Below are 144,179 nucleotides of genomic sequence, written 5' to 3'. Positions count from 1 at the left end.
ACACTAATAGTGAAGCAGCAGAAAGAGAAATTAAGAAAACTGTCCCGTTTACAATTGCACCAAAAATAATAAAATACCTAGGAATAAATTCAATGAAGGAGCTGAAAGACTTGTACTCTGAAAACTATAAAACAGTGATGAAAGAAATTGAGGATAACACAAACAAATGGAAAGGTATTCCATGCTCATGGATTTGAAGAACAAATATTGTTAAAATGCCTATGCTACCCAAAGAAATCGACAGATTTAATTAAATCTCTATCAAAATACCAACAGCTTTTTTCACAGGACTAGAACAAATAATCCTAAAATTTGTATGGAACCACCAAAGACTGAATAGCCAAAGCAATGTTGAAAAGGAAGAACAAAATTGCAAGCATCACAATTCCAGATTTCAAGATATACTACAAAGCTGTAGTCATCAAAATAGTATGGTATTGGCACAAAAATAGACATATAGATCAATGGAACAGAATACAAAACCCAGAAATAAACCCACAACTATATGTTTAATTAATCTTTGACAAAGCAGGAAAGAATATCCAAAGGGAAAAAGACAGTCACTTCAACAAATGGTGTTGGGAAAACTGGACCACTTTATTAGACCATACACAAAAATAAATTCAAAATGGCTAAAGACCTAAATGAGACCTGAAACTATAAAAATCCCAGAGGAGAAAACAGGCTGTAACCTCTTCGACATCAACCCATAGCAACTTCTTTCTAGATATATCTCCTGAGGCTAGGGAAACAAAAGCAAAAATAAACTATTGGGACTGCATCAAAATAAAAAGCTTCTTCACAGCAAAGGAAACAATCAACAAAACTAAAAGACAACCTATGGAATGGGAGAAGATATTTGCAAATGACATATCTGATAAAGGGATCCCTAATGCATAAAGAACTTATAAAATTTAACACTCAAAAAACAAATAATCCAATTAAAAATGGGCAGAAGACATGAACGGACATTCTCCAAAAAAGATCTACAGATGGCCAACAGATACATGAAAAAATGTTCATCATTTACCATCAGGAAAATGCAAACGAAAACTACAATGAGGTATTACCTCACACCTGTCAAAATGGATAAAATCAACAACATAAGAAACAAGGGCAGTGACAAGGAAGTAGAGAAAAAGGAACACTCCTGCACTGTTGGTGAGAATGCAGAGTAGTGTAGCCACTATGGAAAACATTATGGACGTTCTTCAAAAAGTTTAATATGTGACTACCCTAAATCTAGCATTCACATTACTGGTTATTTAGGTATTTACCCAAAGAATACAAGAACACTAATTCAAAGGGATACATGCACTCCTACATTTATAGCAGCATTATTTACAACATCCAAGATTTAGAAGCAGCCCTAGTGTCTACTGATTGATGAGTGGGTAAAGAGTATGTGAGATATCTCTCTCCCTCTCTTCCTCTCTTCCTCTCCTCCCTCTCCTCCCTCTCCTCCCTCTCTCTCTCTCTCTCTCTCTCTCTCAGATATGCACATATACATATCCACAGTGGAATATTATTCAGCCATAAAAAAGAGTGAAATCTTGCCTTTTGCAATGACAGAGATGGAGCTAGAGAGTATAATGCTAAGCAAACTAAGAGAAAGACAAATACCATATGATTTCACTCATATGTGGAATTTAAGAAATAAAACAGATGAACAAAGCAAAAAAAAGATAGACCAAGAAATAGACTCTTAACTATAGAGAACAAACTCATGTTACCATATAGGATGTGGGTGGGGGGATGGGTGAAACAGGTGAAGAGGGTTAAGAGCAAACTTATCATGATGGACACTGAGTAATGTATAGAACTGTTGAATCACTGTATTGTACATTTGAAACTAATATAACACTGTATGTTAATTATACTGGAATTCAAATTTTAACAATTTGTATGCCATATTGTATGATTTCACTTATGTGTACTATCCAGAATAGATGAATCCATAGGGGACAGAAAGCAGGTTGATGGTTGCCAACAGCTAGGAGGAGGAAGGAATGGGGACTGAATATGGGGTTTAATGAGCATGGGGTTTTTAGAATTAATGAAGTTGTTTTGGAGCCTGATTAGGTGGTGGACAGAATTGTGACTGTCCTAATGCCACTGAGTTGTACACTTTAAAATGGTTAATTTTATGTGAATTTTAACCTCAATTCAAAGCGAACAAAACAAATGAAAAGAGCGGGTGTGGAGACCAGCTAGGAGGCTGTTGGACTAGTTTAGGTCAGAGATTAGACTGTGGAGGAGGAAAATGGGAGAAGGAAATCATTAGTGACAAACTGAAGCTGGGGTTGATGTTAGAGGAAGAGGAGGAGGAGAAGGACAGACATCCACACACATGGGCTTTGATGTTCACAGCCAATTTAATACTGCAAAGGGATATTAGTGAGAAGTTAGCCAGATCAGAGTTTCCCTCAAACTCATTCTCTGACCCTTTTTAAAATGGACTTACAGACTCATAAAACCAATTCTGGTTAGGGCTATTTATTCCTTTCCAATAAAACTTGAAGCTTTCATTTGATCCAGTAAAATTCTTAATGCCATCTTTTTATCTCTCTCTTTAAAAAGCCATTTTTACATGTTCTAAGCATAATAATTATCTACTTGACAAATGTATTCCTAATTACACAATTACTTTATTACCTAGTATCAACTTATAAATGCCTAAAGTCTGAGATCTGTCTGGGAAAGAAATTATTTTATTCAATGTATAATGTAATTTCCTCTCAAATGATTAAGGGTTGGGGGAGAAAAGGATTTGGGCTAGAAAGCTCTGGTGTTATAATTGTAGAACTCCTGTGTCTGACAAATCAAGTATGATGATGAAGTGAGGCAAGATTGATTAGAATTCCTTGCTAGGTCCTTGTTTGCTGTGAAGTGTGACTGTGCATCTACACGTGTGCACGGTTTTATGTGTGTGCCTGAGTGTGTGCTTAATGTAGTAAGAGAAAGTGTCTTTTCCATGAAGTGGTCTCATTTTGCATTCAAGTGGCAAGGAACTGAAAATCAACGTCTGTCTATGTGGCATGAATGCCATCCTATCCCAACCTCTGAAATATTTCCCTCCTTGTATTTATAACAGTGGCTGTAACCCCTACATGTTAAAGGAAAATATAGAGAGGTGATGTAGGACACTTTGATCACCTATTAAAAACTCAAAAGGACTATAATTATCAGACCTTTTATATTCTCCAACAGCTGAAGATAAATTACAGGGGCAATAGGAGCTTTGATGGAAAGTAGGTTGAAATCATAAATCGGAAGCCTAAAGCACTTCTGGGAACCTTGATGGACCAATTTAGTCTGATGGTTGGGGGACCAGTAATCAAGGACCGACTTTTCTAATTTGACAGTTTTGCATAGGTCATTGTTGACTTTTAATGAGTTTTGCTTAAGTGGAAAGGCTTCTCCAAGGCTTATCTTGGCTCCTCCAACTGCCCCAGAAGTTGGTTGTTCTCTGGCTCAGAAAATCCTGGACCATTTTCCCTTAACAGCTCCCAAATCCTGCTCATTCCCTTGGGGACACTAGACTACTCAGTAGAAGCCCCATTATTACCCTCAGACTGCTTAGGTAGACACTGCTGTCAATTATTCCAGTATATATGTGTCCCCTAAATTTCCTTTCTCTCTCGGTTTCCTCTCCCTCTCTCACCTTCTTTATATAAGAATGTAAACATGCCAAAATCTCTCTCTCTCTCTTTTTTTTTTTTTTGGCCTCTTATTTTTTTCAAGCTCAATGTTAATGTCGTTTTCTGTGGAAATTGTGTGTGTGTGTGTGTGTGTGTGTGTGAGAGAGAGAGAGAGAGAGAGAGAGAGAGAGAGACAGAGACAGAGACAGAGAGAAATGATCTCCATGTGTGAGAGAGACCCAGTTCCAAATTCTGGGAGGAGGGATGTGGGAGCCCATTCTGGGTACAAACTGGACAATATTTTGACCTCTTTAATGGAGAGGAATGTGGCTTTATTCAATGGGTCACTGAACCTCTTGCCATTTTTTTCAGTGGAAGAGAAAATGAGAGCAGTGACTGCATGGCATAGGCAAAATGTGTGTGGATGGGGCAAAAGGGGCCGAGTCCTGGCTCTAGTCCTTGCACTAACTCTTTGTGTGACCTTGGGTGTCATTTGATCACTAGACCTTACTGAACTCATATCTAAAAGAAGCAGTTAAGTGTAGATGATAAGTGCATCATCTAATTGAAAACAAACACGACAAATAGTGGTTACCCTGGAGCAGGAATGGGATAACTAGAAGGGCACAGGAGAGCTTCTGTATTTCTGGCAATATTCTATTTCTTGATCTGTATGGTGGTTCCTGGGGTTGTTTAATCACTCTGTGTATGCAGTTTACTTTTCAATATGTATTTTATTCTTCTAGAAAACTTTATAATACAAAATATGTGAAACAAAAACATTATAGCCATCTGAAATTATTATTTGAAAAAAAGATCCAGAAAAAAAAACACATCAAAAAACAACACAGAAAATAATTTAAAACCTAAGAACTCTCACCTTGTTTGAGGTACTGTAGTTTTCCAAGGAGATTGGAGATGAATAGTCATGCAGAAAAAAGTACCAGTAGTAACATCACAATTTAGGGTGGACTACTCTGGACAGCAAGTCTCCATCATAGAGATGATCCTGTTTCTGTTGAATATGGCCTTGCCACTACATAGTCTGATTTATTTGCATGAACTGCATTCTGAAGCATTTCAGTATTTAATCAATTTCACGGAGGAGGCAGTAAGTCGGACCCATTGTTGAAAATTAACTGTCATGTTGTTGTCCTGGGATGCTATGATCCCACAACACGATGTGTTGGGATATTAATGCCATCAGGACACAGGGAGACCAGGAGCTTATGAATAGGACTGCAATCAATCCTGCTAACACAGGTAACATTTAGATAAATGCATCTCTTTCATTGATGTTAAAGTCTGCTTTCAATTATGGTGGGAATCTGTGTTTAAAATAAAAAGGCTTTAGCAGGAAAAAAAAAAACTCTTATAACTCAAACACTGAATAATTGCTGTGGTTTGTGGTCACGAGGCTGTGGTGGAATCCATTAATACCACGGAAGGTTGGTGTCCCTGACTTTGAACAGGTACCAGCATGTCTCAGAAGCTTTGAGACACAGTTCTTCACAAGCTGGGCAGCAAAGAGTATCCTGTCTTGAAAGCAGTACCCAAATAGCCAGGAGTTAGTGTTGCAAAATTAATATCTCACAAAACAAAGATTTATGAGAGAGTGAATTGGAATAGCTCTCTTGGCGAGTTCTCCAGTGATCCCTAGTATAATTAAGAGTATGCATTCTTTATGATCCTGTAATTCCAACCCTAGGGATGTACCCTATACAAATCCACTTAGATGGGCACACAGAGGTCTGGATAGAAATGTTCATAACAGCTTTGTGTGTAATATTGAAAAATTGGAAAATGGCTCAACTTCTATTCATGTGAGAAGGATAAATAAATTAGTCTATGCATAACAATGAAATACTGAATTGTATTCAGAAAATAATTGAACTAGAATAATGTATGTCCACATGAACTTACCTCATTATATTCTCGATTATAAATGCAATTTGCATATGAATACAGAAGAATACAATATAATATTTTTTAAAATTATTTTGTTAATGTTCACTTATTTTTGAGACAGAGACAGAGCATGAGTGGGGGAGGGGCAGAGAGAGAGAGAGAGAGAGAGAATGAGAGAATCCAAAGCAGGTTCCAGGCTCCCAAGTTGTCAGCACAGAGCCTGATGCAGGGCTCAAACTCACGGACCTTGAGATCATGACCTGAGCTGAAGTCAGATGCTTAACCAACTGAGCCACCCAGGCACCCCATATAATAATATTTTATAAAGTTTACCAACATACAAAAATCATATGGGAAAATACTTAGGGACCCAAACATAGTAATGGTGTTAAGAGATGTGTAGGAATGATGAACCCCGAGTTAAGTATAGTGATTGTCTCTGAGAAATGAGGGGGATGTGAATAAGAAGTCATCACAGGGCAGGAATTCAATGTGGGGTCTTCCTGGTGGCTTCCCAGTTATTCCTTATGTTAGCCATCTGCTTTCCAAATGGCTAAAATGATTTATAAGACAACTTTCAAAAATTAATATGAAAATACAGTTAGAATTTATCTATTCATTTACGGATCAATCCATTTTTCATCCAGTAAATATTTACTGAGCTCCTGCTTTATGTAGGTGCTCTTCTAGGAGCTCTGAGAGAAACTACAGAAGTAAAAGACATAATCTGTGCTGCCAAAAGGGTGATAGTCTAGTTGGGAAGACAAGACACAGGGAAATTTAGGCAATACTATGATAAAGAAGAAATCTAAAAGAAATGCACAGCTTGAAGCAGTGGTGCACACAAAGCCTTATTCCCAGGAGTGTGGTGAAAGGTAAGGGATATCATGGACATGAGACAAAAGCAATTCATACATAAATCCACTCATTGGAGTCCTGGCTCTTCCTTCCAGGATGCAGTAGAATCTATTAACTTGGCAAGTGCTCCCACTCAGGCCTGGGTTGTTTCAAACCCTTCTTAAAATTGTGGAAACTAGGGGTGCGTGGGTGGCTCAGTTGGTGAAGCATTGAACTTTTGCTCAAGTCATGATTTCACGGTTCATGGATTTGAGCCCCATGTCAGGCTCTATGCTGACAGCCCAGAGCCTGGAGCCTGCTTCAGATTCTGTGTCTCCCCCTCTCTCTGCCCCTCCCTCACTGTGCTCTGTCTCTCAAAAATAAATAAACGTTAAAAAATTGCTGAAACTATGCACAACTGGTGATTTTCCTTCCTTCCATGTTGTGTGTTCTTTTTCAGTGTAAGTGTAATAACTCTTCTCATGAGGTGTGACAATGGCAGGGCTACATCCACTAATCATTCTGATGCCTTGTGTCAATAGACCTTTTTGTGACTCTGTTTTACCTAATGAACATAGAACATATAGGGTTGGACAGAAACTGCTTTACCTCTCTCATAAGAGAGCCAAAAGATGTAATACAGGAGAACTCAGTTGTCCTGTTGACAACCATTTGGGACTGAGTGAGGGATGTTGTAGGAAAGGCTAGATCATCTGGAAGGTCCTTATCAGCTGTGATATTTTCTGTTTCAACTTCCAAACGTAATGGACCTTTGAGCCCCATGATACCTCCAACCCCCCCTTGACCTTCTATTTCTTTTACTGTACTAGATGGTTTCAACAATAACAAGCTCCATAAAATTATTTTCATGGATGGCTTATTTTCATGTCTCCTGGAACTAACCTTTTTGGGATTTGAAGGGGACTTCAAATACCTTGTATTTTGTAAATAGTGAACCAAATTAAGTTTGCTTCATCTATACTTTCCATGCTGTTTACAGCCTTTATACCTAGTTCTTTAGTCCATTTTTCCTTTCCTAGAATGAGAAGCTATTAACTTTCTTCCATATTTTCCTTATAGTGTCTTATTTTTAAAATTTTGTAATATCCTTGAAAAGTAAACAGGACAAATTCTATTCTTGTGTATGTATGTGGCTTTATATGGGAATATTAAGGGTATTAGGTTATATGCTATGCCCCCTCAGTATTATCCTGTGATAGATTATGGCAGAGGAATTGGGGGGAAAATCAATCAGGATTTATAAATTCTGAGTCATAAATTAGGAAGTCTTACACTGCATCTTCACCATATTTCTTCTAATCCGTGTGAATATCTGGTTGTCAAGATTTCATTAAATATTTAAGCTCAGTAGACATCTTGGGAAGTATCATGTTTGGGGTTTCCCAGAGTCAGTCCAGGGATTGTCACCATTGAGGTACAATTATAAATTGCTTTCACTCAGAAATAAAGGATCCCATGGTGGGTATTTCTGGGGTAAGCTGGGTGAATTAAAGCTAATCAGGCTTTGCTTCTGCAGGACCCTTTGGAGCCTCTATGATGGGAAGTCTCTGAGGGGAGATGGAGTTTGCAGCATTTTCTGATCCTTGCTGTTCACAGAATTTTTTTCGGTTGCTATTGTTCATATGCTGCTACTTATGAAAAGTATTTGGGGAAACAAAGATCTAACCCAACTTTATTATTTCACCCAAGAAAAAAATTAAGGCATAGAGATATTAGAATAATTACCAACATCCTACAACCAGCCAGTGCTGAAACTGAGCAGGGGGAGAGGGGAGGGCTCAGAGTAATATTTTCCCAAACAGGTTATGTATGGCATACAGCACACATTTACAGTCTATGTAATGCTAATGTCAGAAATGGACTTGCTTTTGAATTTAACAGGGAGTGATGTACCATACACATTACTGAGTCTATATTACCAAAGATGCCCCTTACCATTAAATGCATACCAGAAATAGTTTACAGCAGAAAGAATACTCCTGCGTTACTTAGTATAGCATCTGGGTTAACAAGGGTAGGTAGCTGAACACTACTAACAGCATTATCCACACATCTAAATAATGTATACACACACATTTACTAATTTCTGTTTTCATTGGCTAATAGTTGGTTAAAGGAGAATGGACCTTTAAGATTGTTAGATTTAACCCTTTCAGTTTTTTAAATGGGGAAACTGAAGCCCAAATGGATTAAACAATTGAAGTCACCCAATTTATTTGTGAAAGATCTGGGATGAGAATCTGGTTTTCCCTGTTCTCATTCCGTGGTGTTTCCAATTCTGTTTAAGTGTTGCTGTAATGGCAAATTATTAGAGACTGCTTATGCACTGCTACGTTTTATTCTCATTCAAATTTTCATTTGTTTTTGCAGGGTAAAGTATGATTCTGAAATAAATAATTTGTCATCCCTGGGTGACTAGATCTCTTGTTCACTTAAGCCAGAGAATGAAGACGGCTACTTAGCCTGCAGGCAGTGTGAGGGTCGAGAAGTAACTATTTGTCAAGTGTAGGATTTATTAGTCACAAGTGCCCTCGTTAAGAGATATTTCATGTCCATTTATTTTCAAGGGGGAGAGATAGCTCTTCCTTCTCATATATACATACCATCTGTGCTACAAAGCATAAATAAGAGTGTAAGTGAACATAAAGGCTGTCTAGCTCAGAACAAAATAGCAACAGCCCTTTGTAATGCACAGTAGAGGCAAACACTAATATTCATTTTTTAAAAAAATTTAGACAGAGAGAGTATGGGAGAGGGGCAGAGGGAGAGAAAAAATCTTGAGCAGGCTCCACACTCAGTGTGGAGCCCTAGGTGGGGCTTGATCCCATGACCCTGAGATCATGACCTGAGCCAAAATCAAGAGTTGGATGCTTAACTGACTGAGCCACCTAGGTGCACCTGTTACTCTTTTTTTTTTTTTTTTAGTTTAAAAGAAAGTGAGATATGAGTTTGCTCCTCCACATGCTTGGACCTGTGTCTCCAAGCATGCTTGGCATCATCATGAATGCTTTGAGATCAATCCTCGCTCTCATTGGAAGCAGGTCCTGTATCCTTTCATTGAGACCTTTTAGGTCTGAGGACTGCTGCTGACATCTGAATAGACCTGGTGTGTCTGACTTTCTGGAAAGAAGGAAACCCCACCCAGTCATAGAAATGCCCACTCCCTGCATATTACACCCAAGTTCTTCTCTGTGTGAAGCACTCATGAGGGCCCGGCATTTCTGCCTTGTCCCAGTCGAGACGTTTTCCCTCACAAATATTTGACTGCCTGTCTCTAAAAGCAGTTCATTTTACCCAGCAGGTAGTAATCATGGGGCTGAGTCCACAGCCTCTGATTGTGGCCCCCATTTGCCTGAAGTGTCTTGTGTTGACTGGGCAGGGCTTCTTTTTCTCAGGCACTGATCCCCAGGCTTTAGGTCCTTCTGTCTAGATGACCAGGAATAGTCTGCACCTTCCTCTGGTTCATCTTGTTTCTCTAGAGCTAGGTCCTTTCCTATTTCTTTTCTTTACTTTTCTTTCCGTAGAGACATTGCTAATGACTAGATACCTGCTAGCTCCTTTAACTCTGTGCCTTCACATACTTGGCCGCGTTGTCCTATTATATTTAATATCCTGAAGCAGCTTTCCAACTGGAAGCCTGGAAGATTTCAGTTGATTAGGGGAATATTCTAGGGCATATATACTCAGTTGTCGAAAGTGATGCTTTCCCTGGAGGTGCTGGTTCTTGGTACTTCTAATACTATTCTCAAGGGTAGATTTTGTCAATATGCACCATAGAGATGGATGCTCCTTCTCTCCTAAAAAAGTGAGAGTAACATTTTATGTGATCTGGGACAAGATTAATGTCAGAGATAGTAATGGTATTAGAAATATCTAGGGTACCTGGCAGCTCAGGTCCAAACTGTTATAGCAACTATGCTCTTACAGGTTATCCATCACCATAGATGAATATGAGTCCTGTATCAGAGTCCAAGTCCATCTGGTTTTCCCACTGCTTGTCTAAGAAACTTTGCCTTTGGATGAGAAAGCACAGTATGGTTCCCTGTACATTGAGATTCTGTATTTCCTTGAGATGCTCTTCATTTTTCTGTCCAAATGAGGTGAATACTGTGGGATTCTGATGAAGAGGTTGGCTGGTGAGCTTTGCGGGAAGGAGAGCCAGATTTATTCATTTCTTAAAAGATAGACTAAGACATCAGACTCTCATCAGAATATTCGGCTATTCCTAAAAGCCCTAATGACTCCAGAGTTGAAATGCTTTTGATTGATAGGCCCACAACATGTTTAAGAACTTAGAGATCATGGGTTACAATAATTTGGGTTATGGCAGATGCCTCTATGTATCCAACACCAAATTGTGGTGGTATTCTATTTGCCTTTTGCCTTGAAGAAAGAAAGCATGGGAACTATAGATTGGGAAATATGACCTGGAGGGAACTCTACTTTTATTTTAAAATAATGTTTATTATTAGCATATAATCATTAAGGTAATAGATATTTAGTGCACAATATTTGCAAAATACAGAAAACAAAGCACTCAGATAAAAATCCCATCAGAAAAGGATAAGCACATTCTCTTATAAATCTTTCTGATTCTTCACATATGTATATATAAAAATAGATAATGACATGTAATAACAAATAATATATAAATTTTCTATTAGCTAACTGAATTTTTAACAACAAAAGGAGTTATTTTAGTTTTGTAACTCTGTGTAGACTTTTCCACTATGATATATTGGGCACTTACTCCTCTACTTTAAATATTCATATAAATAATATTAATAGTTGTTTACAAGTCCATAGTAAGAATGTACCATTGTTTGCATAATCAGTCTATCAACATTTAGGCTATTTCCCTAAAAAATATAAGTAATTATTCAGTGCCCATCTTAATAGGGTAAACTTTGAGTATATTTATGGCAATGTCCTCAGATTCCTAGAAGAGGGATTGCTAGGTCAAATTATATATACATTTTTAAGACACTTGGTACATATCAAACAAACCGCTTTCAAGAAAGATTGCACCCACCTGCAGCCCTATCACACTGTATTATCATTACAAAAAATTTTTTTTAAATATTAATTTTGATAATAAAATAGGTAAATAAATTTTAGTCTTTCTCTCCCTCTCTCCCTCCCTCCCTCCTCTCTGAGATATATATATATCTATATATCTATATATATATAAATATATATATATATAAATATATATAAATAATCTCATATATATATATATGAGATTATTTATGAGTTTGGCATTTATTCATCTGTGATTTGTATGTACATGTACTTTGAACATATCTTGAACTTATATCTATTCCAGTGTTCAATTTGTCTTATTGATATGTAGGAATTATTTATGTTTTGAGGCTAATATAACTGTTTCTTCTCTTAATTCTTTCAAAATTTATTACAGTTATTGTTTATTTTCTAGTTTGCTTAAAGATGATCTTTTTTTCTGTGTAATTATTTTAGAAGTGACAGGAAAGAGACAAAGCTATTTTTTTCTAAAATATCTATTTACAGCTTGAAAACTCAAAGTTCACATGCTGATGTAAAATATAGCATTACAAAATGAGTTTCCACAGAACAGCACATTTGGCATTTGATTCTTTATCTTTGCCACGTTTCTGGACAAGAGGCACAGCTAATTCACAGCCTATGTTCTCTCTGCCCAACATTTAAAGAGATTGATGTTCTTGCATGCAAACAATACATCTACAGGGAAACTGCTCGTAAAGTCTTTTTCAAGATGGCTAGTGATATAGACTTTGGCAGAAAGAGAAAATTCCAACTATATTGTTTCAAATTCTTCGAGAAATCAGCAGTTGAGGTTTGATTGATGGGCATTTCCCACATCATTTATGCCCAACATCTCTGAAGTTTACTTCCGAAAACTCTAATACGTTTTCCCAGAGGAAATACATAAAGTAATTTTTCAGGTTGTGAGATCTTTTTGGTTCCTGTATCTAATGCAGACAGCAGACAGGCTGGCAAAATGACCAAAAGAAGTATCAGGTATAGAGACAAAAAAGAAAAAAAAAACCCATAAAATCATAAAATTAAAACAAATGAAAAGATATTTTGATTCTTAGCATACAGTCATCTTTAAATACCTTTGAAGTCCTTTTTCTTGTATCCCTAGTGTATTAGGTACTTGATTCTTGCCTTTCAAAATACAAGAGTACCATCAGTTGGAGTTGACCAATCTGGGATAGAAGTAGAAATTTTTTTTCCTACTGCAAGCTTAAGATCAAATCTACTCTTGTGTAAAATTTTCCCTCAACATCTTACACTGATATTTAAAATTATACAGTGTCATATAAGTAGGGGGTTTTATAGGTCTTCTAAGTAAGTGATCCTAACAAAGAAGATGAAGACTGTGGAAGTGTATTCTTGTCTATCCCAAGTGAATGCAAAATCTTCTTTTCCTCATGGAAAATAAGGAATTTTCCAAATCAATGGTCAGTACTATGTATCTAAAACTCATGTTGACTTGCTTTTGGAAATTTGTTGTAGCAAAGATACCCCATTTGACTAGTCAGCTGCCTTTGGGACTGCTCCTGGGTTGAGTTTGTATTAGTTCACTGTCATCTTTTGGGTTCCCATTGATTTTTTAGTGGCCAGACTGGTGAACTAAATGGATATAATGGAAAGTACTACCTCTTCCATCATTTAGGTCTTTTTCAGTGCTATTGATTTCAACCTCCCTAATAGGAAAGTTTCTGTTGCTTTCATTTGTTTTTTTTCCTCTGCGATAGCTCTTACCCCATAGGCCAAGGAATCAGTGTGGGGGTTCTGCCAATTACAAGTATGTATAATCTAATTATAAATTCTGATACTATGGAAATGACCCCTGTATATCTTTGGACTCAGCAGATTATCTGTGAGCTGGGCCTAGGTCACAACTGCATTTATAAACTGCAGCTTACTCTTTTTGGGCGAAGCATGATGATACACTTGGGTCCCCAGATATTAATGTCAATGAGAGCCTTGTATTCAGTGGTTTTTGAAATGCTTGGATATACTCCTTCCCCTAGTGGTATGATTCCCTAACTGTATGGTTTTAGTTTCCTTTGGGGCGGATGAAGGAGTATTATGATCATATATGCTTAATGTCATGTTGTGGCTCCTTTCTTCTGGCAACTAGTCTTCTTCAATCAGTTTGTTTTGGGTTTGAGAACTGGCTTTCATCTGGAAACTGGCAACAAAGATTATGACTTTGTTGAGAAAATTTCCCCCAGCCTCCTGGTTATCTGTCTTTGATTTCTTTGGAGCATATAGATTTAACTTAGCACTACAGATTCTATGTTATATGAACCATCTAGAAAACTCTCTGTAGGTCAAGACCACATTGGCTGCTATTCCTAACTTGCTACTTATTTACACTCTGTTTTAATAGCTAAATGCCATCATCTGACCTCTGCTGTTTCAGAACCTTATCATTTTCATTGCTATAAGTGAGAATAGTTCTATAATAGCATCTCCTACCATTAGTTCTGGCCTCCAAGAGACAGCTACTCATATCTCATTTCTCCCTTAACAGCTCTCAACTTCCATATGCATCACATTCAGGCTCACAGCCAAGTGATTATTGGACATTTGTTGGCAAAATATAGGTAAGCTTAAGCAGAGTTGGGGTTGGCACCAGAACACAGAGGCACTTGACATCAGTGGTATTTATAAATGAGTGAACATAAGGAATCATAGAATCTAGCTGAGTAAAAGGGTGAGGGTGAGAGTCACGAGGTGAGGAACAAAGAGGAGGCAGGAGTAGGTGATTCGCAGTGAACATTGTGGATCATTGTCAGGGCTTTGGATTTTATTATATATGGAATAGTAGTCATTAAAGTGTTTTAATATGTATGCACAAATTCATGAGATCTAAGAATAGAGATCAATTCATTCTTTAGGACACTTTACCTTTGGGGAATTACTTGGCCAACAGTGGCAGTGAAGGAATGGAATAGTATGGGAAGTAGTGGGAAGGTTTCTATGACTGGAATAAAGGTAACCAGGGCAGGGAGGAATGGGAATGAAGGAAATTAAGCAAGAGAGGTAAACCTGTGGGGCATATAATGAGAAAGGCTTTAGAGAATCCTTGCACAGGGCATGCTTGGGAGCAGTGAGACAAATGACTTTCCTTTCTTTACTTTTCACCATGTGTTGCCATGGAGTCATGCAGCATAATCAGAAACTGAGGGGAACTAGTGTTTAGATAGATGCAAAGACACATGTTTCAAGATCCTAAATCATTTTAACATTTTTAGGGTCCTGAGTCAGAAGAAGATGCATGAGTGGGGGTCAGTAATGACTCCACTTCCTTGATACTCGTATCTGTTACTTTTTATGCCACTGGCTGAGGCTCTGTGAGCTGGCTTCCTGATGAGTCTTTAGTACAATGTAATATTTGGCACTTCTCCAATTCTTGTTCAAACTGTAGCAAATATATTAAGAGAAATGGAGGAAAGGGTGATGTCACATAAAGTAAAGCTGAGTATGTGCATATGGAACTGTTGAAAGGGATTTAAAAGAGGGCATTTTAAGAATAAATCAAAATTGGGGTGCCTGGGTAGCTCAGTTGGTTAAGTGTCTGACTCTTGGTTTCGGCTCGGGTCATGATCTCACGGTTCGTGAGTTTAAGCCCCACATCGGGCTCTGTGCTGACAGTGCAGAAGCTGCTTGGGATTCTCTCTCTCCCTCTCCTTCTGCCTCTCCCCCACCTGCCCTCTCTGTCTCTTTCTGAAAAATAAATAAATAAGCTTAAAAAAAATAAATTAAAAATCACGATTCCATATCACTGTCTACCTTCTAAAATAGCTTTAGCCTCCTTCCATTGTAAGCACTGCTTTCTATTCATAGGTTTGAATGATTGAGAGTTGGATGATGTAAGGCAGGTATATAGCTCAGTATTTACTAATAACCTGATGTGAACAGAATCTTGTATTGTTACTAATTTTTGCATCACCTCCATAAGGACAGAGGTTGTGTTGGTACATTTTGGGACTCATTATTGTGTACTGTGCAGATATAGACTAAGCCCAATGACAGTCCATGGAAAGACCTTACTGAGAGCCTCAGTGTCTATGCCAGGGGACCATCCTTGATTTGGAAATAGAAAGATGCTGAAGACTCAGTTCCTGCACTTAATGTCTCACACATCTATGTGAGCATTTTGTAGGTAGCCTCAAATCTGCTTTTGAAATTAGGTGAAATACAAGTAACTTTGTATGTGTTATTAACATATGTGCGATTATGGTATGGCCTTTACTAAAAACCCAGCAAAGAAATTGATGGATTCTTCTAATCTCTCCATCTCTAGAAGTGCCTGGTCTTCAGAAGCCCTTAATAAATATGCGTTGTAAAAGAGTTGCCTTGCTGTGAAGATAAAGTATACATACATGCTAAAATTAAATAACATCATGAAATACATATGAAAGATAAATAGAACAACAAATAAGTAATCACAAATACTTATTAAATTGAATTGTTAAGGTTTGTTAAAAAATAGAATGCTTAGTCAATTTCCTTATATATCTTTCCATTATATATGTTAACAAAGCAAGTACAAACCCAGAAAATGGCCTAGAGTACTTATGGAGAAACATGAAAATGTGAGGGGGTGCATTTGTTTTCTGGGCAAGGTCAGGATGTAGACTACAATTCTTCAGCTTTTGTGGAATTGTATAATTTACACTTTGGGAAACAAGTACCTGCCTTCTGCCAAGTGGTTAATAAAGGGACAGGGTAGGGTAGACTTGGGTAGTAGACAATCGTGGATCAAAGGGTCAACATCTGGTTTGCAATAGATACTTGTTTTGAATTCAGGCGTGTCTATAGAAAGCTTAAATAGGATGAAACATTGTGAAAGGATCCTCTCCCAACATTAATAATCACAACATCTCACCAGACACCAGAAAACCATTCTTCCCTTATCTCATTCTGTCACTTAAAATAGATTAGCTTTGCTTTCAAATTTCTCCCTTGGAGTTTCTGGTGGTTTTGACATTTTGCTAGCTGTTCTTTTAGAACTGCTTTTTTTGCATAAGAAAAGAAAAAAGGTCCTTAGTGAAACAGAGTAGCTATGGGGTCAATAGCTTTGCTGAGGAATATGCAGTGTAAACCAAACCACCTCTCTCCAAAGCACTCTCATCTCTTCTGTAACAACTTCACTATAGGATCAGTTGCTCGCTAATGCTTGGAAGATGTCTTATTTTATATCCACATGGACATTAACACAGGCCAAGCATTGGCTACAAAGCAGATTTCATAGCTAGCATCAACTATGAGACAGTGGTAGATAATGAAGTGACGAGAAGTGGGAAAGGGAGACAAATTGACTTGTATAAATCTTAATTCATTTTGTTTTACCTGCTGTTATTCCCTATTTTATAGATGGGAGAAAACAACAACAAAACTGAGGACTTATGACTGTAGCCAAATATATCCATACACCAGACACATCTTTTATCCCCAAATCCAGTGTATGATCTATGGGCTACATCAAGTTGCTTCCAACTGCAAGTTGATATAGATACCAACTTCTATAAAAGTTGCTTCCAACGGTTACTTGGTTTGTCTAATCTATAGCACTTTTCTGTGAACTTCAAAAAAGTGCTTGAACCCCTCTTTTTCATGGTAGCTTCTTCCCAGATAGCAGAACACTACCACAAAGCTGTTACAGTATCTTTCTGGGCTGTTCTCTGTGCTCCACTGCCCTATGGTTCCCAAGGCTGGAAACCTGGGGTATTTTCATGTGCAGAGAATTGATTTGGAAACCAATGAGATTCTTTTCTTTTCTTTTTTTTTTTTGAATCAGTGAGACTCTTTTCACTGATGCAACTCAGTTTATTCATTACATGTATTAAAAAAATGGACACATTTCCTTTGCTTTGCAATTTGATGACCAGAGCCATTATTATAAATGTATCCCTATATCTTCCAACAACTTTTATGAATATAATAAAATGGTAAAACATTGCATCCCATATGTCTTAGAGATATCTACTTCTTGGTACCACTGTATCTCTGCTTTTCTCTACCTTTCTCAATGATCACCTATTCAGGCATATAAGAGGTAAGAACAGGCAAATTATAGATGCTGGCTATGCAGGACTTCCAAAGACTGCAAATGTAATTCTGTTAGGTTTCCAGGGACAAACATGTCATGAATAAAATCTATATAGATCAAAGAGTTGAATGACACAGGTAAAGGGGGTGTTTTGGCACCCACCTATAGCTCACTGACAAACTACAGTTCTGAGATACTGAATGATTTCTATAATCATTTTCTAGCTCTGTGTAAAAAATTTTAAATCAATTATTTTATATTTGCACAATTGTGTCAAAACTGACATTGGCAATTCTTTTTAGATGTGTCATTGTCTCTGGGTTTAGCCATGCGAACTTTGAGTTTGCCATGTTTCAAGTCTCATTTCCTAAATACACAGAGTATTTGTTCTATAGGGATCATTGTGTAAATGATGTAGTGAGGAAGTGCTCTCAGGTGAAACCAGTAAAAGAGCAAAACTCAAAAGTAAAAACAAAAAACCAAGAAAAAAAAGTGCAGAAGAAGCTGGGTAGACATGTTTCAGGAGAAATCCAGCTTCAGCTTGATTCTGTAAGCTTGATTCTGAAACTGTGTAATCTGCAATCTATGACAGTATATAGTCCCACCTCCCTCCTATGGTCCTGACAAGTAAGCAATCATACTTCATTCAGAGTTCCTTAGTTTTTACCTAATGTCCTCTTTCTGTTTCAGGATCTCATACAGGATACTACATTGCATTTTAGTGGTTATGTCTCCATAGGTTCCCCTTGGTTATTAGAATTTATTAGATTTTCCTTGTTGTGGTGACCTTGAGAATTATGAAGAGTACTGGTTTGTATTTGTAGAATGTACTTCTATTTGGATTTATCTGATGTTTTTCTCATGAATGTCTCATGAATGTGTGTGGGGTTTGGGAAGAAGATCACAGAGATGAGGTGCCATGTTAATTACATCATATCAGGGGTACCTATTATCAACATGATGACCATTGTGGATGTTGACCTTGATCACCTGGCTCAGGTGATATTTGCCAGGTTTTTCCTCTGTAAAGTCATTCCTCCCACCTTTTCTCATACTGTAGTTTTTAGAAGGCTGCTTAAATCTATAAAGAGAATACATTTTTGCGTCCTCTTCAATCAATGGTGCCCTTTTTTTTTTTCATATACACTTAGAAAAACCCTAAATCTGAAAGACAAACAAGGGTCAGATCCAGCAGGATCGGGTGAACAGTGTTGAGGATTTTGAATTTTGTCCCAAGAACAAGGATAGTCATTTTGGGGGAGTGTGAGGTTAAGCAGGGGAGTGACATGATAAGAGATGTCCATGAGGATCTGGAAACCATGACATTAAATCTGCTTAAATAGCACAGAGCTTGATTATGATGAATGCATATCCACCTTTAGCAAAATGAATAACACTTATATGAATGGAAATCCTAGTTCTGGATTTTTTTTCCAAACAAAACCCTGAGACATTATTATATTTTTATGGCACCCATCTAGAAACTCTACTCTTGATGACCTTGACAGGTGAAGTTGGGAAGAGTTTGGCTGTGTTTTGTCTCTGAAGACTGTAGAATCCCCTTGTGAGCTGCTTCTGTATCCTCTTGTTACTTCCCTTAGATATTCACTTCTTTGAGAACCCAAACTGCAAAAACAGATGGACCTGGGAGGGGTGAACTTGGAGTCTGGAGGCTGGCAGGGTTCTGTGGAAAAGCAACAGCTATGAGTTCGGAGAAAGTTAAGCTGCCTTCACCTTCCCTCTCCGTCTTTCCTCAGGACTCTTCAAGTTCTGGAGGTTAACATGGGTAGCTATGGAGAGATTTTTAACTGGATTAAATATCAGTTTACTTTAATGGCAGCAATTAGAGAATTGGCCAAATCCATAGAGATTCTTGAGGCACAGAAAGAATTAGAAATTAATGTAGGAATTTACTGTTGTTTCTAGGCTGCTGCCACCACCTTAAACCCACTCTGAGGAATCTCCACATCTCCCTTTCCCAACAGAACTTTCTTTTAGTGTTTTTGCCAACCCCTCACCCCTACACGCATAACTATTCTTTTTCTTTAGTGTGTTTGTCACTGTCTGCCTCTTCTCCCAACAACCCCAACTTCATCCTTATTCCAACTCATCTACCCCAACCACTTTCCTCTCTCTCTCTTCCCCTCCCTTTCTCCCTTCCTCCCTTCTTCCCTCCCTCCCTCCCTCCCTCCTTCTTTCCTTCCTTCATTTCTTTCTAAAATTCATTCATTCTTTCTAAAATTCTATTGATTGCTTTATGGAGGTGAATTGAATACATGAAAATGTATGAAGGTATTGTAGATGATAATTTTATGTCAAGAAAAACTTCCTAAGAGTCATCTCCTTTATGTGGTGAAACGAGTCTCCCAGGAGGAATAAAAGGCCAATCAGTTCAGTTATTTAAAACTCAACTCAACAAAATAACCAAGGATATGCGACCAGGAAGGCCCTAGCCTCAGCCATACTGGAATGAAGAAAATGAGCCTAACAGGATTTTTTTTCCTCTTCAGCTCAGTTTTTTTTCTAGGGTGAGTTGTAACTTCTACTGAAATGAGCTGTGTCTACCCTTAGAAAGATCACTGCTTTCCTGTTGGCCAAATTCATCAGAAACTAAAATAACAACAATAAAAAATTCACAATGCTCCTCTCAAGAAGAAAATTGTTCTTGTAAAGAAACCTGTTCTTGTGGGTAAAAAATTGAACTTGGTATTGAGGTACCTCAGTTTTTAATCTAGGCCTGTTCCTGATTTCATGATCAGGAGATATAATACTTCTGACGCTTCAGGACAAAATTTCCTGGTTATATATCACTTCCTGTAGTGTCTGGGTATATATATATATTTTTCCATAGTGAGTAAAGCAGTAAAGTTTTCCCCCCAAAACATCAGTTTTCCTAATGCAAGTTTATGGCAATTTCACTGAGGTCTACTTATTATTTTTTATATACTAGCCCTGTAGATCATTGCCTAAATCTTTTAGCACAAAGTAGGAAATAAAAACATTGCTATACTGGGGCAGTTTAGTGGCCTTACTGCCTAGCACTTGAGGGTAGGGCTAATGGAAAGGTGTTGCTATTTCCTATGTTATTCCTTGATCTTCCTGAAACTTAGATAAAAACTTATTTTGATTCCATAAACCAATAGGACCTCCTCATGTGATGCAAATTTTAAGAATCTTTTTTACAAGTATCCTCTTAGTTGATCTCTTTAATTTGGGTATTATTAACTTTATTTTATTGAAGAAGGTTTTGGAGTTGAAAGGGAAAATAATTTGCTTACTGACACTGGTGTAGCAAATCATAGGGCTGAAACACAGTCCTGGCTCTGTCTCCAAAGCTCCGTAGTTTTCTCATTACACCACCCTGCCCTTCTCAAGCCTTTTTGGGACCTTAGCTTAGGAACATACAGTGATGAGCTTTATAGGCCGAATGCCCCCTATCCTCTCTATATGTCTGATCAAAAACTCCACATGCTGTTTTAGTCAGTTTCCAAAGCTCCTCGTCTACATGTAATTTTTCATTCAAAGGGAAGCAAATGCAAATTCTTTTGGAGTTTATGCCTCTAATTTGAACAAATTAATCCTCTACCTGAATAGCCAAGAATTGGATCCATTCTGCCTACTATTTTTTTTTTTTTTTAGGTCCCTCTTACCCTGGCATCCTTACTCAACCTCATCTACCTCAGCAGGCCAGAACATCTAATGGTGTTTGACTCAGCTTTGAGAAAGCAGCTTTTTGGAGTAACAACTTACTCTTGATTAGGTTTAATGGGAAAATCAAGCAACCTACACACTCACTTTTTTGTGGGATAGGGCCTGTTGTCGTCTACAGGTTTATTAAGCTTCTTGGCCAATTCTAAGGGACACCAAAACTCAAAATTCTGACCATAAGGATAATAAGGAGTAGAATAAGTAAATTGATGAACCCAAAATAAATCTCTGAGTATTATGGATATAGCACAGGAGAAAAAAGGGTACGTCAGATACAGAACTTAATATGCCTTTCACTGAATGCCTTTCAAAGATGAATTGCTCTGTGTTCACTTCTCATGTTGCCCTGAAAAGCATGGGTTTCTCTTCGTCACCCGCATAAGTTATCTGTGTGTAGCATCACCATCCCTGAATTAATATATTAATATAGTCATATGTCTTTAGCTATGTATTAGTTCCTGTCTTGTTGGCCCTCACTTTCTGAGTTGCAAGTCCCTGCTATTAAATCTTTAGTTCAGGAAACTAAATAAATAAAAAGAAAGAATGCTTCTTCCATTGTTTGTCTTGCAGTTTCCCTACTGTTGTGATTCTCTGAGAAAAAGGCTGACTTTCTAGAAATCAGCCTCACCAACATATCTGGAAACCCAGAGGCCAGAGCAGAGTTAATCAGCAGGAAATGCCATGGGTTTCTCCAGAAGAAGCTAGGAGATAGAGAGTTTGTAGCTGGTACAGTAAGGCTGGACCTATGGTAGTAGTCGTACTGGTAGCAGTTGAGTGAAAATAATTCTAATAATAACAATGATAGCCACTTTTTACTGCTAAACACTATAATAAATGTAGTAACATATTGTCTCACTGAAAACTCATAAAAAGTCCTTCAGGCAGATCCTGGTTCTCCATTGTTTAGATGAGAAAACTGAGGCTTTGTCAGGATCTCGTGATCTATACCACTCTTCACAGTGCGATTCATGACCAAGGTGAAAGGGATATCAATGAGCTGTGTATCCAGTGCTCAATGTTGATGGTATTTATCTTGTTACTCTCACTTCCTCCATACTTCATGCCCTGCTGCATTGTGGTTGACGCATTATATCTCTTCTGTCCTTTGCAGGTGTAGGTAGGGAAAGCCAGGAATACTAGCCAGTGCTATTTGTCCTCTAGTTCACTAAACTGTTTACAACATCTGTAGATTTTTTACCTCCCTTGTAAGAAGCAGTGTGAAATAGCAGAAATGGGGTAGGACTTTGGGTTTGGTCATCTTGACCTCTTATCTTCCAGTTTGTGGTGTGACCTTGGGCAAGATAGTTTACCTCCTAGATAACAACTTCCTTACCTTAAATGCAGGGATTGAGTGAGATCATTAAGATTCTTGTCTGCTACGGAATTGTGTTTCTGTGTTTCTTTTCAGTCATTTATTTTCCTTAAACAAAAGCTATATGAACAAGAGATTGGTATTATATAGTCTCAGACTTCTCTTAAGGATAAGTTAGGTCTGGCTCAATGCCACACTGATTGCCGTATGAAATCAATGTGAGTAGTTTTCTTTTAATATATCCTGAATCAACTTGAAAAAATAAACCAAGGAAAACTAAGGCTTCACCTAATAGGTAATAGGTTTTTGTTTGTTTGTTTGTTTGTTTTATGTCAGAGCAACAGTGGATCATAGGCAAAACATAGGTTTTGCCAAGAAACACCTGTGTCACAGTATAATAACTTTCAAAAAGTTAAAAACATGACTGTCATATAATATATAGAAATCTGTATGTGTCAAAGATTATCCAACTCATTAATGAGGAAACCAGCAATATGGTAAAGCTGGTTCAAAGAATACTTGAGGAACAGAGACTTGTCTGTCAATAAAGACATGATAAAATAAGTTTGCAAGTTAGACACAAATGCTAGTTTTCTACAGAGAAATAAAACCATAACATTTGGGGTCATCTTTTCTATTGGACAAGAATCACTTGCATTCCTATCAGACAAATATCTAGAAGTTAGCATGTAACTCAGTGTCAATCACTATCAATCAACAATAAATTAGTTAAAGTTGTTTTCTAGGAAGATAATAGTTGTGTGGGCTTGGTTGATAATGATTGACTATTGAAAGGACACTGCTGTCTTTGGGTTTTATTTTCATGTTCTGGATAAATTTTATTATGAATTGAATACCTGTTAAATAACATTATTTTTCTATACCTAAGATTCAGCATCTATAAAAGAAGTAAATAATAATCATTTTATAGGGTGGCTGTTAAAATTACATAAGATAATATGTATAAACCATGAATGTATATACCAAAACCTAGTATTTTCTGCTTCTTTCTTTTCGATTTTGAAGGTAGCTACACTCAAAATGTCAGTAATTATCAGATTTTCATGTAGTGTCCTTGTATTCCAAGCTTATGCCAAATAGCCCTTTGAATCTTCTACTCCAGAAATCTCAAAGAAACATAAGAGAGAAAAGCAGTAATGGGTATACCTATTCCCCACTCATACATTATTATTAAGCAATAAGCTGTGTGTGTGTGTGTGTGTGTGTGTGTGTGTGTGTGTGTGTGTGTAGGGGGAGCAGAATAGAATTCAAACTTTTGATAAATATTGATACTTTTAGTTAGCTGTTATTAATTTTACTAATTTAAATATATTTCTGGCAAGAGTCTATATCTCATGCATATTGCCAGATGATTCTCTATTAGGTGTTAACATCCTGATTAGGTCTCATTTGGATAGATGTGACTTCTGTTATTTCATGCATAGACCCTAACTTACAGGTAAACCAAAAACATCTTACAGTCCTTTAGGTGTTAAGTCTCATAGCATTTAAATATTATTTATTCCTGCAAAAAGCCAATCACTGCAACCACTGTGTCTAAGATAAGAGAGACTTGAACCTCCTGTAACAGACCACACTGCCCCTGGTTTATAATGAGTATGCTCTTCTTTTTTTTTTTTTTTAATTTTTTTTTTCAACGTTTTTTATTTATTTTTGGGACAGAGAGAGACAGAGCATGAACGGGGGAGGGGCAGAGAGAGAGGGAGACACAGAATCGGAAACAGGCTCCAGGCTCCGAGCCATCAGCCCAGAGCCTGACGCGGGGCTCGAACTCACGGACCGCGAGATCGTGACCTGGCTGAAGTCGGACGCTTAACCGACTGCGCCATCCAGGCGCCCCATGAGTATGCTCTTCTTAAAGTACCTCCTGCCAAGATGTCTTTTCCCCAGTTATGAGCACAAGCAATGATCAGGTGGTCACCACGTAGTCAAGGGATTGACCTTGGAAATTTCTCCGGGGTTCTTTCCTCATTGTTATTTTAAATTTGAGTTTCTTTGTATCAAATTATTAATGGTTATAGAAAAGCACTTCCAATAGAACTTTTTGGGATTGCTAGAAATATTGAATGTCTGCACTGTCCAATATGGTAGCCATGAGTTGCATGTGATCATTGAACAGCTGAAGTATGATTAGTGAAACTGAGGAAATAAATTTGTACTTTACTGTACTTTATTTTTTTTTAACGTTTATTTATTTTTGAGACAGAGAGACAGAGCATGAACGGGGGAGGGTCAGAGAGAGAGGGAGACACAGAATCGGAAGCAGGCTCCAGACTCTGATCCATCAGCCCAGAGCCCGACGCGGGGCTTGAACTCACGGACCGCGAGATCGTGACCTGAGCTGAAGTCGGCCGCTTAACCGACTGAGCCACCCAGGCGCCCCTACTGTACTTTACTTTAAATTCAAATGTAAAGAGCTCTCTGTGGCTAGTGGCTCCTGTGCTGAACAGTGCAGTCTTGCAGTCTTAGAGCTGGAGTTCACAATACACCTTGTTAGATATTAGGGGATAGAGCCTGTTTCTCTGCCCCAAATCGATCAATCAAGCAAATACACTCTTTGACAACAAGATTTATACCTTATATTTCTGTATAACCATGCAATTTCTTCTGTATGAAATGTTCTTGGGAAGACTTCTGCTTCTAAGATGGAGTGAATACACTTCTATTTCTCCCACTAAGTACAATTAAAAACTTTTCTTTTGTGGTCATTATTTTTATCAATCTGATAAAGATGACAGACCAGTAGACAAATCATTACAATAGTTTTTGATAAATGAAACTCATTATCGAATAGCATTTTACACGCATGATACTAGTAAATATTCCTTATGATTATTGAGGAGATTTTACTGCTCCCTCTATCTGAAGAGAGATCAGTGACTATCTACTGAGATAGTCCTTGAGGTGAACCTTGAAGTAAGAGAGTTTACAGAATAGACCCCGAGTGTGAGAGAAAAAAACCATTTCTCACCAAGGGGGAATAGCATGTGCAAAGACCTGGCAGCATTAAGTAGTTTGTGGAATTGTGCCTTTACTGAAGTCATAGAAGGACTATGACTTGTTCAAGGTTCTGAAATTGCTTCAGCCGCAGAGCTTAGGATGGAGGTCAGTTTTCTTTCCACAGCATCTTTTTCCCAATTGCAAGTGTACAGGCTCTTCCTAATTTACCAGTGTAAGTTCCTCGAATGGAATGATGCTTGACCAGTTTCCAAGTTTCCAAATGGGTACTTAAAACAAATCATGTTTATTATTCTTGATTACGAGCCACACTATCAGATTGCAACAGGTCATATAATAATATAAAATGCATTTGAAACAAAAACACTTACATGAGGTATGGAATTCAGATAATATAGCACATCTTTACTTTTTCTGCCCTTTATGATCTCCTGGAAGCTGTGGTAGATTGTTTTTTGTAACCTGATTTTATGTGACCATTTATCTTCCCTTCCCTCAATTTCTGTCCTGCCCTCAATTTCAGAAGTGAGGGAGACAGACCCTTTTGATACAATCTGAGTCTGTGCAAACTAGGCCAGGGCCTAGGTCATGAAGGATGACCCATTTATAATTACATTCAAACCATTTCCCTGGTGGGCCCAAATTGAATTTTTGTAGATAAGCTTCATGTACCAATCAATTAGCTCAGCAACTTAGTTCTTTTATCTCTCCCTCCCCCACCTCTACCTCCCAGAAACTGGCTGAATACTACAGTTCCTGGCCAGTGCAGATTGGTCTCATTCTGGCAGGTCTGCTAACTTCCATACTCTTGGAAAGAAATGCTGTCTGTCATTGATTCTCATAGAAACACATATAGCCTTAGTAGACGTGGAAGCTACCAAACTTGTTTTGAAGCCCCCCCCCCCGCCCCCCGCCTTTAAAGTAAACAGCTCAGTAAGTTCTAACCTTGTTATTCACACTTCCAAGTAAGTCAGTCTAGTCAAATTGCTTTCCTCTATAGCTGTGGTTCTCAAACATTAACAAGCATCAGCATCTCCTTGCAGTTGGGTGCTCTCAGAGTGTCCAGTTCAATAGGCCTCACCTGAAGCCTGAAAATATGCATTTCTAAAGAATTCTCAGACACTGCTGAAAAAAAATACTATACTGTGAGAACCACTGCACTCTTACCTGATTACATGGAGAAATGAATGACTGATAGTTAGGTAGTTATAGCTTTCCCTGGGTGCACTTGGAGTATGAAAGTTTCACTGGGAGGAGGTGGAACAAAGGGGGTTAGAGAAGGCCTAGATCAACCTTTCTCCCTGGTGACAACCAAAAGCTAGATGGGTAGTCACTGGGTTGTGGAAAGTAAGTGGAAAACAAAGGTCAATGCTGTGTTTCTACCTTGCTGTTGATCTATTTAGAAAATTTCATTGACTGAAGGCTGTGGGCCAGTTACTGAAATTCATTCTTTTTGAATGCTCTATGAGAATGCATTTGAGCCCTCTAAATGTTGTCCCTTTGGCAGCTATCACTGAAGCTTTTTCTATAGAAGGAACTGAGACACTTCTGGAGGGAAGATGTTTTTGCGTCCTGGTTCCAGTGTGCCTGCTTGGCAGAATTCTGCAGAATTCATGATTTCTAGCAACAGGCTCCTGCATTGCATGGCAGCAAACAGCACCCAGGTGCTAGCAGTTAACTGACATCCCCTCAGGCTGTTTTATTAGAGACTGCCTCCAGTGAGGCATCTCCCCAGGAGCAGTTTTCCCTAGCACTGTAATGGGCACATTCCCAGCAAGTTTTATTGGTGGAGCACCACAGTGACTTCTCTACTATTCTGTGGACCATTGCAGGGCCCTGTCAGTAAGGTCCAAATCTCATCCCTGGGTTAGGTCTAGGGGTGGGGGGGGGTACTCTTCTTTGGGACTTCTACCTCTGTCTTTGAGGGTAGTGGCAGTTTCCTATAACTACCTGTGTTCCTCACAGTTTTATTTACCTTTTATTAGTCAAGACCACATAACTCAAATTCCTTGTTATTGTTAACAATTCTTTCTTTTTAATGGTTATTTACTTTTGAGAAAAAACACAAGTGGGGGAGGAAAAGAGAGAGAGGAAAACTCAGAATCTGAAGTAAGCTCCAGGCTCTGAGCTCAGAGCCTGACGTGGGGCTCAAACTCATTAACTGTGAGATCATGACCTGAGCTGATGTTAGACAGTTAACCGACTGAGCCACTCAGGCGCCCCAACAATTCTTTCTATTAAACTTTACCTGTTCAAATTACTTTGTGGTTTCTCTCTCCTGATTGGACCCAGATGGACACAGGTGAGGAAAATGTTCTTTCTAGTGCTATCCCTTTATCTTTTCATCTTCAGAAACTCAGAAGCATTTGGAGGAAGGTCCCAGGTTTCCTTGGCAACATTTGTTTCTTCCTGTTCTTTTAGCGCAAGCAGCGTCCAAATGCATATTTCAGTGTCCTCTGTTTCAGGTCCAAGACTTGTAACCTGGAACCTGTCAGCATGTTTGTTTCTTGAATGTAGATTCTAGCCTTTTCCACTTCCAATTTTTTGTAGGTCTGTTTGTAAGCTTGGGTGGCAAGAATTTACATACTGTACTAAACATTAATTGAGTGCTCATTTTGTGAAAGGCACTGTGCTAAATGTTTTTATATGCATTATCTTATTTATTGAATTGTATCTATACAAATACCCCATAGAAAGATACTTTTTATCTTTAAAGATGTGGAAACTGTAGCTTAAAGTGAAGAAATTATTTGCCCAAGTTATTATAGAATTTAAAATACAGAACCCACTGTACTATAAAGACTGAATCCTTTCCATCTGTGTTTTGGGGATGGAGTCTATTATTCTATCAATGGAGTCCCTGTTTCCAAAGTAAGTGTGTGTGTGTGTGTGTGTGTGTGTGTGTGTGTGTGTGTGTGTGTATCCATATGCAAACATGCATGGGTATCTTAGAATAAAGAAGAGGTGATCTCACCCTAAGGAATTTAGCTTCTGACCATAAATTGAATTTCCTTTTCAAGATCTGTCCTTTGGCCCTCACCAGGGAAGAAATAGCCTCTCATTTCAATCTTTAATAGGAAAACATATCCCTAGCCTGAAGTTTATTAAGAGTGTTCTAATAGTGGGCAAGATTGATGGCTTATCATAAGGTATTCTTTCCTCTCTGAAAGCGAGAGGAGGGACTGTTAAGGGGAATGTAGTTACAATCAAAGAAGGGGCTATGAAAATTAGGTGACATCTTTTTACTTACATACCTGTTCCTTTCATGGTTCCTGACTCCTCCATCTAATCAAGGCAGAGGGCTCATTGTTTGCAAGGTCCGGATGAATGATTCATTAGCACACCACCATTTCATGGCCTGGGATGAGAATTATAGCAGGTTGGTGCTGAATTTTTAAAATTTCCTTAAAATTAAGTAATGCTTTTAAGGGTTTTATTTATCTGCTATGTATGAATCAGAGGACAGGAAATAAATGAATTATTGATTGTAGGCTTTTGGATTAGAAGAGGGCTGAGTGAAACTTGGTCTTACCATTTTATCAGTTAAAAGAATATAGGTAGACTTAATGTTTTGAGCTTCAGTTCACTCATCTGTAGCATGAAAATAGTAACTCATTATTTTTTAGGAAAAATTAAGTGGAAAAAGAATATAACCTGTTCTTGGCACATAGCCAAACTCTGATTAATGAACAGAATCTAACATATAAATAATAATCCCCTCCACTTATTTACTCTTTGACATTTGTAAAACACATTCACATCACATTATTCCATCCTCATAACCACCCCTTCAGCTGGGCAGATATTATTATCTCCACTTGCTCATGTGGCTTATAAATAAAATGAATGATATATCTAGATTTACCCTCTGGAGCTTTTGATCTGCTGGGTAGAAAAGATAGAGATTCCCCAAGGCCTATAAGATGTAGTCGAACTACTCAAATCTATTCATGGGGCAAAGTATCTGTAAATGTGATGGTCTCTATAGAATACCTTGAGGCTAAATAAATTATCTTAGTTTGTAACATTAACAGGTTATAGATTATAGTAGTCATTAATGTGAAACTTTTATGAAGGAAAAATACATAACTGCAAATAATTCAATCTGTTGTCTTAGTTTTTTAATGAGCATTGGGAAAAACACATTATTTTCTCAATTTTAACAGTAAAATATCTTGGTCAAGCTCTTGTGTGAATAGCATTTTGAAACTTCTTGGTGTAAGGCAAGGGCATACGGGTAGACATTACCTGTGGCAGGAGATCTGCCACATGAAAAGGAAGGAAAGGTTATAACTACTGTGGTTGTCACTTGGTCTATTCATAAATATTATATTCTTATCCTATTTGACATGTTGCCAGATGGTACTTCCCTTCCTCCTCCAAAATGGGTACAGCTTTGTGACTTTCTTTGGCCAGTGAAATATACGTGATATGTAATGACCAAGTGTTCATAACTGCCTATGATTTACCTATTGGGTTAGATTGACCAAACTTTCGTCAGTATCCTCTCTTCCCCATAGAACCCTAAACTGTGGCTTGCCCCCAAGGTTAAGCAACAACTCAAGTGCAGAATATAGCTTCCCACCCTTCCACTCCTTATTTCGAGAATCATCCCACTACAGGGAAGAACATTTCCTATTGAACCACCACAGTCATGCTGTTTGCTGGTCCCCACTGATTGCTGCCTTCCTCAACAGTATTCTTGCCAGCCCTTTCCAACTCTCCTTGTAAAAGAAAAGCCCTTTTCTGCTTAGTTTTGAGATACTTACAGATCTGGAGATTGGAGTAGAGAATGCTCTATTGCAATAGTCATCTTGAAAAAGTCTGACCTCAGTTAAGTCTGGATTTGTTTTTTTGTTTGGCAGAGGTTTTGTGTTGAGGAATGATAAAATGTAAGTGATAATTAATCCTTTTGTGGTGCTGCCTTATTTTTACTGATGTGACCACATATAAAATAACCGGGATGTGTGAGTGAGTGAGTGAGTGTGTGTGTGTTTGTGTTTTGAGAGAAAGAGACTGAGAAACATAGAAAGAGAGAGAGGGATAATGAGAGAGAGGGAATGAACATGTTTTATATGTCTTGGTACTTTGTTTTTCTACTGAAAAATTATAGCAACATTTACTGGGCATTTACTATACTGAGCTGCTGAAAGGGCATCATCCCATAAATTCTGACAAAAACTCTATGAAGCATGTCCCAGAGATATCTCCAACTCACAGGTCTTAAGAAACCAAGACTTACAATATTTAAATGTACTTACCACGTTTTCACAATTAATAAGTTGCAAATCTGTCTGATGATAAAGTTCATGCTTTTAATACCCACACCACATCACTTTTCTCCGATTCTCTGTATCATGTTTATTACTAAATTTATTGAGTTAAAATATCATATTCTTATTTAGCAAGAATGGATTGAATTAGGTGAATGTACTGGACTGGTGTAGACACAGGGGAATTCAAAAAGATAAATGCACCTGGATGTTTTTAAGGGGTTTGCATTTTGAAGAGTACATGAGATATAAATAAGTAATTCTAAAAAGAGGCAGGTTATACATGACATAGACCAAGGATAAACAAAGACTATGGGAGTCCAGAAGAGGGAAGAATTCTTTCAGGTGTTGGAGGAAAACCTTTTAACTGTGCTTTTACAGTGCATAAGATCGGCCGAAATGAAGGTAACAGTGTAATCATGAAACTGAGACTCCATGAAGAACCTTCAATAGAATGTTTAGAAATTGGGTTTGATCCATAAGATTGTCATTGAAAATGAACTCAGGGTAGCTTATAAAATTTAATTTATAGGTGCATGGTAGTTAAAATGGCTGTAAGATGAAATGAGCTGGTTCTGGAGAGATGACAAGAAATTGAATACATTGTAAAGTACCATGCTACCTCAGCGTCCCAGGGGATGGCTGAATTAAATAGCTGTGGCAGATCCAAATCCCTGATGACATTTTTGAAGTAGATGTTTAAATTTTCCTGTTAGCTATGTTTAATACATAGATACAGATTTTAGCCTCTCTAGACAGTGCACAGAGAGGAAAATGGCCTCTGTAGTGTGTGATTTAAATACGGCCCCAACCCACGTTGGTTGCCACATGCCTTTGACACCCCACACAGGAAGGCACCAAGGTTTCTCTCAGGAACGGTGTTTGAATTATCTGCAAACAGATAGAAAACAACCAGCTCCTGTAAGAATCTGTACTTGTCCAGTGTGCAAAGTAAGGGAATCTGATGATACTCTGAAGAGGATATAGTACCTTTGACTCATTGCTTTGAATTTACTTTGATAATGAACCTTTGCCTGGGGAATGTCTGAAATACAGATTTGGAGCTGCCAATGAAGCCACTGGTGGGCCTTTGGTGGAAATGCTACCTGTTGGTGTCCAGATTGTGTTATTTATTCTCATCTCTTCTCTAGTGACCCTTCCTTCACCTCACAAACATCTTAGTGCTTTAAGTCTAAAAGGAAAGATTGTGTTTTAGTGGATGTGATGTCTCTTACCAGTTCCTGACCAATATCAGTGAGACTCTGAGCTCAGGTTTCCTAGTTTAAGAATCCCAAGTCATCTCTTAACTAGTGTGAGCTACATAGTTACCGTTATTTGAGGCAGTGATTGAGATAAATGGGCTTTGGAGTCAGGCACATAGGGTTGTGTTCAATGCCCAGCTCAGTGCCTAGATGAGTTGGTTGGTTGGTATTCTGAAAAAGTGGATATCATGTGGTAAAGATGGTCACTTTGGCTGTAAGAACCAAATTCTTATATTTCTTGTATTTACCCTTCCAACATCTACCCACTGGGACCTCCTGTAGGCTCTTCAAGCCATAGAGTGTCTTCAATAAAACCACAGAGCCCAAAGTCAGTTGAGTGGTTCAGGGGGGAGGAAAAACATTTTTGGCACGTCCTTGGAACTCCAAGTCTCTGGAGGAATTAAGTAGATATGTGAATATTTCCATATGTGGAGTCTGACATCTGAAACTCTGGTCCACCGGGCTGTTCGCTCTTGGCATCCCCAGGACAATCCTCCAAGGCTTGGAGACACGGGTTTTCTTGATGATAGAGGAGTTTAGTGGTTGAGAAAACCTCATGAGCCTTGGAGAAAAGTTAATGCTGGTTCAGTGTGCACTGAACTGTCTCTGTTCAAAAGATTAAAATGTTTCTTTTCCACACAACAGTGGCTGGTGGCTTGAGGAAGCATCAGCAGACTTTCTTTGGGAAGCACACAGGGCCCTGGAATTCCAATAATGTAAGTCCGGTGTCTGCCTGATGGTTCTGTTCTGATTTTTATGTCTCCCTGTATCTGTTAATGATAGCAGTGAGGAACACCTTTCAAAAGTGCAGTTAGAACACTCAAAGAACGTATTTTCTGTGCATCAGCATTTGTAGGCCATGAGGTCTGGGGTGGATAGCACTGAGCTCCAGAAAAGTATGACAGACTCTCTTGGCTTCTAGATCCTGGCTGGGCGATAGGTTGAGTGTTTTAGGAAAATGAATGGTGAAAGGGAAGAAGAGGGCACCAGAGTTCTGAAAAGGGGAGTCAATGACAGGATGTGATTTCAGAGCTCCTCTGCCTCTGTGACTCTTTCTTTTCTTATGGGCTGTTTACAGAGCTGAGAACTGGAAATAGATCTGTCACTAAATCACTTAAATGAAAGCATCCATGCAATAAGCACGACTCGAATAGGCTGTATCCACTTTTCATAATCTCTCTAAATCTTAACCAACATTTTTTTTCTCATTACAATTCAAGAAGCCAGCCACTTAATTTTCAGTGTTGCCTCTGCTTGGTTAAACCCATCAGTTTCTGTCAGAGCCTCCTTAACTGACGGATTATAACACTATTTACTCATTCTGGCCTAATTTATACCTTGCTGGGTCTGATCAAAGAGGGAAGAATAAACACCAGCTATGTTGATATGCCATACAATTAGCAGTGAGCTGGGCTATCAGTAGTACCTTCAGATCTCTTCTTAGTTACATATTAAAAACATGTCCAGAATCTTGTCTGCCTTCTGAGGGAACAGACAGAAGAGACATCATTTTCTAAACTTTCTGAAAGTGCAGTCAATGGGGTATTAGTGTTATATAGGATGATATATTATTTTGGGGTATTTTTTATTGATTTGTTTGGGAGATATTTAACTATCAAAGCTTTTAATGTGCTTATGTGTAATGAAAATTTATTTATTTATTTATACATTCATTTAAATTATTCATATATACATACATACATATATACATACATATAACAGAAACCTTCCCCCCTGCCTCCCAGACTATCACTGATGACCAGTCTTTTGAAGTGTCCATTTGGGAAAAGCTGATTTAAACAGCTCATTTTCATGTTGTAGTCTACAAATTAATGAATCACTTGGGAACATGATCCTCTCCTTTAGACACTGACATCATGGAGGGCCATCACCTAATTATAATACTTGCTTCTGGCTATTGTCAAGGGACTGACCCAAGATAAGTATCTTCCAGCAGATACAGTTAGTTGCCTTCCCATGGGCATCCTTTGATGTGATTTATTCTTTCTTGCTAATAAACCACACTTTGTGTGTGGGGGTAATAGAGGAGCAATAAAACTCTTATGAACTTTACTAGATACTCACGTTCTCAACTTCCCTTGCTCCTGGAGGTGGCTTAGTAACCCAGTTTTGGACAATGAAAGAAAAAAGAGATATCAGGTGGGGTGAAGGGGTGGGATTCTGGAGTTTCCTAATGAGGAAAGAAATGAAGGGATATTTATTTACTTAATTTTATTTTGATGTTAATACCAAAGGTATTTGCTTTGGTATTTGTTCATAGATTTGTTGTTTTAATGATTGTAGTTTATTTTTCTATTTAGGAAGAAATCTTTAGCCTTGAACGTGTTGGGGGCTGTGGCAGTCATCTTTTGTTGAGAGGCCACAAATGAAAATCAATACTTTAAAGATGGAAGAACAGAAAGACACAAAGAACTTCATTTTCTAAAAACACTGTTTAGCCACTGCCCTGATGCTGAACTGCCAACTTCCAGATTTCTTGTTAGGTAAACAATGGATGTTGTTATGATTTATCACTAATATACCTTCCTATATGTTAGGCAGTTTCATATCACTGCTATAACAAATTACTGTACATTTAGTGGCTTGAAACAACACAAGCTTATTATCTTATAGCTCTGGAAGTCAAAAGTCTTAAAAGTATCTCAAGGGGCTAAAATGAAAATGTTGGGGCACCTTGGTGGCTCAGTTGGTTAAGTATCCAACTCTTGATTTTAGCTCAGGTTGTGATCTCGCGCCCTGTGTCTGGCTCTGTGCTGGGCATGGAATACGGTTAAAGTTCTCTGTCTCCCTCACTCTACCCCTCCCCTGCTCATGTTCGCTCTCTTTCTCATACACACACACACACAAAAAGTCTACAAAGCTCTGTTACTTCTGGAGTCTCCAAGGAAGAATGTGTTTACTTGTCTTTTCCAACTTGTAGAGGTTACCTACAGTGGTCCTTAAAGACAAAGGCCTAGCATCTTTTCTCCTCTCTAACCTCTGCTTCCATCCCTACGTTTCTCTCTCTGACTTCAACCCTCTATCCTCCCTCTTATGAGGACCTTTGTGATTACGTTGGTCTACATGAATATTCCAGGAAAGTCTTCTATCCTCAAGATTTTTACGTAATTTTATCTAAAAATTTCCTTTTGTCACATAAGGTAATATATTCACATGATCTTTGAATTAGGTTGTGAACATCCTTAGGGGGCCATAAATGTACACACCACAGCACTTATAAACACTAACTGATACATATTTTAAGTTATTTTCTTTCTGATATGTGACACTTCACCTTGCTCTCTTTCTCCTAAATTGCACTTCAGATTGTATATGCCTCAAGGGAAGAAAGGTTCTCTCTAATGTTTTGAACAGCATCTGAACATATCTTTTTACTGATAATAGAAAAACTTATCTGTTCTAAACTTTTTGTTTACCTATTTTCCATATCTACCTATCTACCAACTTTTCAAAATATTAAGATTGTTTATTAATGAAATTCCAAATTCCCTTTTTTTTTTTTTTTTTGCAGATTTTAAGGTTTTGATTAACATTACTTTGACCTTGAGTCTGGAAACATTTGCTACGATTTATAGCTAAAACTTAATTGAGAGGCCTGGGCAGACTTGATTGTATCAGATTCTTTATGAAATAGATAATAACATGACAGTAAACACGATGATGGTATGATGAGGATGAGGAGAGGCGGAGGAGGAAGCAGATGAGGAGGAGCTGGAAGAAGAAACGATCTCTGAGCTTGTGTCAGATTTTCTGTAAACTCCATGTAGAATCATTTACATATATATATATATTTTCCCCCTCTTGTGCAATTTCCTTCCCTCATCCATCCTCTTTTCTCTTTCTGTAACACTTGTTAAATATATATGCTAAACCCTACTCAAAGTGCTATAAGAGAAAGCATATTTAGATTATAAAGAAGTATATATCCTCACGATAGAAGTTTGATGCTAAGTTCAACAGAAGAAAGAATGCCCTCCCCCAATTTTTTTTGTGTTTTAATAAGGTGCAGAAAATTATATTGGTATATAGAAAAAAGTCACCCAAGCTTCAGTGTATGAACCTGAGTACTATTCACTGTATAAACAGAAGACTGAGTTCCTTCCAGTCTCCTTCCAATGGCAATAGCTTAACTTGTTGTAACCATAGTGTAATATAATTTTGTGCCTCTGGTGGATATTTGTCATTGTTTCTAAACACATAGAACCCAACCTTGGCCTTATCTTTGGAGAATTCTTTACTGGATCGGGTCTTTCTCCCACTATAGCAGTTGAAAATGTTATATTCTTGCTTTTACAACATCCTCTGAGCCCAAGGTGCTGGCCAAGAACAATCAGACACTGGCCCCAGAGTGAATCAGAATCTGGTGACCTGAGGTCACATCCTACTGAGGGGGATGGTGGCAGCAGAGGTGTCGGATAGCTACAGCTAATTTCCTAAGAAGCAACAGAGGTGATTTTAGGCTTGTATAGGGACCCTAGTATTGGCACTGGAGGTGAGATGTTTGTGCCAGAGACAACAATGTACCATCTTCCTTGGACCACGTCTGTCACATTCCTAGCTGTGTGGCTTCCAGTCTTACATTCCCAGGCCTAGTGACTAATGTGTAAATAAATGTCTTGCATGAATATGTTAGCCAGAGTTTGTACTATTGATTGTAGCTAACACCCTGGCTGATATAATATGCTGCTCTTGTAAATTAACGTCATGTTAAAACCAAACTCCATGATGCTGTATTTTCCTGACCATAGTTTAAAAGTAATGCATGATATTCAATATTATATTGTTAGAAAAGTAACTCACTTAAAAACAGGCATGTTGCTGTTTTTGTGTTTATAACATTTCAAAATTTATGATATTTACAAGAAATGTATTTATCATGGTATAAGCAGGCTGGGTCCAAGGACCCAGAGGGGTCCCACGGGAAGGACCAGCCAAGAGAGTGCTTGGCTTCCCACGGGATAGAAATCAAACACAAGGCAGGAGGAAATGAAAACCGAGGTTACTGAATAGTGTAACTGACCAAGTATAGCAGATGGAGTATCTGGGAGACTCGGGAAGGAAAGGAGAGAGTCTTGTCATCACTTGGGGTTAGAGGTTTATATTAGAAAGAGGTCCAGGATACATGTTATTTCAGGAATCCAGAGGTGAGTCTGATTAAAGGTGAGTGACAGGTGAATAGTAGGTGTTATTTCATAAATCACTGAAGGTAGAGCGTATTGATGCCAGTGTCGGCTGAGGTTTTTTGAAGCTAGTGTCTTGGAACATGTTTGGGATCTGGTTCTTTTTAGATATTAGCAGGTGTGTGGGGGCCTAGGATGAAACTCAGAGAATGATTAACTTTCTTGTTTCCTCCCTGGAGTGGGAACATAGCTTCTTTGGTTTATTCAGATGCAAAGTAAAATATAGAACATGAGTAAATAGGGCCCAGCAGAAAAACAGCAGAAAGAAGCCTTTCTAAAAATGGAGTGCCTTCAATTTCCTTACTTCAACTGGGACAAAAATTATCACATATTATATTCCTTAACACAGTGTTTTTTTGAAAGTTGATAGCAATTTCTTATGTGATGAAGCAATGTATAAGAGTGACAATTTTATTGTTTTCTTATGTGTTTTGGGTATCATCAATGAAAAATAATTTTTTAAATTTTCTATGTAAAAAATATAAAGGGAGGAAAAATAATTTCTCTCCACCCTTCTAGCTTCTCAGTTGAGACCCCCTGTGATGAAGGACAGATTAATAGAGAGATTAATAGTATACAGAAAAACAAACAAGCTTAATAACATGGATACCTCCTGTAGATATGGGAGATACCCAGAAAAACTGAGTAACTCTCCAAAATGGACCAAGCCATCACCTTAAATACCAACTCCAGTGGTTGACAGAAGAAGATAGGGTGGGAGACAGCCAGGTTTTCAGGCAAAGCACAGTAAACAAGTGTATGGTTGTTATGCAGGCTTAAGTTCAGATTTAGTCCTCCTCCTCTCCCTAGTACACAGAGTTACCCTTACAAATAGAGATCTCCCTTATAAATGTAAATTGCTCATATAAAAGGGTAACTTCCACTTGGTTTTCAGAGTTTTTTTCATATCTGCTGGTTTAAAAAAATGATCAGCTTAAAATAATTCTTATGCCAAAGAGGCATATTTTGGGGTGACAAATTCATCAATTCTTCTACCCCTCAAAAATAATACACACATACACACACATAACGCCTTTCTGGAGTTATTCATCTGGCTGAGTAACCATATGGTGACTTGATAGATGGATTTTAAGATGGTTAGTTGGAGTCCATATCCTTACTGTTTTTCAGTTCTGGGATTTCTAAGACTCTAGTTGAAGTGACATGTTGTGTATGCAAGTGCTAAATTCAGAATGGAAGAATAAACAATGATCCTTTATTTTCCTTTTAGACGTTTCCCCTAATTTATTCAAAATTTTAAGTCCTTTTTTTTTTCTCCCCAAAGGATTTAATCTTGATATTTCTGTAATGGTCACTTTTTGATTACCACTTTTTAAGAACTGCCAACCTTTAACCTGGCGTTTGCTTTCCTTCATCTCCAGAGTCACAAGGCCAACATTGTAGCTCTAAGAACTGAATTGTAATCAGTAAGTGGAAGTCTGTTTCTTTTGGAGACAGGTGGCACAAATGGAGGTAAGTGTGTATGTGGGAAACATGTGCAAGAGATAATAAGAACTATGAGGCAGATAAAGGCACTGGAATCTACTGGAAAGTAAGATGAGTTTAGCAGTTTACTTGACTGACAGCTTATGAGGACCTGATTTTAAAGAAACGCTCCAAGGGAATCCTAATGTTTACAATTTCTGGGGACTATTTGGGTTACCACAAAAAGAAAAAAAATGTTTTGTTCAATTTTCTCCCTAATTTCATATACAGATTAGGTGGCATTAGACAAGAAAGGCACTTAGTATGTTTTTTGTTACTTGTTTATTTTCAGGAAACTGTCACTCTGAACCAGATGCCAAATTAATAATGGGATTCAATCTAAAGTCCTTCATAGTAAAGGTTAGGTTGTATAATGCTGCTCATTGTTGTCCCATGTGATCAGGTGTGGGTTGGAGGTAATTGAGAACACATGCTTCTTAGTCCTCATAGGAAAAGAGATTTCGATCTTTCTATTAAAAAATTTTAGTACATCAGGGAAACAGAATCTTTGTGGCTGCACATGTGTAGCCAGTAATCAGCACAATTAGCAAGGGTTTCCTCCTCCAAACAGGCTTTGGTCAAACCACTCTAAAGAGAAATCAAGTAGCTTCAATATGATGAGAGGAACAGCGGATGAAGAGTATTAATATATCTGAGTTCCTATTCTGGATTTACTGTGACTTGCTGAGTGATTATACTTACTTCTCTTTGTGTCCAGGCATTAGTTTTCTCAACTATACAAGAGACAGTTTTTTCAACTCTAAGAGTGATGGAATGTCTCTAGGACCAATGACTCTTCTAAAATTTGCAAGGCAGACCTGTTTCCACGTCTTAAATTTTCTAGGCATAGTAACCTCATACTTTCTCCATTAAGTCTTTCCTCAAACTTGTTGGGTCTGGATATGTCTGTATTGTACCCAAGCAGCTCAGGTTGCTAACAATAAAAGTTAGTATCTACATATTATAATGGTTAGGCACATGGATTCTGAGTCATATGATCTGAGGTGAAATTCTGTTTTCCCAACTTGTTAATTAAATGATTTGAGCTGAGTTATTTAACCCCTTGACACTTGTTTTCTCTCCATCATACAATAGAGATAATGGTAATATCAACCTCATCAAGGAGTTTAGAAAATCAAATAAGACAAGCCACATATTTAATGAACAGTGAGAATGCAATGAATTGTAGCCATTACAGCTACCCATTAAAAAAAAAAAAACCCTTAAGGAGCTGCATTTATGGAAGTATCTGGAGGAATGGAGGTATTCAGGAATTTTTTTCTTTATATTTCTTTTGACCAGAAGGGGTATCATCAAATATGGCTAATATATACAAGGGCTCATGTTTCCTATCTCTGTCTTACTTTGTTCCTCAAGAATATCTCCTAGAGGAGAAAGATATTGACCTAGAAAAGCTTCACTATTGGCTTTGTGCTTCTTTTAAGTGCCAAAAAAATAGCCCATTTAGTTGCCTATTTGGGATATTCCAGTTCTTAAAAGCAATTCAGTCAGTTAATAATTCAGCAATTTTTTTTTCTGGCATATTCTTGATGAGTACCTACTGTGTTCCAGTTACACAGCTAGGTGCAGTACTGAGAACTGTTATATTTGGAGATTTACCTTTTGTCTTGTCTGAGAGTTGATCTATTAACCTGAGTGAATCTTCATGAATTGCAGACTTCAAATTCTCAAAACCATGGAGAGTTCTCTAGAGACAGAATTTTTGATTGTGGGAGGAGGGTTAAGGAAGAGTCAGATGGACACTCAGACTGCCTAACCTTCCATAAAACCCTCTCAGCAGGATGACACCTGTTATGTGGCACCCATCTCAAAAGTAAGCGGGAGCTGCATTCTGGAGAAAAGGAGAATTTTTTAAGTCCACCCAAAGTGGCCTCATGGATTAGGCAAAACTCTGCCTTCCAGGAATTAAGAATCTGAGGTTTTATTTCTCTCCCTCTCACTCAGAATCTCTTTCTCTTCTTTCTTTAGATACCACTGTCCCCCCTCCAGGTGAAAAATGTGTACCATTGTGACACTCTCTCTTCCCCTCTTCCCTGTTTCCAAATGTTCAAAAACATACATAAAAAATTTTATGAAGTGCTTAGTTTATTAGACCAATAAATCCTCCATTTTTTTAAACACCTGCAGTAGATGTGGAAAGTTTATATGGAAATTAAGTCAGCTACATCTTTTTTAAAATTAGACACAATCCTATAATGTACATACCAATATATATAACCATATATATGTTACATATATTTAGTACCATACACATACACACAGATATAACATTTATTTACACATAGGACTTTTTTAAAAAATAGGTCTTAGCTGTCTATAGAGTTTAGTGCAATGTCGTGGGATTATTTGCTTCGATGTGTCTCTCCATAGATGTGATTTTGCCTAGACTCATTTTCTCGGTGGACATTGTGGGAGGCAGGGTGGCGGTAATAGTCCCAGAGGAAAGTAGATCTTACTGGGAAATTTTCTTTATGTGATCCTGCAACCTTGGCGGAAAAACAAAATGGATGGCAGAATAAAATAGTCAAATACAAATATTTAAAAATATAAACATATTTTAGAGTTTACTGACTGTTTTCATACCTCCTAAATAATTTCTTATATTTATGATGTAAGGGAAGGGGACTTTTGCAAGGGTGACAAAGATGGGTAAAGGGGAAAGAGACCATTTTCCTCCCTTCCCCTTCGTAGAATGTCTTTTCAGGAGCCATTGTGGGCCTGGGCTGAGTCCTTTCTCTAACCTTTGCAATGTAGGATAATGTCTCCAGGGACTAGAAAAGCCCCATCTTCAGTTTTGCAATGCAGAGTTGTGTTCAAGGTCATGAACCTCATTCCCCCTTATAAAGTGAGAATACACCTCTGGGAGTCTATTTTGAGGTGTAACCATTTGTATTTTTACCAAGAGATAAGAGAAGCTTTATTATTCTTACAGAGGAGGTCAATTAACTAAACAAATAGCTATCTCAAATCCCAAGTGAACTTTGGACCTGCTTTGCTGTTTAAATTGTGTGAAATTTTATTCTGACTTTGTGGTCTCTTGTGGGCCACATATATACATGCACTCTAAATACATCAGGTTTCTTTATTTCTGTATCAATATGGAGAGATATCTCTTTGTTGGTAGGATTTTTACTACCTCACTATTTTACAGGTGTGATCTCATCTTCTGAGAATTCTCAGAAGAACCTATGAAATATGAGTTATTATTGCATCCAATATTTATAGGAGTGGAAACTAAGTTTCAGCTAAGTTAAGTAACTTTCTCTAGGTTTCAGCATGTCTGAGACCCACATTTATATTTGACTTCAGAATCTGTGCTCTTTACCTCTATGTGACACTGAATCTGTACCAGTGAAATGAGATTGTTATTGATGTCCTTCATACTTCAAAGATGACAATAAAAATAAGAGAAATTAACAACATTGGGCAAGCCTCCACAGGGTCAAACTCAGGTCCTGAATTATAGCATGGGACAAAGAAAAGTCTGACTTTGAGGCTCAACAAACAAGGTTGGAAACAGAACAGTAATTCTAAAACTATTCCATAAGTTTTCTAACTAAACTATTCTCAACTATTCCAAAATAGAGATGGGATTCCTAGAAGAAATGGGCTTATGATCATCTCTTATCTTTACCCCCCTGCTAGAGAACTGTGAACTGTTCTTTCTAACTTGCAGATTGATACCATCTGAGTAACTCTTGGAGCACTGCTTGGACTAATAAGGTAGAGCCTTGCCTTTGTGAAAATGTGTTTGTCATTTTCTGTGGGATGAGTGTGGCTCAAGATTAAGGACACCATCTTGGTTAGAATGACTTGACATAGAATGTCTTTTTTTTTTCCTCAGATTTTATTTTAAGTAATCTCTACACCCAATTTAGGCTTGAATTTATAAACTGAGATCAAGAGTCACATACTCCACCAACCAAGCCAGCCAGGTGCCCCAACAAGCCCATACCTTGTGCTATGCTCACCAGAAGTGTGGCTACCATCAGTCACCATACAACACTATTACAATACTATTGACTATAGACATGGAATGTCTTTTTAAATCTCTTCTTAGATATGAGTGTAGATCAAATTGTGTGTGCTAGGACAAAGGGCATGATTACAAAGTAGTCTGGTAATCAGAAATTAATGAAGAGTTTTCTAAGCATTTCTCTCTGTGATAGGTTATGGTGTGCTACTATACTCAAGAGACTTATTTTTTTTTTTTAAACATTTTATTTTTTTTTTTTTGAGAGAGAGAGAGACAGACCGCGAGTTGTGGAGGGGCAGAGAGAGAGAGAGAGACACAGAATCTGAAGCAGTCTCAAGACTCCGTGCTATCAGCACAGAGCCCAAGGCGAGGCTTGAACTCATGAGCTGTGAGATCATTACCTGAGCCAAAGTCAGATGCGCAACTGACTGAGCCACCCAGGTGCCCCTAGACTTACTCATGTTTTAATTGAGAAGATAAATAGCAATAAAAATCATTGCATCTTTAGAAACAAATAGATCAGAGACGACAGATTTAAGAATAAATAGCGCTCTCTGGCCAGAAAAAAGGTATGTTTAATTTGGCCCTCAAAATGCTTTAAAAATATCAAACCAGATGCTAACATGTAAAAACATTATGATTTTAATGATTTTAAATTTAAATACTTTATTTATGTTAATAACAGAATATATTATACTTTTACTTTCTTCTTTCTTGGCTTTAATGCAAGTAAATTCATCAATATTTTCAAAATCTACTTCATTGCTTATGTCATGTTTCATTGAGAGAATTGCCATGTTTGACAATTTCTCTTGACCGAGTAATGATCTTAAAAAACTTTAACGAATTTAATTATATAAATTACCTGATTAAAAAATTAAATGAATAAAATGTATTTTAATGAAGTTAATTCTATATGCCTTTTTTTTCCATTTGTAAATATTTTTTCAACTACTTTTCTGCAAAAAGTAACCACTAAAAATTACATAAAAACATGTATATAAAGGTGCATATTTTCCTTTTGCCTCAGTCTCCAATATGATTCTGCGTAACACTGATCTTTATTTAAAATTTTGATATTTGCGGGGTGCCTGGGTGGCTCAGTCGGTTAAGTGTCCAGCTTCGGCTCAGTCCATGATCTCACCATTCATGGATTCGAGCCCTGCATCAGGCTCTGAGTCTGGAGCCTGCTTCAGATTCTGTGTCTTCCTCTCTCTCTTCCCCTCTCCTTTCACGCTCTCTCTCTCAAAAATAAACATTTAAAAAAATGTAAAATTTTGATATTTGGCTTACCACAGATTTTTTCTGCATTATTTTGATTTTTTAAAATATTGAAATAAAATGTTCTTTATCTTGAAATAAAATGTTATTTATCTATGTTATCTTGACTGCTGAGTTTTTTAACACTTGGGTCATCTGGATCCTGGCTCTCTCACTGGGGTGAGTCCCCTTCCATCACGGAGCCTTTCAATACTGCAGCTCAGTTCTGCAGGATGACAAGACGGCTTTTACACCCACTGCCAGTGATCTCTCAGGGTAGTTGTTTTTCCTCTCATTTTAAAATACTGCTTATATTTTAGGAAAAATGCCCATGTGTCTGCAGCCGTATCTTTTCCCCCCACCACCCCACGGCATGTTTGATTCATGGGTGTGATGGGCAAATGAAAATTAGGTTTTGGAAGGAAAATTTCTCCAAAACAAGGTGGATAATTTGTACTAGAATATTTTCCTCAGGATTCAAACTGCTTGTTTGTGAAAAATATTCTGGCAAGCCCGACTACACCAAGTCTGATGTGCCTCTGCATGTGATGACCATGTCATGACTTATTCTTACATCATTTCATTATTAATGCGTACACACACACACACACACACACACACACACACACACACACACAGTTTTCTCTTTGTGAGCATACTGGGAACGTTTTATTCTCTCTACCGATCTTCAAGATGAAAGCTGTGTCTCAGGAGTTAAATGACTTGCACTCTCTTGAACCATCCTCCTCACTGCTGCTGGCTTGATATTCATTCAATACCAATCTTACTGTTCCATGTTTACTTAAAACTTAGGACTTAATACAGACTCCTTAGCATGACCCTTGAGAACCCCATGTTCTTGGTGTTTGTGCCTCCCTAGCCTCACCTCTTACCACTTCATACTGTGAACACTTACCACACTGATCTATCTAATAGTAACTAATTTTATTCAGCACATATGTGCTTGCTATTGTCCTCAGTGCTTTGCACATTGTGTATCTTTCATACCAAATCATGAAATAGTTAGTATTATTCTTCCCACTTTACACTTCATTCATTTATTCAATCACTCTTTCAACAAAAAGCAATTGTTCCAGGTGATAGTGATACAACAGAGAACAAGAATCACAGACTTCTGCCCTCCTAGAGTTGACCTCTGGCAGATGAAACCAGATGAGTAAACAAATAAGTAAAGTAGATAATACATTAGAAGTGACAGAAAAAACAGTGGAGGAGGGTTAGGGTGGGCTGTGAGGTCCTTTTATGATATTAAAAGAAGATCAAGACTTCAAAGGGGTGAATTTACTGATTCCTGCACACATAGCTGGTAAATGGGGAAGCCTGTCTATCTGACATGAAAACTGCTATACAGCCCCATCCAAGACTGAACACAGAGGATTAGAGGAATCATACACATGTGTGACTGCTTCATGCCTTTGTACTTGACTCAGCTTGAAGGGCCATTCTTTTCCACTTGGCTGGGGAGCACATACTGTTTCTAGTTTCAAGTCAATCACTGCCTCTGTGGGTAAGCTGGTTTCATGACCGTTTCTTACTCCGCTCCAGGTAAGAGCAAACACTCCTACCCTCCCTCTCTATTCTCTGGGCCCTGGCCCTCAGGCTTCCTCATGACAGAGTTTGATCGGATTGTAATTCCTCCAGAGTTTGGCGCACAGTAGGTGCTTAACTAATGATTGTTGAATAAACATCATAAAAGCTTGGGATAAGAAGTCAGATTTTCCAGTTTTCGATATCCTAGAGAGTACTTAAGCATTTTAAAATAAACACTTTGCTGCTTTTTTATCAGAGGGCCTTTGAAATTAGTAATCTCCTCCAGCGTATCTAAATTAAGATTTTCCTTTCTTGGACCAAAACTTGTAGATGCAAACATTTTAGCATTTGATGTGGGTAAAAAAGGTCAACTTGTAAACTCCTGATTTGCCCCCAAAACTGTGAGAGACAAAAACTGGCCCCATCACAGGGATCAGGATCACTCTGTTGGAGTTGAGTTCCCAGGACTTTCTATACCAGTGCTAGTTTGAGAGGCTCCCCTTCGCTGGTGATGGATGTAGCAATCAACGAAAGTAGAAATGGAGGTGGACATGGGATATAGCAACGTGCAGGTTTGATGCCCTGTTTGGGCTTTGCCGGTCCTTTCAGGAAATGGATTCCTGGCTGATGCTTCACACCCCACCCCTCCCGCACTGTCCCACCTGGCTTCCTGCTGAGCCTCACTAGCAGTTCCAAGGTTTGAATAGGACATATTGGGGTTAAATGTTGTCATTCATCTTGGTTGGCCAATTTTGGTCAAATGTTAAAAATGTTGATTGAAAGCAAAGGCTCTGGAGTCAGGCTTCTCGAGTTTGAATCCTGGATCCTCTTCTCCACCTTATTTAATTATCTCATCATGTTGTTATCCAGGTATTGCTTCCACATGAGGGATGAGGAAACTGAGACTTAGAAAGTTGAAGTAACTTCCCCCCAAAACCTCCAGTCAGTAAGGGGCAGTAGTGAGATTGACTGAGGCTGCCTGAGTCCCAAGCCCAGGTGCTCAGTCCCAGAGCTGCACAGGCACTCATACCTGGTACCTCATATTCACTCCTCTGAGTATCATAACTACTGCTAAAAACTAATGCTTCCTGTCCCATCTTTTCACAGTGAGCATAACTAAGAATTATAGGGACTTGCACAAGGGAATTAGAGAACACTGTCAAATGTTGAGTTCAACTAGTTAATATGAAATTTTTTTTCTTTTCTTTTTTTTCTAGAATTTATTTTGAGATAGAGAGAGACACCACGGCACATGCAAATGGGAGAGGGAGAAAGAGAAAGAGAAAGAGGGAGAGACAGAATCCCAAGCAGGCTCTGCACTGAAAGTGCAGAGCCTGACCCAGAGTCAATAGTTGGACGCTTAACCCACTGAGCCACCCAGGCATCCTGTCAATATAAAAATTTGTTAAAACTTTTGCTAAGCAAGCCATTGTATACCCAGAGTGTCCAGTCTTCAATATCAGGTAGTTTTTTATTTTTAAAATATTTTCAAGAGGACACACAAATGGAAGTTTTGAATGATTTGACACTTAAATAACATTGTTGCTTTGAAAATAGCGTTAAAGTTTTTTCTCCGGAATTTCAGTCTACTTCTGAATTTTTCTTACCCAGGTGATGAGTTAGCTGTATCTTTTCTTCTTACAGTGCTGGGCAGATAATCTGCTCTTAATGTTCTTTCATGCAATAAACCTTTGCTCTTTCAACAAATCAGTTTCCTTAATAATATTTTTATTAGGGAGACACTCATCTTGTATATATCAGACACACTATGCTTCCCCCTTATCAAGTACATATAGATTCATTTCTTGGTCAAGTTACTCTACATCTTGTGCTGCTCCCACAAATTAGGTACTAATTAATATTTATTTGGATTCTTTATTTTGTGTATTTATTTTATGAACATGTATAAATTTTGTTATTTATTTTTACTCATTTATTAAATGGTTTATAGAAAACAGCAATTTGGACAATTATAACAGTCCAATACCTGTAAGATGCTATCATTAAGGGACATTGCTAGCTAAACAGTAATTAAAAACTAGTTCACAGTGAAATAGATATATTATGATTTTTGGTAATTTATAAAGTGAGATGATTCTTTCAGAGGTTCTTTTACATTTTAGATTTTTTGAAAAAAATAACTAGAAAAGTGATAGGAATGGATCCATCATTTTGATATGATGCTTAATAGGAGAAATTAAAATGCTGGGTTATATTCAGGGAATAAAATTTTTTGAACACTTATATGTGTAATGTGTACATTACACATGTAAAGTGTAATAGGCACTAATACAGATAATTTATTCCATCTTTTAACAATTAGTTGATATCTTTTATTCCCATTTTATACATAAAGGACCTGAAGCTTAGACTGATCAAATAACTTTTTCAAGGCAGGCTAAGTAGAGCATTGCAGGATATATGAATGAGTGAGGCCAAGTAGCACGGCAAGGACTAAAAGAAGGACCTGTGGCTGGAGCGTGGGTACGGGGGCAGAGTGGTCTGAGCTAAGCCCAGGAGGCAGGAAGAGCCGGCACCTGCAGGGCTATCTTGGAAATGCTGAGGATCCTGGGTTTCATGCATCAGTTTGGGAAAGAGCACCCTCACTGCAGCATGAGGCATGAGTTGCAGGGGCTATCACAACAGCTCTGAGGAGATGCTGGAAGCACTGCTCACTGGGGTGTGACAGGGAGGTGGAGAGTAGAGAGTTTGAGAGGTATTAGGTGGGCAATGTCTAGAGGACTCATCATTAATTGGAGTGTGATGAAGATGTGAAACAGGATTCCCAGATTTTGGGCTTGCATAAATGAGTAGAAAGTGCCACTGTTCCTTCCAATGGGAGCACAAGGGGAGGAGCAAGTGTCAGGGACAAATTGTGAGTCCATTTGTGTGGGTGTGTGGTATATCCAGCATAGGTGGTCCATGTCCATGGAACTCAGAGGAAACACCTGTGCTGGGTATTCCAACTTGAGAGCAACAGTAAGAAGCACTTATTTACTGTCAGTTTCTCAAGTGGCTCGGGGTCATTTTCAGCAGAGGTCTCTGCCTATCTCTCCTGTAACTCAGTGGTCCATCCCTATATCTTCTTTTGTGTCAGATTCCCCTGAGTATAGTCTAGGGGAGGACGCAGGCTCAGCTTGTGGTTGAATCTCAGCTCGTGAATTTATTATTGTAAATGTAGGCAATTTGTTTAACCCTTCTGTGCTTCAGTTTCTTCCTCTGTGAAATAAGATTAATGGTACCAACTTAGTAGGATTGTATGAAGGTTAACTAAGTCTATTTGTATTTTAAGCTCTACTAACACTCACTATGGTAAACATTTAACAAATGTTAACTAACATTATTAATAATGATGACTAATATTAAAATATAAGTTCCTGGATTCTGATCCAAAATTCTTATGCACATCACATTATGTGGATGGATAAGCATTTGTATGTGGGTTTGGGTGCTGAGTATCTGTCTGGAGATGACAAATGGCATGGAGCCCCACGGTTCTGGTCAGGCAGCATCAGTGTCACCTGGCAAGCACCTTAAAAACATTTATCCTTGGACCTTAATGTAGAATTTAGTATCAGAATCTCTGGACCCAGAGCCCAGGGAATCTCTATTTTCTTTTTTAAGCAAACTTTCCAGAGTCTGGTAGTGCTTATCCCCAGCCAGGCCTGGGAACACTACATTGGATGATGTATTACAATTCTTTTTATGTCAGAGATAACTATTTATCTACCAAAGAGTGTACTCCCCTTTCAAAGTATGGCTTCTAAGCTTGAAATTGGTTCTCTGTCTTGTGATCACATTTCTGGTCAGATGCACATGTGACTGGTTTTGGATAATGGAATGTGGGTGGAGACAAAGAATTTAGAAGTGGTCCTGCCCCTTACACACATTGAGTCCCCCTTAGTCCCCTGGGAGTGGACCATATTAGGCTCTAGAGGATGGCATGGCCATAGGATAGAGGGAATTTAGGATTTCATGAAATGCATGAAAAAACTGTTCTATTACATGAACAGGAAGTAAACTTCAAATGTGTTAAGTCACAGAACTGTGGGGGTTCTTTAGCATCTAGTGTTACCCTAACTGCTCTTCTACGTGAATTCTCCTTTAAGGAAATAGCCTAAGAAGCCCTATGAGGAAATACATCACACCATCATCAATGTGCTAGACCCTGATGAAACAGAATGAAAGTGTCTATTATTTGGTTCCTGTAACATGCATTTCAGTTGTGATTTATCTTTTATATTCTATGTTGATTGAGTACTTAGTATTAGAAAATTGTGCATTTGGAAGATATTTCTTAAGATTCCCAAATACCGTTTGAATATGAATTACTGAAAATAAGCAGCTTTCAGATCAACCTCACCCTTTTCCTTAATAGCTGAGATGCAGTTTAGTGATTTTGTTTACTTTTAAACAGGAGGTGGGTCTTTTTGTCTGTATCTCCTCAGACAATACCTAGTTTTATAAAATAAAAGAATGCCTCTCCTAAAGCATTAATTAAAAGCATGCATCTCTCACAGATTAATGGTGTAAACATAAATATTCACAAATTATTCATTTTAAATGCAGGCTGGCTAAATTTACATATAGATTACATTTGAAATGTATGAAATATGATTTTCTTTCATCCTGATGGCTTAACACTACTCATTTTTAATGGTTATAGTCCCTGGATTAAGTTCCCCAAGTCTTTCCATCTATCTGCACCTAAAAGAGCTCTAGTCCAGGGGAGACCTCACAGGGTACATTTGCAAATTGTTTCCAAGGAGGCAGGGAAACAGTGTGTTGGAGAGAAATTGAGGTGTGTAAATCAGAATGAGATGGACTTGAATTATGTGACTTGAGAAACTCATGCTAACCCTGTCCACTATCTCCCTTCAAAAAGGAAGGTTTGTAGGTGGGGTTGGGGACAGTTAGTTATCAAGTCCTCCTATTTGGTACCGACCTTTGACTAACATGACCTCACCTTGTTCTTTGCTTTAGAAAGATAATAATTTACTTTCCTGGAGGTTAATTGTGCACATACACCCTTAGACTGGGCTCTCTCACATACCCTGACTGTGTAGATTTGAGGCTAAGCCTTCGTATTCTTTCTTTGCCTCTTTAAAGCAAAGATTTATAAGGACCATGGACCGGTAGCATTAACATCACCTGGGAACTTGTTTGAAGGTTAATATCAGTGCCATCCATATCTACTAAATCAAGAACTCAGGGGTTAGGCCCAACAATTTGTGTTTTACACATTTAACGTTCAATTAGCACATTTAATTCTGATACATGCTAAAGCTTCTGACCTATTACTTTGGATTGTCATATATTTTACTATGACTTTGGTGATAAAACCAAACTTCTTTGCTTCTTTATTTTTTCTAGGCCATGTTTGATAGCAGACTCAGCTTGTTGACATACATTGTTCCCTCAAGGAACAATGACCCATTATAATCCATAAATAGAGCATTTAGCAGCAATTGACAAGCTCCTACTTCACAGGAAACTCCCCTCCCTCTTTTTGCTCTTCTGGCCTCTCCTACTGCTCTGGTTCTCCCTCCCCCTTTTGCTCATAACTGTGTGATCTTGGCTCAGTCACTTGAACTTTCAGAACTTCAGTTTTCTCAGCTGTTAAAAAATGGGTTGTATTATCAATGTTCAGATAAATGTGATAATTAATGAGATTATCATCTCTTTGTATTCTCTGAGTCTGCATTGTCTTCTATTCTATCAGATGATTTCTTGGAATACCAGAAACGGATGTTTTAGATTTAAAGAATGTGATGATTAATATTATGTGTCAACTTGGCTGGGCCATGGGGTTCTCAGACACTTGGACAAATATTATTCTGGATGTTCCTGAAAGGGTGTTTCTGGAGGAGATTAACATTTGAGCCAGTAAACTGAGTAAAGCAGATTATTCTTCCTAATGTGGGCAGATCTCATCCAATCAGTTACAGGCCTAGACAGAACAAAAGGCTGAGTAAGAAGGAAATCCACCTGCCTGAATGCCTTTGAACTGGGACATCAGCTTTTTCCTGCCTTCTGACATGAACTGAAACATTGGCCCTTCCTGGGTGTCAAGTCTGCTAGCCTTCAGAATAGAGGTACACCATTGGTTCTCCTGGCTCTCCATCATGCTGACTTAACCTGCAGGTATTGGGACTTGGAAGCCTCCATAATCTCCTTCTGTATATTAATATGTATATCCAATTGGTCTACTTCTCTGGAGAACCCTGACTAGTACATAGGATAACCTTGGTAAAAGGAGCCACTTTAATTTGCACACTTGACTAAGGTCAGATTTTAGGAAGGTGAGTGTGGAGTAAGGCCTAAAATTATGGATAGATAATTTGTGCTGCCTTGACATATGGTAGAACTGGGAGGGTCTTGAGTGGGCCCATTTCAGGTTGCCTCCCCACTTTGCTCCTGCAAATAAGGTCCCCTAACAAAACAACCCCCTTATCATGGGACCAGGCACAACTGGTCTGCATAGCTTTTTCTAGTTCCTTGACAGTCTGCAGAATTATATAAGCAAATCAATTACAACATCCTTCAGGAACCAGGAATCACCCCACCCTCTTGGTATTATCTCTTGGTATTACCCCAGCCTCCTGAACGTACTCTGGTTGTTTACTCTGTTTCCCCATGTCCCTGGCTGGCATGCGGTGACCTCTTTCTCTGGGCTGTGACTACGTGTGATGGATAAATTGCTATTGATCGTGTCTGTCCATTGTCAGGTGTTGTATATTTGGCCATCCTCTAAACTATAGTGTGAGAATCCCTCCTTCACCAATGGGGTCAGCAGGAGGTGATTAAAATTGGGTGTGGGGTGGCAGTAGATGTCAGCGGAAAAAAAGGAATGAGTGAAACTGATTGACCAACACATTATGGAAAGAATTAATCAATTGGGAATATTGTTCATATACCATTTCTCAAAAATATACATTATACTATTCATTATACTGTTTCAAAAATATCATCCGTTATACTGGATCCAGTCTACTAGACTCCCCTTAGACTCACAAGCCTCATCCAGGCCCATTGACTCATTTGTGGAGGTAGGGCCTGGGATTTTTATTTTAATAGCCTTGAAAGTTGCTATTCTTGGTTGAGAATGTGTCCAGTTTTAGAGTAAATTTGAGAAGACTGATAATAAGCAAAAGACTCAGCGATTACTTGTAATGAACTTTTAGTTTTGAAACAAAAACAGTTTTCCATCCCTGCTCTTTACCTACCCACCCCACCCCAACACCCCAACCCCATAGCTGCACTGGGATGGAATGAATAGACCAACTTGGGCTTTCCCCTGCTTGGCTCACTGGTAGAACACAGCCTTGGCTCAGGAGCAAATGTACTTTCAACCATTTCAGATCCTTCTTAGCAAGCAGGCGGAAAATAACTTACGAATAAACATTTGAAAAAGGGCAATAACAAAGGCACTTTAAATTGAGCCATAGGCTTCCAACCCTCAAATCAAGGGCAGTTGGGAGACTCACAAATAAGTAGCCAACTCTGCATATAGCCCCTGGAATAGCTCCAACTCCATAATGCAATTGTGAAATAAAATCTTTCCTTGGGCTAATAATATAATTTCCTTATTAGTTCCAAGCCACTAGTAATGATTGAAGTACTTGTTTATTTTTCCTACTCTTATATACATTTTAACCCAATTCTCTTTCACTACAGGAGTCCCATTGATCAATGCTACATTATAGACTTTCGATTGTGCACTGGATAAGAAACATACAACAAATGAGCCCATAAATGTGTTCTGAACCCTTCAGTATGCATTCGTGAATCTAATAGTTTATGATATTTTATATCTTCATTAGAAACTGTTAGCACATTGGGGCTCTTGGGTGGCTCAGTCGGTTAAGCATTCAACTCTCGACTTCAGCTCAGGTCATGATCTTGCAGTTCATGAGTTCTAGCCCCACATTGGGCTCTGTGCTGGCAGTATGGAGCCTGCTTGCGATTCTGTCTCCCTCTCTCTGTCCCTCCCCTTCTTGCTCTCTATCTCTCTCTCAAAATAAATAAAAATAAACTTAGAAAAACAAATAAACTGTTAGCACATCAATATGGTGTTTGTTGAACTTGACAAGGTGAGAAATTATACTTGTGTTACTCTTTCTTGCTCATGGTTATGGGATGTACTAATGAAGATGGGTAAATATCTGCATTATTAAGTTAAATGCTGAGTTTTCACAAATAAAATGAATTGATTTTCTGGCTCTTATGTTTACTGCTAGTGATACAAATAACACTGGCATCAGACAGAATGATTAAGGTTAAAGGCAGCTAAAATTTAGGTGTTCTCATACAAGGAAGAGAGGGGTACTAATCAGAATGCCTGGAGATCTTTTCCAAATTTGGTTCCCCTGCATCCTTGTAATCCTCATGAAATCGCTGTAAGGGCAGTTTGTTTAATGCCTTCCACCCCCGTGGAAAATCACTGCCAGGAGTTCACCCCTTCTGATCCATGCATTTTCAATTATGTATTCATATTTATGCCAGAAAAAAAGTTGAGAACTAGAAACCTTCTGAGCCCTATTTTCTAATCTATGGAATGAACATCTCCATGTGGTTGTGAGGACCATTCACAATGCCCTGAATCTAGTACTCAATTTCTGGAGCCATTGGTTGTTCCAGGCTCTTCCTCATCCCAGTTTACTTCACGAAATCCACTTCAACTCTCAATGGCCACTTTTTCTTTTCTAATTTCCCTATTTAAACGTATTCATGTAAAAGACCAGATTCATTCCTTTACTGCATGTCTAAAATGTTAGTTGTTTTCAGAGCGTTTTGTTCCTGTTTTTTTTTTTTTTTTTAAACTTTCCTGCATTAGATGGTAGGTGTATTTTACATTTTAATATGTACTACTGGACTGCACTCCTCTACAGCATTCCCAATAATGTTCTCACCAGTGTTTATGAGCTAATCTGTTCCCCATTGTTTTCATTAATACATAGACCTTTTAAATGGTTCTTTTATTTTTTTCCCCCAGTTTAATGTCTGTCACTTTGAAAACACTACCACCTATGGGAGGGTAATGTTTTCTAGGGTTGTTAGTAGGTTGAGCCTGGTCAAGCAGGTAAACATATGCACAGCAGTGGAGGGCCAGTTGGTGAGTGGAGAATGAGGGCAAAACAATTTTCTGCACCGTGGTCAGATCATAAGGTGGGACACAATATCAAATGCAAACTGGTCCCCTGCCAGGGCAGAATGCAAGGAGGCAGAACGATGGTTTGTTCTCATTGGTGGCTATAATGGCTTTGCCCTGTTCTAGAATGGGGGCAGCCAATCGCGGAGTTTGTCTGGTCAGGTAGTTTTATTGGGGGCCCACAGTGCACCCCACGTGGTGGTAGGGACTGGAGGAAAGAAGAAAGAAGCACAAGTCTCTTGTTCTTGAGTCTGTGGCTTGTTGATGGAAACACTGACAGAACTCGGGTAAATTTGGTACCTTTTTTTGCCAATGCAGTGTTTATGTTACATTAATTAGTTACTCTTACTTTAAAAATTTTATTTGAAATGAAGATTACTCTCATATCTTGAAAAGAAGGAGATCTGGCACTATTGGGCTTGAATTCTTCTGGAGATTATCTGGGGCTGAACAGCCCTTGAGGGTGTGAACTCTTCAATTTTCCACAGTTCCTACCAGTTCCCATTGTATATATGCTCAGCCTACCTCATTCATTTCTGTTTTTGTTTTTTTTTAAATTTAAATTTAATTTAAATTATTTTGTTTTATATTTTGATTTTATATTTTATTTGTTTTATTTAAATTCAAGTTAGTTAACATACAGTGTAGTCTTGGTTTCAGGAGTAGAATCCAGTGATTCATCTCTTACATGCAACACCCAAGGCTCATCCCTATAAGTTCCTTCCTTAATACCCATCACCATTTAGCTCATACCCTCAGCCACCTCCCCCCCATCAACCCTCAGTTTGTTCTCTGTATTTAAGAGTCTCTTAGAACCGGTTTGCCTCCCTCAGTGTTTTTATCTTATTTTTCTTTCCCTTCTCCTGTATTCATCTGTTGTGTTTCTTAAATTCCACATGAGTGAAATCATATGATGCTCTTATTCACTGTCTGTGAGGACATGAGGTTTCAGTATATTGGTTTAGAGGAGGTCAGTGATAACAAGAAGGAAAAAATAAAACTGACCCAGACTCATTGACTTGTAGGTCTTTCAAATCAAATGATGTTAATGAGCCTTTTAAAAGTCTGACATTTAAGTGGGATCACATTACACATAATCTTCTGAATTTTGGTTTCTTTATTTAACAATAAACAGTAACAACATGTAATGTTCTTCCAATCTTTCTTCTTCTGTGAATTACTCTGGTGTTTCTTCTAATACATTTCACCATTGCCTTTCTTATTGTTGTTATTTTGGGTACAGTATTTTTTTTTAATGTTTATTTATTTTTGACAGACAGATCATGGGCGGGGGAGGGGCAGAGAGAAAGAGGGAGACACAGAATCTGAGGCAGGCTCCAGGCTCTGAGCTGTCAGCACGGAGCCTTGCACAGGGCTCAAATTCATGAGCCATAAGATCGTGACCTTAGCCGAAGTCAGACGCTCAACCGACTGAGCCACCCAGGTGCCTCTACTTTTTCTAACCTTAAAATTTTTACCCATTCTGTTTGATCTATCTTTTCTCCATGTATTTCCTGCAATTGGGGTCTTGGGAAAGCAGCATGGACCCTGATTCAGACTCCAGGTTCTGGTCCAGCACAGCTTCTTACTAGTTCAATGACCTTGTGTAAATTACATAGCCAAAGTTTCCTCCCTCAGGAGAAGAAGATAACATTTTGCTTGCCAAACAAGGCTGTGGTGGACATGAAATTACTTAATTCACATAACACATTTTGAACAGTGCATGATATATAATCGATACTATTTTTATTCAGTTATTCAAGAATTATTCAATAAGAAGATCTATTATCTTATAACTTACTATAACAAGCTAACTATTTCTGTTATTTTGTAAGGGTGCAAATTATTTTGGAAATGTTAATAAGAAAAGTAAGCAACCACTATTGCTCATCCTATGTAATGGCAGATACATTGGTTATCTAATTTCATCCTCATAACTCAATCATTTCATTACCTTTCAAATACTTACTGATCACCTACTTTGTGACAGGTGTTCCTTAAGGTCCTGGAAATTCATTAGTGAAACCATCAAAAAAAAAGCTGTTCTCTCACAAACCTAACATTTCACTGGAGAAAAACAAAGCGTTTTTATATTTATTAATGAATAAAATATACAGCAGATTCTGAGACTATGAAAAAATAAGGCAGATGTGGTGGGTGACAGGTGTGATTTTTCTCATTTCTATAGAGAAACTGGCACAAAGAGAGAAAGTTATTAATTACAGTCATTTTTGAAAGGCATCTGCCTAGCTCCTAATGATCTCTTTTGTTTTCTAGAACATTCAAAGAAGGACAGGATAGCAGTGTTATCTATCTATTCTATGTATCTTTGTATTCTGCATTTCATACTTGGTTGCTGTGGACGGGAATAGAAGTGGATATTAGTTCTCAGGCTAGTCATATTGTTTCTCTTGGGGACTTTGTAATTTGAGTCAAAAATTCAGCGATTGCAAGTTGGCAGTGGTTATGGACAGGTGCTTGTCTGAGCTGTTAGAGTGAATGCAAATGATTGAGCTCATCTATATTACCTGAAGTAAAAAGTTATCACTGGAAGAATATGCGAACAGAGGAGATACCGACACATTCATTGCAGCCTGAGTGTCCTGCAAATCCACGGAACTGATCATGTCCCAAGGTGCTGAAGTTGTCGTGCTTCACGTAGCACTTCTGAGTGTGTGAGCTTTGAGTGGTAAATATACCAAAGCTCACCTTAGCACATCAATTCAACAAGACTGTTCTTAGGGAGTTGAGCATGTGGGCATGTCCTCTACATAAACTCCATGGGGCCCATCAGTAAATACTGAGATACCTTGATGCCACAGAATTCAGTTGGTAAGATATTGTATTATCCTTTCCTATTTGCTTACGGTATTTACTGTTACTTGTGAACAAAAGACCTAATTTAAAATATACATGTATGTGTACACACATATGTATACATTATTACATAGACACGCATTGCCAATTCCATAGATAGGCACATATATACACATATGTACCTCAAATCGATAGATACGTATGTATCTATATATACAAAACTATTAGGTAGCTATAGAGATTTGAACTTCTATCTCTATATTCTCTGTAAATAATTCTTTTGAAGAATAGAACATATACATACTTGTTTTAAAGAGTAAAATGCCATTTATCTCATTAATTTTTTAGAAGATTAAATATTTTTCATTTCACAATCTTGTTTTTTTATTTTTTAATGTTTATTTTTGAGAGAGATGATTTTTTAGAAGATTGATTTTTTAGAAGATTGAATATTTTTCATTTCACAATCTTGTTTTTTAATTTTTATTAATGTTTATTTATTTTTAAGAGAGAGATGCAGAGAGGGAGGGAGACAGAGAATCTGAAGCAGGCTCCGCGCTGACAGCAGAGAGCCTGACACGGGGCTCGAACCCGTGAACTGTGAGATCATGATCTGAGCCAAAGTCGGACACTTAACTGACTGAGCCACCCAGGTGCCCCCACAATCTAGCTTCTGTAATGTTAAAAAGCCATCTTAAGAATTTAGGAACACTTTCTTCTCTTCTTCCCCACTCCTTAATTAATTACTCCTTAATTACCTTGAATGGCCCACAGTTTAAAAGACTTTCTTGAGTATCCCAGGATTCTATTTTTCCAGAGGATTTTTTTTTTTTTAGCAAGATCAAGTTCCCAAAAACAGACCAAGAAGAAGAATGACTGGTGCCTCCCTGTCACCTCACACTGAATGGAGCTGACCTTCACACCCAGTAGGTTTCCTGGTTTGCAGAGATTCCATGAGAGTGACTGATAATAGCAGCTTCTCTTATTTCAAAAGTTCATTTCCCTCTGTGAATTAAAGCCAAGGACCCCAGCTCACCAGCAAACATCTGCTGTTCCTTGATAGCACTGCCAGGCACTCATTTTGATTCCTCCTTCTGCTTTATAATCTCCTGTGTAGTTGCCTCCCTGATGTTGTTTATTCTGAAAGTACATGCTGGAAGTCTACATTAAATAGACAGATTTGTCACAAGCTCCTAGCTAATTCATTGCTTTCTTGTGCTTGAATGGCTTTTACTGATGGCTTTACCTACTGATGGTCTAAGTATGTCATTCATTACACTTGGGGAAAATGCATATTAATGTGCTTAGCAAGTAGCTTGGGAAGAAATGCGTTTATCTGTATTTTACAAGAAGCTAATGGACATGCGTTGCAAATCTAAGTATTTCATTTGCAGGGATGACTATGATGATGCCGGTTGGGGTGCATCTGTCTTAGGAGTGCTTTCTAAGGAAGTGATTGGTTTCAACGTGTCCATTTCCGTGTCCTGCATAATTAGTTGCTCTGTGAATTGTTGATCTTCCATTTTAATTTACCGAGGTGCCACAAACTTGTGGTGGTGCTGGGGCAGCCCAACCAGAGCAGTGCAGTGAAGTGAGTGTTGGACTGAGGCACCAACAGCTGTGTGACCTTCCATAAGCAAGTGAGTCTGAGACTTAGTTTTCTCATTGATAAATCAAATGCTTACCTTTGTCTCCCTCCAGGTTGTTGTGATTCTAAAAGGAGGCAATGTATGTGGAAACAGCTTTATTTACAAGATTAAGTAAATCATTAGACATTTTGTTTGATTACAATTATTTGATACTTTAAGAAATATGGCCCTTTGTAGCAACGTGGATGGCACTGGAGAGTGTGATGCTAAGTGAAATAAGCCATACAGAGAAAGACAGATACCATATGTTTTCACTCTTATGTGGATCCTGAGAAACTTAACAGAAACCCATGGGGGAGGGGAAGGAAAAAAAAAGAGGTTAGAGTGGGAGAGAGCCAAAGCATAACAGACTCTTAAAAACTGAGAACAAACTGAAGGTTGATGGGGGGTGGGAGGGAGGGGAGGGTAGGTGATGGGTATTGAAGGGGGCACCTTTTGGGATGAGCACTGGGTGTTGTATGGAAACCAATTTGACAATAAATTTCATATATTAAAAAAATACACTATATCTTTGCATTCATGGCCCCACGCTTTAAAAAAAAATATTTTTAGGATAAATTCTCAGGAAAAGGATTTCTGCATTAAAGATGATAAATACTAAAGCTTGATATATTGATAAAGAATGTTCTCATACATTTTAGAGTTGAATACCCAAAATGTCCGGAGTTGAGCAAACACAAATTATATCTTCTAATTTATGGACAGAAAACTGACTCTAACACAATTCAATGGTTATTCAAGTCTGCATGGAAAGCAAGAAGCAGAGTCAGGCCTAGAACCATCTGTTGGCCTAGAGATTTTCCCATTGATCTAGGGAAAAGAAGGAGATTATTTCTGTTTTTATATATTTTTGTTCTTCATTTTTTATTGATCACTTTATATTTTATATCAATTTAGTATTTATTTTCTTGTATCAGAGAAAGATAACTTGTTAAGGAGGTATGATTTGCATTTTTATTTCAGTGTATTTAACATCATAACAATGGGACAAAGCTACAAAATGATAATACTAATGTTAGTTTATCAGGAGAAGGAGGAGAAGAAAAAAGAGAAGGGTGTCTCCAGCTTTGCCCTTCTTTTTTAAGATTGATCTGGTTATTCAGAATCTTTTGTGGTTCCATGTGAATTTTAGGATTGTTTTTTTCTTTGAAAAATGTCATTGGAATTTTGACAAAGATTGCATTGAATTTATAGAAGACTTTAAGCAAATGGACATTTTAACAATATCAATCCTTCCAACCCATGAATACTTCTGTGCGGGGCTGGGGTTGAGAATAAGTTCTCACTCAGGTGTCTGGAGGTGTCCGTGGAGTGTCTCCTTAAGGAAGCCGGGACTCTCAGGACTGCTGTCACATGTGGCTATGAGGAAGATGGAGCCATGTATAGGTCCCTTTCAGGATTGCTGGGGACAGAGATAGGATTATCTTCCGCAGAGTCCCTGTGTTAGCAGGGATTGTTCATGAACATCCTCTTGCTGTGTTCCTTCAATAATCTGTGGCTCTGTGGTATGAGTTGATGGTAAAAAGAAATCCATATTTTTATTAATGATTCCAGTATCTGGAGGGCATGAGTAATTTGCCCAGGGTGGCTGAATGAGTCTCCAAGCTATCTGCCTTTGCTCAATCCATTAGCGTGACCAGTATCCCATGATGAATGAACTGAGAGCCTTGGTTTATGACTCAGGAAGAAATGGAGATGGATGTTCAGCCTCCTTTAGCAGTGGGCTGTCATGTGACCCCATCACATTTGGTGATGAAAAATCATGATTTTCTTTATGCAAATCTCTTTCCTCCCTCCCTTAATGATAATGGGCCTCTTAATATGTTTCTTTTTCTGATGTGTTACCTATTACAGTGCCAGTTATTCAGAATAGAATCTTTTAAAAATAAATCTTCCTCTCTGCTCTGTTCCAGATGGCTTCTATAATTGCTTTATTACTTTTGCAGATGTTATAGAGAAATTTAGAAAATAAGCCAACAATGGATTGCAGCAGCTAGTGAACATGTCCTTTTCCCATTGATTATTCTGTTTGGAAACAAATATAATCTGTGTATCAGCTGAGGCATTGTGTTTCATAAGCTCAGCATTTATGAGGTTTTTGGAACTGCAGATTTATCATTTGGTATTGGAGGGTGTGCTTGTTGGTTCTTGGAAGACTGGGTCCACACAAATGAATTTAGTAGGATTAAGTATTTCCCCTTGAACTGCCTTCTGGAAAAGTTGTATAATCACAATGTCTTATATTTCAAAATCTCATTTTATAATTTTAAGAGTATTTTGGCAGTAATCTTTAAAAGAACATCAAATTTAATTATTGCTATTATTATTATTCCCATATTCCTGAGGGACAACTGAAGTCCAGAGATATGATATGAGTACTCAAGGTTATTTAGCTTTCCAGTGGTAGAGTAATTCAGGATTTCTGGCTCTTGAGCTAGTCCTCTTTGCTTTTCACTATTACCATATTATGTCTCTAGTATTCAGGAGTCCTAATTAAGTACCATAGGATAGATATTTTATCTCTAGTAGAAGGTAGCTCCCATACTCTTAAAATTCAGGGAAGGAAGTAGGGGGCCATTCAACTTTTCACTGAAATATTTTCCATTTTATGAATAGGGAAAAACTATATAAACTGTATTGTGATCATATAAGAAATTGATAGTATAAGAAATTGACAAAATAAAGGGAAGACTTCATTATTAACCCTTCTTCTTACTATCAGAATGGAACAAACAGAGCTCAGTTGGAACCCAACCAAATAACTTGAAGACCTGATTTATGGTAAACTATGGATGTCTCACTCATTTACTCTCAGTGACCCTCACATGCAAATATGCAAAGCCATGTGCAAACATCAAAAACATTTTATGGGCTAGTATAACTCTTAGTCTAGCTAACTCCACATTGGGAGACATCTAGAAAGAAATCTGGAAGAGGTGGTCTTTGAAAAGACCCAACAAAATTGATAACCTTTACCTAGACAGACAAAAAAATACAACATAAAAAATATCAAAATCAGTAACAAAAGAGGAGATATCATTACCAATCCTACAAAAATTAAAAGGTGTAAAAGGAAATTTTATAAACATATTTCTACCAAAAATTAGACAACATAAATGCAATGGACAAATATAAGCAGAAACATATTGCAAAAATAAGAAAAAGGATCTGAGTTGACTTACAAAAGAGTTACAAATCTTTCCATAAAGCAAAGCCCAGGCCTAGAGGACTTCCCTGACTGAACTCTGTCAAGTATTTAAAGAAAAAATAATATGAATGCTTTATAAGCTCTGTCAGAAAATAAGGAGAGAACATATTTAAATTCATTCTATGTAGCCAGTATTACCCTTATACTAAAGCCTGATAAAGACATTACAGGAATTAAAAATTATGGAAGGCTAATCTTTTTGAACATAGTTGCAAAAATCCTAAGCCAAGTAAGTATTAGCAAATCAAGTCCAATAAAATACAAAAAGACTAATACACCTGAATTTATATCAAGAATGCAAGGTTAGTTTAACATCTGAATGTCAAATTTATACAATATACCATATTAATAGAGTGAAAATGACAAAAAAAATCATGATTAGCTCAATAGATGTGGAGTAGGCATATAACAAAAATAAAAACACATTAATGATGAAAAGTCTCAATAAGCTTGATATAAAAGTCCTCAGCCTGATAAAGGGTGTATATTACAAATTTACAGCCAATATCATACTTAATGATATTAGACTGAATAGTTTCTCACTAAAATTGAGAATAAGGCAGAATACCCACTCTTGCCACATCTGCTCAAGATTTTTATTGGAACAGGTAGTTAGCACAGTAAGGGAAATAGGTGAAAAGTCGATAGATAATAGATGATAGATAGATAGATAGATAGATAGATAGATAGATAGATAAAGATGTCCGATTAGCAAAGGAAGAAGTAAAACTGTATTTGCAGATGACATGATCCTTTTTTTCCTCAGCAAACTACTTTTATTTATTTATTTTTATTAATTTTTATTTTATATTTCATTTTTTTAAATGTTCATTTATTTTTGAGAGACAGAGTGAGAGCAGGGGAGGGGCAGAGAGAGAGGGAGAGAGAGAATTTGAAGCAGGCTTCAGGCTCTGGGCTTTCAACACAGAGCCCAACATGGGCTCTATGAGATCATGACCTGTGCCAAAGTCAGATGCTTAACCACTGAGCCACCCAGGAGCCCCTTATTTTATTTTTTTTAATACAATTTATTGTCAGATTGGTTTCCATACAATACCCAGTGCCCATCCCAATATGTGCCCTCTCCAATGCCCATCATCCATTTTCCCCTCTCTCTCACCACCCCCCCCCATCAACCCTCAAATTGTTCTCAGTATTTAAGAGCCTCTTATGGTTGCCTGCTTCCCTCTCTGTTGGTAACATCCCCCTTCTCCTCTCCCATGGTCTTATGTTAAGTTTCTCAAGTTTCATATGAATGAAACATACGGTATCTTTCACTGACTGACTTATTTCACTTAGCATAATACCCTCCAGTTCCATTCACGTTGCTGCAAGTGGCTATATTTCGTTCTTTCTCATTGCCAAGTAGTATTCCGTTGTATATATAAACCACATCTTCTTTATCCTTTCATCAGGTGATGGACATTTATGCTCTTTCCATAATTTGGCTATTGTTGAAAGTGCTGCTATAAACATTGGGGTACGTGTGCCCCTATGCATCAGCACTCCTGTATCCCTTGGGTAAATTCCTAGCAGTGCTATTGCTGGGTCATAGGGAAGGTCTATTTTTAATTTTTTTAAGGAACCTCCACACTGTTTTCCAGAGCGGCTGTACTTGCATTCCCACCAACAGTGCAAGAGGATTCCCATTTCTCCACATCCTTGCCAGCATCTATAGTCTCCTGATTTGTTCATTTTAGCCACTCTGACCGGCATGAGGTTGTATCTCAGTGTGGTTTTGATTTGTATTTCCCTGATGATGAGTGACGTTGAGTATCATTTCATGTGTCTGTTGGCCATCTGGATGTCTGTTTTGGAAAAGTGTATTCATGTCTTCTGCCTGTTTCTTCACTGGATTGATTTTTGGGTGTGGTGTTTGGTGAGTTCTTTAATGATTTCAGATACTAGCCCTTTATCTGATATGTCATTTCAAATATCTTTTCCCATTCCATCAGGTGCCTTTTAGTTTTGTTGATTGTTTCCTTTGCAGTGCATAAGTTTTTATCTTGATGAGATCCCAATAGTTCATTTTTGCTTTTAAGTCCCTTGCCTTTGGAGATGTGTCAAGTAAGAAATTGCTGTGGCTGAGGTCAAAGAGGTTGTTGCCTGCTTTCTCCTCTAGGGTTTTGATGGTTTCCTGTCTCACATTCAGGTTCTGTATTGGGGATTTTTCTTGTTTCATGAGATAGGCCTGGATTGCAGTGTATTTTCCTCTTAGAACTGCCTTTGCTGCATCCCAAAGGGTTTGGATTGTTGTGTTTTCATTTTCATTTGTTTCCATATATTTTTAAATTTCTTCTCTAATTGCCTGTTTGACCCATTCGTTCTTTAGTTGGATGTTCTTTATCCTCCATGCTTTTGGAGTTTTTCCAGACTTGTTCCTGTGGTTGATTTCAAGTTTCATAACATTGTGATCTGAAAGTGTGCATGGTATGATCTCAATTCTTTTATATTTTTGAAGGCTGTTTTGTGACCCAGTATGTGATCTATCTTGGAGAATGTTCCATGTGCACTTGAGGAGAAAGTATGTTCTGCTGCGTTAGGATGTAGAGTTCTAAATATATCTGTCAAGTCCATCTGGCCCAGTGTATCATTCAGGGCCATTGTTTCTTTACTGATTTTCTGTCAAGATAATCTGTCCATTGTTGTTAAGTGGAGTATTAACATCCCCTGCAATTACCATATTCTTTCTAATAAGATTGCTTATGTTTGTAATTAATTGTTTTATATATTTGGGTGCTTCTGAATTCAGTGCTTAGACATTTATAATTGTTAGCTCTTCCTGATGGATAGACACTGTAATTATTATATAATGCCCTTCTTCATCTCTTGTTACAACATTTAATTTTCACTCTTATGTGGATCCTGAGAAACTTAACAGAAGACCATGGGGGAGGGGAAGGAGAAAAAAAAAAAAAGAGAGGGAGGGAGCCAAACCATAAGAGACTCTTAAAAACTGAGAACAAACTGAGGGTTGATGGGGGGTGGGAGGGAGAGGAGGGTGGGTGATGGGTATTGAGGAGGGCTCCTGTTGGGATGAGCACTGGGTTATATGGAAACCAGTTTGAAAATAAATTTCATATTAAAAAAATAAAGTCTAGTTTGTCTGATATAAGTATGGCTCTTCCAGCCATACTTTCTTTTAACTTCTAATAGCATGATAGATAGTTCTCCATCCACTCACTGTCAATCTGAAGGTGTCCTCAGGTCTAAAATGGGTCTCTTGTAGGTAGCAAGTAGATGGGTCTTGTTTTTTTTACCCATTCTGATAACCTATGTCTTTTGATTGGAGCATTAAGTCCATTTACATTAAGTGTTATTATTGAAAGATATGGGTTTAGAGTCATTGTGTTATCTGTAGGTTTCATGGTTGTACTGATGTCTCTGGTACTTTTGTCGTCCTTGCAACATTTCACTTACAGAGTTCCCCTTAGGATCTCTTATAGGGCTGGTTTAGTGGTGATGAATTCCTTCAGTTTTTGTTTGGGAAAACTTTTGTCTCTCCTATTCTGAGTGACAGGCTTGCTGGATAAAGGATTCTTGGTTGCATATTTTTCCTGTTCATCACATTAAAGATTTCCTGCCATTTCTTTCTGGCCTGCCAAGTTTCAGTAGATAGGTCTGCTACTACCCTTTTTGTGTCTACCTTTGTATGTGAAGGCCCGTTTATCCCTAGCTTCTTTCAGAATTCTCTCTTTATTCTTGTATTTTGCTAGTTTCACTATGATATGTCATGCAGAAGATCGATTCAAGTTATGCTTGAAGGGAGTTCTCTGTGTCTCTTGGCTTTCAATGTCTGTTTCCTTCCCCAGATTGGCGAAGTTCTCAGCCATGATTTATTTAAATACACTTTCAGCCCTTTCTCTCTGTCTTCTTCTTCAGGAATTCCTATGATACTGTTCCATTTGATTGAGTTGCTTAGTTCTCTAATTCTTCCCTCGTGATCCTGGATTTTTTTTAATCTCTCTTTTTCTTACTTCCTCTTTTTCCATAATTTTATCTTCTAATTCACCTATTCTGTCCTCTGCCTCTTCATTCCACGCTGTGGTTGCCTCCATTTTATTTTGCACCTCATTTATAGCATTTTTCAATTCATCATAACAATTTTTATTTCTTTGATCTCTGCAATAAGATTCTCTGCTGTCTTCTATGCTTTTTTCAAGCCCAGCGATTAATCTTATGACTGTTATTCTAAATTCTTGTTCAGTTATATTGCTTATATCTGTTTTGATAAATTCTTTAGCTGTCACTTCTTCCTGAAATTTATTTTGAGAAGAATTCTTCCATTTTGTCATTTTGGCTAGTTTTCCATCCCTTATGAGTTTTAAAAGCTTGTTATGTGCTCTGCATCTGCAAGAACTGCTATATTAATGGAGGGTCATACACTATCCAGGGCCTGGCCCTTCAGGAGGGGTGTTTTGGAGAGTGTTACTTGCTCTCTGTTGTGACTTTGGTTATTTTATTTCCCTACTCTTAGTGATTTTTTGGATCCTCCACCAGATGTGCTTTGATTTGTTCCTTGAAGTAGCCCTGTAATGAAAAACAAACAAACAGGAAACAAAAACACGCAAACACACCAACAAATAAAACAAGCAAACAAACAAACAAAGAAACCCACAAAAAACGGAAAAACAAACAACAAAAAACAAATCAAAAAAAGCAAAAAAGCGGGGCGCCTGGGTGGCGCAGTCGGTTAGGCGTCCGACTTCAGCCAGGTCACGATCTCACGGTCCGTGAGTTCGAGCCCCGCGTCGGGCTCTGGGCTGATGGCTCGGAGCCTGGAGCCTGTTTCCGATTCTGTGTCTCCCTCTCTCTCTGCCCCTCCCCCGTTCATGCTCTGTCTCTCTCTGTCCCAAAAATAAATAAAAAACGTTGAAAAAAAAATTTAAAAGCAAAAAAGCAAAAAAATGTAAACACCAACTACAAGTAAAGAACAGGGTGGAAGCGGTGCTGATGGAAGAGCACATAGAAAGAGAGAAATGACATGGGCGGGAAAAAAGAAAAAATAAACATTGACCTGGCAGAGAGACTCAATGGCTTAATCCAGAGAGAAAGGAAAATAACAAAGGAGGCGAGAGGAAAAAGAAACGAAGATAAAGTTACCCAGAGAAACTATACAGCTTGCTTATTCCAGAGAGAGAGAGAGAGAGAGAGAGAGAGAGAAAGGAGAATAAAGGAGGTGTAGAAGTATCAAGAGAATGGATTAAATATGTCTGCTTAATCAAACCAACAGAGTAACCAGCCTAGAGGAGGGAAGAGATAAGGAGAAAAGGAAGGAAGAATGTATCTATATAACAAGAGTTGCCTAGAATTAATCCAGGCAATGCAGCAGAACTGGTCTGGAGGAGGGGGCCGTCTGGTTCCTCAGTGTCTATCCCCCTCCAGTAGATACACAGTTACCTAGTGCAGAGGGACGTGGTTTGGTGTGGGCCTGTTCAGCCTCCACTGTGGGTCCCACCTTGGTGGTGGTGGGGAGAAAAATGGCGACCTCCAGTCTCTTCTCCAAGGACCTCATGTCCCAAATCACTCCGTTTGAGCTGTCCTCTGTGTGCTGTGGGTGCAGACGAGGCAGTCCATCTCAGTCCACAAACTCCTGTGCCGCAGCACTTGGCTGTGGCCTAAACTCCATGAGCCCCCGTCCTGGGGAAGTGCCTCTCTGTGCTGCCTGATATTTTGTCCCAGCTGGTTTTGTCCTGTGCCGCAGCACTCCAGGGAGGGGACCAGTTTCTCCTGCAGACTGCACCCCTGACCTACCACCAAACTCTGGGGTGGTTCCCCTCCTCCCCAGGTACACAAATAGGGCAGCTGGCCCTGGTTTGAAGAAAGTGCCACTAGACAGGGGATCTTTCTCTGTTATGGTCCGAGGTTTTTCTCTTGTTGAAATACAGTCGTATGCTTCCCCAGCCACTCTTTCTCTTCTCTTTGTCTCTTTGCAGAAGGGGATCCCTCCCCTCCATGCCTACGCAGCCTGTTTTATCTCCTCCAGTTCATAATCACCCACCTATGGCCCATCAGGTTGTCCCAGTGTCTCCCTGGTAGACTCAGTCTCTTTTCCTCCCACACTCTTGGGGTTCAAAGTCCTTTGGCTTTAGCCCTTCTTTGTTTGAGAGACATGGGAAGTACAGATCTCCCTACTTCTCTGTCATGTTGGCCTCTCCTTCAGACATTATCCTTAATGTAGAAAATTCTACTGAGTCTATCCAAATAACCCATCTGAAACTCTATTGTAATAACAAGTTCAATAAATCAGGATACAAGATCAAAATGCAGTATTAACAATGAACCATGTAAAATTAAATTAAGGCAACAAAAGAATACTGGATACTACAGAATTTTGCCTAGAGAAATTAAAGAACACATTAAAAATCAGGGACATTTCATGCTTATGCATTAGAAGATTATCAAGAAGAATATTCTTTCCTGTATATATCTGTAGAATATTAGAATTTAGGCCTCTTGATTCTTAATCTAGTGCTTTTCTCCTATACCATTTTGCTACTAATGACAAAGGCTAAATATTTATGTGACAGAGATTATAAAATTACAAAATATTTATATGCTAGTGTAGATTTTAATGTCAAAACAAACTAAATTTCTTAGCATAAGATTTCATAAATAAATTGGTATGTATAAAGTTATGAAATATCAACCCAATAAAAATAATAATAAAATTGTATTAATCTGAAAAGATGCTCATGGGGTCATTGTTGCTTGGTATCTATGCAGATAGAAAAAGTAACATGTTTATAATGCATCATATGTACTTCTAAGTACAGAGAAATGTCTAAGGAAATTCAAATTAATAGTAATTATCACTGAGAGGTGAGATTAAGTATGATGTTTAACATGTTTCTTTGAATTCTGGGGTGGGGTGGTTTGAATTCCTTAAAATTATATATATAATATTATAAAAAATAGGTAATATGTCTTAAGAGATATATATTCTGATATATATTCTATGTGTCTTCTTTGACTATATAAACTTATTTTTTGTAGAATACTCCATCTGGCCTTTTTCTTTTTCCCTCCATATGTGTTTCTGGCATTCCTGGTCTGGGATTCTTTTCCTTATTTGTTAGTTCTGCATCTTGTCTTGGTTTCTAAGCAAGTGGAACCCTGGAGTTTTTTTTATCTGTTATTGCAGTTAATGAACATAAGGTTAGAGGATATTGTCTTAATTTCATAGCATACCAGTTATACAACAAGGAATCAAATTTGGCAGTTTCTTCTCTTTAGATAAATTTAAATTTTATATTCTTTACTGAGCTGCTCTCTGAGTTAATGACACTGATTGCCTATTTAAATGTATGAACGACTGGGGAGTCATCATACTTCTCAAGAAACAACCACAATTGACAGGCTACTCCGTGAAATGAGGTCTTAATGTGAATGTTAATTTCCACTGTGTATATTTTTAGGAATAAAATGTCAGCATTAGGAATCTTTATATATATTTTAAAACTTTTAATTTTAAAATAGTTTTAGATTTACAAAAAAATTTGCAAAGATAGTACAGACTTCTCATATACACTATACCTAGATTCCCATGTTACTCACATATTGGTATGGTGAATTTATCATAACTAACGCCTAATGGTTTTACATTATTATTAACTAATTTCCATATCTTAGAGTTTTTTTCATTTTTAATTAATGTTCTTATTCTTTTTCAGGATCCCATCTGGGATACCAAATTACATTTAGTCATTGTGTGTCCTGATGTTCTTCAAGACTATGACAGTTGTTCACAGTTTTTTTTTTTAATGAAAGCTTTGAGGAGTACTGGTGAGATATTTTGTAGAATGTCCCTCATTGGAGATTTGTTTGATGTTTTTCTTGTTTGCTTATGGATATGAATTTTTTTTAAGTTTATTTATTTTGGGAGAGAGCAAGCGAGCGAGTGAGCATGAGCAGGGGAGGGGCAGAGAAAGAAGGAGAGAGAGAATCCCAAGCAGGCTCCTTGAGGTTAGCAAAGAGCCTGATGCAGGGCTTGAAGTCATGAACCATGAGATCATGACCTGAACCAAATCCAAGAGTCCAATGTTTAACTGACTGAGCCACCCAAGGAGCCTTGTTTATGGATATGGATTTTGGGAAGAAGCGACAGAGGTAAAATGCCATTCTCATTGTATCATATCAAAGATATGTTCTACAGTATATCTAATCACTCTTGATGTTTATCATGGCCACGTGGTGAAGTAGTGTTTGTCAAATTTCTCCATTGTCAAAGTACTTTTTTCCTCTTCCCTTTCTATGCTGTACCCTTTAGAAGGAAGTCACTTTGTGCTGACAACACTTAAGGAAAGGGGAATTATGTTCTAACTCCTTGAAGGCAAAGTATCCACAAATATTACTTGGAATCTTACTGATGAGAGGTTTATCTATTCTACCCATTAATTATTTATTCAATTATTCATTTATATAAGTATGTACTTATAAATATTATTTTATCCTTTGGGTTATATTTCAAAGCTACTTAATTTTGTTCTCCAATTATTTCAACTTTGACCATTGCGAGCTCTTGTAAGGTGGCTCTGTGTCTCTTGGAAATGCCCTCGTCATGCGTGTTCCTTACTTTTTGGCATTACACAATGATCCAAGCTCATCTTATACATTTCCTGTTCCAGCTGTAGAATCAGCCATCATTTCTCCAAGGAGCCTTGTTTCAATGGTGTCCATGGAATCACTTACGCATATGTTACATCTTTCAGTATTGTCCAAAGTTCTTTTTTTTTCTTGGCATTTCAGATTGGCAAATTTCTACTGATCTTTCTTCAAACTCACTGATCCTTGCCTTGGCTATGTTGAATATTTTGATGATAAGCACTTCAGAGTGTGTTTTTTCTTACTCTTTGACATGGCTAGTAATTTTTGTTGTTATCTGAATATTTTGTGTTGGATCATACCATATGATATAAATAGGCCTTGTATGTGAGAATGTATATTAATCTGGCTGGGAGTTAGTTGTGTTCAATACTTGTTATAGCTGTAGGTGCCAGAGGCTTCATGTTCCTATAGTGTCTTTGGTTTTGTATCCCCTGTTTGGAGTTCCCTGTGTGTTCTAGTCAGAGAGAGAGAGAGAGAGCAGGAGGAGGGAGAGAGAGAGAGATCTTATTATTACAGTTCTTTTAGCTGTAGTCCACTGTTATTATTTTTGGTGTGATGGTAAGGTATCTCAGACGGGTACATTCTATAGCCTTGGGTTAATTCTTATTCTTTTAGTGGGCTTATGTCTCAGAGCTGTGACCTTCACAAATGTTTCTACACTGGTTTTAGTGGTGTAGCTCCCTATTCCTCTCTCGTTTCTCTGCCTGCAGATATCCTCATATTTATTTGAATACATTTTCCCTGTTGACTATCACTTTTGCCATTTTAGATAAGTTAAGAAGGCTGGAGAGTACTGAAAGGAGGAGGGAATCCCTTCCCCCAGCTGAGATTAGCTTTCAGAATTGCACTGTAGGAAAATCTTTTTTTCTGGAGAGTACATTTTTCTTATGGAGAAGCCTTCACATGTATTGCATAATGGTTACTCTTCTCTCTTTCCTGCCCATAACCAGCAAGGAATATTTCTTGGATCCTCACTGTGATAACTCTGTGATGTTCCTGGTGGAAAAGTCTATAAAAGTATGTGGACTGTCCTAAGACTGAGTCTACCAGTAGTTGCTAATTTTCGACCTAATCCATGCTTAGGTCAAAGGAATTTGTCAAAATTACTGTGTAAATGTTTCTACCAGTTTATAGCTCCAGAAACTCCTGCTCCAGGTTAAGTAGATCCCACATACTGTATTTCTCTGACATACATGTCAGAGAAATGTTTTATTCAATTTTCTTTTATTTTTTTAATTTTTTTTAAGTTTATTTGTTTTGAGAGACAGAGACAGAGAGAGAGAGAGAGAGAGAGAGAGAGAGAGAGAGAGAGAGAGAAAGAGAGAGAGAGGGGATGGGACAGAAAGAGGGATAGACAGAATCCCAGGCAGGCTTTGTGCTGTCAGTGAAGAGCCCAATGTGGGGCTCGAGCTCACAAACCTTGAGATCATGACCGAGATCAAGAGTCAGATACTCAACCAAACTGATCCTCCGTGGTGCCCCTGACCTCACTTTTCTGATGGATCTGCAAAAAGTAGTTGTTTTTCAGTTTATTCACCTAGTTGTAAAGGGTGATGGTGACAGCTTCTGAGATCGTTACCTATCAGAACTGAAATCAGAATCCACCTTATTTTTCAAAGTTAGTGGGAAGAACTGAGGTATTTAAATATTTGCTTTAAAAAGATCCTGAAGAATGACTAGGTATAGAAATGGCTTAACTTTTCTTTAACAGAGACAAGATGAGTAAAACCGAGAAATTTGAAAATATTGTTGTTATTGCTGTTGTTCTAGTCTGGGCTACTGGATAAGTATCTTTCATTCATATTCATTCTCTTCAACCCCTAACCCACCAACATGTTAATAAAAATGATAGCAACTAATTTTAACTGAGTTCATACTATGTTCCTGGTAGTGTGTTACTTACTTTCGTTATCTAACTTGATCCTCACAGTCTGTTGTTATTATTTTGCTTTTTAAAGGCATTTCACTGATGGTTATAGAAGGTTAATAACTTGCTCAAAGTCACAGCTGACCTAGAATTAAAATTTACTTTCAAAAAAAACATTGTCTCAAATATATATACCCAATGATAAAATTTTCTCTTCTTAGAGATATTAATTTTAAGTCTTCTTATAGTTGAATGAAGTAAATTTATGGTTTAGATATTTTGTGTTTTACTGTTTATTTATTTAGAGAGAGAGAGAGAGAGAGCGTGAGCAGGGGAGCATCAGAGAAGAGAGAATCTCAAGCAGGCTCCACGCTGCCAGCATCCAGTTTGATGCAGGGCTCAATCTCACAAACCACAAGATAATGACCTGAGCTGGAATCAAGAGTTGGATAGTTAACTGACTGAGCCACCCAGGTGCCCCATAGATGTTTTAGATGCAGGAGAAGGACAAGTGATGATGAACTTTGGCTCAGTAGATTTTGTCCAGGTGTCTAAAGTGTCTTCGGGTAGCTAACTTCTTTTGTTTTACACAAAGACAGCTTTATTAGGATTATTTGTTATAATAATCAAAAAGACAGGGAGGCAGACAATGGGATATCTTTTTTCATGAATAAATCTGCCATTTCTGAGCAGGATAATTATTTTCCAACACTCACTCAACTGGGCACTCATATCCTGAACATCCGGATTCTCTTGCATAACAAAGCATTCTTCAAAACATCTGAATTGGACAAGACTATTATTTTGTTTTCCTGTCATTAGCTTACTGGTCACTGGGAGCAGAAATATCACAAGTTTTCTGGAACCTGAGGTATGTCGGGTAGCAGGTGTGGGGGAAACCTGGCAGATCCGTTCATTTAATAGTGTGGAACTTCTGAGAGATTATCCTTGTACCATTTTGATTGGTATTCTTGAAAAAGTCAGGGCCATGGTTTATAATTTGAGTCTTTCTCCATTCGTTCATTCCTTCCTTCCTAAAGCACATGAGATTTTCCTAGTATCTTAAAATTAAACAAACATAGAAAATGGTTAGGGTGAAAAAGAGGCCATTAGCTCAAGTAATGGTGATGCAAAGCACATGATCAGAGAATTGCTGATTCATCAGCTCTGTTGCCAAATTGAGCCACCTTTGATGGGTTGTTTGGAGGGTCTCTTCTGATTTCCTTGCCTTTTTAGTTTGTGCTTTTATGTAGTCATTGGCCTTCTGTTGTTTTTCATTTTTTTAAAGCTCACAAACCATCTGTGCCTCCATTGTGGTGCGTCATGGTCTAGGAATGGATCTATGCCTGAGAAAAGCTTGGGGTTTTGCCTCTTTTTTTTTTTTCCTTAAACTAGGCTTCCGATTTTAACCATTTTGTCCCTCTGGTAGAGACTATTTCTTCTTCCTTTGAGGCCTGGAGACAGTCACCACTCTGTAGATGAACACTTGGAAATACTTGGCTTGCTTGGCCCTCAATTTGATTCTAGAGAAATCCAGAATCAATATATAAGTGTTATTTAATTTTTACATTCTCACTTCATCTCTCTTAGCTACTTAAAATTCCCCATTATAACATGCAAAAAACCCTATTTTTTATGTAAAATTTTGCGCCATATAAATGATCTTAGCAAACATATCTCAAAAGTTAATGTTTGTTTCTTGACTAACTCGGTGAACTATTTTTCCCTCCCAAACTTTTTGAATGATGGACAGATCACTTATCCTACCTGAACTTTGCTTTTGCCATTCATCAAATGGGGCTAATAAGACTTGGTTTCACATGGGAAAGTCTAAAACACTTAGGCATGGTCTGCAACAGAGAGGTAGTTTACAAAGATGAGGAGGAATATTTTCAGTTAACTTCTATGTTAACTATATGCCAAGCGGTGTAACATGCTTTACCTACATTATTTCACTTGATATCTCATGTAAGGCTTAGAGATGTTCCATAACTCACCTAAGGCAGCACATACATTGTATGGTAGCTGTTATTCTGTTTCTGTCTGGCTCAAAACTCTTAACTATGTTGTACTGACTTCCAACAGCAGGACACTGGTGGAGTGCCTTCTGTCCACCAGGGATTTCAAATATTGGAGAGAGTTCACTCTGCCTTAATGGAACTTGCCCTCTAGGGAAGATAAAGAATTAAAGATTCTTATGAATTTGGTGGGGAAGTTGCTTAATCTCTTAGGTGTATAAAGTCAGAAGTGTCAAACAGGCTAACAGATTCAGTTGCGAAGAAAACAATGAGCCCAGATAAATGCAGACAGCTTATTACTTATGCAGACAGAAAAAGCAAGATCAGCAATAATGTTAGTTCCTCATGTCCCTGTCCAACAGGATGATGTGGAAACAAAAGTCAGCATAAGTGCTGAGTCACTGTTGCTGAGGAACCATTTCCATGCTGCAGCCAAGCGCTTAGCCCACATTAAGGTGGGCACGGTGGAGAGCGCCATTCCTCACCAGAATGAAGGAGGCAGATGAGAAACTGCCTCATGACAGCCTCCCTCATAGTAAGAGGCAGGTGGGAAATAGCCTGGTGGCAGTTCCTTACAAGACTAGCTATTTTCCTCTAGACTGGGAGGGCCACAGGATGCTCCACCAAGTCCTAGGTCAGCGTGTAGTTGAGCTTTGCCTACATCATCTATGTGAGGACATGCAAGGTCATTAGTGTGCCAGCACCAAGCCATTCTGTGAATTCAGTTCAAGAAATGAACAGATCTCTGTCCCATCTGGACTTGTATCCTCAAATATAGAACCAGGAGTTTGCAGTCCTGTACCTTGCAGTTCTACCATTCTTTAACCAGGAAACTCCTGAATATTTTATGTCTTTTTTCACTTTCTTCTTCCAACTGAACAGCTCAATGATTTTCCTTATTTTCTTCTATTTCCTGGATTCCATTGATTTTCCTTTGCCAGTTTTTATTAGTTCCTGAGTGTTAGTGGCCACACATGGAAGCAAAGAGGTTCAGGACCGTGAAGGCTCAGGCTAATGCTCTGGAGTGACATGGCCTGGGTTGGCAGCCTGTAGCAGTCATTGTGCCAGCTTTCCTTGCCAGTCCCTTCTCATCCTACCTATGCCACACTGCTGACAGCCTGCTTGTGGGCTCCCTGCCGTTGTCATAGATGGGCCCACTGTGCCGGAGTAGAGAAGTCATGAAGGAGAATTAGGCGTGGTCGCTGGAAATTACTGCAATTGTTGACATCAAATAAATTAGTCTACCTAGCAGGGTCCCAGGAGACTTAGTGGGTCTATCTGGTTGAGTCTTTCAGCAATGTGCTATAATTTAGGCATTTTATATCTAAAATTTTTCAGCCATTTGAAAAAACAATGGGAGTTAAGTTAAAGTGCGATAAGAGGAATCTGTCTGTGAACTTTTGCTACATGATATTTTTGCAGAAAATATGTGCCTGTTTAAGACTCTCTCAGTTTGCCAATGCCATTCTCAATCATTGATTCATTATTCCATGTAATGTATGTGCATTACTTATCACGTGTTAATCACTGTGCTGGGTGCTAACAAGATAGATAATATCATTAAAACAAGTTTTCTTGTCTTTAAGAATGCACACCATATTAGACATATAGGATTATAGAATTTGAGTGCTATTAACCATTTTAGATAATTTTTGGCTTATGTTTTTCATAATAGGGAATAAATTATTTCCAGAAATGCACATGTGGGAACAAAATGGAATTAAGGGGTGGGGCGCCTGGGTGGCTCAGTTGGTTAAGCATCCGACTTCGGCTCAGGTCATGATCTCACGGTTTGTGAGTTCCAGCCCCGCATAGGGCTCTGTACTGACAGCTCAGAGCCTGGAACCTGCTTAGGATTCTGTGTCTCCTCCTGTCTCTGCCCCTCCCATGCTCATGCTCTGTTTCTCTCTGTCTCTCAATAATAAATAAATGTTAAAAAAATTTTAAAAATTGAATTAAGGGGTGAATTACCTGTATTTGTGACTACTAAATTTTGAATCGTATTAAAGTGATTGGGTTAGAGTGAGAACACAAAGCTCCCACACATAGCAGGGATGGTGTTGGGTAGAAAGGATAATACTATTTTAATTTTAGAAAACCTTGTTAAATCCCTGGCATTTCAGAACAGGTAACAAGTAGAGAAAACAATTTTACATATGTTGTCACATATAAAGGGTTGATAGAATTAGAGTCAGCTACAATGGGTATTTGTTTCTTTTTATTCAAATAATACACAGACACCCAGAATTGATTTTACTTCAGAATTGAGCAAACTATCATCTTTTGAGCAAACCTGGTATCTTTGTGTGTTGCAAATAATCTTGTTCAGGTGGGATCTAACATTCTTCATTTGTCTGAAAACTCTTCACCTTCCCTTGGAGGCAAAATTACAAATAACCAGCATGACCAAAATTCCCAGTTTATCTAGGAAATTCGTACTTTATGTCTTTTTAACCAAATACCCTATTCAGTTAGCATCCCCTTTCTCTTTCAGTAGAGTTTCAGTTTAGATGAATTATAATCAATCACCAGATCTTTTTTTTTTTTCCGCATATTCCCCAATAATTCCAAGAAGTTCTAAACAATCATTGTTCTCCAATATATTATAGGAAGATATTTGGAGTCATAACAGAAAGTATGTCTTTTCCTGCTTAGCTGTAGTTAGACTTTGCTGCCAACACAGACATTTTCACATACTCAGAAGCCTACTCGCTATGATATTTGCCTTACTGCTTTTCAGTGCAGGGTGTGTTGATGGCGCAGGCAGAAATAAAATTTTAAAAAGGCTCAATTGCATATTTAAATGGATTCCCACTTCTGGCGGAAAGACTTTAACAGATCCTGGTAGCTAAACCATGGCTATAAAGATCAAAGTGGCTGAAAACAACACTCTGGACCATTCACGCTTTCCACGTTGCTAAATGTAGCCACCTCTCCCTGGTTTGGAAACCCTCATTTCTCCTCATGAGATAATTCCAACGAAGAAGTAGGTCTACAAACATTTCTTAGGAGGAAAGCAGAGTTCTTAAGAGAAAGGGCTTTGAAATAATGTAGATCTGAGTTTGAATCCTGCGACTAGAAATGATTTATGAGTAATCTCACCTCAGTTTCCTAATTTGTATGAAGTAGATTCCTCTCTCATGGAGCTGTTTTGAGATAATGATCAGAGAATATCAAATATATCTGACATCTAGTAAGAGCTTAATGAGTTGTGTATTTAAGACCATTCTTCAGTTTGAGACTGCAACCCTCTCTCACCCCTGTCCTTTTTCTTTACTTTTCCCTTTTCTTTTTGGTTTTGGCTATGCCTGGGCTGTCCATAGAATTTCTTTGCTGTGTGTAGCTTCAAAGAATATATGGAGGTCTTTGAAAAAGCTTGTGTTTACACCATGTACTAGGGCAGTCTCCCTGTTTTCTTTTTTATCTGGTGTCTCCTTTTAACTGCTCAGCAGAACTTACTGGGTATTTTCAACTTTCTTGACTTATGTCAGGGTATGTGTGTGTACTTTCATCCAGCAATCATTATTCAAATATTTGTCTTATGAAGATAAGTGGAACGGCAGTATTAGGTACTTCCAGCTCTTTGGTTTGTCTGTTCTTGGCTTCTCATCTGAATAATGCCTTGGGCCTTCTTCTTAACCCCTTTTGTTTGGAATTCAAACCAAGTTACATCTGTGCTCATCACTATAACTACCAAACTGAGTTTTAGAATATTTTGTTCCTGTTTTGGGAAGCACTGGGAGGTTGAATTTAGAAATCAAAAGTGAATCTTGTTGGGTAAAAATGAGGGATCTGCAAGCCTCCCTTTGGAACATGGCTTTATCTCAGAGTATCTCTATACCTGGAAGTTGTCAACAAATGGAGAAAGAAGGAAGCAAAATGATGAACCAGTCAGGAGGGGTTGTGGGTAAAGGTGTTAAATATTGATGGTTTGGGGAAAAAAAATGATGAAGGAAAGTTGAAATGAGAAAAAACTCTCTGAATCCTCCCTCCCTCCATAAAGAAAAGGTGCTAATGGGCGGACAGAGATTGTTTAGTGAGAATAACCAGGAGGAAGTGAAAAACATTGTGGCAAGTTAGGGGATAGGTAAAATATTTGAGTCTTGCTATAATACAATCTATTTTGGAGTAAAATGCAAGACTGTGTAAGTTTTTCTTAAATCTAAGGGTAAGGGAGTTAGCATATTAACATGTGGGAACACAGTATAGATATGTATTTGTATTTTCTACTTCTGAACTCAGGAAGACTGGACTGATAGTTTAGCTCTGCTGCTTTATGCCTGTGCAATCAGTGAAAAAGTCAATCGCAATGAATCGTATTTGTTTCATCTGTGAAATGGGGATTATAATATTTTCTACCTTACACGATTGTGATGGAAGGAAATAATGCTTGGAAGTCACTTGGCACCCAAGTGCTGGGGTTATAGAGAATCTTTAGTTGTAGCTATTATCATTAATGCTTTAATGACCTTATATTCCAAATGCTATAACAGTGCTTTACATAATCTTACTTAATTCCCATGACATAAAGTAGGTGTTATTACCAACTCCCTCCAGTTTGTAGAATGGAAAATGGAAGACTTGAAGTTCAGTAATTTGTTCAAGACCAGTTGCTTAGTAATCAGGAGAACTGAAACTACATTTCTAGTCTGCTTGCCTCCAAATCCCGTTTGTTGTTGTTGTTGTTTGTTTTTTACCATGTCATGCTGCATTTAATACAAGTAAATCAGTTTGTATTATAATAACTCCAATTATGCTTGTTTTCTAAATAGAATATGACATCAATATAGGTGAAGAGTTTAAGTAATATGAGAAAACAATGCAGCATTGTAAGGATTGGACATATTTAAACAAAACAGTCTGTAATGGCAGCTCTTTTCATGTAGCTATGCTAATGCACAAAGATATACTCTTCAAAAAGTATGGTCATTGAAGTACCCAATATCCACTTCTTTTCCTACTACCCATTCTCTGAGGACAGAACAGTGAAAGTATCCTGACGATTCTCTGGTTGTACACATTTTCTTATAGATGGAGGCTTGTCTACAGTGCTCAGAACAGCCAGTTTTCTTATCCTGACAGGTCTCTAGGGATGAAGTTTCGCTTAATTCTTATAAATGATGTTTACTTAGTATGCAAAACTAAAATTGGTTTCTCAACATGAAGCACCCCAAAAGGAATTTTTGTATGTATTGATTCTTTTAGCTTTCATTCATTGTTTCAACAAATATTTATTAAATGTGTAATCTATTTTAGTATTTGTTCTAAGTGCTGCAGGTAGAACAGTGATTTAAAAGAAAAAGAAAAAATAAAACCCAAAATCCCTCTGCCCTCCTTCAGCTTATATTCCAGTGACAGGCAGATAATGCATGGTGAGAACACAATAAATATGTGCATTATATAATGTGTTAGGAGATACCTGAAAATAAAATAGGGATCTGGTCTATGGAGGTGTCACATTTATAATGGGTTGTTCAAATAATGCCATATTGAAATGTGGCATTTAAAACAAGACTTGAGGAAGGTGAAGGTGAGGAAGTGAACTATGGGGATGTCTGTGGGAAGAACATTCTAGAGAAAGGGAAGAAGGGGCAGCAGTGTGTATTTTGTCCAGCATGGTTGGGACTGAAGGGGCAAAAGGGAGATTAGAAAGAACTACACACAGAAAACAGAGGGTTAGATTTTTTAGGGCATGTTGCCCTTTTTAAGGACCATAAGGACATTTTACTTTAAGGGAAATGTGGAGCCCACTGAAGGTTTTGGAGCAGAGAAGTGACATGATTTGACCTACCCTTCATAGGATGTGCTGGGCAACTGTGCTCAGGATGAACTCCATTTTGTAGCCTTTTCTCGCCCATTGCCTTTCCCTACAATTTTTTATATTTAGCTGAACCATCTAGAATCAGGCAGTTCTTTTGAATATTACAAGGACTCAAAATCTGGACTAAAAGTTCTTGAATAGGGATTGCCTTCTGTAGTCTTTAATTTTCAGTGTCTAATATGATGCATATCACATAGAAGACACTAAATATTTGTTTAATGTAACCTGAACGATTGGGTATTTCTCCTCTTCCAGGAGTCTTGATACTCAAGATCATGGCTTATTATTGCTTTTCTCCTTAATTTTCAAGATGGTGCTCCAACACTGGATGATATGAAAGCTTTCTTATTCTCTTTTTTCTAATGTTTACTAATTAATGTAGAGAATTCATTAAGTATCTCCAACCTGACATTTCCAATATTTATTATCTATGTTATTCATGGATTTCTGCTTTTCTTTTATGTGTGTCACCTTTCTTCCTGACCTCCTTGTAACTTTTGTTGTAGCACACTTTCTTTTAATGGGTATTTTATACAAATACAATTTATTGTAAAATTTTTGCATTTCTGTTTTTCTGACTTAAGATTGGAGAGTCATTGAGTCCTCTCCCTTCCTTCCTCCTTCCTTTCCCCTTCCCTTCCCCCTTCCTTCCCTCCTCTCTCTTCTTCCCTTTCTTCCTTCTTCCCCCTCCCTCCCCCTCTTTCCTCCTTCCTTTTTCCCATACCCCCCCTTTACCCCTCTCTACCCCTTCTTCCCTTCTTCCCTTCTTCCCTTCCTTCCTTCCTTCCTTTGGTCCTTTCTTCTAGAGAATAGAGTTATGCCATTTGAGTTACTTTGATGAGATGAGAACCTCCAAACAATAAAAATGCAACCTGAGAGTGTAATTTCCTTGTATTCCATCAGACCAATAGAATATACATCCTGCACAAACTGTCTGCTCTCTGCTTCAAAAATGAGTTCTTTTCTTATTCCCCATCCTGGAGAAGTCTTTCTTATGTGTGAAATAATATTAGAGAAATTAAAGTCAAGATTACTTTGCAATCTTTCTTCTCTTTTTGTGCCAGATAAATTTTCTATAATCTTGTATTAAAATGCAGTTTTAAATCTAATACTCCCCTCCCTCCATCATTTCACCCCATCTGTATTGAAATTCTCTAACATTTATTTTTTGAACATTTGTTGACCCTGAGCTCCAAGACACATGTGGGTGGGTGCAAATGATATTTGCACAGATATGAAAATGACTTTGAGAAGATATTTTAACCCTAAAGTTTTCTTAAAAATATTTTATCTTGGAAAGCAGATTTACTAGAAGTCTTTGGAGATTCTTCTTTGTTTTCTATTATGATGGCAATTATAATAGAATAACCTGCATATAATAATAGATCATATAATGATACATTATCTAATGACTTAAAAGTCCATGAAGATGAACATTTTTTAAAGGAACAAAGTCATTTTAAATCAATATTAAGCTTTGGGATTGGGGTAAGAGTATCAGTGCTGCCCACATGTAAATATAATTTTCAATTGGAGTAGCATGTACAAAATTAAGGTCACAATCATAATGGATGCTCACTGTTAGGAAAACAAGCTGATAATAGTAACAGCTCTGCTGTTGGACATCTGCCTGTTTTAGAGCCCCATCCCACAAAAGTTTCTTATTTGACATTATTTTTTTGTGTGTCCTTGGCATATGCTTTAGGTGGACTGATTATTGCAGCAACATCTCAAGAATGCTGATATACTGACTATTATAAACATGCTATCTAAGGCTTCTTTTTCTTTGTCCCTCCTGAGACTGGTAAGTCATTTCTAGTGTGAAATGCCTAGGTTTTCAGGCTCTGAGATAAAAGCAGTATCTGATTTTACTATCACTGTCTAACACCTACTCTGCTTTGCCAAGTCTTCAATTATGTGACTCTATTCAATATTTCCATGAGGGACTTCAACTGACAAGGCATTAGTGATCATAGCTGCTTTCAAGAAGAAGGTCTCATGTTTTAATAAAAAAGGGGAGAAATCTTTTGGTAACAGCAGCACTAAAGCCTTAGAATTTTGGAGAAGATAAAAATCCTGATTTCACGTGTTAAATCATTACAAATGATTATGTTTCTGTGGGTGTGCATGTATGTGTGTTAATCTTCTAGCCTTCAGTGAAAGTGAGACTGTGAATTTGCTTCGTATCTATCAAATGATGGTTAGAAAACCCTTTCAGTAAATGGGATAAAACAGTACATAGAATAAAACAATACACTAAAACAAAACAGAAAATGGAAAAACTGAATGCCTCGAGGCCTTTTCTTCTCTCTGCTTTAAACTATTTGGTGTACTTCTCCATTGAGCATGAATGACACATTTGAAAAGCATAAAGTAGAGTTTAAAGGTGTAGACCCTGGTTCCAGGTGGCCTGAGTTCAAATTCTAGCTTTACCCTTTGTTTGCTCTATGACCTTGGATATGTTATTTATTCTCTGTTCTTCTGGAGTTTTAGTTGTAAAAAATATATAATAATATTATTTTCCTCATAGTGTTGTTTTGAAGGTGAAATGAGTTAAAATATGAAAAGTTTCTAAAATAGTGCTTGGAACAGTCTTCCAGGAATAATAAGGAATAATAAATATTAACTATAATTATTGTAATACCATATTCATCTGTAATTGATGTCTGTTGTTTATGACAGCGAAGCATCCCTTTCTCTTTGCTTGGGAATGAACTCTTAAATTTTCTGTGGGAACCATTCCACACCGTATATAGTCTAGTTTGGACTTTCAAGCATTGTGGAAGTACCACCCATAGGCTCAGACAAGAGGGATCCCAGGACTTTAGATCCATGCCTTAGGAGCCCCTAAATTTTGGAGTCCTCTATGGTGCTTAGGGCCAACCAATATGGCAGTGCCATTCAGGCATGGTCACCCAGTCTTGACCAAGATCCACATGGTCTCTGGTCTTTCCTATTTGGAATTACACTGTAACCATCCACCTCATACAAGGAATTGACTACATACCCCAAGGAGCTCAGGGACTGTAACTGTGAGATTGTCCCAGGGGTTCATAGCCAGGGTCTGATTCAGGAAAGCAACTTGGTAAGTGGAATGCTCCTGCTGACCATTACAATATTTCTTTCACAGATTACATAAGATTTACTTCCAGAATAGTGCTAACACCCTGATTTTGGGTGTCACTTACTGATGATGAACATGAGATGAATTCAGGGCTCTGGTTTATAGATAGTCTACAACTAACCATTGGGTATGAGACACTAGTGGTCTTGCTTGACTGTGCTTAGAATATGTGCTATCTCTGGTCAACATGATCAGAGTGTGGCAGTGGTGAGAACAGTCCTTTACTCTGTGTGTCTTCCATAATTGCCACCCAGGGTGTTCCACAATATTCCCTTCAGGTTCTGTAACACAAATCATATAGTCCTTTGAGGGTAGTCACAACTATGTGTCTGAGTGCTTTTAAGACTGTTGCTTCTCAGTGCCAACACATAAATCCAATTGATCTCTACTTTCTTTCCTTTAAATTTCAAATGTAGGGAAAGATAAACAGACACCTATTCCAACTGCAGTCCAAATAAAATTGGAAGCCCTAGTCTGTATAATAAGACAAGAAAAAGAAATAAAAGATAAATTGGAAAGGAAGAAATAAAACAATCCCTATTTATTGATAACATAAATTTATAAGGAACCTATTTTTTTTTAGTTTATTTATTTGAGAGAGAGACAGAGAGTACATAAGGGAGGAGCAGAGAGAGAGGGAGGGAGAAAGAGAATCCCAAGCAGGCTCCAAGCTGTAAGCACAGAGCCCGATGCAGGGCTCAATCTCATGAACTTTGAGATCATGACCTGAACTGAGATCAAAAGTTGGCCTTTAACTGACTGAGCCACCCAGGCACCCCAAGGAAACTAATTTTTAAAAAACCTACAATTAATAAGAGAGTTTAGTAAAATCACAGGATAAAATCAATTTATAAAAGTCAACTGGATATTTTTATACTAGCAATGTTTATTTGGAGGCCAAAATTAAAATTATACTATTTTCAGTAAACCAAAAAACAATGAAATATTTATGTATAAATATTACAAAAATACACTGGATCTGTATGTTGAAAACTATGGAACACTGATAAAAGTATTTAAAAGAGCTAAATAAAAGACAGACAATATTCATGGATTAGCAAATCATCATAGGAAAGATGTTGAATATTCCCCAAATTATTTATAGATTTAACTTTATACCAATAAAATTTCAGTAGGATTTTATTTGTGTGGATATAGATGAGCTGATTCTAAATTTTATATGCAAAGACAAAACATTAGAATAGTTAAAGAATTTTGAAAAAAAGAATAATGTTACTCAATTTCAAGATTTTCCATGAAGTTATGTCAATCAAGATTGAGGTATTGGCAAAAAGAGAGACATATAGCTAAAAAAAAAAAAAAGAATAGAATCCTGAAATAGACCCACATAATTACAGATAATTTATTTTTTACCAATATTAAAAAAGAATACAAAAAGCAATCCAATAAAGAGCCTTCTCAACAAATGTTGTTGGTCAATTAGATATACATAGGCAATAAACAAAAGCAAGAAAAAAATTTTGACCTAAATCTTATACATTGAAAAATAAACTCAAAATGGGTCATTGGTTTAAATGTAAGACGTAAAACTGTAAAACTTTTAGAAGTAAACACAGGAGAACAATTTATATGACTTTGATCATGAATTTATATACATGACCCAAAGCATGATTCATAAAAGAAAATTGATAAATTCATTGCATTAAAATTTAAAATGTTAATTTTGCAAAAGATACAATTAAGGGAATGAATAAATAGACTGTAAATTATATACTAAGAGAAATATTTGCAAACCATATATTTTACAATGGATCATAACTAGAATTTATAAATGACTCTCAAAACTCAAAAATAAGAAAATATGGTACTGGCACAAAAATAGACATATAGATCAATGAGCAGAATACAGACCCTAGAAATAAATTCATATTTATGTGGTCAATTAATCTATGAGAAAGGAGGAAAGAATATACAGTGAGAAAAAGACAGTCTTTTCAATAAATGGTGCTGGACAGCTACATGAAAAAGAATGAAACTGGACTACTTTCTAACACCATACACAAAAGTAAATTCAAAATGCATTAAAGACCTCAATGCAAGACCTGAAACCATAAAAATACTAGTAGAGGGTACAGACAGTAATTTCTCTGACATTAGCCATAGCAACATTTTTCTAGATATGTCTCCTAAGGCAAGGGGAACAAAAGCAAAAATGAACTATTGGGACTACATCAAAATAAAAAACTTCTGCACAGCAAAAGAAACATTCAACAAAACTAAAAACATACTGAATTGGAGAAGATATTTTCAAATTATATATCTACTAAGGGATTAGTATCCAAAATATATAAAGAACTATACAAGTCAACACCAGCCACCCCCCCCTTCCAAACAATCTGATTTAAAAATGGGCAGAGGACCTAAATACACATTTTCCCAAAGAAGACATACATATGGTCAGCAGACACATGAAAAGATGCTCAACATCAATCATCATTAGGAAAATTCAAATCAAAACCAAAATGAGATATCACTTCACACCTGTTAAAGTGACTAAAATCAAGAAGACAAGAAACAACAAGTGTTCGGGAGGACGTGAATATAAAGGAAATCTTGTGCACTGTTGGTGGAAATATAAACTTGGTACAGTCACTATGGAAACCAGTATGGAGGTTCCTCAAAAAGTTAAAAATAGAAATACCATATGATCCAATAATTCCACTATTGGGTATTTACCCAGGGAAAATGAAAACACTAACTTGAAAAGATACACACACCACGATGTTTATTGCAGCATTATTTACAACAGCCAAATTATGCAAGCAGCCTAAGGGTACACTGTAAGTGAATGGATAAGGCAAACATAATGTGTATGTATAATATATACTATATATGGTATCTATAAATATAAATAAAATGGACTATTACACAGTCATAAAAAGGATGAAATTGTGCCTTTGAGACAACATGGATGAACCTAGAGCATATTAAGCTAAGTGAAATAAGTTAGACTGAGAAAGATAAATATCCTATGATTCATTATTGAAATCTGAAAAAAAAAATGAACACATGGAAAACAGACTCAGAACTATAAGTGCAGAGGACCAAACTGATGATGGTTGCTAAAGGAGAGGTGAGTAGAGGGTTGGGCAAAATGAGTGAAAGGGAGAGGGAACTACAGGCTTCTAATTATGCAGTGAGTAAGTCACAGGATTAAAAAGCAGCACATAAGGAATACAGCCAATGATATTGTAATAGTGATGTGATGGGACAGATGGTAGCTGTACTTGCGGTGAATGGCATAACGTATAAACTTATCAAATCACTACATTGTATACCTGAAACTAATGTAACATAATGTGTCAACTATACTTTCAAAAATAAGAAAACAAAACCCCAATTTAATTTCTTTTTTTTTTTAACGTTTTTATTTATTTTTGAGACAGGGAGAGACAGAGCATGAACGGGGGAGGGTCAGAGAGAGAGGGAGACACAGAATCAGAAACAGGCTCCAGGCTCCGAGCAGTCAGCACAGAGCCCGACGCGGGGCTCGAACTCACGGACCGCGAGATCGTGACCTGAGCCGAAGTCGGACGCTCAACCGACTGAGCCACCCAGGCGCCCCACAAAACCCCAATTTAAAAAAGAGCTAATGACATGAACATACACTTCTCCCCAAAGGATGACAAATATACACATGAAAAGTCATAATAGTTAAAGCCATAATAATTGCAAATTAAAACTTGGTGAGGTACTACTACACATCGAACAGAAAGGCTAAATCAAAACATTCAATACCAGGATCTGACAAGGAAGTCATAGTCACTAGAACTCTTCATGGATTGCAGGTGAGTACAGTCACTCTAGAAAATGGTTTGGCATTTTCTTATGAAGTTAACCCTACTACACTGTGGACCCAGTGATCCCACTCTTGGGAATATATCTTAAAAAATGGACATATATGTTCATACAAAAATTTCTACGTGGATATTTATAGCAGCTCTATTAATAATTGACACAAACTGGAAACAAACCAAATGTCCGATAAGTGAAGGGATAAGTAAACAAAGGTACATCCACACAGTAGAATACAGCTCAGATATAGGAATAGAATGAAACAGAATTGTTGTACACATAACTTGCATGTATATGCATTACTACTGTATGATTACATGTACATAATATCCCCCCAAAAGATAAAACTTCAAATATGGAAAATATGTCAGTGATTTCTGAAGTTGATTTTATTTTTATTTTTTGGAAATTGAGCTTCCTATGCACTGATTATTGTATTATTGTGGTATTAACATGGACCTTTACAGGGTTGAAATTCATAGAACTGTGTTACCAACAGATCAACTTTTTTGTATAAATTTAAAAAATAAAGACATTGGTAAGTAAATGAAAAGACAAGACAGAAAACAGTTTCAAAACACATGTTTAATAAAACACATGTTATAAATCACATATCAATAAAGCTGTAAAAAAAAAATGAAGTTCTGAGTTCAGATGAGCCGAATGCTCATAATTTCCTTTTTTATATCAATAATTTGCAATAATACTGTCCTTTCTCCAGCTTTTGCCTTTTTCATATTTATTTAAAAAGCCTCTAAACAAAAGAATGTATCAAAGACTTCGTTTGGGTGGGTTGCTTTAGATAAAATATCTTAAGAATTATGTAGCCAATGGCTTTCTTGAAGAAAAATAAAAAGATTTTTTGGCAAGGAAAAAAAAATAAAACACATGTGTCTGTAATACATTAAGACCTCTCAAAATTTTATAATATGAAAACATTCAATCTAATTTAAAAAATAAGAATGAAGAATGTTTCAACAGAGAACACAAATGTGCACAAGAAAAAGTACTCAGCATCATTCGTTATTAAGAAAGTACACATTTAATCATAATAACAAGTAAGTGACTTAAAAACAAAGCTGACAGTACCACATACTTGTGAAGATATGGAGAATCTAGACTTCTCATACATTGCTGGCAGGATGTAAAATGTTATAGCCACTCTGGAAAACAGGTGTGCAATTTTTTATAAAGTCAAATATATATTAACCAATATGACCCAACACTTCCATTCCTGGGTTTTTATCTGAAAAATAAAAAGTTATGTTCACACAAACACTTGGGCATCAATGTTTATTGCAGCTATATTCATTATCACCCCAAATTTCAGCTGGCGAATGGATAAATGAACTTTGGCACACCCTTACAATTGGATACCATTCAGCTATAAAAAGGAACATGCTACCGATAGCGTGATGATATGGATGATTCTCAGATTTAGCATTATGCTAAATTGCAGAAACCAGATGTAAAGGGCTACATTCTGTATGATTATGTTTCTATGACATTCTGGAAAAAACAAAAATAGAGGGGGGGAAAAACCCATACCAGAGCTTGCCAGGGACTAGGGTGTGAAGGGAATGTTTGATTATAAAGGGGCCCAAGGGAACTTTATGGTGTGATGGAAGGCTGTGTCATGACTGTCTGGAAGGTTTTACAGTGGTATGCATTCATTAAGTCTCATAGAATTACACACTAAAGAGGATATTTTTTCCTAGAAATAAATGATGCCTCAAAAAATTAAAATATAAGGATTCAGAGGTGGTGTATCGATGAAACTGGGCGATGAGTGTTTGGGAGTTTATTATGCTACTTTTTCTATTTTGTACATGTTTGAAAAGTAAAAAGCAAACAAATTCAAGAAGGTTAACACGGCTGGCAGGAATTTGGGTGAAAGGATGCTCATACATTACTGATGAACATGTAGATTGCAACAGAAGTTTTTTTGAAAGCAATCTTGTAACAGCTGTTAAAACTTGAAACTACATAAACCCTTTGTCCCAGAAGGCTCGCTATTTGAATCTTTCCCATAAAAATAAGAGCTCCAGGTTTTTAAAGGTATATGTACAAGTGTTTATGACAGCATTGTACTTAGTGGTGATCAACTGAGTACAGAGTGTCTATAAATGGAGAACTCCAGAAACACACCCTTGTGATACTCCCTTTATAGTCACCTACGTATCCCAGTGGCACAATGGCTTACTCAATTACAGAACAGCTGCACTTTGGAATATTATGCAGATACTAAAAAATAATCAGAATATTAGTTTACAAATCGAATAAATAACAATGTTTCAACCTTTCTTTGAATGACTCCAGTACCTGCATACTTAATCTCTGTGTGCTATTTTGTTTTTTATTTTTCTTCTTATTTTTTTTTTTTCACGTTATGTTCTTCCTGGCCTTCACCTTATCTCTTTATAGTAAGAGTGAGCTGAATTTAGGGTTTGAGATTAGAATAAATTACTAAGAGATAGCAGGGCATTTTCCTGGGAAGAGGTAGTTTCTCTTTGTTCATTTGGGCAACACTTGCTCACTGGCACATTGCAGTGAGATTTGACAACAAAGCCCTACATGATGATTCTGCACCCACTTTTTCCCCCTCCTGTCTCCTTGGGGGCCTTTGAACCGTGGACCCGGCCACTTAGTAGTTCTGGTGCTTCATCATGTCTCTCTTTTCCCCTGCATTCCTTAACATGAGAAACCACTGGCTTTATTATAGTGGATGAAGTGCTCAGGGGATTGCAGTTGGGAGGCAAGTCCAATGTGAGGGGATTTGTGTTCTTGCCTCTACTGGCAACCCATTCAACTATAGTCTCGTGATTCCATTTCTATAAAGTAGCAACACTAATCTGTGCTGTTGGAAGCCATTATGCTGGTAACTCTTCCAGGATATCATTTTGGGATGACATGGAGGGAGGCAGATAATCTTTTTCTTGATCCTGGGGCCAGCTGCATGGATGTATTTAATTTGTGACAATTCATCAAATTGTACACTGATTTTGGCTTTTTTATATGCATATACAAAAGTGTGTATGTTATACTTCATATTAAAATAACACATACTGAAGTGTATCATACTTGAATGAAAGGTTAAATACAAATAAAAAACATCTATATTAAAGTTATGAATATTAGTTACTATATAAGTGATCATACAGTCTCAATGGCTTAGTATAATAACATTTTATTTCTTTTTAAAAAAATTTAACGTTTATTTTTGAGAGACAGAGAGTGCAAATGGGGGGAGGGGCAGAGAGAGTGGGATACACAGAATCTGAAGCAGGCTCGAGGTTCTGAGCTGTCAGCACAGAGCCCAATGTGGGGCTCGAACCTATGAACTCTGAGATCATGACCTGAGCTGAAGTCGGCTGCTTAATAGACTGAGCCACCCAGGCTCCCCACATTTTATTTCCTAGTCATATTTCTGAGATTGTTGCTTTCAGGTAGTACTCCTAAGTAGGTCTTCTCTAAGCACTGACTCAAAGATCCAGGCTCCTTCCATCTTTGGGCGTGGCTGTCCTTAACATATGGTTCTGTGTGGTAAAGGGATATACTGGAAAATTCTAAATGGGTGGATTTTTAGGGGTCAAGCTTGGGAAAAGTATCACTTTCTCTAATATTCTATTTGATAAAAGTGATCAAATGACCTTACCTAGAGGCAAGAAAATTTAGTCTTTTATATTTTCCATTAGGGAAATAATACAGTTTGATAAATATATAACATTATTTTGTTTTGCATAGACTCTATTTTTAAAAAGTATAATGCAATCCATTTGAAAGAAATAAGATTGTCATTTGAAACATTAATGAACCAATGATTGAACCATTTTAGAAGATTTCATGGAGAAAGCAGTTTTTCAGCTGTGCCCTGATGGATGAGGGTAATATTGAATAGGTGGAGAGATTGGGGAAAACATTGGTCCTGGGGACCTTTCTCATTACTGATATACCTACACAAAGAGCAGAACAGGAGCATCGCTACTGTATAGCAATTGTTTTATGTATCCCTCATTTTCCAGAGGACCCTTTAGAATGAAAATTAAGTTTAGAAATTGGAAGTTGGAAGTTGGGGTTGCCTCTACTGTACCTAGGGGTCAGCTTAATCATTTTTTTCTCATCAGGAATATAATTATCTTTTGTTTGACCTTGCTTCAAAGAAGCAAGTTTACTAATCTGATTTATGAGCATTTTATCATCTATCTCCCTCCACCCAAGATATTTTCTGACAATTTCAGCATGTCTTGTGTTCTTTCAGTCTATTTTGCATATATGATAATCTTGCTTTCTCCACCAGATTCTTAACTTTGAAAACAGATATTCTCATCCCTCCACACTAAGCACAGTATGGGAGGTATAATAGTTGTAAAACACTAAGACATTTTGGTTCCTTGATTCATTGGGTCTTGGAAAATATCTGGCGTGATAATTTTTTTCCTTTAATTTTGTTTCCTATATTTTTACACAAGAACAACAAAACACCAGTATCATGAATTTAAATCTTCAAATCTTTTTCCTCTTTGCAGCTAGTCAGCGAGGGAGCAAGAGGCTAGGTTATAGTAGTTACTGTCATGAAGCTATGTTTCCTTGTCTTGTGAGGTGAGAGGCAGAGATGAATTTTATGAAACGATGGATGCCTTCCAACCTGCCTTTTCATACAGCCACAAGTAATCCACAGAATGTTGAATACTCTATGTTCCAATACATTATTCATTTAGTGTTCTACCATGTTTACAGATTGGGGCCATATGTGCTTGTATGTGCCTTCGATTGGCGTCAAGCTCTAGTGCTCTCACTTTCAGGACTTAAGATAATTTGGTGCAACGGTGATTATTTCCTGACATCTCCTTTGCCAACTTGGAATCTTAGATGAGCAAAGAAATAACAATGACATGTCACATAAAATCCAATACATATCCAATTGGTGTGCCTCCAAGAAGCATCTCTCAACAAAGAATCTCTAGTCCATGTTAAACTGGCATCTTAAGTTAACTGATGATTTTGTTATAGATCAATTGAATGGGAAAAAAATAGAACAAACTAAATTATATTTTCTAATGTGAAACATAATCTAAGAATGTGAGTAATTTGGTTTTCATTTCTATTATCTTCAAATTATTGTGTCATTAGGCATCTTGGCAAAACCAGTAACAAATGTTGAAGGGCAATGTTTTCCTTGCTAAACCACTCTGGTACCTTGCTAGAGTTCTTGTCTTGAGTGCTGGGACCAACTTCTGAGAATCTATTGTATTTACCAGGTACTTCCATAATTAAGGGCATAGTATTCATAATTAAATGTCAGACCCTTCCATGATTAGTGTCAAGGACCAGAAAATCCAAGGAATCATTTAAGGTGTTACATGGGAACATACTTAACATTCAAAACAACAAAAAGTTTGGTTGTTGTCCTGCTCTGAGCAGGTGGAACCATTGACAAGCCTGACAAGTTGCGCGGAAGCCTTAAAAGTTGAAGCTGTGTCAGCTTCCAGTTTGCTAAGTACTGGAAGTTCCCAGGAAAATGTTCCCTGGAAAACACACTGCTCTTCTTATCCTTCCTTATTTGCCTCAGAAATTAATTTACGAGCTAAGGCACTTGAAATGATGCCATAAATGTTGTGAGACTTTCCAAGACCCTCAGCAGTGCTGAGCCTCAATATTTCTGTGTTGCAGTCTCTCTCCTGCCGCATTTTAAGAAAGCTTGCTCATCTCAGCTTTGTCCTTGCCAGAAGTCTGTTACTTTTTCTTTCTGGCAGGTCTTCCAAGTTGCTGGCAATAATTCCATTAATATCAGAATATGGATTACTAAGTATATCCATTAGCTTTGGATCTACATCCCTCTCTGGACTGGCCAGTGTTGGCTAAAGAATAAATTGGCTGGCTCCAAAATCAAGGTCAAGAGTAACACCGGCATTGACACAGACATGAGGATTAGACAGATGTGCAAGAGAAGGATGATGAGGAGGAGGAGAGCTCAAATATTTCCTAAGATTGAAAAACTGAGGTGGAGAATGACATATTCTAGGCCAGGGAGAAAGAAAACAAAACCAAACAAAAAAAAAAAAAACCCCAACAATAACAAAAAACCAAGACAGCCTGGAATTTAAGCATTAGGGAAATGCCAAAGTATTGAGATTTACCAAAGAATGTTCTGTCACTAGCAATGGTGAAAATGAGGAGGAGGATGTTGATGATAATTAACATTTATTGAGTGATTATCATAGAAGGCACAGTTTTACATTGCTTCATATATATTTTCTAATTTAGTCTCATAAACATGGGATAGGTGTTACTAGCATATGCATTTTACATATGACGAAACTAAAGATCAAGGAGATGTAGTAACTTGCCTAATGTGATGCAGGCAATTAAGTGTTCAGGTAAGATTTAAGCTCCATTCTGTTTGATAATAGAGTAGGTGCTTTCATCTTTTCTTTTTGTTTTAAATATTATAGAAAATATTGTTTATGTCCCCAAGATTTCCTCCACTAGTTCTGTGGGTAAGTCCTGATTTCTGTGAGCTTCTCCTAAGGGTTTGAACCTGCTAACTGTTTATAGAGACCTACCATTGGGCTTCTGGCACTACTTTGATCAAACCAGAAGTCAAAGATGCCTGGAGTTTTATTCCAGTTGGAGACTTGTGGGGGCACTCGGGAGGGAGTATGTAAGCCCCGTCCCCTTGCCTTGAGATGAGACAAACTCTGTGATGTAATTGTGTTGCAGAGCACCTGCTGCATCAGGCTCAAGAGGAGTATGATACCTGAAATTGTATCCTGCTTGGCTTCTTCCCTCTCTTTCCCTGTGTCTGTCACTCTCCTCCCTTTCTCCTGGGAACACCCCTTAATAAATCACTTGCAAATCCTGTCTTCCTGCCTGCTTCCTGGGGGTGGTGGCGGGGGATGTCTGAACCAAGACAATTATGCTTCCGTCCCATTCTAAACTTGACTCCACAAATGAGCCAACTTAAAAAAAATAATGTTTATTTATTTTTGAGAGAGAGAGACAGATCAACAGACAGACAGACAGTGAGGGGGGAGAGGTAGAGAGAGGAAGACACAGAATCTGAATCAGGCTCCAGGCTCTGGGCTGTTGGCACAGAGTCTGATGCGGGGCTCAGACTTTTTAACTGGGAGATCATGACCTGAACTGAAGTTGGACGCCTAACCGACTGAGTCACTCAGGTGCCCCATAAATGAGCCAACTTTGATGAAAGGCAATATGATATAATAATCGAACACAGATAATGAAGACACTTTAGAGATTGTTCCACATGTAGATTTGACCTCCCAGTTACTCTCATTTCATTCATTCAAGCATTCATTTCATTCATTCAACATACAACAAAAATGTATTTTGTACTACGTACTAGGACCAATATTGATGTGTACACAACCCTTCATGTGGATAGGAAAAAAGTATGTACTTGTCAGTGTATACACTCAGGGAATTCAGAAGGAATAGACGTTCCAATAAAATTCAACCCTTTACCATTGTGTGCATCATTTCAATTTCCACAGTATGATTTCTTCTTGATCTGAATTTATTATGGTTTGAAATATTTTTCACCGCTGAGTGGTGTATGGATCATCAAAGTCTGAGGATGGGGTTGGCTCAGGCTAGAAACCTTCACTCACCACAGGCTGAATAAATGTCTTGCATACAGTGTGATAAAACCACCTTTTTGCAGTTTTGGGGGATTGGTCTTGGGGAAAAAGATGAGTCATAGAAATAAAAGGATTCATCGAAGAAAATATTGTTAAGAATATGATTAATTATGGAAGGGAGATACTGCCCTGGCTGCAAGTTACTTCTTCATTCCAAATTTATTTTGGGATTTGGTGTGAGAGGTAAAGGAATAAAACTTTGAAAAGGAGGTGAGTAAACTCAGAATTTTGAACCTAGGATTCTTAATGTTAGGAGCCCCAAAGACCTGTGAGATACAGATTTTGCTCCCAAGTAGCTCTGCCTCTCACTCACTTCACTCTCTTTCTACTTCCCTCACTTTGTCCATTATGTGAGAGCTCTCACTAGGTTTAGAGAATGTTGCATCTGTAACATGATCTCTCTCTTCTCAGTTTCAAACGTCAAGCCTATACCTGCTATTCCAATACACACCTTTTAGCTGCATTTCCCTTTATTTCTTAGTGACATTTGCTTTTTTTTTCTTTTAGTGACATTTACACTTTACCCATCTTTCTGAAATTAAGAATGTTGTGTCAGGTTGCATACCTTTGGTCAAAGGCTATTGTGAAATATACAAGACAAACTTGTAAATACAGGGTAATCTGTAGACCAATTCAAAGAGAGCATTTCTGAGTATGAATATATGCTTTGCTATTAGAATCACCAAGGAAAGAACCCAGATCATCAGCACCAACTTTATTTAAATGTATTGTCATAATAGATTTTAGTGTTAAAATAAAACTACTGAATAAAGAGAGATTCAAATTTGTATGCATGTCATATATTTCTTGAAGAATCCATCTTCAATGGATACATTTAAGAAATAATATAGAAATCATCTAGCATGGATTCAGAAAATAAAGGTAATATGAAGGGTGAAGAAATTCCATCTCAAAAGGCCACAGAGTCAGATTCACTAGGCTCAAGGAACCAGATGGGGTGGCTCAGTCTTTAGGGTGGGCTGAAGAGCTGAGTTAGTCAGAAATTTGAGTCAGGAGTGAAGTAAGAGGAAAAGAGTCTATGTCATGGTTTTTCAAAAGACACTTTATATAAGGTCTTTGTAGACATTTTCTGAGCACTTTAAAACTTAAGCTTTAGGGCTCCTTCACAGACCTATGAATCACACTCTTTGGCAATAGGGACAAGCATAACTGGTTACAAGGGCTTAAAAGACATCTTCAGGATCTGGTTTCTCTCCGTCAGGGTTGCTCAGTGTCAGCACTATTAACATCATTTTTGTGTTAACTCCATTGTTAGTCAGGATTTTCCTCTTGGTCACATTTGGCTGCTAGTCGTTCCTGGGCTACATTTTCTCTGGTTTATTTGCAGACTGAAATGTGTACCTACTCCCTTAACAGTGCTGAAAAAGTCCTAGAATTAAACATTATCATCTCTGATTGGTTTGATTGGGTCACATGCTCATTCCTGTGTCAATTACTTTTGCCATGGTAACATGAGACTTTAAATGACTAGGTATAGATTATACAGCACCCAGGTTGCTGAAATGGAGTTTATACCATTGAGGCACATAAATCGGAAGAGTAGGGGAAGGGACAGTTTCCCAAATGAGAATGGGACATGTTATCAGAAGCTGGGTATGGAAGATAAGTCTTGGGGACAGAGAGGGACTAGAGACAAGTGGCTGTTACAATTGTCTATTCAAGGGGTAATGAAAGACTAGACCAAGAGGAGCTAACCTGAGATGAAATAGAGATAATATAAGGAGTGTTTTAGTGGTATAATTGAAATACTTTTTATATATGATTGATTAGATTTAGGAGCATCAAAGAAAGATCATTTATAGCTGTAGCTTTCATATTTGAAAAGTCCAATATTTGACCTTAGATGTAGCTAGATTCCATTTTTCGTATGATGTTGTACAGGGATTTCTCTATGTGTATCTTGGCTTGATTTCCTTTGAGCTGATTTCCTTCTCAGTATGCTCAGTATGCTGTCTATCAGGCAGCAAGATGGCATCAAGTCAACCTGGGCTTACAAGATCCTTAAAACTCATCAGTCCAGTGTAAGAATTCAAATATTTCTCCCTTAGTATCCATATCAGTGCCAACAAAAGATTATGATTGGCCTTTGTTTTATGGACTGAATTGTTTCCCTTCAAAATTCATATGTTGAAGCCCTAACCCTCAGTACCTCAGAATAACAGTTTGTTAAAGAGGTAATTAAGGTTAAATGAGGTCATATGCGTGGGCCTGTGTTAGGGTTCTCTAGAGAAATGGAACCAATAAGATTGTGTGTGTGTGTGTGTGTATGCAGAAAGACTTATCTTAAGGAGTTGGCTCATGTGATTATGAATGCTTGGAAGCAGAAAATCTAGTGGGGAAGACTGGCAGGCTTGAGGCTCAGGAAGGAGTAGCAGTTTAGGTTCAAAGGCAGAATGCTGGCAAACCAGGATGAGCCAGGGTTACAGATAAAGTGTGAAGGCAGTCTGCTGGCTGAATTCCCTCTTGCTTGGGCAAAGTCAGCCTTTTGTTCTGTGTGGGCTTTCAACTGATTGGTTGAGGCCCACCCACATGAGAGAGGGTCAATCTACTTTACTTGAAGTTATAGATTTAAATGTAAATCTCGTTCAAAAATATCCTCACAGAAAACTTCAGGGTAATATTTGACCAAATATATGGGCACTGTGACCCAGCCAAATTGACACATATAATTAACCATCACAGGGGACTAATCATATCTGAATGGTGTTCTTATAAGAAGAGTAAATTTGAATATACAAGGAGATACCAGAGATGTACATGCACAGAGGAAAGAGGACTATGTCCTGTGTAAGGACATAGTCAAAAAATGGCCATCTGCAAGCCAAGAGACCTTAGAAGAAACAAAACCTTCTAACATCTTGGTCTTGGACTTCCAGCCTACAAAACTGTGAGACAATAATTTTCTGTTGTTTAAGCCACCTAGTCTGTTGTATTTTGTTATGGCAGCCCTAGAAAATGAGTACTGCCCAACCACAGACCAATCACTATATAGCATATAAGGGGCATGTGGCACTCATTGGATAGGCTTAGTCAGTTGCTTACCCCAGAAGCTAGAAAAATAGGGATCATATGATTGACAATCCCAAAAGAATTACAAAGATTAGAAGAGAAAAATTTTCCAAACATTCTATAAAAAGTAATCATTTTTGAACTAATTCTTCTCACTGTAATGATATTCTTCATTAAGATGAAGAATTCTAGAGATTCTAGAGATTCTAGAGAGCCACAGTAATGGAAGAATAGGGAAGTGTATAGAAAAATGAAAATATAAGGAGAGAGACAAAAAATCAAGTCTTCTCATTGAAATACACAAGTTAGGAGATGCTGAAGTTGTGTGCCAAGACAGGAAGTAAGAGACATACACATGTGAGTGACATATAATACCACTTAGGCTTTTAAATGAAGAGACATATATAATTGTGCCTCACCAATGGGAGGTATTCTAGATAGATAGATAGATAGATAGATAGATAGATAGATAGATAGACAGACAGCCAAACGTAGACACACACACACACACACACACACACACACACACACACACACACACCCCCATAGGGCAGCAGGTGATTTCCTTCTAAAACATTGACTATCAGGACTAAGACTGGGATTTCCAGGTCCTCAGGTAGAACCATAGCAATCTCAAAGGTTCATTTGTGTTATACTCAAGCTTAATGACCATGCTGCTCATTACTAACTTCTCTGTATTTACATTCTAAAATGGGAGGTTATTTATTTGTTTTAATTTTTTTAATGTTTTGTTTTTTTTTTTTTTTGAGAGAGAGAGCACAAGCAGGGGAGGGGCGGAGTGACAGGAAGATACAGAATCTGAAGCAGGCTCCAGGCTCTGAGCTGTCAGCACAAGGCCCGGTGCAGTGCTTGAACTCATGAACCATGAGATCATAACCTGAGTCGAAGTCAGAAGCTGAACTGACTTAGCCACCCAGGTGCCCCGAAAAAGGGAGGTTTTGATTGGTGTGCCTGCTACCATCTAATTTGGAGCACTCCTGTTGGGAAGAACTTCATACATGTCATCTCAGAGGTGGTTTTCCATTTTCGTAGCTTGCCAGTGTATGGGTGCTCTCAGCTCATGATGAAGCCCTGGTCCAAACATATGTGATCCAAGTGGTAGAAGTCATTTTATTTACTCAGAACATGAAGCATATAACATAGAAAATATTCAGGAAATAGAGTTAGTGTTACTTTCCCAAGGCCACAAGACTTCCTCCACCATGAAATCAATACTGAATGGCTCAGAATTTATTTTTGACAATTGATCATTACAATGGTAATAATGGTAATGATGGTGATGATGATGATGGTGATAATGATGATGGTGGTGGGGGCGATGTTAGTGTGATGTTTACCACTAAAATTTCTCTTTAAGACAGGTGGCACTGCCTGAGTGTTTTATCTTATTTACTCATGTAATTCAAAAGTAGTCTACTGAGAATGTATCAAACCAATCTGATAGACATGGAAAATGAGAACAGTTTAAATAGGTTGCCTGAGTCTTCAAATTTAGTAAATATCGAGGAAGGCAAAATAGTACTGTAATCAGAAGCCTAGTTCTAAGAGTGCTGTAGCTGTAGTGGATAGGATCAATGGGCCCTGATAATTTCTTTGGTGTTTTTTCCCAAAAGTACTTCAGAACTTCCCCAGGTACCCTTTTTAGTAGGCACACTATTGTGAATCCAAGAAAGGATTACATTCTGCAGGGAGAGGGAGTTGGCATGAATCCCAGAGCTGAAGGCTATGGTTCTAAAGCTCTCTAGCTTCTGAGCTTTTGCTGAGTGGCTTTCACCATTCACTGAAAACGAAATATCTCGAAGTCAGACTATAATAACCACTAACTTAACTATCAGGATGATGAGTTTGGGATCTCTCTTCTCTAAATAAAAGTGTTATCTATTTCTCACTTCTGCAGGCAAAGTGTGTAAGAACTTTTCCCCACTTCCTTGCTCAGCCCTGCATATTGCTCATTTTGATGACACTGCATATGTATTTTTGAGAAGTTATAGGGTTTTTTTTAACTTCAAAATTTTTATTCTTCTGAAACCACAGAGGAGACACATTTGAGAAATAGCTCCCTTCAGGTGATAGGTTCCTCCAACATGTATTTGCAAAACTACTGAAATCACCATCTCTGTCACTTCTTATTTCATAGCTGGGACTAATCACCCAACTATAAATTTAATTCCTTCACATTATTATAGATTGCATGTCAGTGTGAGATATAGCTATAATGGTGCCATTCAATAAATCTGATAAAAATGGAGAAGTTTCTCTCCTCATGCTAGCACTGAAAATTTTGGTTGATTGGCACATGACTTGTTCTCACAAGTATAAGAAGGAGAAGAATTCAAGTTCTCACATATTAATTAATAACTGATAACATATACCATTAATAATTCTAAATATATCTACATAACAGAACTAGAGTGCCTTGTGTGCTGTAGCTAAATCAATCACTAAACCTGACCATATTCTTGAATATTTATTGAATAAATAAATAAGGAAGGGAGCAGGCTTCCACAGGGGTGTGAGAGGTTCTTGTCATTGGCTTCATCTTTGCTCATTGCATTTTTCTTTTTTGTACAGCTTCTAGGGTGGCCACTCCTACTGGTTTTGGCCAGGGTCTTCTCCTTCCTGAATCTCTGTGGAACTCAAACAGTTAACATAAATTTTCTTATCTCTCAGTTCCTAATGTAACCATGGTAGCCATGGAGGGTTTCTAAATTTGTTGCTCTGTTGGTTATCACAGGACTTGGGAGGTAAAATGTTTACGGGTCCTACCTACTCACCAAACATCAAAACATATCTGGGCCTCAGCAGTGAAGTAGACACAGATGAACAACCTAAGAGTAAAAAAAAAAAAAAAAAACAAAAAAAAAAAACCCAACTTGTGGGGCTTGTGCAAATGAACTGTTCTCTATATACCAAACTCATTGCTTAAGAACATAAAGGTTTTTTCTTCTGCTTTCTATTATGTGCCTCTAATGGGCTAGGCTGGTTTAGAATGTTGGCATAGGCCATCAATCTTTGATGCTAAATTAAAAGCTAGAAAAGGACCAAATGCAAGGATCATCAGGGGAAAAATTATACTTTTCCCCAAAGTCTGAGATCTAAGTTCCATAGTCTCTATTTCTGTTTCAGCACCAAAGGCAAGTTTAGAAACAAACAAACAAACAAGTTTATTGAAATATAGAGTAGGAGCATATGAGCAGAGAGAGGAGTGGCTCTTTGGAAATGGGAGGCGGGATGCTTGGGGACCTGCTAGTAATGTTCTAGGACAAATCTCTTAGACCATGACCATGTAGGAAATACCAATTTAACTAGCTTTCAAAACTCTCATAAAGTAATCCTGGTTGAGGAGTTAGAGCCAGATCATGAGTACCACTAGGACATGGCATGAGCTTTTGGTTTCATTTTAAGAGTCAAGGGAAGCCGTTGAAATGGTTAAAGCAGAGAAGTGACAACATCTGATTTATACTTAATTATTAAGTATAACTCTTTAGCGAGTGGGTTAAAGAGGGCCAAGAGGGGAAGCAGGGAGCCCAGTTGGAACTGTAGCAGTGGTCTTGGTGAAAGTTCCCAGTGAACACACTGGAAGGTGATTTAAATAGAACTCAGACAGCCATGTGATTCTGCCTGCCTGTCACTGAGCCAGGTTCTGTCAGATTGGAGTATGCTACCCAGGCTGCAAGAACAGAACACTCCCTTTCCTGATCAACTTTGGGCGATCAGTTGCCTCTGAAAATAGTTTTCAGAGGAATTTCTATTTATGTTTTTTAATCAGAGAGAGAAAAGAAAAGAATAACTTGGCATGCTTATGGACAAAAGTAATATAGGAAGACAGTAAAAATCTTTCAGCGTAAAAATAATTACCCAAAATCAAAGGCATGAAAGTGCTAGCTGGCTCTCATAAATGTGTTTTTCATCATGTAAATCATGTTAAATTTGAAATGTGAAAAATGGTTTTTCACTGCAAAGGTTACATGTAATTTTCAGCTACATAAAATATTTATTTGCTCTCGAGCTCTAGGTAGGTGTCATCTCACCCTATGGTCTAATGAGAAAAGCATTAGCCAGGCCAATGTATCCATGAAATACATTGGATAACAACCTGTCCCCTGTGCCTTGTATATGTATTCTTAGTAATATTAGGCTGACATTGTTTAATAACAGATATTATGAAGCTAACTCTGTATCTCCTTTAGGATTGCTAGAAAATTGGTAGCTGCCATCTGGGGAAACGGATTTCTGACAATTTTTTCCCCTCCAACCCTGTAGAGCTTTAAAGACTATTGTAAAAAGCATGTTTGCTGCTACACTCATTATGGGATATAAACGAACTGAATTCTAAAATTACATTTTCCCTGAGATTCTTCATTATTCAATATAATAACCCTTTTAGTGCCTTTTTTGTTTGTTTGTTTAAAGCATATGTAATAAACTCTGAAGCAACTTGAGCAACTTCTAAGAACCTATCTGGTATTTGGTGAAAAGACCTCTGGGATTCCTTTGTACAGGCTTCTTCTGCATCTGTCTTTAGGGTACATTCAGCCCATAATGTATACCCATTCATTCACTTATTCAATAATTATCGAACCCCTATTATGTGCAGGCCTGTGGTAGGTACTGTGCATCTATTAATGACAAAATGATCCAATTCCTATGAACCCAGTACTTTCACTTTAGCATGTACAAAGCTGATATTCTGCATCGTGATGGGATATACGGTAGAGGCTAGCCCCGAGGTTTTGTTCAGAAGTGCAAAGGCAAATACTGCTATTGCTGTCTCATTGGATTTAGACATGAGTGGTTTCTTCCAAAGGTCTGGAACCAGAATTTTGTCTTTGGCACTTGGAGGTCTGTAGTGGATAATACAGTACTCTGTACAGACTCCTGCTTCAGAACAGAGACATTGATTTCTCCACTTGCCAGGAGTGTTAACTGCTGTGGTTGACTTTTGTGTTTCTTTCCAGAATTGTACACTGCTGAAGGGAACTGCCCTGCCCAAAGTTACAACTCTCCCCAAGGACCCCAGTTATTACTGGATGTTGGGATGATGGGTAACAGATTGAGTTAGTTCCCTTGCCTCAATTTAGACAACTCTGATGAACTACCTTAGAAGCTCCAAAGATTTCCATGGGACTAGAACATGGAACTTACTGTTCCATGTGTTGAACTTACTCGCTCTCATAAGCTCACTTCCCTATATGTGTTGACCCTAAATGTACTCCTCCATAAACCTCCTTCAAGAAAACCTTTATTCCAGAGTCTGCTTCCAGAGAACCCCACCTGAGAAGGGGATTTAATACTTTTACAAATTCAGTTTATAATTTTGAGTGCCTAGACACAGACGCTACAGTCCATTTCCTTCTTTTTCTCTTTACTCTGTGCAAAGTCCCTTTAAGTTAGGTAAGGTATGCCCCACTGACAAATAAGAAATTGAGACTTGAAGACTCATTTGCTCCAGGTCACAAAGCCGGCAAATGATGGACTCAGGATGCAGGCTTACTCCTGTCTGATGGGAGAGCCTGTACCCTGTTACACTGCTCCCCCCATTTGCCCTTTCCAGCCCCTTCTGATTTTCCTTGTAAAGTAGATTTCACTACTTGTTCATTCTCAGAACAAAAATTAACTTGTTGATTTCTCAAGTTACTTTTTATCTTGTTTCTCTCCTTCACAGCAAAATCCCAACACGGAATGAAGTTGAGGACAGACATTCACACCTAGGGGTGTGTGATGTAGCTATGTCGTGCATAATGCTTTAGGTCACACCAACAAAAATCCTTTGACCCCATACATGAAAATTCACATAGTAGCACTTATAAAACAAGCAAACAAAGCAAAAGCTGTTAACCAGAGAGAAGAAAAGGAAGAAATTTGCAAAGGCGAGGAAATTACAATATGACTGTCATGTCAGAGCGTCATGAAAGATGACACATTATCTTGTAGTGATAAAAATGACACTATAATTGGGATGTGTAATAGTGATAAAATGGCATCCATTTTGAACTAGGATCCTGATGTATTGGCCATTTCAATGGTATCTGTTCAGAGGTATACAGGGTTCTCTGAGTGGGAGTCAAAGCCTCTTCTCTCCCTACCTCCCACCCCTGGAGTGACTGACAAGAGTTTGTCACATTCCACATATTCCCTGATCATCTTCACCTGGAAGCCAAAATAAAAGCAAGAGCTCAGCTTCCATAGTGGTGATCTAACGGGGGTTTGTGGACCTACTTACTCAGTACACACAATCTATTGCTTGAGGGGTTGCTCTCAGCAAAAGGATCTGATTTTCATTTGGACCATCAATAGGAGAATCTGCAGGCACAGGCTTGTGAGATCCTGGGATGTTTATCCATGAAGCTTTCTGATTGGTCTGTTTCCCACTAAGCACTATGGAGGCCATTGGTTACAAATTCAAACACTTGTGGAGATTGATATCTTGTGGTCCATCAGAAATTGGTGTTAACACCTAACTGACTTTGTTATAGATCAGTCCACATCCACTGGACATTGTAGTTCCTGATGTGTCTCTTGACAACACCCCTATTAAGGTTTTTCTGGTGCCCATTACCACGTCTTCTAGAACATTAGTTTCATCAATTTATTTTAGACATAGGAATCAAAGTAATAAACTTTGATGATCAAAAACTATATTTCTTTCACAAAACCTGGAGAAAAATCACTTTGTGAATGTGAATCTCAATCTCCTTCTCTATAAAATGGGGATAATTATTCCAACCTTTCAGAGTTGTTGTGAAGGTGAAATGAGGTAATGTAGGTAAAACATTTAGGGTAATGTCTGCTACGTAGTAATTTTCTCAATAAATGAAAGGAAATCGCATTATTGTCGTTCATGCTGGGTTTTGAATAAGACTTGTCTTCCTAAAGGCCACCAGCGAGGACACAGGGGAGCATTTCCAAGGTGGCAGATTATTGCTCCAATCCAGGACACTCTTTTGAATCCCAATCCATGGGCAATACCGTCTGATTCCCAGATGGAGGGGTCTCTGACTCTCATTTATTGCTTCTGCCACACCTTTTGCTGGAGACCAGATTCAGATTACAGGACATATTTTTTCTTACTTTACATTTTAAGAAAATGTTGATGTTTTTCCCCACAGAGATCGATTTCTCCTGATCAATCTGTTCTCCACTCCATCCGCCATCACTTTCTCCAAGTAATGCAGGGGATGTGAACAACCAATCAGGAGAGAAGTTTCAAGGAAATAAGATGAAATGCGAAAAAGAAGGTATGCTTTCTTAAAGTAGAATTTTCTCTTCCTTTTCCATTCTCTGAGTAATGTGTGAAATTTCACAAGTATTGAGAATAATGTTAGTGTCACCCCCAGAACAAGGGGACAAATCATAGATTTGTCCATGAGTGAAAAAAAATATGTGTAAATGTCAAAAAAAAAACCTCTGAATTTTAACCAAACTATACTAAATTAATTATTTAACTTCAAAAATTGGGAGAAAGGTTTGAAAAATGTCTTCATTTATTTTCTGTCAGGAAACATGGGGTACATTTTAATGAACAGCATCCACTCTGCAGCTTATGCCTGGGCAATGCTTTTCAAATATGAATGTACACAGGGTTATCCTGTGGATCTTACTGAAATGCAGATTCTGACTCAATAGATGTTGGGTGGGTCCTCAGACTCTGCATTTGTAACAAGTACCCAGGTGAAGCTGAGGCTTCTTGTCTAAGGACAGTATTTGAACAGCAAGGACATAGGACATGTTCATCTCCATGGCTCCCTTTTGGTATAGTCTTATTACCAAACCAGGTGCAGGTGCTTAGTGCTTCCTTTGTGCACTCAAAGCATTCATGGGGTGGTGAAGAGTAGAGAGATACACATAAATCCTGTACCTAGACAAATAATTACAATATTATGGGATATGGACACATATCTGTGACTGAAAAATCACAGAAAGTGCTGTGGGACCCTGGGATGAGGGAACTCATTCGGCCTGAGAGAATCAGAGAAATCTTTACAAAGGATAGGTTGTTGGACAGACTCTTTTAAGAAGGGGAATGACTGTTCCAGGGATGTGGATGAGAGAGGTGAGTGAAACTGGGAGTCACTCATATGGCTACAAGTGGCGCATAGAAAAGTTCTATTTGTTTTTTATTAATAGAGGAAGAAATAAATTTGTGAACCAGTCTTAAGCATTTCCCTTTATTATTGTGGGAATCAATGTGTTTCTCTTTCAAAAGGAGGGTACAGATGTGTTCATCTCCTCCATCACCCTTTGCCAAACCCTCGCCAGCCTTCAGGATTTTGCTTCATGAAGCTTTCTCTGAGCACCCAAGTCAGAAAGCAATTTTTTCTTCCTCTCAACTCTAGAGCACTCATCTTCATTGAATGTAAAAATTTTGCTCATAGACCCCTCATCTGAAACATCTTTGTAGCATCCTGAAATATTGAGCAGAATTTCTTAAACCTAATAATCACATTACGGCTATCATCTATGTGCCAGACACTATGCACTTTCCACTTCACAAATTCTCTTATTTAATTCTCACAATTATCCTATGATGTATGCAGTATTATCACTAACCTCATTTTACAGATCCAGACTCTCAGGCTCGGTTCAGAGATTAACGTGCCTCAAATCACTGAACCAGAGAGTAGTAGAGCTAGGATTAAAACTCTGAATGCAGTACAATTAAATACCTCCCTATGTTGGATGAATGGATTGATAGACTGTGTCGCTGATTCAGGGTTGATGTAATTTCTTTGAATTTCTTCCATTTTGATGTTGGATTTTATGTCTCCTTCCCTCCAGTTTGGGTGGACTCTGACTGCTTTGACTGATAGAACACAATGGAATTGACACTATGTCAGTTTATGGGTCCAAGTATTAAGAAACTTTATTCTTCTTGTCCCTTAATATATATTATCTTGGCGTCCTCAGCCACCATGTAAGAAGTCTGATGTCCTGTTAGATGACCTGGAGAAGCCTTAAGACTATAAGAAGCCCTTAGCCATACTAAGCCTAAACCCCAAGAGTTAGAAGTTCCCAGTTGAGCCCTGCCTCACAAAGAGCTAAGGCACCAGCCATTTAAGTAGAACCATTTGGACCCCAGACCAGTCCAGTAGCTCACAGAATATCATTGAATGACCTCAGTGCTTCATAGAGTATAGAAGAACCATCTATTTTAACACTTCACAAATTCATGAGATACTATGATATGGTTGTTGCTTTAAGCCATTAAGTTTGAGGATAATTTCTTATGCAGCCAATGATATGAAATGAAAGATCATTTCTGACTCCGAGAATCTTATTTTCTCTGCCTGTTGTTAGTGTGTGTTATTGGTGGTGAAGACGGAGATATAGTATGTCAAAATCTCTTGGGGTATGGATAACTGGCACTGAGCAAAATCCCCCAGGTAAAAATGATAGTTTTCTGCCATCTTCCCTGAAGATTAAGCACTAATCTTAGATTAGGGTTTTAGAGCCAGAGGGATTTTAGAAGTCATTTAGATTAACCATTCATTTTACAAATAAAGAAATGGAGGCATGAAAATTAAATCACTTTAACTGGATTAAATAGACGCTGGAAATAGAACCCATAGGACAATGAATTATGCTATAGTATGTGTATATATGTGTGTATATATGTATGTGTGTATGTGTGTGTGTGTGTGTGATACATATAGATATAGATACATGATATATAGATATAGATATGGCAATATTGATCTATATATCAATTGCTATAAATTAGTATTACCACAATTACATGTTAATGCTGCAGAATGAATGAATACATTGAAATTCTCAAAGAACGTAATCAGCTATCAGTGTTTCTCAAATTTGGCTCTACATTAAAATCACTTATAGTTATTAAAATAAGTAAATAAATCACTCTTCAAGACCTAGGCCTATACATTTAATTGTTTATGAGTGGCTGCAACAATTCGTCTTTTTCTTTTTTTGGTAACAACCCTGGTAACTATTAATTAATTTATTATTAGTAACTAGTAATCATGAAGTTTACAATTTCATAATAGGTTTATATAGTATTAATGATACTTAGTATTAATGATACTTTTTCTCTCTTCAGTGACCATATATAATTTCTATGATTTCTGATTTAAATGGTTTGTGTATTTTATCATTTTTAAAATATTTTTTCCATTTTTTTGAGCTATATTCTCTTAACATATACTCGTTTCTAACATGTACTTAACATGTACTTCATACACATTTTTCCTTTTAATATTTATCTCTTGAAATAGAATTATACTTTCTGCCATCCTTCTCTCAGCCTTGAATGGAAGATCCAAACGCAAAATAGGACTACTAGCTGGCTTTTGTAATGCCATTTCAGTAAGTTGATAAATCATGCAAGCAAGAGTTGTTTGTCAAACATACATATCCTTAAATAAATTAGCTTTTTGTGAAGAGTGTGCTGGATTTATTAGCTAGAGGTTGCTAATAATTTATCACACACTCATTTGTTTGAAATATAATTCACAAACAACACAGAGTTAGATTAAATAAAAGTATCTGAATCTAGGACTAATGCATTGGAGGAAATATAATTATAGCTCATTGCCATATCATAAAACTATTATGGTTTTCCCAATTGCCCACTGGTTGCTGCCATATTTTACAATGGCATGATACATTTAATAACATTTTTTTTTACAAAATGTAAGTTTTGAAAATGGTTGAACCACTGGGGAAAACTGGAAAAAGGTCACGTGGAATCTCTGTATCATTACTTACAGTTGCTTCTGAATTTATAATTATCTCAAAATATTTTAAAAGAATGGTTGATAACTTCCACTGCTACACACATTGCCCTCACTCATAGGTATTTTTGCTCCTGTGAGATAAATTAAAAAATAAACTCTTATATGTGTGTTGATTTGAAAGAGATTTTGCTTTTTTCCTGAGATCCTGACTGAATTCCACCATAGTATGAACTGCTACATCTTCATAGGATATTTCTGAAATGCTCTAGTATTCAAAGGAAAACAGTATCTGCTACTATAAAAGCCAGGGGCAAAAAAAAAAAAAAAATCTGATTTGATGTAGTGGATAGTTTCAGTGGTATCTCTGCATTAGGACCAGTGGGTTGGGTTTTGCTCATGTGGTCCAGAAAATAAAAAAAAAAGAATGCAGTATAACCTAGTGGTTAATTACTTAGGCTCCAGAGTCAGTCTTTGCTTTTTATCTCTCTGACCATGGACACATTCCATAACTTCCCTTTGCCTCTGGGGCCTCATTTTGAAATAGAATTAATAAGAGTGCTTACTGCTTAGGATTCCTGGGAGGATTGAATCACAGGATAAACATGCCTGAAGTTCAATGAACTTTTATTAATGGGGAGCTGGGTGTGAGAGATACTGTGGTTATGATCCCACTGCCCCAAAACATTTGGTCAAGATAAACAGCTAAAATACAGAGGCTTTCTACCTTCAAGCTCTGTTTTATTTAATCCCTGAGTCAGTCCTGACCAGGCCATGGAGATCATCAGCAGTCTTAGCCCTCCAGGACTTAGGGTTACCTGCCTGCCATAGATCTCTCATTAATTGTACCTATTTTGTGGTCTGAACCCCCAAGTACCCATCAAGAGGCAACCTTTTTTTTCAATTTTTTAAATGTTATTTATTTTTGAGATCTAGAGAGAGACAGAGTGTGAGTGGGCAGGGCAGAGAGAGAGGGAGACACAGAATCTGAAGCCGGCTGCAGGCTCTGAGCTGTCAGCATAGAGACCGAACTGGGGCTCAAACCCAGGAGCCCTGAGATCATGACCCTAGCCAAAGCTGGAAACTTAACCAAGTAAGTGAGCCACCCAGGCACCCCAGGACACAACCTTTTAAACCGAGCTTGCCACCATTGATTCAGTCTTTGCTTTTTTCCTTCTATCTAGATTTTCTTTGCCCTATTCCTGGTATCCTCTTGAAAACAAAGTATGTTCCTGGATCCCTGACACCTCCACCCTGACCTCGTCATAGCCCTATTCGGTAGAAGTAACTTTTTCCTTCATCTTTAATCATAGCTTTGCATACTGATGTAAAGAGAGCAATTATTCAGAGCCATAGTACTCTGCCCACCTGGATGAGAACACTATGATGTCACTACTGAATTAGCTGTTTGTTTGTTTGTTTTAATTTTTTTTAACGTTTATTTATTTTTGAGACAGAGAGAGACAGAGCATGAATGGGGGAAGGTCAGAGAGAGGGAGACACAGAATCCGAAACAGGCTCTGAGCTGTCAGCACAGAGCCCGACACGGGGCTTGAACTCACGGACTACAAGATCATGACCTGAGGCGAAGCCGGCCGCTTAACCGACTGAGCCACCCAGGCGCCCCTGAATTAGCTGTTTATAAATATCAAAACTTGTCTGAAACTTTTCTGAGGTTGCCAACCTTTTGCACACTGTTGGGGAATGCTAACTACACAGAAGAGTTAGCCTTTCAGCCTGGTCAGTTTTTCCAGCTCAGTCTAAACTTTCTTCCTCTTACTTTCTATCATGTTCTTATTTTGATTTATATTGCAGCATGCACAGAAACTGAGACCAAATGAGTTAATAAGGATTTTGAATTCTTTCCTATATATCAAAATGTTTTTGGGTGATGAAAGAGTAGATATAGGAATCCTTATACCCAGGCTTTTGTTAGGGGTGGGGGTGGCAAAAAGCCTTCTTAAATGTCACTGGTTTTTTTTTCCTCCGTTTGCTCTGTGTTCAAGACTCTCACTAGCAATGAGGGTCTGAAGTGTTATAGTTTGATTGTATTTTTTTCACGATCCAGAATTTCAACAATAAATAACAACAAACTTAATTTGGTATACATGTTCACCCTATCTTATAATGTACAAAAGGTGTGTGTATTGCTTGATGGCAAATTGGTCATCAAAATAAGCTTAAGTGCATTATAACGCACTGATAAAACTTCAAAAGCATTCCTTATTATCTAAGAACTCATTGGAGACATGTGTCAGAATCTCTTTTTGATGTAAAACTGGGCTTATATTTTGACAATGGCTTCAAAGAAAATCAAGTATTTAGATATTCTTTAAATATGTACATAATCTGTATGGTAAAAGTTACAAAATGTTGATGGGAAAAATCAAGGACACATAAATAAACAGAGATATAGAATGTTCCTGAATTGGAAACTCAGCACAGTAATGGTGCTACTTGTCCTCAAACTATTGTATGAGTTTAATACAATTCCTATCAAAATTTCAGCAAGGTTTTTGCAGATAGAGACATAAAACAACTTGGATGAATCACCAGGGATTTAAGTTGAGTGAAAAACAAACAGCAAACAGCAATTTTAAAAGCTTATGAGCTATATAATTGCGTTTATATGACATTTTTGAAATAACAAAATTTTAGAGCTAGAGAACAAATTATGGGCTTCCAAATGGTTAAAGATGGAATCCTGTATAATCCTGCACAATCCTAGGAGGTTGGTGTGGTTCTAAACAGGCCACATGAGAGATGCTTGAGGTTATGCAACAGTTCATTATCTTAACTTGATGATGGGCACATAAACCTATACATATAATAAAACAGTGTAAACTGAACACACGAATGCATACAAATTAAACTGCGACAAGTATAAATAGGAAAAGTAGATTGTGTCAAGATCAACAGTGGTTATGATATTATCCTATAGTTTTGCAAAAGGTTACTAATAGAAGGAGTATGGGTTTAATAGTTTCCTAGCACTGTGGGAACAGAGTACCATCAACTCAGTGGCTTAAAAGAACAGAAATTTGTTCTCTCACAGTTCTGGAGACTAGAAGTCTCAAATCATGGTGGCAGGATCATACTTCCCTCAGAGATTTTGGGGAAGGATACTTCCTTGCTCTTTGTAACTTCCAGTAGCTCCAGACACACCTTGCTTTATGGCAGCATCATTTCAATCTCTGACTCATCTTTTAAATAATTGACTTCCCTCTGTGGGTCTCTATTTCTGTGTCTCTTTTCTTCTGAAGACACCAGTCATGTTGGATTAGGGCCCACTGCAATGACCTCATCTTGTTTTTTTTGTTTTCTGTTTTTTTTTTTTTTTTTTAAGTTCATTTATTTTGAGAGAGACAGAGACAACATGAGTGGGAGAGGGGCTGAGAGAGGGAGAGAAAGAATCTCAAGCAGGCTCTGAACCATCAGCACAGAGCCTGATGCGAGGCTCGAACTCAAGAACCATGAGATCATGACCTGAACCAAAACCAAGAGCTAGATGTTCAATCGATTGAGCCACCCAGATGCCCCAATATGACTTTCCCAATAAGGTCATATTCACAGGAATTGGTTACTAGGACTTCAGCCTATCTTTTGGGGGACAAAATTCAACCCATAACATTGAGTGAAGGGCACAGAAGATTTATCTGTGTTTTTTTTCTTACACAATGCATATGAATCTACTATTGTCTCAGTAAAAAGTTGATTAAAAATCAAAAGCAAAAGGTGATAGCAATGGCAGCCAATGTGGTTAGCAAGTAGCATAGGGCCATTTCAAGAAATATGTTTTATAATCTAGAAAGTGTTTGGTACTGTGCAAAGAGGCGCCAGCTGTGTGTATGGGGCCGGCGTCCAGGGCAGAGTGTAGTAACCTGGTCCAACAGATTACTGTGGAGTACCCAGAAAAAGTCATCACTATGACCCTCATCCCACTTCTCTAGGACTGAAAGAACTCTCTGGTCAGATATATGCTGTATTGCTGATTCAGAAGAATAGTGATGTAAGTTGATTTGTGTGTGTGATTGAGGAGGAAAAGTGCAAGTTCTGATATTCCTAGGATTTTCCTGGGATCTTCCCCACTGGAAATTTTTCAGTGTTTTGGATACAGTTGGCTTGAAAAAATGGCCTAGAGGCTTGGGAGTTTGGGGAGCAGCAGAAGTAAAGATATTGTTACAAATAAAATAAATATATTCATAGGTCAGTTGAAATGACTCAGTAAATCTGTGTAAAGTCCAAGGTACAGAGAGGAACATATACTTCAGTAAATGGAAGCAAGTATTATTTTTATATTTTGTAATTTGTTAGCTGATTTGAATATCACCATGGGTCACACTTTCCCCTCCAGAATGTTGGGTATTTTAGATTGAAAATAAAACCAGATGTATCTCTAAGGTGAGGAGTTTGTGATAATGTAACAATAAAATCACCACAAATGTTAGAAATGAGAACAACGGTGTAGATTATAAAGTTTTTCTTTCAAAACATGCTCTGACTTTAAACTTAGACACAGTAAAAGAGAGAACTTGTAATCCTATACGTATTCATCCAAAATTTAATATGGTCTGGTATGAGCCCTTTGCAACTTTTAAGGCTTTAATAATAAATCAATTCCTTCCTGCTAAATGGAAATTGAAGAGCTTGTAAACATCTCCCATTGGAGTCAGGCTGGAGATCATCTTTCAACTGTTTGGGAGCTCAGAGTAGGGCCAATTGACTCAATTGACACAAGCATTTAATTTGTATTTTTTAAAGCCTCCATACAACATTTACTTTCACTTTTTTATCCTGCTTAACACTTCTTTTTGTTCACTCCTTATCCACAAAGATAAAGTTCCTATGTAGAATTTTAAAAAATGGTCTCTTCTTAAATGAAAACTACTTAGGAAAGCACATTGATGGGAATGTACCTACACAAGGATATACTTTCTAATTAGCTCACTTGCTCACGTTGCATAATTAAAGCTTATTGAGGCCAATTCAAATGAAGAACTGTCTTCTTTATTTTTTAAAGTATCATTTAAAGTGGTTTGGAAATTAGCATTATTCTAATTACCTCTTCTTAGAAATGAGTTTTTATGATTAAAGAGGAGACAGTAAGATATGCTTGGTTTTCGATGCAGGTTGTTTGTGTTCTTTTGTTTTGCTTTTGACTCTCAGACTTATTACTGACCTTTGCTTGGTACCAAAGCCCTGGAAGTTTGCATTTGTTCCCATCAGATCCTCTGAGATATCCTGAGCCCAGGATGCTTTGGGTATGAATAAAATTTCCCTAAGGGAAAAGAAAGTATGGAAGGACATATCTCCAAATTCACATCAAACTGTCAAAGGTAAACAGACTGGGCCTTCAGCTTTCTCATTTCCACAAAGGTCCAAGGCCTCAAACCCCACAAACTACTTATTCTATTCATTAATGATGGAAACAGGCAAATATAAGCTAAGCCCATCTCTGGCGCAGGAATGCAGGATGTGAGGAACCCAGAACAACTGTCGTATCTGAGCTCCTCTTCATGATGCTTTCTGCTGAGAGTTCTTACCAAAATGACTTAAGAGTAACTTTCGATGATTTCAAAATGTGGTGAGGATGAGTCCTACTAAGAACATACCAGGTGAATGCCCTGAGTGCTCCTTCCCTCAGTCTTTTCTTCTTTTCCTGGCCTCATTGGGATTCTGTTACACCTGAGGCATCTTTGGGGGTCCTGCTGAAATAAGCATCTTTCTAGTGAGGAATGTAAAGAATGACAAGTTTATATTAAATTTACTTAAAATAATTAAATTTTTTGAATAGGTTAATACATTTTAATGGTTCAAGATTCAAAAGATATCAAATGACATAAAGTAAAAACTCTCCTTTCCACTCTTGAACCCCAGCAATCCAGTGTTTCTCCCCAGAGATAAACACTATTATCAATTTTTGTGTATCCTTTTATGTATGTACATGTAGGTACACGCATGTTCTTTATTTTTTCCTAAAATACACATAGATTTGCATTGAGATTTTTTGTTATTGTTAACAATATATCATTCCATATCAGCATAGACAGAGCTTTTTCATTTTTCACAGCTGTATTGCATTCCAAGATATGAATGTGCCATAGTTTATTTACCTTAGTCACTAATATGGGCATCTACATTGTTTCTAACATTTAACACGTTGTAGTTTAACTGTAAGATAAGTACCTGAAAAGAAATTGCTAGATCAAAGGCTATAAGGATTAAGCATATAATATCACCAAATTTCTCCACCTAAAAATTGTACTAATTTGTATTTCATCCATCAATGTATGATGTTTCTCTAGATCCTTGTCAGCATGTATTTATGTAATCATTTAAACCAGCCTTGTGTGTGTGTTTGTGTGTGTGTAAATCATTATGTGTGTGGTAGACGTGAAGATAAGTGGTTAATGAAATTGAATCTGGAGTCTTCTCCCTTAAATACTGGAATCTGCTAGTGTTGCAATATTTAAAAACCAGTAATTGGTCACTTAGGTTATTTCAACTTCATTTTTGTATCTCATAAACACATGCCTGAAACTACGATGTCACCTGTCCATAGTACAGTGTTGGAGGAGAGGTATTTGGCATGTCCACAACCATCTGCACTGTCCCCTTGAACCTGTTCTAGGAATTGGATGGGAAGAGATATTGACATATTTTCAGGTGAACAGAAGTATGTGCTGAAGTTTTCTGGATCCATGCCTAAGTTTTCTCTTTCCGAAACCTGGAGGACATATGACCGCTAAGACATTTAAGAAAAACATACGAAATTGATAAATAAATTAAATGAATATGGCAGAAACTTAAGAATAAATGACCGAACGATGGCCTCTAAACTGGCATAATTAAGAAATAGACAAGAGGGTGGAAGACAGGGACTGACTGCTTTCCACACCCTGTCCAGTAACACACACCTTCTCTTCATCCTACAGGTTGTAATTTATAAATATGTTTTTTCACCCATTAATCATTAATCATGACCACCTGGCTGTTCTGCTCTTCAAAGGTCAGAGTTGACATTTTAATATAGCACCTGGGCATCTCTATTAATTTCTTTTTATATTATTTCACTAGAATAACATTCCTGGGAAAATGGAGACATGTGTTAGAAAAGCTCTTTAAGTAACAAATGGTGTTAGTACTTCCTTTAGAATAATGCAGCTGGGGCTCCCACCTCTACTCAGCCAGTGAGAAAGGAAGAAACATTTCATAAATAAAGACGTACAAACAAATAGAAGGCTGAATCCAACCCATCCATCCATAGTAACCTAACAAAAGCAGCGGCTGATTTAATATAGTTCTAGCTCTCGTATACCAGATCCACATTTTCCTCTCTGGACCATGTAAACCAGTTCTGTATGTTGATTCTGAAAATGGTGGAAAGATTGCTCCAGAAGCAGAGAAAGCATTTGTAATCCTAGGTGGAAAATAGAGTAAGCTTGTGATACAGTGGCTCCCAAGTGTCATTTGGGAGTCTAGCAGTTTTAGTTTTGGTGAGATCAGGGATTTTAAAGCCATATTGTTTTAGGGGTAAATGGGTGGCTCAGTTGGTTAAGTGCCGACTTCGGCTCAGGTCATGGTCTCACGGTTCCTGGGTTCAAGCCCTGCATCAGGCTCTGTGCTGAAAGCTCAGAGCCTGGAGCCTGCTTGGGATTCTGTGTCTCCCTCTCTCTCTGCACTTCTCCCACTCATGCTTTGTTTCTCTCTGTCTCTCAAAAATAAACGTTAAAAAATTTTAAAGCCATATTGTTTTGGATTTAGGAAAATGTCTAAAGTTGATGGACATAGGCTTTAATTGATTGGACCATACACAGAAAGGAGAGGAGACCAGGGAAGACCCGGTAATAGGGATGAAGGAAGGCAGAGTAGAAAGCAAACACAGTGTCCTGTTGCCTGAAGATATGAGAAGGGATTCCAGGAATGTATGCAGGCTGCTTACATGTGAGGGTGATCTGGGGAAGGGCTTAGGCAGTAAAGTGATCATATCATATTATACAGATTCCTGCTGTCTTTGATTTGGATCACTTCTAGAACCAAAGGTCTAGATTGACAAAACTGAAGTGACATTCATGCCATGTGTCACATGGAGACATGAAGACATTCATGCCATGTGTCACAAGAACATGGCTCATACCAATCCTGTTCTTAAGTGCTCCACAAGCATTTGTGAAGTTTTTTATTAGATTCATCTGTACAGCACCTCAAGCTATGTCCCCAAAATTTCACCACACCCTATGAGGTAGGTACTATTTTCAGTCCATTTTAAAGGTAAGGGCATTGAAGCTTAAATAATTTAAGTAACATACAAACTTTCACCCTTAAAAATGATAGTGATGGGATTTGAATCTGTATCTGTAAGACCAGAAGGCTCATAATTATAGTTTGAATAGCTAGGACACTATTAGTATAAAGTAATTTTTTAGAAGATTGGAATTAAATAAGTTCTATTTACAATTTAAAATGAGATTTTTAAAGAATAGTAGCCATTCAGATGCTACATTTTGTGCAATTAATGATTTGTGCCTTCTGCTTGCCACCAAGTGCCCATACAATTAACCAGGCATTATTGAAGTAGCTTTTAAATTTAGAGACATGTGTTGGCAAGCAGTTGTATGAGAGCCTGTGGTAAAAGTCAGCAGTTTTTAAGCAGAAAGAAAAGGATTTAGAAAGAAAACTCTATTATAAAATCAACTTCTTTTTGCTTAAGGTAAAAAGCTCATAACATGCTGGAAAAATATATTAGAAATGAGTGCAAACCGTCATCGAGACTTTTGCTCTTGTGTTTATGCCTGAGGCCTTTTTATTTGATCATTGTTTTATTAATGGACTTGAACCAATGAACAAGCTGGGGAAAGCTGTAGTACCTGTGGCATAAAGTATATCGTTGGAGGAATGACTTTTTTTTTTTTTTTACATTCATGTGTAATACATCATGGGAGTCAATTTAGCATGGGTAGCTTTAATATATGGTTGAGGGCTAGGAAATTTTTCAGGGAAGCAAGCGCAGCCAAATTAATCCATACTGAAAGAAGAAATTCACCGGAGAGAAGAGTTCTTCTCTAATATATATTTGGTTATTTTATTATATCCAAAGTTCTATTCTCAAAGGGTTGTTACACAAAAAAAGAAATAGTCCGTCATTTACATAATATGTGAGAGCCTATACATTAGATCAGGAAATAGCTTATCTTGTTAATTGTACGAGTGTAGGCTTTGAGACTTCTAAAAAGACAGATACAGGTGATCTCCAACTGAAGATTTTTTTTAGCTTTACAATGGTGCTCAAGTGATACACATACAGTAGAAATCATAGTTTTAATTTTGAATTTGGATATTTTCCCGGGTTAGTGGTATGAATTTAGTAGAAACCACACTTAAGACTTTGAATTTGTACCTTCTCCTGGGCCATTGGTATGTGGTACAATACTTGTTTGAGATGCTGGGCAGTGACAGTGACCAGTCAGTCTTGTAATCATGTGTTAACAACCGATACACTTACAACGATTCCGTACTCATACCACCATTCTGTCTTTTACTTTGAATGCAGTATTCAATCAATTTTATGAGGTATTCAACCCTTTATTATAATATAGGCATGTGTTAGATGAGTTCCCTCAACTGTAGGCTAATGTGAGTTTTCTCAGCATGTTAAGGTAAGCTATGGTAAGCAACGGTATTTGGTAGGTTAGGTGTATTAAATGCATTTTTTTGTAGGAGAATTTTTTATGTTTTATTTATTTTTGACAGAGAGAGAGAGAGAGAGAGCGAGCGAGCACAGGGGAGGAACAGAGTGGGGGGGGGGGGCACAGAATCCAAAGCAGGCTTCAAGCTCTGAGCTGTCAGCACAGAGCTCAACCCTGGGTCTCGAACTCGTGAACTGTGAGATCATGACCTCAGTTGAAGATGGATGCTTAACCAGCTGAGCCACCCAGGCACCCCATATTAAACACATTTTTGCTGAGGACATTTTTAATTTACAATGAGTTTATTGGAAAGTAACCCAATTATAAGTCAAGGAAGTGGAAGACCTGTACTACACCATCACCCTGGTGATGAAGGAAGGTATATAGAGAAATTCAGTTAATTTTTTTTAATCCCCTTTGGAGCTGGCACTTACAAAGCAAGTGTTCAGTAACTAATAAATGCATGAAAGAGTGGAAAGGAAGTGAAGATGAGGAAAGCATATGATGGATGGTGCTCAGAGACACAACTCATATGCATGATATATGACTATAGAGCAATTATTTGACATCAGGATTTTGATATATGAAGTGGCTATATTTCAGGTATCACACTTTCTTCTACTATATATCAAACCCACATAATTTACATCTGGAAGGAATTTTGTAGATCATTCACTTTAATCCCTATAGTTTACATATGAGAAAAAGGCTCAGAGAAATTAATAATGATAAAATTTTACCCTTTTGGATAACAGAAGAGCTGGAATTAGAATGTAGATTTTTCTGGCATTTCCTTCAATACACAGATTTTTTTCTCCCAGATAATTTGAGCCTACAACTACCAATTAATAGAATATAATGAAATAAAATGTACTTTTTCCCCAACTTTATTGGAAACCACTTGTCACTTCCCAGCATCTCAAGGAAGTATTGTACCACATATCAATAGCCCGGGAGAAGATACAAATAATAATCAAAGACAAATAACTCAGTGTGAAAATAGACAATGGATTTGAATAGCTATACAACCATATAAGATATAAAAATGGCCAAAAAGCACATGAGAAGATGCTCAACATTATTAGTCAGAAGGAAAATACAAACAAAATCCAGAAACTACAACTTCATACCTCTAGGATGGCTAAAATAAAGAAGACGGACAATAACAAGTGTTTACAAGGATGTAGAGATACTGGAACTCTCATGTACCACTGGTGGAAATATAAAATGGTGCAGCCACTCTGGAAAATAGGTTATTAGTTCCTTAAAATGTTGAATATGAAGTTGTCATATGACCCCAGCAATTCTACTCCTGGTATATACTCAAGAGAAATGAAAATATGTCCACACAAAAATTTGTACAGAAATGTTCATGGAAACATTAGTCATAATAGTAAAAAAAAAACCAGAAATAACCTAAATGTCTATGAACTGATGAATGGATAAACAGTATGTGGTATAACAATACAGTGGGATATCGTTCAGCAATCATAGGGAGTGAATTACCGATACGTACTGCAGCATAGATGAATCTTGAAATTATACTAAGGAAGGAAGCCAGACACAAAAGTCACGTATTGTATGATTCTATGGAAAATAAAGAAAGACCACCCAAATGAGAATAAGCAAAGCCTGTTTATTCAGTTTCCTAAGGCAAGGGAGGCAGCCACCATCACTTGCATTTGGCAGAGAATCAAAGGCAAGAAGAGTGGGAAAACTTTATAATGGAAAAAAAGGATGGTTTCAGGTAGCTCTGATTGGATGCTGTTGATATAAGAAGTCTTAGGTAGGCTAACTAGAAGTAGGGCATTCTAAGTAATTGATTAGGGATAAATATTTGGTATTCTCTGGTTGATCTAAGTTGGAAATGGGAGCGAGAATTAGAAAAGTGTCAGTTTTTAATCATGTCCTAGACATTTTGGGCCTATTGTTATGGTGTTTATTGTCTGACTTCCTCAACTGGTTACTTTAGGTAGCAGGTTGACTTTTTTGGACTGAGAGTTCTATATTTATACTGTATATTTATATATAGCCTGAAGGGTGTATTTAGTCTCACCCTTCATTATGTGAAATGTCCGGAATAGGTAAATGCATTGAGGTAGAAAATATATTAGAATTTGTCTAGAACTGGAAGGGTGAGGTAGGGAGTGATTACTAATTTAATGGGTATAAGATTTCTTTTCAGGTTCCAAAATTAGATTATGATTGTGGCTGCATAATTCTGCAAATATACTAAAAGTGACTGAATTATATACTTTATATGGGTGAAATTTATGTCATTTAATTTATCTATCAAAAAAGCTTTTAACGTAACTCACTGATGGTTTTTTATTCATTTGAAATGATAATATTTTGAATGTATTTGGTTAAAAGTATTTATAATTAAAAGTAATTTCAACTTCTGTTTATTTTTATTAATATGATTATTAGAAAATTTAAAATTACACGTGTGACTAACACTTAATTTTTATTTCACAATTCTTATCTAATAAGAAGTCAGGCATTTAAAAAGTAATTACAAGTGTGAAGAGTGTTATGGAAGGGAAAGTTTTGTAGGTTCTTTGATTCTATTATTTTTGCTTTTTGTAAACATAGATGAAGAAAAAGGAATTTCTAAGGATTTTTTAGGAAGATATAGGAGCAAAAACATATACCTTTTCTTTCCTGGTTTAGAACTCCTTTCTTCCATCTTATAACTACCTTAATTGTAATGAAAGAACTATAGGTTTTGATAGGTTGTTAACTTCAAAGATTATTTTTATCATATTGAGACTGATGAAAGCCATGGACACTCTTCTCAAGTTGGGGGCTAATACATTTATGAACGATGATGAATTCTGTTGCTTTGTATAATATCCATGCACACTTTTGGTAAAAGCAGGTGAACATTTTTTTTTTTTTTTTTTTGGTAGGGGAAAACATCCTTCCCCCTTATGACTTGGAAGTGTGGGATAAGGGATACTTCCTTTTCCAGTCACACTGATTCGTTCAAGAATGAATGCTTTACTTTACTTGGCCTAATCTGGAGATTTAAGGAAGCAGAAATCTCTCCTCTGCTGAACTCAAAGCAGGAAAAGCCTAAAACAGAAGATTTTGAGGGCGATCACCTGGAGGCAGGTGACCTGCAAGGTGAAAAATAACAGAAACCCTTTAATATCACTTCAGCCTCTAGATCCAGCTTTAAACTAATTTGTCAGTTAAGGAAATTGATACATTTGTTTTTTTGGCTAAGCTAATTTGGGATGGATTTTCTGACATTTACAGCAGAAAGAACACTGGTTGTTATCCAGACTAAACACAAGTGAGATTTACAGATATCATTCAGCACATCCATGAGCTTTATCTTGAGGATCCCTGGAGTATATCATTGGTAAGCTGGGAGGATTGTTTTGTGGGCTTTGAGCAATGTATAATTAATCAACTCAAATTTTATATTTTCTTTGTGAATAATCCTGTGTGCTTGTTTGGGAAGGTTGGAACTTTTAAATCAAGAGTGCCATATCTTTTCTTTCTCTTGTGGGGGCAGGGAAGTAATTGCCAATCACATCCTATAATTAATTGAGTGGTTTTTCACTTAGACTTTATCAAAAAAACCCATTTGTTTATAATGTGATGGTCCTTGGACCACACTTTGAGAATACTGAAATAGGAATACATAGTTTTTATCTTTTCCCATACTCTTCCTCCAACTCTCATCCTGTATAACCTCAGAGTCACTATCAGAATTTGGTTTGCATATCAAATTAAGTTATAGGTGCAATAAAGTAACTTCTAGGATTTTATTTGCATAAGGTTCTCTGTGAATAATATTGAGAATTTTGAGGAATATTTGGGTCTGTGGCAAATTATGTCATCAGAGTTTGTGGAAACTGTGATATGTGTGTGATTTTCTCCTACTTTATGAGTGAGGGGGAAAAAGGACTTTTGTAGCATAAGAGCTTAAACCAAAGTGGATTCATAAGCATCTATCTGACCTGGGGACAGGAGTCATCTGATATACAGTGGGAAGAGCGCATGTGAATTCAAAGACCAGTTGCATCATCATATCAATTACTGGGGTGCCTGGGTGGCTCAGTCTGATAAGCATCTGACATCAGTTCAGGTCATGATCTCATGGTTAGTGAGTTGGAGCCCCGCATCAGGCTCGCTGCTGTCAGCATAGAGCTGGCTTCCTGGCTTCAGATCCTCTGTCCCCCTCTCTTTCTGCCCCTCCCCTGCTCATGATCTCTCTCTTTCAAAAATAAATAAACATTAAAAAAATAATATCCATTACTACTGGGTTTGCACTAGGGCTATGCTCTAGCTGCTCTGTGGAAACAAGTACATGAGATCTGTCCAAGTTCTGGGGACCTAATAGCTTTTTGAAGGTTTGCGTGAGGAGAGAAACATTGCAGATTTCATACAATAGTCACTGAAGGTATCCACTGCAGGAAGCTGCTACCCAGCTGCTTGATGTAAGGACTAGAAAGCCACAGCTAAAATCTCCTGGGAGCACTTGCTGGGCATTATCACAATTATTTATTAAGCACTATCTGTATTCAAGGATTTTGCTTACTTCAAGAGCATAGCCAAAGAAGGTAGGACATGGCTCTTCTAAGAGATCTTGAAATCTAGAAGCAGATTGAACAGTCTTGAGTGCCTCACCTATCCACTGGAGCTAATAATATCTGTCCGACAGTGATTCTTGTGAAAAGTGAATACTGTAATCTTTTATAATATAAAACACTTAGTTCTGAAACATGGTAAATTCTCATTCTCCTCATTGTGAATCAAGAGATACGGAATAATTTACATGCTCTTGATAGGAGAAGAGTTGGACAACCATGATCAAGATGTGTGGTTCAGTTACAGGAAAGGGAGACAGGGGCACAGTGGGCTCTTGGGATTGTCTTTGTTTTCTCTTAGATTCCGTAAGGATTCCCTTAGGATTTGACGACTCCTTCATTCACTCCCAGATATTTTCTCAGTTCAAATGTGTGTGTGTGTGTGTGTGTGTGTGTGTGTGTGTGTGTGCGCGTGCACATACATGTAACCCCTAAAAAATTATAATTGTTTACTTGGCAAGTTTTCTAAATGTGACTGGGATCCAAATATGTGACTTAGATGGTCCATTTTCCTAGGTGACTGACATTTATTTAGCCCTCATTTGATGCCAGGTGCTGTATTTAGAATACTTTATTTCATGCAGTGTTTACATAAACTATGCAACAGAAGTATTATTATCCATATTTTAGAGATGAATTAGGTGAATGAAGCTAACTTTTCTAGTCACATAGCTGACAATTATTAGAGCTGGAATTTAGTCCTAGCCATCCATTCCAGAGACCGTATTCCTAACCCTTTACTTTTATGATACCTTGATAGATAGTCTAAGGTTCTCAGAGCATTTAGTATTATTTTTTAGTTAGTGAGTCAGCTCTCAACCTCTTGGGCTATTCCTGATTTTATAGATACAGAGTAAAAGAAATAGAAGATTTTGTAACACCTTAATTAAAACTGACCCCTATCCCCTGAAATACAAGGATGGTCCACCCACATCTGCCACCTACTGCTGCCATCTACCCATTGTCATCTCCTTAGTTAATCCCAGACTGGGTTAGCTTCAACATCAAAAGATTTCAGCTTACCCTCTCTGCCCCTGGAATCCTGTGGGTCATTTAGATGTGAATCAGTTGGGAAATTAAATTAAATTAAGTTAAAATGTACATCTCTAGGTCCCACTCCTGGAAATTCTGAAGCAACTGGTCTTGTTGGTGCCATAAGCATCTGCTTTTGTAAATGCCTCCAGTGTTTCTGACTTGTTTTGGGATCATGATGAGACATATTGTTGTATATAGATGAATTTGTCAGAAAATGTGGTCTCTGTCCTTAAAATTAGAGTTGTGTTAAAATACACAGACAGAATACTAATATGAGTGGATATAAATGATGAAATTTATATAAATTTTAATATATACAAATTTAAATATATCTATTCCTTTTCTGATATTAACTATGTGATCTCTTCTAGTTATAGACATCTAACTTGCCTACTGAGACCGTTTTATCTTTTTCAAAGTATTTTCACATCTTAATTTAATCATTTGGCATCTAAGAGATCCAAATGAGGAGCATGTGTATCATTCTCCATTTTACAGCTGAGGAAATTGAGGCAAGCAAGGTTAGATGGTCTTTCTAGGTTAATTAGGCTTGTAACTGTTAACTGTGACTGTGTTAATGCCACAGGATGCTTCCTTAAATTGCAATCAGAATAGTCTCTTTATTTACATTGAGTTCTACTCCTGAAACCCGTACTACACAGTATGTAAACTAAATTGAATTTAAATAATAAAAAAAGAATTGTCTCTACTAGATAGAGACCTCTTTATTATTATTTTTAAAAAGTTTTAAGTTGCTTTTTTAAGGTTTATTTACTTAGAGAGAGAGAGGGAAAGAGAGATCATGAGCAGGGGAGGGGTAGAGAGGGGGAGAGAGAGAATCTCAAGCAGGCTCTATGCTGTCAATGCAGAGGCCAATGTGGGGCTTGAACCCATGAACCATGAGATCATGACCTGAGCTGAAGCCAACTGTTGTATGCTTAACTGACTGAGCCACCCAGGCTCCCTGATAGAGACTTCTTTAAAGGCTGTCCTCTAATTCCCAGGACAGTGGGCATCTACAATGTCTTGGGTAAAGGAGAGTGTCATCTAAAGGTACCTTGGGTAAGAGGCTCACAATGAGACCATATTCAGAGAAATCCTTCTACAAGTAGTACACACTGCTTTTGATGTCCACAGCTCTGTCTTTATTGTCCTCGGTCAAGTCCTAGCCAGAAGATAAGGAAGAGATCATGGAGAGAGTTCAGAGATCCTCTAGTCCAAACCACCCATTTATTCACAAACACAGAGCCCAAGAGACAATGCATATTCTGTGTATAGTGGCCACAGTGAGTTGATGACAGAGCCAGTGCCAGGATGTCTGTCTCCTGAAGCTCCACAATAGAGTGGAATGAACCTTGGGATGGGAGTCAAACAGACTAGGCTTCAAAATTTGCCTTTGTCCTTCACTGGGTTTGTGACTTTGGGCAAGTCACTTAATATCTCTGAACCTCAGGCTCTTCATCTGTGAAGTGGGAATAATAATGCAAACCCTAAGGACTAGTTTTTCAAATTACTGATATTTCAAAGCAGCTGGCCTGATTCAGGGTAGTTCTCAGTGAGTGAAGGTGTTCTTTCTTGTCCCATTTCTCTTTTGATTCAAAGTTCATTTTTCAGGCCAAGTCTAACACCAAATAACGTACTCTATGGCTCTTCTATATGTATCGTGTTTTAGATACTGCCACTTTTGTAAAAGAATATCCTACTACATATTCATAAATGCAAATCAGACTCCAGGACTACAGCTTTTGACTCTGCAAATTTATATCTAGATATTAACAGAAATTTGTGCAAATGGTGCTGGATTATATTAGCCAGGAGCAGGAGGGAAAGTGGACGGTGAACACCAAATAAACCTTTCTTTATGCTTATTTTTGGTCTTGGGAGTAGAAGAAGGAAGTAGGAATCTCTGTGGGATGGACTCCTGCGGAGTCACCAGCACCCCAGGATTGTATATGCCATTAGGCAGGGAGTGTTGCTACTTTATGCACTACACTTTGTGCAGCAGCTGGCACATAATAATATACAATTACTAGTACAATACACAGTTAATATGTATTGAGAAAAGCAATCCCTAAATTTAACTTTTAATAATTTCCCATGTTCTGTTTGTGGCTCATTTATTTCACTTTGATTAGTTTTATCCCTCCAGCTATGCTGTAGCCTCTCCAAAGGCAGGTTCTGGTAAAATTAGTCCTAAAAGTACCTCCAATTTGTAAAATATCTACTTCTAGTAACTGGTCCTGTGGGACACACACCACAAACAGAATCCTCCCCACATTTTTATTAAGTTGATCATTATTCCCATATGACAGATGAAGAAACAGGGAGATTAAGTAACTTGCCCATGGTCACACAGCCTGTTTAGAGCCAGTGGTTGAATCCAAGGCCCGTATTCCTCACCACCATACTTCTCTATCCCACTCAATGTGTTTCAGAGAATTTGCACGTTGCAGGTATTGAATATGAACCATGATCAGCAGAGCTGGGTAAGGTAAAAATCTGACGTGGACAAAGTGTTTTTTTCTGTATTTGCATTCTGGGGTGCATTATGCTCTTCTAGAGCTGTCCGTGGTGCTGGCTCCCTATTGCCAAACCCTATTCAAGCCTGTCTGTCCCAGGAAGTACCTTCTCCCTAATTCTTTTCATGAAAATTTGCTTTGTTGTATTTTCTTAGCTGTCATTTATAAAGCGTTTATGCTGAATCTGTATTATAATTTTATAGGGTATATTATTTAATTCCACACTAACCCTAAGAGACAAGTTTTATTACTATTTCCATTAAAGATGTAGAAACTGAGGCTCAGGAATTTTAAGAAATGAGATTAAGACCATAGGAATATAACTTATTCCTTTGACCTTCTATTTGTTTTTCGTTCCTGAGTCCAAATCCTAAATGCATAATGATTGGGCTATTGTACTAACCATATCGTAGGGCTATACGTTTTGAAGATTTCAAATGATGCCTCACATTTGATCTTAATACCAGATCCAAAGGAAGGAAACATAACCATGATTAAAAAAAAAACTTGAGGGGGGTCTGGGTGGCTCAGTTGGTTAAGCGTCTGACTTTGTCTCAGGTCATGATCTCGTGGTTTGTGAGTTTGAGCCTTGCGTCGGGCTCTGTGCTGACAGCTCAGAGCCTGGAGCCTGCTTCGGATTCTGTGTCTCCCTCTCTCTCTACCCCTCCCCTGCTTATGCTCTGTCTCTCTACCCCTCCCCTCCTTATGCTCTTATGATCGTAATTAAAAAATTTTAAAAAAACCTTGAATGATAATGAGCAGCAAGTAAAAGTCACAAGGATGATAGTCCTTAGTGTCCTATTTTTACCAAGCACTGCCCTTCGTCCCTTCCCTGCTGCACAATACAACCGTTGATGTTGCACTTGGCATTTTATCAGAGGCCTTTCTACAAACCAGTGTCTGAAGGTGGAGATTAGAGAGCCCAGAGCCACAAGGAAGATATTTTGGCACAAAGAATATCTTTGATGTTTCTTTAGTCTTACCAAAAGGCTGTTGCATTGCTAAAGGCCAACCTTCTCTTTAACCCACATTAAACTGATGCTAGACTTGGGTTACATTGGAAAGAGATTAAGAAATGTAGTCTTGTAGAGTCCTGGAGAGTTTGGAAATCAAGACTCAACTTACTCGTTATTAAGAAGCATTTATTGGAAGCTCAACATTTCCTTTTATTTCACGTCTATGTCCTTTGGCATGCTAAATTAAATTTAAATATTTTGATTAAAATTGAATATAATTCAATTCTGTTGAATTAGATTTATTCAATATAGCTATTTTTCCACTTATGGATGTATTCTAAATGAATAGAAAGACAGTATAAATGATGTTCAACAAATGGTTTCCCCTCCTTGGGATGTGAAACTTTCAGTGGTTTTATTTTAACTTTATTTTTTTGGTATGCTTTTATATTACATACTTATTAAAAGTTAAAAAAAAAAACTTTTGTTTTAAGAAATGATTGCTAAAGAAAAAACTGTGTATTTGTTTCCTGTGGCTGCTGTAACTACCACTATTAAACTACCACTATTAAAACAACTGAGATTTATTTTCTCATAGTTCTGGAGTCCAAAAGTCTGAAATCAGTATCACTGGGTCTAAATGAAGGTGTCGCAGGGCCATTCTTCATCTGGAGGCTTTAGTGGAGAAGCTGTTCCTTGTCTCTCTTAGTTATGATGACTCCTGGTATTGCCTCAGTCTTCAAGACCAGTATCTTTAAATTTTCTCTGCTCCACCTTCACATTTCCTTCTTCTGTATGTAATCACATTTTCCTCTGTCTCTAATAATGATACATGCTATTGCATTTAGGGCCCAGCCAGATAGAATGACCTTCTGATCTCAAGATCCTTAACTTAAAACATCTGAAAAGTCTTCCATGTGAAGCCATATTTACAGATTCTGGGATTAGTACATGATGTTTTTGGGGACCATTATTCAATGCACCATAAGTGGTTTCCAAAGGGAGAATGGCAACCAATGAAGATTTCATACCTGCTTTTTAAATGGATTCATGCAGTGTGAAGCCCCAATTTCATGCCCTGCATCAGCTGTGTGTCTATAATTAGATGAATGTATGGCCAGTTTACCTGGGATGGTTCTAGTTTAGACTATTGCCTATAGAATTCTTAATACTAAATATTAATACATCTATTAATACTAAAGATTAATACTAAAGATTAATACATCTTTACTCCCAGTAGTGTTTTGGTTTATGTAATAAATTATATAGCCACCCTCCATATGCTGTTGCATATATTCACAAAATCAGCTCTTTTAGTTTTATTGTAATTATGATCTTGGGGACAGAGAACCTTACTAGGGACAAAGTGGGGTCACCAAATTCCACCATATACTTCTTCTAAAAGAAGCTGCCAAGTGATAATGAGAAGGCTCTAGCCCAAGTCTCTCTTTAGTGGGTGTGAGGATATGTGCAGGCAGAGTAGCTGATATTAGGGATTTAAGCTGCTGCAGACTCTTTTGTTTTCACTTGCCCTTATAATAGTGTCTGTAATTACAGGGCAAGGGCAAGGGCATGTATCTGCTGATGTTCTCTGCTAGGCCACATGGCCATAGGAAAACTTGGCATCTTCTCTCTCCACCATGACTATCAGTAAATTTGCTTGACACTTGGATGGCCTCTGGGTACACACTCCTAGAGGGCTGATGCTCCTTCCATGTTAATATAATCTTCTACCTTTTAATTCATATTAAATGAATTCATATGAATTGTTAGTGAAATTTAAGAATAAGTACAGGCTCTGGTTGGAATGCCCTGGGAAGGACATCTCCAGTCTCTTCCACTGCAGATCATTTGTATAAATGACTTGATTTCAAACAGTTTTACTTGATTTTTCTCTCTTTCTTTTCCTTTCTACCATATTTCCTTCCTTCCTTCCTTCCTTCCTTTTGCTAAATACCCTATCTATTAATGGTTTAATTTAGATACTATTAGACCTCCTTTGTAGGTAAGGAATCCTAGACTCAAATATGTTAAATAATTTACACAAAGGTTACTCTGATATAGGCTGAGCTCACAATCCAACTTATCCATGTGACTCTGGAGTCCACACTATTAATAATTCTAGCCTATTCCTTATCTCCAAAACAGGTAATCAGTTTTAAAATGGACTTTACAAGCTGTAAGTTTCAGGGAGGACATCTGTGTACTAACAATGGTCAGAGCTAGTTGTCTGGAAGCTATTGTTGGGTTAAGAGAGAACCAGGCTCACTGATAACAATGAGATCAGAGAACACTAAATAATAGAGGCCAGTTGGTAGCAATTAGCCTATAGGCCAGGATTTAAGGAAGGGACAGAAAAGTCCAAGGAGACTAATAAGCAATTGAAATAAAAGTGTGGAAACTGGAAAGGAAGGCATCCTTGGTAGCTTATGTAAAGGCTCTCATCTCTGGTAGCAAGAGGAACAGAAAGCTGAGAACCAGGTACTAAATCAGAGTGGCTAAGCTACAGAGATTAAAACCCAACCAAGATAGGTCTGTTTTGCTGAGAACTACAGGGAAAGAGTGGGACTCTTTCAAAGAAGATCTGGCTGCCCCAGGTTCTAGCCTACAGACTATCTAGTTGTCACCTCTTCAGGATGTGCCTTACTGAAGACAGCCACCTCCCCTAAAGATATGACCAAAAGCCCAGCCATTTTGACCCAACAAGGAACAATTCAGACAAGCAAATTGTATTCCAGCGCTTCCAGTGGGGTTAGCCAAGGTCTTATATGACCTGGTTTGCAGTTAGACTTTTCTCTCTTACCAATCTCACTTCCTCCAACACTCTTCCACAAGTGTTTATCCCTAGAAGGTGTATAGCATGCCAAACTCGATCTTATCATCTGCTTCTGGAATACCAACCTCCAATAGACCCTGAGAGTCCTCAGGCCCAACTCTCCTCTGGACAGAATTAATATTCTTCCTTCCCCCATGCTATGAAGAAATTCTTCAGTCAGAAGGATAGAATATCCTAGATAAGCAAGAAAGGGGGACCCTCTTAAGATACACCTGTTGTATACTAGGCCTATTGCTAGGAATGATGTGACTGACCATTTGGAGACCTCATTTCTCTTTTCCTTAATTAGGTTCTGGTGCCTAAGCACTGATTTCTGGAAGCAGACAGATGGAATATAAACTATAGAGAGCTCAGTTGGCTAAGCATCCTTGAATTTTTGTTGGCTTACTCACACAGTGAAGTGTGTTAGATCAAAATGTTCCCAAATCTAACACCTTCAGAATGCTTGATCACCAGCTGCCAAATTTGGGAACAAAAATATCACTGCTTCCCAGTCTTTTGGGTAATATTCATTAACCAATTCTGGAGAATCACATGGCTCTGAGTTTTTTATCCACCCATCCTGACCACTGAAACATGTGAGAGCAAAGCACAGTCCAGCTGGGCAGTTGCCACAGCTGCCTGGGTTGGTGTTAGTTGCTTTAAAAGGAGGAGTCCTCTAAGAGGGGAAGGAATCACAGATGCTCCATACCATTTCTGTCTTGGAGAACGACGATCCTAACAACCTTGCTGTCCTCTACACAAAGTGCCACACGGAGAGGTGTGTGTCATCTTTAGAGCTGCTACTATTTATAGCATTGAGTCAGATTTCATAGGTCTCTATGTGACAGATTTAATGTCCAAAAAGTTCTGGGGAAAATTTATCCAAAAGGTCTGGAGATGAAAGAATTTGCCTGTCTGCAAAGAGGAGTGAGTGAAACATTTCCGCACAGAGTCTTCAGCAGGTTATAATCCATAAATCTGTCAGCAATCTTTACTCTTCATGTGTGTGAAATTATGCAAGCTTCTTTTTTTCTTTATTGTCAATTGAATTATGCACTCTGTACTATAGATAGATCAACTCTTCCTAGGCAGCTAACTGAGCTGCTGGAAGATCAGGATGTGTTTTATTTTTATGTCATCCTGCTCTGATTCAGTGTTTATGGTGACATGTAAACAGATATCAAGTTAAAAAAAAGGATCCATATTAAATGTAAACTTCCATCATGACCAATGAGATGTAATTGGTGCTATTGACAACACTCTGGCCTGCATTGATTTTCCTATCAGCCTGAAATCTGATGACAGCCTTTTTTCACTCCAACTACTTGGTTATGAACGTTTGCAGAGGAAAAATTATATAAATTATAAGTTGCTATATGTAGCCATGCTACTTTTCCAAAATAAGCAAACTTGGACACACATTATGTACTACAACAACATAATAATCACCACTTAGTGACTGTTAGTTAAGTGGGGTTGCCTTGTACTGCTCTTTAGAGACCTTACTCTACTTGCCAGTTTTTTGCCCAGAAGGAAAAGCACATTTTTCTTATTCTCGTAAAGGTAGTATGGGCTTGAGGAAGACTTGCTACTGGGTGCCCACGTGTAGAAATTTAATGCACTATCACATTTAATTTATGTGAACTCATATAAGGTAAATATTATTACTCACAATATACAGCTGCAGAAAATAAGTCCCATAGGAATGATACAAATCAGCCATGGTCAGGGGGCCAGTCACCAGAAGACTCCTTTCAAGTCTTGGGAAACTGCAGAGTCCTGGCTTATTTCCCCTCAGTTTCAAGGTCTGCACTGCACCACAGAGAAGCCTTTCTATGGAAAGGAGCTGTGGCTTTTCGTTAGTCAGATTAGATACCAGTTGGTTTATCTGCGACTCTCCCAAGCTGTTGTAGACACTACAAGAAGCTTCACTGCCGTGGGCCGCCCTGCAGTCACCAATCCGTCCACAGCCCAGGCCCTGCCACTTAGGCTGGGATAGCTCAGCTTCCAGCAGATACTTTTGCATATAGTTTTCCTGGATAATCCCAAAGCATTAGCAAGCATGAAGTGAAACTTTAGAAAAAAAGCTTTGCTTAGAAGTTGGCTCCTTCAAATCTTTTCTTTTACAATTAATATAGGGGTTCTGATCTATTTGGAAAGACAGGAAAATAGGTTAAAATGAAAGGATTGGAGGAGGAGCCATGGAAAAACTAAAGAGAGATTTCATGGGAATCTAGAAAGAGCTGAGTCTCAGAAATGTCAGCAACAGAACCTCCAGCACAGCCCCAGAATGTGGCTGCTCTCTCAGCTTACTTCCTTACGTGTGATTGCTCTGAACTAATTAACTTGCTCTTGGTCTGCAGCCTCTGGGACTTCTTTATGACTATGTGGTATAAATGGGCTGGTAATCTCCACTTTCATGGACTTCTGAGTTCTACCATTTGGGATTGGAATTTCCCTGTGTTCAAATTCCCAATAGAAGCATTCTTGATTTTGAGCCAGAAACTGGCCAGTCCACAGACAGGCAACTTCTAATCTCAGATATTTCCTTTGGGCTATGATGGGAGAGGGTGAATAGCAACGGGGTCATCTGGTATAGCACGCACTCTCCAGGGTATAGTGGCTGCCATTCTAGATAGTAGCAGGGCTTCAGCCCCTGCACATTAGCTCTGAACTTACTTCATGCTCTTGTTCCCTCCCTCTGCTTCAAACATCTTCCTCTATCTGTTCCCCTTGGTGGCAGATTCCAAGGGCATCATTCCTTTTTCTGGCAAGCTTATTGGATTGGCAATAACATTGTAAGTGATCCTCTAAGCTCTGATGTGGTACTCCTTGAGATGCTGTTTCCCGTTCACATTACTGAGCCCCATGGGATTATACCCAGTTTTGATCTTTTTCCTGTAAGGTTTTGCTTATTACTACTATTTCTACTACTACTAACACGTAAGAGAATTTACAAAACATCAAACACTGTTATGTTGTTTTTATGTATCAGCTCAGTCAACTTCATGAAAACAGTATGTGGTAGCTAATAGTGTTCCCATTTTGCTGATAATAATATGAAGTTTTGGTGAAAGTAACTATGATACCCAAGGAAGTGCATTTTCCGGACTGTGTGCCAGGTGCATCAGACTCTAGAGTTTATACTCATAAGCACAACACGGCCCTTGTAAATGACTTAAAACTGGTGGTTAATATCTAATGAGTGTCCTGTTCATGAGGAACAATCTTACTGTTTCTTCATGTGAAATATACATCCAAGTCTTATCTTTTCAACTAGACTTTGAACCTATTATGGGCAGGAACCATAGAATGCATGTCTCTAGTCTCTTCTGTAACACATTCTAGTTGGAAGCACAGATAAAGCTCAAATGTACTTACTGTGTGTCTGTACCTGTATTTAAACAAATTTTAATGTTTATTTTTGAAAGAGAGTGTGAGCAGGGGAAGGGCAGAGAGAGAGGGAGACATAGAATCTGAAGCAGGCTCCAGGCTCCAAGCTGTCAGCACAGAGTCTGACACAGGGCTCGAACTCACGAACTGCAAGATCCTGACCTGAGCTGAAGCCAATGCTTAACTGACTTAGCCACCCAGGAACCTCTGTACCTACATTTTTATTCAGCTTTCAGTTTCATCAAAAATAAGCCATAGCTAAATTTATCTTCTGCTCAACTCCAGTATTGACTTTTCAAAGACAAGAAGATTTAGGGTTATTTTTCAGAGTCTCTAGACCCCTGAATATGAAAAGTTCTCAGCAATAGGGTGCCATCATTGCCTAATGTATTTATTCTGAACTGGTAATGATAGAAGCAGTACATGTGCTTGTCTGGTCCAGCTGTGCTGGTAATGATTAGCTTAAGGAAATTGCACAAGAATTAAAAACCTAAAACCAGCCAAACCAAAATAAAGAAAACACACATTTGGCCTTGTTGCACTGAGTAGTGAGAAAAACTAGCACCTGGCTACTAACCTCTCTAACCTAAAGACTCTAAAACATCTTTTTATCATTACTAACAGGTTGAAACATTGAAATACTCTTCTTTATGTTCTCCCAACTCTGCTACCTTCCCAGCAGGTGGACTGGAGCATGTTTGGATCTCTCGGTTCCATGACTGCCAAGATAATGGCATGAAAAACACAAGAATAGCACAGACCATTGGCTGATGTTTCTCCATCCTCAATTAACCATGAACTATGTCTGTGAAATGGCTTTTAGAACCAATAGATGCATAAGCATATGTGATTGCTCTTATTCTTAGAGGCCTCTTATTCACAAAGTTTGGGGGAGAATGGGAAATGGTAAAGGTAGACTAGGATCAGTGTTCACAGATTTATCCATCAACTTATCCTTAGATCATTACATTTTATTTCAACCCGTCTCTGAGCTGTAATAGAAGGGAGATTTGGAGCTGAAGATTAGGGGGGTGGTGTTGACTCTGCTAATTACCACCCATGTGACTTTAGGCTAATCATTTAGTGTTTTGGTCTCAAAATTTAAAAAAAAATAGTTTACTCACCTGTAAAATGGGGTAAAATAATCTCTATCCTATTTTTCTACATGGCCATTGTGAGGATCTGATAGGAAAATAAACACTAAAGCACTCTATAAAATTACAAAATTTTTTCGATCTACCTTACTTGTGACCAAATGGCTTAACAATGCAGAAATACTTTTTCCTGTGGTCAATTAGGACAAATCTTGACTTTTTTCTAAGGGAGCTTTTTTTCCACCTAGAAAACAGAGGGAAAAAAAAGATAAATCCTTCTATCATTATTTTGACATGTCCTTAAGTAATATGACATCTGGACTCTCCCTCTATCCTGCTCTTCATCCTATTTCCATTGTCTCAGGCTCCACAGAATGCCTGAAAATAGTCCAAAGAATATTGATACATTTCTCATCCTACTTCCATTCCTCCATACATGAAACAATTTGAATTTAAAAGAAGCCTTCACCGATGACTAAAAAGAATCTTTGGCTCATTGCAGACATGGATTTTTTAACCAGTGAATTTTTATGCCCCTCAAATCTTACCAACAAATAGAGGCTCATTGTGCTTGTGACAGATAAATAAATCAAGCCATCAGGGTTTCCTGCTTCCCATTAACCTGTGTTGGTTGGTAAGAGTATTGGTGAGTATAGCATGGCAGATCAGATCGTGGACTTCAGTATCTTACCAACCTGGGCTTTAATTCTAAAACTGTCAATCATTAGCCATGTAGCTTTGGGCAAAAAGCTTTAACATATCGAGCCACTTTCACTTAAAAAAGATGTTAGTAATAAAATCCATCTGACTAGATTGTTGTAAGGGTTGAAAGAAATATGATACTTAGCATCATGTCTGACATGTAGTATGTCCCCATAAGTCATGGTTATCTTTCCTTCCCTTCCCCTTCCTTTCCTTTCCTTTCCTTTCCTTTCCTTTCCTTTCCTTTCCTTTCCTTTCCTTTCCTTTCCTTTCCTTTCCTTTCTTTTTTTCTGATAAAACAAGAAGTGTCATAGCACCAGTGTGGCCACAGGCAGGCACATCCAACCTGCCCAACCCCAAGTAGGCTGGGCAAGATTGTGTAGACTTTGAAGTTAGTTAGTTAGTGTGTGTATGTAATCTCTACACCCAATGTGGGGTCCAAACTTACGACCCTGAGATCAAGAGTAGCATTCTCCTCCAACTGAATCAGCTAGGCATTCCTATTATAATTTCATTGCTATTATTATTTGGTCAATTATTAAACATGAAATTGATCTGAAATGATATAAATCTATGTATGTTTAGGACACTCAGCTCCCATTTTCTATTCAACTCTTCATGACCTTTGTCCGGCTTTAGGCTTTAGTTTTTCCTGGGATGACTAAACTAGAGATGGTTTTCTCAGGGGCTTCTTGAAAGTCAGGGCCTATTCTGTGGGGAGCTACCCTATTCAATAAATCAGGCTGATACCAGGGGAACATGATTGCATTAGCTCGAAACCTGGATCACGAAAGCAGAATATGACTATAGTTTAACTCATAAAGCCTATCCCTGCAAAAGAGAGCAACTTGGCTGATGATCTCTGGCAAGAGATAACTCTTTTAGTTTTCTTCAAGTAATACCTCATTTATAATTGAGATCTAAGTACATCTCCATAATCCATCACCTAATTTAAAGAAATACCTTGTTAATGAAACAGTGGTGCCCAAAATGTCTATTGATTCTAAAGGATGTAATCATAAATCAAGTGTAGTGTCACACTTAGTTAAATAAGCTAGACATCTTAAACACAAGCAAACTAAGAAAATATTCTTGGTGAAACTTTTGAAGAGCAAAATGGGCAGCTACCGAGGCCTGTGTCTCCTTGCTCAATCCACATCCTCCAATCTTGTGTAGATTTAATGTCATGGCTCAGCATGGAAAATTAAGATTAGTGCTTAATTACTTGTTGGTCTTTTATTTGAAAGAGAATTTGAATCACCTGGAAAGTAGAAGTAACTGTTTCCATGGGCACGTAGCCAAGAAAACGGATGAGATTTGTGTGAATGCTAGGGTCCCAAAGCCTTTGTATGTCATTTCTGATGGGGTGGAGAGCTCTTGGTAAAAAATCATCAGAAGAGTTCGATGGCTATGTCTCACAACTGAAATTTGGGGACCTAGTTAATGAAGGGCTCTTCAGTGCACTTGAGAAATCACTAGGCAACTGATTTTTTGAAAATGATCTTTAGACTTTTGACCAATAGAGGCAAAAGAATTTCTTTTAAAAATATATATTTATTTGAGAATGTAAAATTAAACTAATAACAATGCGGTGAATAATTACATAGGACTAGTAGTGATAAAGAACTATACAAAACTTTACATAGGTCACTTTCATTAGCTTGCTAGGTCATCCCAATCAAGCTGTGGAAGTAGGCAACATGAGATAGTGTGCTGCTCTCAGAGAGTGCCTACACACTAGCTGCAAGAAAATCACTCCCAGGTGGGGGTGGGGTGAAGAGAATGGATGGGAATGGCAGCTGCTTGTTAAAAATGAAGATTTATGATCCCCTTTTGGAATGACATATTGGATTGGTAAATTTCCAAACAATGTATTGGACCTGCTTGCTTTTCTTCTTAGGTACCCGCAGGTAAGTGGGGTTCTCTCCACCCCCCCCCCCCATGCCTCCTCCTCTTGAGTGGGGAGGCCTGCCCTGGACCAGTGCTTCTGAGTGCACCAATGGTCTTTCCAATTCTGAGATTCAAATGGCAGACTTCATTGTTATGCTTTGTTTTGTTTGTCTTTATACTAAAGGTATGTCTTCCTGCTTTGGTTTTATCATAGTAAAGGTGATATTTTGAACCCCTTGGGCCTTACTCTTTTATTCAGAACCCAGAGTGGGACAGAGAGCCTTTATTTGTTGGGTCTCCTGAGAACCTAATGCTTTACATAGGCTTTTCTTACTTAAATTTGCCCGTTACTCACTTGTTAGTACAGAGCAATGTACTGATCTCTGCATACTTCCTTTGATCTCACTACACCCAGCCTACTCTCTCAACTATTTTGATAGTGATTTTCTTCTACTCACAATACCCCAGTGGTGCTAAATTCTCTTTTCTCTTGCAATCCCCTCTCCCTCTGACATTTCTCTTCACACATACTCCCTCTCCTCAATCCAGGATTTATTTATTTTTAATTTGCTTCTCCTTAGAGTTGTTTGTTCTTCAAGCGTGATGGGTTTTCCTTCTTCGTCGAATGGTACTTTGAAAAGACATCCTTTCATTTATGTCAAAAGAGACACACACAGGAACTCCTTGGCAAAGGGAGTCTTTCCCTTCAAGTTCCCAGGCAAAAAAATGCCATTATCATGAACTTTTCCTATTACTTTCTAGCCAATTAGTTGTGCCTTCCATTCGTCTTCCAGAAATTGTTTCTTTTAACATTATTGAAAGCTAATGTCATGGTGCCTTATATAAGTAGTATATATGTTATTATTTCTCTGCTAAATTGAAGCTCTTAAAGGCAAGGATTGTTGGAGTTTTCATTTCCTTTGTATATACTGGGTTCTAACCCGATTCCAGAAAAAGCATGTGATCTGGGGCATCAAAAGACCTCATGCTTCTTTGCTCAGGATCAACATAAACAAGCCTATGAATGGATGTTGAGAATTGACCTCTCAATTGGTAGTGGTAGGAGAGCTACACACAGGAGCCCCAGGGGAAGTGGCCCTGATTCAGACTGAAGGGGAAGCCAAGTTCAAAGTTGCTATGACATTTCTGACCAGAGCTTCATCAGTCCAGTAGTACTGGACACATGAAAGGGAAAATTGGAGGACTTAAGAGTTTCTTTACATTGGAAACAATTAGATACAATCTCTGGGAAGTCAGAATAGACCATGTTTGCAGATTTACCAAATTTTTGAGAATCTACTTTTGAACGTGGATGTTTGTCAAGAAAAAAGAAAGTTCAGATAAAATGTTTGGGTGTTTATTCACAATGACTGTAGCTAAGAAAAATATCTGTGTTTGGTGCTGATCAGGCAAGAACTAGGCAGCAAGCTGTTCATATCTTAATTACAAGATCATATTAAAATAAGGCAATTTAATCGCAATTAGTGTAAAATAATTTATTTATAAACTGCTATTGTATGAGTTTATATCCTATAATACATTTTATTCCAGCCTGGTACTGTATGTGCTTCATTATACTATAAAGTACAAGGTCGTTAACCTGCAATTTCACTTGCCATCTTGTTTATTATATGCCATTCTGTTCTGTCTTTAGTATGGAATTGTTAAGTCTTCTTAGGTTATTTATTTGTTACTACTAATTTCTCTGTGAAGCTCTACAAGGCTCTGATTACAGCTAGTTAAGCAAGTAGGATGTGTGCTCTAAGCAAATGACTTTCCTTAAACATCTGGAATGGGTCTGGAATGGGTTCTATTCTTCATCTGTCTCTCCTTCCTCATATTTGCCCCTGATTGCTAGTGATTCTGGAAGCTCAGTGCATTTTTCCAAGTTCTGAAACATTAGAGTGCTTGGCACCTTTACAGAGAACACTTGGAACACAGCGAAGTGAATTATAGATAAACTCTAAGCAAAATGCTACTCCTATTTCTGAAGCCAGCAAATTACTAAGGTTTGGGTGGTCGGGTTTGGTGAGTTGAGTATGGTTAATATGTATAATAAGTCTAGAGTTGTGGGCTAGAAATCCTCATGTTGATAGCTTCTCCCAGATAATATCTGCTTGACAAAATACACAGGTAAACTTAGTCCAGGGCAGCCATCACTGAGGCACTCTTGGCCTCAAATATGTGGATGGATCAACGCAAATCTGGCAAGTGACTGAATATTCTTATGAAAAGAAGGGAACTATTTACTGTTTGTGCTATCATTGTGACAAGAATTGCTGAGCTAGGCACTTTACATTTTATATTTCAATCCAATTTCCCAACCCTTAAAGCTAGATATTATTAAAAAATTCAGGGGATCCTGGGTGGCTCAGTCAGTTAAGTGTCTGACTCTTGATATCGACTCAAGTCATGATCTCATGGTTCACGAGTTCATTGGGTTGTGTGCTGACAGTGTGGAGCCTGCTGGGGATTCTGTCTCTCTCTCTCTCTCTCTCTCTCTCTCTGTCTCACTCTTTCTCTCTCTCTCTCTCTCTCTTAAAATAAATAAAATAACCTTAAAAAACCCTTCATTTTATATCCCAAGAAACTGAGGAGGGTCAGGGAGGAAACGTTCCTTGTTCAAGATTAGTTACCAGATAGCTGAGCTCTCCTGACTCCAAAGCTCTCTGCAGTGCATCACAACCTAGTGTCCTTTCAGCATTACTATACACATTTCTTCATGGTTAATTGTCCTTTCTGAGGATTAATTCCATAAGTTTCGTTTCCTGTGTAGTCCTGTGTTTACCACATAGTAGTTTGTTAAAACCTTTCACACAGAAGGCAAGCAGAAATGGAAGAAAGTGCAGGGCAGTCCCAGTGAAAGTCTGGCAATTGCTCAGTCTAGGGAAATGAATATTTCTAAATAACCAGGTTTTCTTTCTTTATGGAACAACCTGCCCATATTTATTCCCTCAAAATTAAAAACAAACTTCTCTTTGAGTATTTTTTTGCAGGATGAATTTTACTTCCTATCTTTTTGAACATAACCATTTTACATATCTATTTCTTTAAGTATCTGCCCTCACCACAGAATGGTGACTCTATAATGGCTGTGACACTGATGGCAATATTAATTATGAATCCTTTGCATGCTCAACAGTGCAAATGACATATCAACATGCTCAATATTGGATTAATCAATGCCTATTATGGTCATTATTTAAAGTTTATTTATTATGAGATTGGGAGAGATAGAGTGCACACAAGTGGGGGGAAGGGCAGAGACAGAGGGAGAGAGAATCCCAAGCAGGCTCCACCCTGTCAGCACAGAGCCTGATGTGGGGCTTGAACTCACGAACTGTGAGATCATGACCTGAGCCGAAATCAAGAGCTGGACACTTAACTGATGGGGTCACCCAGACGCTGCTATTATGATCATTGTTTATGATCCTAGGACTTAATATAATGTACCTTTAACAGTATTGAAAAGTATAAGATTATTTATTCCTTATCCTAAAGATCTGCATTCATTGTTCTCTTTTATATGTTTTGTATAATTTTTCACTTTTCTTTTTCACTATCAGCTCTTAACACTCCACTGCCGTTGATTTAGTTTTCAGCCTATGCCTGCCAATAGGAGGCATCTGCTGCCTTTAATTTGAAAGCTAAAATGAATTAGGGAACCAGATGCCCTTCGTTATTCAAATTTTGTAGAGGTTCAAAACCTCTCCTAGGAGTGAGCACATGTGTTTTAAGAGGGAAGTTATGGCATCTTCCACAAGGAAAGGAGATTTGAGTACTCAAGGACACCTTTCTTAGCTAGTTCCTTGATCTAGATCTGTTTTAGAAAGTTGACAAATAAGTCAGCTAAGCATCTGACTCTTGGTTTTGGCTCAGGCCATCATCTCAAGGTTGGTGGGATCAAGTCCTGCAACAGGCTCTACACTGAGAGCACAGAGCCTGCTTGGGATTCTCTCTCTCCCTCTCTCTCTCTCTCTCTCTCTCTCTGCCCCTCCCCCACTGGTACTCTCTCTTGCACATGCTCTCTTTCTCTCTCAAAATAAACAAATAAACTTAAAAAAAAAGAAAGTTGACAAATATGTGATCATAGAAGGCACTGTTGTTTCCCTAATTGCATCCTCTTGGCCCTTACCTTTTCATTTCATGGTGGCTTAACTGGCATCCCTGCATCTGTCTGGGGCTTTCTCTCACCACCAGAGCCTGCTCTGCCCATAGACTCTGCAGGCAAGATGTGCTGGGGAATTATCACTCCTAAAGAGGGGAAGGCCCTCACCCAATGAGTGGCATTATTGCAAAAAATCCAGTTCCCTCCCCACCTCCATGTGTGATAGCTATGAGGCGTACATTCCCTGCTATTCCCAGACTTTCCTACTGTGATTATTTTCTAGTCATCCATAATGATAGCTTTCATAATAACTTACCTCTGTTGGCTTCCTACCTTTCTCTGTCTGGCTCTCCTGTCCCCCTACTTGTGTTTCCTGAAATTTCCTCCCAAAAGGCAAATCACCTGCACTTGCACTTTTGTCTCAAGGTCTTCTTTCTGGGGGTATTCAGACTAATGCACAGAGTTAGAGATAGTTGAGATGGTACAGTGCTTATAAAAAGGGATTCACTTTGGTTTAAGGAGGTTAATATTTGATTATTAAACTTTTGAATTCTCTTCTGCTTTCGTTATCCAGGTTGCCCCTATGTCTCTTAACTGCCTGCCTTGTAAATATTAGACAAGGTACACATTTTTGCCAGTAAATATGGCATGCTCACTGCAGTGTGGATTCAGAGTTGATGTGTATGGTTTATGTATCAACTCTTTAGGAAAATGGTACTGAATACAAGGTGAAGTGAGCTGAGTAGCTGTTTCACTTCAGTATCAAGTCAGCACTGCAGAAGCCAGAAATGAGAGTTTCTTGGTACCTATGGCCCTTAGAAAGGGGAAATTACCTGAATAAATCATTGGTTTGCTCTTTTTGTTAGTGATACAGGGGAATTTGCATTTTTCCTCTCTTAATTTGCTCAAGATTGGCAGTTTGAAGGGACAGTGCTATTGCATGGCAGCTGAAGAAAGGAAATAATTTTAAAAAAATGAACTTTCATCCAGCACTCCCTTGTCTTCCTTTAAAGAACCATGATCAAAGGTGAGAAGGGTAGGAGCATTGGATTGGAATTCTTCTCCCTCTATGAAAGGTGGTTACAAAGACAAGTATGAACTTCAGGGGGAAAAATAGATATTTCAGGCAACTAAATATACATGTCAAAACAATGAAGTTAGACTTGTACCTTACATTATATACAAATTTGCTCAAAATGATCATAAACTTGAATAATGAAAACGATAAAATACTAAAAAGAAAACCCAAGAGTAAATCTTTATGACCTTGAGTCAGACAATGGTTTCTTAGGTATAAAACAAAAGCAAAAGTGACAAAAGAAAAACATAATTTGGACTTTATCAAAATCAATAACTTTGTGTTTTAAAGGAAAACCATGAAGAATATGAAAACACAAATCACAGAATGGAAGAAAATATTTGCAAATCACATATCTGATAAAGGACTTGTTTCCGGAATAAAGAAAGAACTCTTACAACTCAGTAATAAAAAGACATAGAACTCAATTTAAAAATGGGAAAACTCTATGAGTAAACATTTCTCCAGAAAAGATATACTGATTCTCAAATCAGTAGCCATTTGGGAAATGCAAATTGAAACCACACTTACCTATGACTTCATACCCACTAGAATGACTGTAATCACAAAGACAGATATAACCAATTATTGGTTAGGATGTGGAGACATTGGAACACTGTATATTGTTGGTAGGAGTGTAATATAGTGCAGCCAGTTTGGAAAATAGTTTGGCAGTTTCTCAACATGTTATAGTTATCACATGAGCTAGTAAATCTCCTTTGTATACAATATGTCCACACAGTATCTGTAACCTGAGTTTTCCTAACAATATGACTGTTATTAGCCAAATAATAGAAAAAAGCTTAAGTATCTGCAACTGAATAATTGATGATAAAAATCTGGTTTATCCATTCAATGGGTTATTATCTGGCGCTAGTAAGTGAAAATAGTACTACAACAGTATGGATGAACCTTGAAAAGTTACACTAAGTGAAAGAAGCTACTCACAAAAAACACATATTAGACAGTTCCATTTATATAAAGTGGCCAGAATAAGTAATTTTATAAGACAAAATGCAGATGCATGGCTGCCAAGAGCTTGAAATGAAAGAATGTAAGAAGTCCTTGGTGAGTGTCTGCTGCTATGGGGTTTTTGAGGGGGTGATAAAAATGTTTTGAAGTTGATTGTGGTTATGGCTACAGGACTCTGAGCATATTAAAATTCATTGAACTGTATACTTTGAAATGTATGATATATGAATTATAGTTCCATAAAGCTGTTAAAATTCTCATTGACTATTTACATACAAATAATAATGTATTCTATACTTAATAACTCTTGTATAAACAAAATACATGACAA

The 144,179-nt window shown here is 37.8% G+C and overlaps 1 long non-coding RNA gene across 1 annotated transcript; it reads left to right on the top strand.

Moving 5' to 3' along the window:
- The first annotated feature begins 27,001 nt into the window (after positions 1 to 27,001).
- LOC122202136 lies at positions 27,002 to 134,792 on the top strand. Its single transcript, XR_006194480.1, has 7 exons — positions 27,002 to 27,144; positions 28,775 to 28,859; positions 32,661 to 32,731; positions 38,599 to 38,689; positions 105,409 to 105,537; positions 121,944 to 122,049; positions 134,684 to 134,792. It is a non-coding gene; the product is annotated as an uncharacterized LOC122202136 (long non-coding RNA).
- Positions 134,793 to 144,179: the final 9,387 nt, after the last annotated feature.

This window comes from Panthera leo, chromosome D2 (assembly GCF_018350215.1).
Source record: "Panthera leo isolate Ple1 chromosome D2, P.leo_Ple1_pat1.1, whole genome shotgun sequence".
Classification (NCBI taxonomy): domain Eukaryota; kingdom Metazoa; phylum Chordata; class Mammalia; order Carnivora; family Felidae; genus Panthera; species Panthera leo.
Note: the sequence above shows the minus strand (reverse complement) of the source record. Positions and strands in the feature narration are given on the sequence as shown.